General features: G+C 34.3%; 10 protein-coding genes across 23 annotated transcripts in view; 5 read left to right on the forward strand and 5 right to left on the reverse strand.

Moving 5' to 3' along the window:
* Window positions 1–30,237: 30,237 nt before the first annotated feature.
* On the reverse strand, window positions 30,238–34,205 carry LOC138319968 (uncharacterized). The gene is made up of 3 exons (XM_069263073.1): window positions 34,083–34,205; window positions 31,280–31,372; window positions 30,238–30,574 (listed from the first exon to the last, which is right to left on the reverse strand). The coding sequence occupies exons 1-3, from the start codon at window positions 34,162–34,164 to the stop codon at window positions 30,384–30,386; spliced, it is 366 nt and encodes a 121-aa protein (XP_069119174.1). The 5' UTR covers window positions 34,165–34,205; the 3' UTR covers window positions 30,238–30,383.
* Window positions 34,206–39,480: 5,275 nt separating this feature from the next.
* On the forward strand, window positions 39,481–42,843 carry LOC138319553 (uncharacterized). The gene is made up of 4 exons (XM_069262705.1): window positions 39,481–39,732; window positions 39,989–40,011; window positions 40,710–40,883; window positions 41,759–42,843. The coding sequence occupies exons 1-4, from the start codon at window positions 39,503–39,505 to the stop codon at window positions 41,971–41,973; spliced, it is 642 nt and encodes a 213-aa protein (XP_069118806.1). The 5' UTR covers window positions 39,481–39,502; the 3' UTR covers window positions 41,974–42,843.
* A 1,867-nt stretch (window positions 42,844–44,710) lies between these two features.
* LOC138319969 (uncharacterized) lies at window positions 44,711–60,434 on the reverse strand. 2 transcript variants are annotated; one of them, XM_069263074.1, is made up of 6 exons: window positions 60,264–60,433; window positions 49,108–49,134; window positions 48,360–48,588; window positions 46,104–46,136; window positions 45,777–45,803; window positions 44,711–44,969 (listed from the first exon to the last, which is right to left on the reverse strand). In XM_069263074.1, the coding sequence occupies exons 1-6, from the start codon at window positions 60,301–60,303 to the stop codon at window positions 44,933–44,935; spliced, it is 393 nt and encodes a 130-aa protein (XP_069119175.1). In that variant the 5' UTR covers window positions 60,304–60,433; the 3' UTR covers window positions 44,711–44,932. The 2 variants fall into 2 exon arrangements, with proteins under 2 accessions (XP_069119175.1, XP_069119176.1); XM_069263075.1 differs by lacking the exon at window positions 49,108–49,134 and having other exon boundaries at window positions 60,264–60,434.
* A 5,329-nt stretch (window positions 60,435–65,763) lies between these two features.
* On the reverse strand, window positions 65,764–72,447 carry LOC138319554 (zonadhesin-like). Its single transcript, XM_069262706.1, has 6 exons — window positions 72,164–72,447; window positions 70,982–71,708; window positions 70,445–70,477; window positions 67,753–67,902; window positions 66,431–66,499; window positions 65,764–65,812 (listed from the first exon to the last, which is right to left on the reverse strand). Exons 1-6 carry the CDS (start codon window positions 72,198–72,200, stop codon window positions 65,764–65,766), a joined length of 1,065 nt encoding a protein of 354 aa, XP_069118807.1. The 5' UTR covers window positions 72,201–72,447.
* Window positions 72,448–78,652: 6,205 nt separating this feature from the next.
* Window positions 78,653–97,775, forward strand: LOC138319970 (TLC domain-containing protein 4-B-like). The gene is made up of 4 exons (XM_069263077.1): window positions 78,653–78,702; window positions 81,140–81,237; window positions 86,719–86,792; window positions 96,995–97,775. The coding sequence occupies exons 1-4, from the start codon at window positions 78,684–78,686 to the stop codon at window positions 97,284–97,286; spliced, it is 483 nt and encodes a 160-aa protein (XP_069119178.1). The 5' UTR covers window positions 78,653–78,683; the 3' UTR covers window positions 97,287–97,775.
* A 3,196-nt stretch (window positions 97,776–100,971) lies between these two features.
* LOC138317842 (uncharacterized) lies at window positions 100,972–109,377 on the forward strand. Its single transcript, XM_069259769.1, has 2 exons — window positions 100,972–104,646; window positions 105,551–109,377. Exon 2 carries the CDS (start codon window positions 105,556–105,558, stop codon window positions 106,837–106,839), a length of 1,284 nt encoding a protein of 427 aa, XP_069115870.1. The 5' UTR covers window positions 100,972–104,646; window positions 105,551–105,555; the 3' UTR covers window positions 106,840–109,377.
* On the reverse strand, window positions 107,871–111,916 carry LOC138317843 (uncharacterized). Its single transcript, XM_069259770.1, has 6 exons — window positions 111,807–111,916; window positions 111,089–111,221; window positions 109,933–110,001; window positions 109,422–109,553; window positions 108,249–108,374; window positions 107,871–108,016 (listed from the first exon to the last, which is right to left on the reverse strand). Exons 1-6 carry the CDS (start codon window positions 111,856–111,858, stop codon window positions 107,968–107,970), a joined length of 561 nt encoding a protein of 186 aa, XP_069115871.1. The 5' UTR covers window positions 111,859–111,916; the 3' UTR covers window positions 107,871–107,967.
* A 2,061-nt stretch (window positions 111,917–113,977) lies between these two features.
* LOC138317848 (cell adhesion molecule 1-like) lies at window positions 113,978–120,805 on the forward strand. Of its 2 annotated transcripts, none has more exons than XM_069259788.1 (6): window positions 113,978–114,183; window positions 115,206–115,568; window positions 116,912–117,226; window positions 117,480–117,743; window positions 118,805–119,089; window positions 120,353–120,805. In XM_069259788.1, the coding sequence occupies exons 1-6, from the start codon at window positions 114,147–114,149 to the stop codon at window positions 120,439–120,441; spliced, it is 1,353 nt and encodes a 450-aa protein (XP_069115889.1). In that variant the 5' UTR covers window positions 113,978–114,146; the 3' UTR covers window positions 120,442–120,805. The 2 variants fall into 2 exon arrangements, 1 of the variants encoding a protein (XP_069115889.1); XR_011207809.1 differs by having other exon boundaries at window positions 113,979–114,183; window positions 118,805–119,809.
* A 914-nt stretch (window positions 120,806–121,719) lies between these two features.
* Window positions 121,720–144,179, reverse strand: part of LOC138317845 (contactin-1-like) — a 60,207-nt gene continuing 37,747 nt past the window's right edge. The window contains exons 3-16 of one of the 12 annotated variants that reach the window (XM_069259779.1): window positions 129,479–129,742; window positions 128,851–129,111; window positions 127,763–128,056; window positions 127,194–127,331; window positions 126,915–126,936; window positions 126,286–126,353; window positions 126,123–126,156; window positions 125,286–125,353; window positions 124,799–124,826; window positions 124,305–124,372; window positions 123,818–123,845; window positions 123,313–123,380; window positions 122,845–122,872; window positions 121,867–122,374 (exon numbers count right to left, since the gene is read on the reverse strand). In XM_069259779.1, coding sequence (XP_069115880.1) covers window positions 122,323–122,374; window positions 122,845–122,872; window positions 123,313–123,380; window positions 123,818–123,845; window positions 124,305–124,372; window positions 124,799–124,826; window positions 125,286–125,353; window positions 126,123–126,156; window positions 126,286–126,353; window positions 126,915–126,936; window positions 127,194–127,331; window positions 127,763–128,056; window positions 128,851–129,111; window positions 129,479–129,742 — 1,421 coding nt within the window. In that variant the 3' untranslated portion in view covers window positions 121,867–122,322. The other 11 variants (XM_069259780.1, XM_069259781.1, XM_069259784.1 and 8 more) reach the window with 11 other exon arrangements.
* Window positions 137,222–144,179, forward strand: part of LOC138317844 (conserved oligomeric Golgi complex subunit 8-like) — a 7,732-nt gene continuing 774 nt past the window's right edge. Inside the window, exons 1-12 of the mRNA XM_069259771.1 lie at window positions 137,222–137,317; window positions 139,061–139,132; window positions 139,285–139,409; window positions 139,897–140,000; window positions 140,346–140,517; window positions 140,774–140,935; window positions 141,398–141,449; window positions 141,863–142,026; window positions 142,442–142,641; window positions 142,910–142,991; window positions 143,208–143,392; window positions 143,700–143,868. Of these exons, the coding sequence (XP_069115872.1) occupies window positions 137,254–137,317; window positions 139,061–139,132; window positions 139,285–139,409; window positions 139,897–140,000; window positions 140,346–140,517; window positions 140,774–140,935; window positions 141,398–141,449; window positions 141,863–142,026; window positions 142,442–142,641; window positions 142,910–142,991; window positions 143,208–143,392; window positions 143,700–143,868 (1,551 nt within the window). The 5' untranslated portion in view covers window positions 137,222–137,253. The remainder of the gene's footprint in view (window positions 137,318–139,060; window positions 139,133–139,284; window positions 139,410–139,896; window positions 140,001–140,345; window positions 140,518–140,773; window positions 140,936–141,397; window positions 141,450–141,862; window positions 142,027–142,441; window positions 142,642–142,909; window positions 142,992–143,207; window positions 143,393–143,699; window positions 143,869–144,179) is intronic.

Here is a 144,179-nt window from a genome sequence, read left to right on the forward strand (position 1 = left end):
ATAGGTGAAATGTACATGTACTTATCATATCTAGTAGAAATAATCCATTTGTATTCTAATAATGTATATTAATAATTGATTATGAATTAATTTCAGCTATGACCACTGCGTGGGTCGGTGGTGTAGTGCCATCAACCGGAAGAGCAAAGTGGATAACAGGCGAGCCTATTGATATTGGCCTTTCCGATTTTGCCTACACCTCAAGTACTAACATGGAAACCTGTGTCTCGTTCTGGTTCAAGAACCGTGGGGACATGACAGCATCTAACATGGCCTGTGGGAAAAATACTTCATACATTTGTGAGGCCATGTAGACATTTGCCCCTTGGTCTGTAGCGTTGTAACTAGCTGTTAATGATGGTATCTTATTTGGCTGGCAAGCGCCGGTATCCTTTAGCTGTCGTTGTACTTTTTCGCATTGTCATTTTGTTTAATTCAAACAGAATACCGCTCTGATTCAATCACTAATTCGAACTCTGATGTGCAAATCCATATTGATAAGGACAGCGTAATGTAGTAAGGCATACTTGGGAAGGCGTGTAATAATTTGTCACTAGCCCTTCATCCCTTTCTACTGGAATTGTATGCATACGAAAATGAGTTAAATTGCAACTTAAAACTTAGTCTTACTTTTTACTTAGTATCATTTTAACAGCAAGAGCCAGTGACGGATGTTCAAGTCTGGGAAAATCAAATTAAAGTACTCTGCAGAAAGAAATCATCGATTTATATTGATTGAGTGTCTTCGCATGCGTTTGATTTTTTTAACTCAAGGTGCCGATGTAAACGATATATGTTTTATGAAGCTTCAAATGCTCAAAATTGGTTTGGCATGTTGGAAAATATACATTGCGGTGAATGTATCTTGCTATTTTAATGTATCTTGCTATTTTATGTTTAGCTATTTTTTTAGATTAAAAACCTATAAACAGCCAAGGTGATTTAAGTACAATGCGTTGCGGTACGTGAATGTCTGTATGTTTTTCGAGGCTGCAGTATATTCGTATTGTTAACTCTTGTAATAGAGGAACTCTCCCTCCTTTTATAGTGCAATCTCACTGAAGGACGTCGTCGACGACCCCGAATAAGCACACCCAAGCCAGTTACATTATAGTGACAACGGGCAAATCAGTCGTCCTACTCCCTCTATTGTTAAGCAGGAAAAGAAACTATAGTGTGCCTCGTCCATGGAAATAAACCCAGAGCGTACTCACAGGAGCGGACGCTCAACTAAAGGCCAAGCGTGAAGCATTATCAGTGAAGCAAAATATCAGTTAGGAGGTTTTTTGTGAGAAAAAAGGTTTACACGAAGTTAATTCTGTCACAATAAAAAAGTTTTTGTTTTACTAAATTCTTATTCTTTCATTAGACAAAAATCATTTCTGTGGACAAACTGATTTTTTGTTATGACTTTTGTCATATACAAAATTCAATTCTGTGAATTTTTTTTGCAAAACAAAATGTTGTAGTTAAATGATTAGATGATACTTTTGTATCTGTTTCCCGAAACGAAATCGAGTTTGTAAGAGTTACAAAAATGAAAAATCAACACAAAATCCGTTTTTTGTCACAAAACTCATTTTGTTTCGCAAAATTAATTTTGTTTAACAAAAGTCATTTTGTATTCAAATTAGCTACAAATATGCAAATGAACCATCTCGTCGCGATTTTCTTAGATCTTTTATTGGACAATGTAATCGTGCGATGGTAAGTCCCGTGTCACCCGCTGGATACAAACAAACCATCTACATATAGTATACCATTTACACAAATGCTATCATGGATACTGATTGTGTGAATTTTAAAATCGAGAAAGATGTGGCGAAAACGATATATAGACGGATGAAGTGTTTGTTAGAGTATCATTCTCAAACATCAGTGATGATGAGCTCGTAGACATCGCCATCGGGATTAAAATGAATCACCAAAACGATAGTGAGGTGTTGATGGATGGTCACCTTAAGGCCCGTATCCCTCCGATCAAAATACAACGCTCGCTTGAGACTTACAGCTGCTATTTTACAAAAACACGTTATTATCCTCTAGGCCTTTTTCAAAAGTTTAACATGTCATTTCAGAAAGAGACTCATTTGCATTACATTTTGTCTACATTGTCACATTTTGAGTAACAAAATAATTTTGTGAATAACAAAATAATTTTCTGAGTAACAAAATTATTTTCTGAGAAACAAAATAATTTTGCGACAACAAAATAATTTTGTAAATTTGTTTTGGTCTTCACGAATATTATATGAAGACATTTTTTGTGAGACAAAAGTGATTTTGTTTGATATAATTCAATTTTGTACCAAAACATACAATTCTGTGACACAAATGGATTTTGTCCAACTACTACTTGGTTTTGTATGTCATAACTGGTTTATTTGATAGCAAAGTCAATTTTGTCCAACAACTGAAAAATTGGGATACATTTCTGACAAGCCTTGGGTATTGTATTGAATTTGTTGATCTGAAATTACTGTTGAACAAAAACCCTTTCTGTAAACACAAAAATTGAATTTTGAGTACAAACTTTCAAGTATCCTGTATCTTGAGCCCAAATATTTGCTATTTCTGTTATATTATCGACGCTGTTCAAACAGACTCCTTGCTGTTTTGTCTCGCAGCTAAAACCACTAGTTATGCCACTTTCTTACAAAGAAAACCTAGAAAATCAGGCTACTTTAGAAAGCAAATAAAAATAACATTCCATTATGAGAAACGTCAAGTTATCTCCATACATAAATCCAGACATCCTATACTACACCATTACCAGCTTCACGGACAAGGGATGGACACGAAGTACTGAAGTGGAGATTACATGTCAACATAAAATATTTCTTGTTTCTTGATGAATAACCGTACTTCACACTCGAGAAAATTATCAAAATTTCCACCTCACTCGATGAAATATAACTGTCTACCCCAAGCAATTTCTCCACGACACCGATGTCAGTCAGTACATGTGATCGCGGAAGATAAGATAACAGTGTAACAGGAGAGGAGAAAATGTAGCGACCAGACCGGGATTCGAACCCGGGACCCTCCGAACACTAGCTGATTGATCTACTGCTGAACTATCTGGTCACCGATGATCGACTTAGTCCAATTCCGTTACTCTCCTCCCTTCTTTCTCGAAGTGTTCGCCCTCGAAGACAAACGAGACCCTTCCAAACACCACCACCGTGGGTTATTTAGTTTGGCGCTAATTCTGTAACAGGAGAGAGGCCGGGATTTGAACCCGGGACTCTTCGAACACTATCTGAGTGTTCTACCGACTGAGCTACCTGGTCACCGTAGATCAACCCAGCCCAATCCCGCTATAGGAGTAATACATATCAGATACTGTTATGGGTTGAAGAAAAAACATGCTAACGTCAGAAATGATTTCTTCATTTTAATTATATTTAGAATGTTTTTGATGTTTACCGATCCCATATACATGAAAATATGTTGCACAATGTACATGGACTCTAAACAGATCTTGGAAGTAGGTCAGGTAGTAATGTAAATATAAAATATGTGAATAGCATTTACTTTGATTGTAACCACGTTTAGACTACCTGACTGGGCAAATTAGAAATATTAATGTTTGCTTTAATGTATTTGTCAATGTCTTAATATAACAGCTTGTTTCATCCTTATTTAGTTACACTAGACACGTTTAGTATTTGTTATACATAAAAAGGTCTTGATGACAGAGAAAATAAACAGGAACGATTGCAGAAGATATCCCTCGTAAAGTTTTGCTTTAAATATGCTCTTAAATGCATGCAACCTATCGCATTACGATATAATGGAGATTCCCAAGCAGATTACGCACAAACTGAACACTGTATTTGAATGCATTATTAAGGATCTTGAACAATCAATGGTTGAACGCATGGATAGTTCTGTAAATAACCTTATTGTACCCCTCCTTAATTATGGATATGAACGTTTTCTGAAGAAGCATTAACCATTGTTACAATTCAAATGTAGCATGATTATAATATTAATGGTACTGATACTTGGGTCAGAATGTGTTGTCACATTAAGGATAAGACTTACTTGAGATCCAGCTGGTAATGTGCTCGTTTGTGAACTTACCAAAAGCCACTATTGCAAGTTGTCATTGTAGTATAGCTAATTTTCTAAATGAAATTTCACTCTGGAAAGGTTCGATAAGCCTTACTATATTATCAATGAATGTATTAACAGCATTTAATTTGAAAATCAATAGCTCAGTTTCCAATGCATTATCTGATTGGTTCCTCATAATTAATTTAATTAATGTAGATTTCTATGATACAAATTTACATAGTTCGATATTGATTTATTCATTGTACTTTGTAACTATGTCAATATTTCTAATATATTGTCCTTGATATATATCACTTCGATAGTTATCATTCCAAAATTGTTTTGAGTGGGGAATGTATTGTGTATGACTTATATATCCTTAATTAGGGTCATTGCTATGTTGAATTTCGTTAAAGCGTCTTGGAGAGAGAGAAAATAAACAAAAACGATTGCAGAAGATATACCTTGACAAATTGTGCTGTAAATATACTCTGAAATGCATGTAACTTATCGCATTGCTTTTGAAGTAGAAATGTATTAACAGACAATAGAAGATTTTACCATGGTATTAAGTTTCAAAATTCAGGCGAGTCTTTGAAAATCAAAATAATGCTTAAAAGTCAAGAAAGCCTATTTTTTATTTTGAGAAACAAATCAAATTGACTTGCAGCCATGTCATACGATTTAAACTAATCGACATGTGCATTCCTCACTAATGTCATCACCACTGTTTATGATGTTAATGATATATTACACACTTTACTAGCATGAACATATGTCACTTATCAAGCTTTTTTTTGGATATGGTATACATTACGGTACCAATTACTTAATTTCTAAAATGATTAAGACTAACAGAAGAATACTTTCATACTTCATGCCATCTGTATAGTATACAAGTCCATTTATCTGAGTTTCAATTTCAAATAAAACTGTATTATTTCATATAAGAATTCAAAGGGAATTAATTACCTATATCAAATCATATATTTTTTGTAGAGTATTGATGATGATAGCTGTTTCAGTGTTAACAGTACCATTTACATCAAAGGTGGGGTTGCAAAATCCGCCCACGTGCCGATTTTTTTCAAATTTTGCAGTGTTAAAGGTCTAGGTACATAACTACTTTTTATGTGCTGTTATTTATTTTGTATGTTTTAAAAAAGGCATAAAGGGCCTGAAATGATGTTTTCTAAAATTACTTTGGGTATATGGCAAGGGGACCCCTTGTGTCCATCTTTTGAACATAATTTTCATTTTTTAATTATTTTTGTTAATAAAAGATACTTCATTCTTTATTTCATATCCATTTATAACGATATTTACGAATTATTTTTACGACAAATTGATTTTGAAGCAAAAAAAAAAATCAATTTTTTGTCAGGATAAAAATTGAGGATATTGGGTTTGCTCGAAATATTTGGCAGTTATCGATTTGTCCAGACTTTTAAACCATTTTAAAAACACGCTATGGGTATAATCTTATGAAAGATACATTTTCAAAAAAAAAAATGAAATCCGGGAAAATAGCATTTTATAGGCTGAAATGTAGCAAGGGGAATTTTAAAAAAAAATCAATATTTGCCCTAGTTGACCATAAATTTAAAATTGATCATAGACACCATAATAAAACAACAGTTAGTGATAGAATTTTTTGTTAACTAACATATGTACTCTAACATTATTGCATTTCTATTCATGCATCTTCCCTAACAGTACAAAATAGCCTAACAACTAGATATGCTCTTGAGTGAAACAAATAGTTTCTCTTTTCATATCAAAAATCAAATAATTATTTGAAAGAAAAATATTTTCGTCAGCAACTTAAACGCAATATATTTTAAACTGAATTAAAAATGATTAAAGAGGGAAACAGAGTTACATTTGATTTTCAAATAAAGTATGTATAATTTAAAAATAATACCAGCACCACAAAGGCTACAATCTTAATTTTGAGCAATCAGACGGCTTTTATTTCGAAACAAGGGCAACAATGTATTTAAAACTGTTACTATCTCAATCGGCATACCCCATAACCCAAATATGTACAAATTTTCACTAATATCTAATAATATCTAAATTTCAGCCAATCAGAGACCTCCATTTTGTTTCCGTGGCAACCAATCTTTTAACAAAAGATCCCAGAGGGATCTTGGCGCCCACCAAAGAATGATCTATGTCTGACAATGGAAAGAGGGATCTTTTCCCTGCTTTTCAAACTTTTTCAAACACAAGACATATAAAATTTGAGACTGATCGCTATAGTACTTTCTAAGAAATAGTGGTAACAAACTTCAACAATGAAATCTAAGATGGCGGCCGGTCGGCCATCTTGTTTACCGATCGGTCCCAAATACTAATATGCACAACTAGGGTCCTTGAGGGAACCTTCATATGAAATTTGTGAACGATACCTTCAGTACTTTTTGAGTAATAGCGGTAACAAACTATAACTATCAAAATCCAAGATGGCCACCTGTCGGCCATCTTGTTCACCAATCGATCCCAAAATGCAATATGCACAACTAGGGTCATAGGGGAACCAGTTTATGAAATTTGAGAAAGATCCCTTTCGGCCACCTGTCGGCCATCTTGTTGAACGATCGGTCCCAAAATGCAATATGCACAACTAGGGCCCTAGGGGAACCTATATATGAAATTTGAGAAAGATCCCTTCAGCACTTTTTGAGAAATAGCAGTAACAAACTTTAACTATTAAAATCCAAGATGGCCGCCTGTCGGCCATCTTGTTGACCGATCGGTCCCAAAATGCTTTATGCACAACTAGGGTCCTAGGGAAACCTACATATCAAATTTGAGAAAGATCCCTTCAGTACTTTCTGACAAATAGCGGTAACAAAAATTGTTAACGGACGGACGGACGGACGGACCACGGACCACGGACAAAAGGCGAGTTGAATAGCCCACCATCTGATGATGGTGGGCTAAAGGGATTCCATGTTATTCAGCATATTTTATAACCCATATATACCAATTTTCACTTAAATCTGACAATATCTAAATTTCAACCAATCAGAGGCCTCCATTTTGTTTCCATGGTAACTAATCTTTTTGAAAGTGTTACCATGTTATTCAGCATACCTCGTAACCTCTATATACCAATTTTCACTTCATTCTATCATTTAAATTTCAGCCAATCAGAGGCCTCCGTTTTGTTACCATGGCAACCAATATTTTAAAATGTGTTACCATTATATTTAGCATAAAAAATTATTACTGTACACTGATTACATAGACTCTGGAATCATAAACTGGAAATGTATAACTAGGTATACTAACAAAGAAGTGGTCCGTTGCTACATGCACTCTCTATTTTGAAGTCACCCAAAAACAGTTTTCCCGGATTTTAATTTTGAACCTAATTTACACATTGACAGAAAATGTTATGAGAGTGTTATTAAATGGGGGTAAAATTGTGGACAAAACCAGTAACAGGGTAAAATGAGATGACAAAGAGCAATGTTTCGTTGTTTTTTCAAAAAAGTGTTACTTTTTCGTAAAAAATATTATTTCAAACAAAATTTTCCGTTAAAAATCTAAAAGAAATGACTTAAATATAAAGTATACGATCTACTCAAATGATTTATGAATAAAAAAATGTAGAATATTTAACAAAGGCTAACCTTTTTAAAATCACAAAAGGAAAAAGAAGTGTCATTTTAAAGGGACAATTAGTAGTACTTTCAATATGCAAAGTTTCAAGAAAATTGGGCTGTGGGCAGTTTCTATGGGATTTTTAACATTAGCTTGAACACCACCTTTACATTGTTTGAATTATATGATACACCAGGAAACATATAAAATGAATCCGTTCAAGTGTCTAGGAACAGACACAATCATTTGGTTTCTTTTACTTGACTTACATTTCTAAGCATATTTTTAAAAAAAAATCTTTAAATGGTGTAAGTCTATTTTTGGACCATGTTCAAATAATACACTCTCCATACCAGCGGACTATCTGGTACGAAAATACCATTTCTTTCTTTTCAAATAGAAATGGGGTTGGGGACAACCGATAGAGTGTGGAATACATGAATAAAAAAATGAACAAAAAGTTAAATCGGTTACGGTATTTCTATAAAATTAACCTTTTTTTCATATTACATAAATTCTATATTCGGTCAATAAAATATCTGGCTGCACCTTTTAAGACCTTGGCTTTAGTCATAGCATGTCATGTTGATATCAAGCTTATAAGATTTGTTACGGTATACAAACACCACCATTATTTGTATTGATACCTGTAAGAATTAAAAATTGTATCTTAATTTGTAAGAATGATATCCATTTGTCAGCTTTAGGTTGAATCGATTATGAATATATTATAGTTTTTGTTAGTATAACATGCTAACCGATGCATAATTTATAATTACTTGTCGTTCCTATTGAATGAGTTTTTCTTTAATAACCCTAAGGATAAACTGCAAATGACTCGGAACTTAAAATTACTATATCAAATCCTCATAAAAACACACTCAACATGACATTTGAATATACCACAACAAATGTTATAGACTTCACATCAGCAAGACATGATATGACTGAAGAGAAGGCCGTAAAGGGCACATTTTAGTAATGTTTTAGTGACCGAATATAGAATATATGCAATATGAAAAAGAAAATGCTATGGAAATAACGTGACTGAAATTTTTTTTACATTTTTTATTCATGTATTTCACACTCTATCGGTTGTCCCCAACCCCATTTCCATTTGAAAAGAAAGAAATGGTATTTTCATAACAGATATTCCGTTTTTGATTAGTTGGATAAACTAGACACTGGCTTGGAGTCGTGTATTAATTGAACACCATCCAAGGATAATTTATACCATTTAAAGATTGAAACAAAATCAGAGTTTTAAGTCAAGTACATTATTGTAATAGAAATTCAATTACTGTATCTCTTCCAAATCAAAATATATTTTATAGACCCTTGTCTATTGTACATATGCATAAATCTACTCAGTAAACTCAAATTACTAAGCTTGTTTATTGACTATTAACCCCTTTGATTTGGACTAATATAGATGATCAGAAACTCAGTCTTTAGATACTTGGTGTTGCTTCTCGATTTGAATATTCAAGGGAAAATGTAAATGTTTTAAACTTTCACCACACAACTACTAATATATTTTCACAATGTATTGCTTTTTTCTTCAATAATCAGATATTTTTTATTTGCCTTTTACATGTTCCACTGTCTCTATGACATATCTATTTTTACCACACTAGGGTATATAGAAGCTAAGTTACAACATTTAATCTTAATTTCATCCCACTTTCCTTGGTTGAGGTTAACTCTCTCTAAATGATGTCATTTCAGCACATTACAAACAAATCACACCAGTTGACATCTGTAATGCACATTTGATCTCTATTTTGTTAAAAGAAGCCATGTATACAATTTGCATGTATTATCCACCAAAGATAAATATTTCAGATCTGTAATTGAATGTGCGTTTGACGTTTGAACATTATATTTCTAAAAGTTCATGCCTGAGGAACACAGATGGATCAATGACTTTTCTGTTTAGTGAAGTACCTAAATAACTATAGGGCTGTATTACCAAGCCGGCTTGGTACCCATTGTTAGCCGTGATAATCTGCGGCTTTCCTGTCCTGTTCGTGTTCCGAATCTCATTGCCGTATTCTGCACTCGTCTACCTTTTAATACGTACGTTTCAGCATGTACGTTATGATTTTTTTCCCAAGTGAAAACACGTTTAAACACTGATGGAATTAATCTGTGTTTGCGAGCACATTTCCCGTCAAGGATGTTCTTTTGTTCTTCTTTTCTATCTGACCAATGTCTGGTGTTGTTATAGCTAATCCGTAATACAATTGTTGAAAACCCAATATTATTATCTGGCATTTGCATGCACATGATCATATTGAAAGTTTAGGTGGCTGATCATATTCGCGTTGTCAGCAGATTTTTTCTGCTTGAAGGACACAACTGGTCGTGTCAAAACGTCAATATTTGTATTTTAAGCTATAGACGACACTCAAAAGGCGCGGAATGTAGTTGTCTAGTTTATGTATACATACTTCATATCTTCTTATTCTATTGTAATCAAGATGACTTCTAACCAAATTTTTTTCAAAGAAAATATTTTATCAATTTCATCCTATGATATAGCAGTGGCGCGTTGATTCAACTGTTATAGATGTTTTAGGAAGATATACAATATAAGAGTTGCGCTGTATCTTGGCTGATAAAGACACCTGTAACGGACACAGTGTTATGAATAAGGACAAAGATTAACGTGTTAGTACTTTATACCTAATACACACATGAATTATTGTCGTTTATTGATCTACCTGATCACTCGCAGTCTGCAGCATCCGAAGGGTGCTTGTTTTGTCTGCTTATTGCTGCAAAACATATCATAATCGATTCCTAAGAGTTCGGTTGAACGGTGTCGTATCGACAACAACGAACTCTGATTCTGAAGGATGGATTTAGTTTTTATGCTGAAAGGTAGGTCTGTAAACAGATAACACAAAAGGGAATTATCACATGGACATTGGTAAGTTTGATGTTATTTTTTTCTAGCCAGCTGACTGATGACATTTAGGCAAATAACCACTAACGTCACTTGGGTTTTACCGATGTGTATTCAAAATTGGAATTTGAAATAACTTCACCATAGTTTCAAACAAATAACGTTCTTTGATGCCACTTTTAAAAGCCATATATGGTTCGCAGTTTAGTTGCCAAAACAAATGACAAAATGATCGAGCAAAAGTTATTACAACTTACACGAATCCCTATCCTACAATGAGACAAGAGACAATAGACCAAGAAAATGTTAGTAGCCATTAAGCTGCTCCATTGTCTACAAAGAATAAAATGATATTCATCATTTAAACAATAATTGGTGTTTAACCGCGTATATATATTCTGTCTTTGCATATTACAGAGTTAGCTCCCTTGCGGGTAGGTATCGATTGTTACGTCATTATTTTGTGCCCGCAATTTACGTCGTTTTCTCCGAAATGTATGACGTTACGCTCGCAATCACGTGACGTAATAATCGATACCTACCCGCAATGATAGATAACTCTGTAAAATACAAATACAGAATATGTTAAATTAACACGAAAATAATAATATAAAACAATTTATTTTGCATTTGGTGCATGCGAAATCAGTACTTCATTCCATATTCAAAAGTTACTTACTTTACACCATTACCACCATTGAAAAGTTTGATTTTTTACTTCAAGTTAAAATTACAAAAAGATTTAATTGCATCCCGAAAAAAATCCGTGGCACTATATCTTATATGGAATGAAGTACTGATTAGGACCAAAGCAAAATAAATTATTTTATATGATTTTTTGTGTAAATTAGACATTTATATACACGATTTAACACCAATTATTGTTCAAGTGATGGATATCATTTATGCTCTGTCGGCGGTGTAAGCATCTTTAAATTAACACGAAAATATAATATGAAACAATTTATTTTGCATTTGGTGCATGCGAAATCAGTACTTCATTCCATATAGGATATAGTACACATTTTTTCGGGATGCCATTTAATATTTTTTTCATTTTTTTAGCTTTAAGTAAAATAAGAAGCTCAAATTTTTTTTCCAAAGGTGGTAATAGTGTACAGAAAGTAACTTTTGTAATTGAAGAAAAATACTAAATCGTCTACTCCTGTTTTTTGATAGTGAAAAATACCAAATAAATACCATATAAACACACACGAAATAAGTCAGCAAATGTACCATAAAAAACACACACGAGATAAGTCAGCAAATGTACTATATAAACACACACGAGATAAATCAGCAAATGTACCATAAAAAACACACATGAGAAAAATCAGCAAATGTACCATATAAAATACACACAAGATAAAAGCAATGTAAAAAGCACACACAATATAAATATAAAACACACACGAGATAAATCAGCAAATGAACCATATGAAACACACACGAGATAATTCAGCAAATGTACCATATAAACACACACGAAATAAGTCTGCAAATATACTATATAAAACATACACGAGATAAGTCGGTAAATATACCATATAAAACACACACGAGATAAGTCTGCAAATTTACCATATAAACACACACGAAATAAGTCGGCAAATGTACCATATAAACACACACGAGATAAGTCTGCAAATATACTATATAAAAAACACATGGGAGATAAGTGGGCAAATATACTATATAAAAAACAGACATTTCTCAAATGATATGACCCTACCTCATAAACGCAAAAATGTAGTAAAGTAGTTGACCTTTGGATGTTATATGTTTTACCCCGTCTTAAGAATGGATGCTTATTTAAGAATTGACATGTTTGTCGTTATCACCAATAAAAACGAATTTAAGGTGACGATTCATCATTTACAGTAGAGGGACCAGCATCTGAGGCCAAACCTTCACTAAATCGAATATTAATAGAAAAATCGTCTATTTTTTCTAATAACATTTATGTATTATATGTTAGTATTTGTTATTGACCCTGACATTAGTAAGATATAGTCTGCCGTTCTATCGTGCTTTTATATAGACCTTTGGTCAAAGGGGCATTATAGCAAAAGACACATTAGAATTGAATGTGAAAAAATGAATAAAAATGAATATTTATAATGTTCAATAACAAACCATAAAATGTAAATGAACACATAAAAATGGATAATAATGATTTACAATAACTCACCCACCATGAATTGCAAATTAACCTATCAAAAAGTAAATATTGATAATTTGCAAAACTAACCATTAAAGGTAATTTGATACATAACAATGAATGTATATGAGCAATCAAAACGAATATTTTATAATGAGTATAACTGATCAATAAGATTTACAAATGCGGTGTGATTAGTTGAATATGTCGTTGGGATGAATGGCAGTGAGGTATCCATCTCCTCTAAATACATAAGGACTTGTTTGGTGGTTGTGTCTAATGAGTTAGAGAGCGCTACCACTACCTAAACACCTTCTCTATCAACGACCGTTTGAACTTTTATTACGGTCTTGCAACCAAATGTACAGTTTTGTTATTTTGTTAATAATAGTTCCTCTGTAGATTCGTTATGGCAATGTAACAGAAGAACCACATCTGTTTTGATCGATATTCATTATGACATACTATATACTACTCAAAATTTGCAAAGATCAATTTTATTTTGTAGTATATCAAATTCATTCTATCGTACAGTATTCAATACTTTAATGATGTCTTTAAATGTCTAAAAACAGGTTCCAATAGAAAAATTATGAAATTTTCACGGGTGCTCGATACCTTGCTGGCGAAACAGAGCTACCCCTCAAAAATCACAAAAATACGACACTGGGAGTGAAAATGAAAATTGAAAACAGTTTCCTCGTGTAATATTCATTTCAGTATCTTGTGTGACGTTCCCTAGCTTCAATGACACTACGACATCGCCGACGCATGCTCGCAATTAAGTCCCGTTTCCGGTTTTATTGGATGGATGCCCATTCTTCTTGCAGAGCCGTTGCAAGTTCTTGTAGTGATCTTTGCTGGTAAACGCGGATTTCTGTAGAATGTACCACATGTGCTTTATCGGGTTTAGATCTGGGGAATGAGCTGGCAAGTCCATGCGTTCGATAGTTTTTTCTCTGAAACTCGTCGTCAAGGGTTTAGTAACGCATCGTCACTACGAAATGACTTCATAAACGCGACTGGAAATCGAACGTCTACAAAATCTGTACATAATAGAATTCATAATGCAGATATGATGTCCCGCAGACCTGCATTGAGAATTCCCTTGAATGGTAGGCATGCCCAGGCTATACGTACATGAGCGAAGTGGACTATCAGAGACTGGACCCTGTTCTGTTCACAGACAAGTCCAGATTCTGTCTCGAATTCACAGACAGGCGTGCTAGTGTGAGAAGACTACCAAATGAACAATTTCACACAGTCACCGTCTCCGAACACGACCGACATGGCGGCGGGTTTGTGATGGTTGGGGCGATATAAGTGTCCAAAGTAAAACAGCCCTGCATGGATGATAACGCTGACCTACATAGAGCTCGAGTCACTGACTCTTCAGAGGGAAACTATCGAAAACATAGATTGGCTTTCTCGGATCTAAATTCGCTAACGCACGTGTGGGACATGCTACAGGAATCCATTTCTTCCCGCATTCACCAGTCAAGGTCACCGCAAGCACTTGGAACGGCTCTGCGAGAGGAATTGGAATCCATCCAGCAAAACCGGAATCAGGACTTAATTGCAAGCATGTGTCGGCGATGTCGCTGTGTCATTTAATCTAGGGGACGTCGCACAATATACTGAAATGAAAATTACACAAGAAAACTGTTTTAATGCGATTTTTATTTTCATTCCCTTTGCCTAGTTTTTTGTGATTTTAAGGGGGTAGCTCTGTTTTGCAAGTAATGTATCGAGCACTCTAGTTTTTCTTTTGTAACCTGTGTTTTAGACATCTTAAAGACATCATTAAATTTTTTTCATGAATATTGTTTAATCATATGAATTTGATATACTGTAAAATAAAAGTGATCCTTAGCAAATTTTGAGTACTATGTATGTAACAAAAATATTAAACATAATTCAATTATCCGGATTACCAGGTCCGGTTCTCGATTATTTATTTTAAACAAAGATAAATAATCATCGACTATAAATAGTTTGCATACATATTGATCGTTTCGTTACTTCACCATGACAAATTGCAATTAAAAATGATACAGTATAAGCTCTCGTTCTAAGGATTGTCTAAGCATTTATTATCAATTACAGTTAAATGAATATATATAGATAACATGGCAGTGTATGATGGCTATTTACTACACGTAGTGGGGTTAGAACAATCACGGCATACTTTATGTAAACACCTTGCCTCGTAGTTTAATTGATTCTAAAACATGAATTGATAAATGTAGATTCCTCTAAATGTTTTGTTGAATGCTTTTGTAAACAATAACTGGCTAGAAAAAATATGACAGGTGTAAGCCTATATTTACTTTGCTTTCCAATGTGACAGTTCATGTCCTTAAGTGGTCGTGGATGTTGAAGCAGCGAGACAACTCTATAAGCATTTACTGTTGTTCACTCTGTCAATACTATCCCTAATGACAACCGTCATTGATTGTCTGTTAATCACTAAAAATAAGGTGTCTAATACCTCTAAATTTAGATATTCTCTATCATAAAATTATTGGCCTCTCTGAATGTGATACATATTGACATAATATATTTTGATATTCTAAACAACTATGTTACAACAATAAAAAAGTATGCCCCTCGTGGAGGGATAACAATCCAGACAATGTCTCCCTGGAAAGAGTTTTATATATCTCGAAGTTTAGAAAGAAAAATAATCTATGGTAAAAGAACTCACGAAGACATTTCCCAACAACGACGTTGCTAAACTCGGCTGCAAAAAATAAGCAACAGCGTTGCCATTGCTGGTTGACGTTGTAGATGCCGTCAACTTCCGGTCAAGTGCGGAGCTTCCAAGGGTTTGTTTCCCGGGGGTTATTTCCTTGAGGGGTTATTTTCCACGGGTTATTTCCCTCGTCTTCTAATTCCGGGGAAATATGTAAATTATTCAATGTCATGTGATCAAGTTTAATCCAATCAAAGCATTCTAAATGAAAATGAGGTATTATCACATGTTATATTCAACATAAACAAAACATTTTATAACTGTCGTGATAAACAAAACATTTTATAACTGTGAGGAACGTTGTGCACTTTTTGTTTGTAGCATCTTTGTCTTAGCACAAAAGTGATTTTTGATTGATGACGTGAGACAAATATGTCTTATTCCGGTCACGTGCGGATTTTCCAATTGATTATTTTACCTGGGTTATATTCCATTGGTTATTGCCCTTAGAAGTTATTTACCTCTGGTTATTTCTCCAACTTTCAATGCTGGTTAAATATCTAATCGGTTCATGTCATCTGATCAAGTCAAATATTATATTCTAAATAAAAGTAATTATAACAAAGTGCATTATAGAATATTAATTTTGTTTTATATTAGAACTTGGACATGTCGATCTTCGGACAGAAACAAGCAATTGTTGATTTCATTTTTTTCTCATCTGGATTTTTTTAAGTTTTCAGCATAATGATACAATTGACAGTACAATAACAACGAGTACAGTACATAGTGTGGACAATTCTTAATGGTAGATTCGTATAAAACTTTTTATAACAGGAAAGAAGTAAAGAACTAAAATAATTCCACATGTGCATAGAACTGAAAGGAAATTTCGATGTAGCATGTTTGTAAGTTTGTACTTATCACTTATGAATACCTATGTATACTTAAACCGATTGTTTCAATAAAATTGATATATCTCATTTACAGATAAGCATTTTACTTTTTCTAATAATGATTCACGATCTATCCATGACATATTTCTATGCTCTGTGAAGGAGCTGTTACTTAATTGCGTTCATTAATTATTGAGAGAAACATTACATTCATAATTTAAACATTTTACATAACTCGTTCACTCTAGAAAAGTCGTTAGCGACATCCGTCTGTAGAAATACTTCAGAAGCTAGGTTTTCTACCAAATACGTCGTCGCCAATAATGTTAAGATAGCCTAGTGTTTTGCCATTTGGGATTTTATCACCATGCCAAATAATCCATTTCCAAAGTCCTTCTTCAATTCGTTCTGGTTACCGATCTGATCGTCAGGGTACCACATTGAGAACCAACATTAAACAACTTGAATTCGAAATTGGCAAGGGCTGTTAGAACCAGTATATGATACCCTTTATAGTTGTCATTTATATAGGTAGCATTTGGTTTTATCATTTAGAGCACCAAATTAATACGGAAACTTTAACTTCAACGCAAATTATTTAGCTTCAATCTACATATGGCAACTGTTCGGGTTCAGTAAAGTATGAATATCTCCACCAGCATCCCAAATGATAATTTGTACAAACTGGAAATTATATATCATCGTGTGGTAACCATCTCTTGTAGCCAAGCAATGTAATAGCAAAATTTCAGTTTCGGATCATAAAAATGTCGACACAATACCTTGTACTTCATAGCCCTTGGATAAATGAAATGTACATATTATAGAAATGTATGTTTAACTGGAATCTAAGCACAAATACCACGGAGGAGTCTTCAGAAAAGCCATTACTTTTCTCTACCTCTAGTATGTTTTTTTCAACTCGAACATTTTTGACCGCATCAATGTATATATGTGTTTAAAAATGGTACCATTTATTGGTCATCTCAACACCATGACATATCACTACGATGGGCCCTATAAATACGAGGCCTTTTAGGAATCGTGTTAGTTTTGTACTTGCCAATCTTGTGACAGTATCAAATTGGTAACATTGTAGATCCTAATATTCCGTATTTTATCGTGATGTTACGTACTTTACCGTTTTCATCCTTGACAATCCTGATTGATTCTGATCTATCCGTAAAGCAACGTAACTAAATCGTGCTGTGTCTTGACAATCCGCAACAAACCGTATTGTTCCTTATCAATTACGTAACTGAACCGCACTAACACGTAGTTAACCGTAACAAACTGTTGTATACTTGATACGTACGGTTTAATACGGTTGTGATAAGGAGTAACACGGTTCAGTACATTCCAAAACGGTTAAGTACGGACATACCACGGTTGTTTGATCCGTAGCCAAATTTTGAACGTGTTCAATGCCACGAAACTAAAAATACTTCCAAGTTTAACTACGGAAGACAACGGCTATTTTACGGAAATCTGTTGATTATTACAGAATACCACGAATGATGCCAGATTGTATCCGTAGCTAATCCGGTGAGGTGATCCGTGAAAGTGTGAACGGGACTTAACTGAGCAAATGAATGTTTTTTTTTTCTTTTATCATTTTTACGGAAACAATGATCCAAGCTAAAAAAAGTAAACATTAAAATCAATTCACATTCAAAAGTAAAAGAACCAAACATTTACAAAAGAATAAGTATAACGACATTCATTCAGTGATATCACATTTCCTTTTATTTTTGAAATCTAGTTATAGCCTTTAATGTTTCACCGACTGACAGTAACACTCGATACAATACTAGTTACCGCCTTTAATGTTACACCGACTGACAGTTTACACACGATACAATACTAGTTACCGCCTTTAATGTTACACCGACTGACAGTAACACACGATACAATACTAGTTACCGCCTTTAATGTTACACCGACTGACAGTAACACACGATACAATACTAGTTACCGCCTTTAATGTTACACCGGCTGACAGTAGCACACGATACAATACTAGTTATACGCCTTTAATGTTTACACCGACTGACAGTAACACACGATACAATACTAGTTACCGCCTTTAATGTTACACCGACTGACAGTAACACACGATACAATACTAGTTATCGCCTTTAATGTTACACCGGCTGACAGTAGCACACGATACAATACTAGTTATCGCCTTTAATGTTACTCCGGCTGACAGTAACACACGATACAATACTAGTTATCGCCTTTAATGTTACACCAGCTGACAGTAACACACGATACAATACTAGTTATCGCCTTTAATGTTACACCGGCTGACAGTAACACACGATACAATACTAGTTATCGCCTTTAATGTTACACCGGCTGACAGTAACACAGATACAATACTAGTTATCGCCTTTAATGTTACACCGGCTGACAGTAACACACGATACAATACTAGTTATCGCCTTTAATGTTACACCGGCTGACAGTAACACACGATACAATACTAGTTATCGCCTACATGTTACACGCTGACAGTAACACACGATACAATACTAGTTATCGCCTTTAATGTTACACCGGCTCACAGTAATACACGATACAATACTAGTTATCGCCTTTAATGTTACACTAGCTGACAGTAACACACGATACAATACTAGTTATCGCCTTTAATGTTACACCGGCTGACAGTAACACACACGATACAATACTAGTTATCGCCTTTAATGTTACACCGGCTGACAGTAACACACGATACAATACTAGTTATCGCCTTTAATGTTACACCGGCTGACAGTAACACACGATACAATACTAGTTATCGCCTTTAATGTTACACCGGCTGACAGTAACACACGATACAATACTAGTTATCGCCTTTAATGTTACACCGGCTGACAGTAACACACGATACAATACTAGTTATCGCCTTTAATGTTACACCGACTGACAGTAACACACGATACAATACTAGTTATCGCCTTTAATGTTACACCGGCTGACAGTAACACACGATACAATACTAGTTATCGCCTTTAATGTTACACCGGCTGACAGTAACACACGATACAATACTAGTTATCGCCTTTAATGTTACACCGGCTGACAGTAACACACGATACAATACTAGTTATCGCCTTTAATGTTACACCGACTGACAGTAACACACGATACAATACTAGTTATCGCCTTTAATGTTACACCGACTGACATAACACACACGATACAATACTAGTTATCGCCTTTAATGTTACACCGGCTGACAGTAACACACGATACAATACTAGTTATCGCCTTTAATGTTTGCATACACACGATACTACTAGTTATCCCTTAAACACACTGATACAATACTAGTTATCGCCTTTAATGTTACACACTGACAGTAAACACACGATACAATACTAGTTATCGCCTTTAATGTTACACCGGCTGACAGTAACACACGATACAATACTAGTTATCGCCTTTAATGTTACACCGGCTGACAGTAACACACGATACAATACTAGTTATCGCCTTTAATGTTACACCAGCTGACAGTAACACACGACAACAATACTAGTTATCGCCTTTAATGTTACACCAGCTGATAGTAACACACGATACAATACTAGTTATCGCCTTTAATGTTACACCAGCTGACAGTAACACACGATACAATACTAGTTATCGCCTTTAATGTTACACCAGCTGACAGTAACACACGATACAATACTAGTTATCGCCTTTAATGTTACACCGGCTGACAGTAACACACGATACAATACTAGTTATCGCCTTTAATGTTACACCGGCTGACAGTAACACACGATACAATACTAGTTATCGCCTTTAATGTTACACCGACTGACAGTAACACACGATACAATACTAGTTATCGCCTTTAATGTTACACCGACTGACAGTAACACACGATACAATACTAGTTATCGCCTTTAATGTTACACCGGCTGACAGTAACACACTATACAATACTAGTTATCGCCTTTAATGTTTAATGTTACACCGACTGACAGTAACACACGATACAATACTAGTTATCGCCTTTAATGTTACACCGACTGACAGTAACACACGATACAATACTAGTTATCGCCTTTAATGTTACACCGGCTGACAGTAACACACGATACAATACTAGTTATCGCCTTTAATGTTACACCGGCTGACAGTAACACACGATACAATACTAGTTATCGCCTTTAATGTTACACCGAGCTGACAGTAACACACGATACAATACTAGTTATCGCCTTTAATGTTACACCGACTGACAGTAACACACGTACAATACTAGTTATCGCCTTTAATGTTACACCGACTGACAGTAACACACGATACAATACTAGTTATCGCCTTTAATGTTACACCGACTGACAGTAACACACGATACAATACTAGTTATCGCCTTTAATGTTACACCGCTGACAGTAACACACGATACAATACTAGTTATCGCCTTTAATGTTACACCGCTGACAGTAACACACGATACAATACTAGTTATCGCCTTTAATGTTACACCGGCTGACAGTAACACACGATACAATACTAGTTATCGCCTTTAATGTTACACCGGCTGACAGTAACACACGATACAATACTAGTTATCGCCTTTAATGTTACACCGGCTGACAGTAACACACGATACAATACTAGTTATCGCCTTTAATGTTACACCGGCTGACAGTAACACACGATACAATACTAGTTATCGCCTTTAATGTTACACCGACTGACAGTAACACACGATACAATACTAGTTATCGCCTTTAATGTTACACCGACTGACAGTAACACACGATACAATACTAGTTATCGCCTTTAATGTTACACCGACTGACAGTAACACACGATACAATACTAGTTATCGCCTTTAATGTTACACCGGCTGACAGTAACACACGATACAATACTAGTTATCGCCTTTAATGTTACACCGGCTGACAGTAACACACGATACAATATCTAGTCATGGCCTTTAATGTTACACCGGCTGACAGTAACACACGATACAATACTAGTTATCGCCTTTAATGTTACACCGACTGACAGTAACACACGATACAATACTAGTTATCGCCTTTAATGTTACACCGGCTGACAGTAACACACGATACAATACTAGTTATCGCCTTTAATGTTACACCGACTGACAGTAACACACGATACAATACTAGTTATCGCCTTTAATGTTACACCGACTGACAGTAACACACGATACAATACTAGTTATCGCCTTTAATGTTACACCGACTGACAGTAACACACGATACAATACTAGTTATCGCCTTTAATGTTACACCGGCTGACAGTAACACACGATACAATACTAGTTATCGCCTTTAATGTTACACCAGCTGACAGTAACACACGATACAATACTAGTTATCGCCTTTAATGTTACACCGGCTGACAGTAACACACTATACAATACTAGTTATCGCCTTTAATGTTACACCGACTGACAGTAACACACGATACAATACTAGTTATCGCCTTTAATGTTACACCGCTGACAGTAACACACGATACAATACTAGTTATCGCCTTTAATGTTACACCGACTGACAGTAACACACGATACAATACTAGTTATCGCCTTTAATGTTACACCGACTGACAGTAACACACGATACAATACTAGTTATCGCCTTTAATGTTACACCGGCTGACAGTAACACACGATACAATACTAGTTATCGCCTTTAATGTTACACCGGCTGACAGTAACACACGATACAATACTAGTTATCGCCTTTAATGTTACACCGGCTGACAGTAACACACGATACAATACTAGTTATCGCCTTTAATGTTACACCGGCTGACAGTAACACACGATACAATACTAGTTATCGCCTTTAATGTTACACCGACTGACAGTAACACACGATACAATACTAGTTATCGCCTTTAATGTTACACCGACTGACAGTAACACACGATACAATACTAGTTATCGCCTTTAATGTTACACAACACGATACAATACTAGTTATCGCCTTTATGTTACACCAGCTAAGTAACACACATACAATACTAGTTATCGCCTTTAATGTTACACCGGCTCACAGTAACACACTATACAATACTAGTTATCGCCTTTAATGTTACACCGACTGACAGTTACACACGATACAATACTAGCTGACAGTAACACACGATACAATACTAGTTATCGCCTTTAATGTTACATCGACTGACAGTTAAACACGATACAATACTAGTTTTTGCCTTTTATGTTTCACCGACTGACAGTTACACACGATACAATTATCTATTATGGCCTGTTGAGTGGGCACTATTGCCTCATAGTATTGTCGAGGGATGGAATAGTGCCCGAGCCGAAGGCGAGGGCACTATCCCATCACGAGACAATACTATGAGGCAATAGTGCCCTCTCAAACAGGTCATAATGGGTTTAGTACATCACCCTCACATGAGACCCGTTTTCATGTCATCGTAACAGAATCACGTCAAGCCAGACATGAAGCGACACCTTGCAACGCTATCTTCATTTCCACAACACATTGTTACATTAATAGTGCAAGATATGAATTGTCGTAGAAATCTGTATTTTTTAAAACGGGATTCAGCTTCATGAAGATTAAAAGTAGATCAGTAGAAAATGAGTGCTCTGTAGAAAAGCAACATTTGCTTCCATCCCCGCACACAACAGCCTGTCCGCCATCTTGACGTCTTGGTCGAAGCGCAACGTTATAATGACGTCAATTAATGATGACGTCACAATACATTCACGTTCAATATCGCGCCACTATTGCAATAGTACCCATGTGTGTATCCAATCAGAATCCTGTATTCTGTCACGTGATGTACTAATACTAGTTATCGCCTTTAATGTTACACCGACTGACAGTAACACACGATACAAAACTACTTATAGTATTTGACTAAATTACAGGAAACAAAGCCTTTGTATTTATCCATTTGTACTAACGCATTCATCATTGTATCTAATGTACTCTATTTATATTTGCATTTTGTATGTTTCTTTTATGCATTTTAGAACAAGGCTTACACCACTATGTAAAGCAGTGAAAATGTTTAACGCATGGTTATGTATTAGGATCAAAATAGTGTGTTTGAAATAAAACCCCTTTATGGTCATCCTTACTTAATCTTGCATGACAACGTCGCTCATGCAAAATAGCTGCAGATATTGAAGTTGGAACATTAATATTCATAGTAGTATTAATTTGCTAATTGCTTATCAAATTGGTTTTTAGGGTTGGTTTTAATAATATATGTGCCCCAGAGGAATTACAGCCAAAGATGGGTTGAGATAACTCTACTTCGCAACAAGGCACACACGTCTGAATTCACGGTAACAACCGTCCCCTCACACACTGGATGTATAGCGCTGTGTACCTCTACCCTCAATTGTGCGTACGCCGCGTACAACAACGACACGGGCACCTGCTTGCGTCATCAACAACTGCAGGGAGAACAGGACCAATCAAATACTAGGGTCTGGGAAAGTGAGTTTATAAGTATTAAATTGTAGATAATATCAATACCATTGTTTGACTAAAATTAATACATTCGACTCATTAGTGATATGCAGGTTTTAATACTTTCGATGTTTTCCAAGTTGTCGTGACTAGTTCCCGAGACTAAACGGTGTCGGCTTATTCCAAGTTTTGATATAGCAGTGCGCTCTGGCCCTTAACCAGACATCTATCTGTCATAATGTCTAAGTCTGGTGTCAGGGCCAGAGTATATCGGGCTACTATCCGAGCGAAAGCTTGATTAAACAATGACAAAGAATATAGGGATTTATGAAATGAATAATAATAAGAAAAAAGAAAAGAATGAAAATCACAATCATAACATAACATAACATTGTTCGTTCCTTTTGAATTATTTTGTAAACATTTTACAGAGGAATCCATTTGCGCGTATCCATTCTCGTACATCAACGACATGGGATGCATATTTGGCTCTGTTGATAGATTGAAATGGGAAGATGCCAAAGTTGAATGTGAAAGAATAGGCGGTCGTCTCCTAGTCGCCAATATCAATGACAAGTTCCATGCAGTACAAACGTCAATAACACGTAAGTTTTTCGATTACCAATACTTATTAAAAGTAAACTTTAATCTTCAAGGTGTCTATTCATTTCATTTCAAAAACGATAAGGACGGGTTTCTTTTAAAGGCCCATAACCTTTCCGGAGCAAAATATAAAGGTTTCTTAAAGAACATTAATAACATCAGAAAATGCATACCGATGACCTAAAATAAGGTTACGACACCAAACATATGCAAGATTTCCTGCGTAATATATGAAAACAGTGGAGAGTCCATTCGCTGTTTTGCCGTCTGGCGCAGTGATAGTCAACTACCGCGCGGTATTTAGGACGACGGTGGGAAACATAATACGACCCGCGTTATGAAAATAAACATTTTATTTATTTTAATCAAATCGTTCAGAATGTGATGATAAATGTAGTATTAACGGTAAGTTAATAATTGTTAAGACTCTACAAAATTATCGATCTTGTTTTACATTCCCATTTTGAAAATTAAAAGCCGTTTCGGAAAGGTAGTGGGCCTTTAAGATAAACCATTGTTTTAAGGATGCTCAAATTTTTGTTATAAAAATATATAAACATGTACATATAAATCGAATGATATATCTGCATTTTGACAGTTCATACGTCTGCATGCCAACTACTTTAAGTATGTGCTATTCTCTGTGATTTTTATAATTATAAGGACCATGTTTCACTGGTTACACGCGTACACATAAGATGTTTAATTACATTCTGTAGTTTGAAACACCTGTTTTGAACTATTTAAAATTGAATTATAAGGATGGGGTTCCCGCAGCTAGGTGTTTTTTTCTCTCTATATATATATTTATAATTCACAGTTTCGTATCATAAAGTCATACCAGGAGTCCCAACAACATCTCCGAAAAAGGTTGACGGACATACAAAGATTGCTATGAGATTCCAGGCTTTTATTTAATATTATGCTGAACGCATTTCTATTTCATTTTAATTGTTATCATCATTAATTTAATTTTTTTTTTAAATCAGAAAAGTTCTTAATATAATAGTATATTATTACTGTGTACACATCCATTCAAGCTGCTTACACCTGTTGCAATGTTTTACAGAGTACGGCCTGTTTTGGGTTGGCGGGTACCCACGAACGCCTGACGGTGTCTGGGTATGGCTTACAGGGGATCTATTCAACCACACCATGTTTCAACCCAATCAACCCAGTGGGGGTCCAGGGCGTTTGGCCTTTTGGAAATCAGGTGGTGCTATAAAATTGGATGATACATTCCCACACGAAAGACATTACTATGTGTGTGAATCGCTTTAACTTCATACGCCTTGTTTTCTATTCGATCGGTGAAATTTATTTGTGAAAAAAAATGGGCTGACCAAATGAACGGGATGGTACCAGGAAGAAGGCAACTTCCGTGCAGACTACTTAATGCAGGGAAGCCGGCAAAGATACAATAAATTTCACCTACTAAAGTTCCGAGAATATGTGAATGCATCTAGGAAACAAACAAACCTCTGGATCGATACATGCAGCAATCAATCAATTCTAAACGACTATTCGCTACTCAGCATTCTAAAATAGACATTTTGCCAAGTGACACTGAGATCCTGATCGTTTAGAGTGTGTTAATACGGCAGACACTGAAATGTATCACTCCATTGCATGATCTGTACGAGCTTTAAATTATACTTGTCAGGGATAAATCCGACGTTTTGAATATCATCTGATATGCAGCTATTCCTATAAAATTTTGTATCGCCGCAAGGTAGTAGAACAACCTAGATTGATACCTTTTGCTGCTCCATTTATCTTACTATTGAAATATATTAAAATATATTACTACACATGCTTTATGATATCACAGATAAACAATGCAATGCTAAGACCTGAAAAACCACGATGGTCAATTTGAGCCTGTCAAATTACAACTACCTGATTAGATAAATCGTACATTTATAAATTGACAAATTGTGCATGACAATTTACTTTTAAGTAGTCGTACATTTACAAAGTGTACATGACCATTAACGGTAGACAGGACAAGGTATCGGCCTCTGTTATTGGGAGACTGGTGAATGTGGAATATTTTATTCCAGTCTTTACCTTTGGTTCAGATTTTATTGATATTACAGCGATAATGTGACAAACAATGAACCGCAGGCTATCATCAGTTCGATATTCCCTGTAAAAGCAGTCAAGTATATAGTATGCGGTCTTCAAATTTTATTTATAAACATACAAATGAAACTTACATGTTGTCTTGAAAACATGACTTCTGCAGGTTTAATTGACTGCATACGGAAAACTATGAAGGCACGTGGTCTGCGTTTTATTGTTTGTAACATTACCGCTGCAATATAAATCAAAGCTAAACCAAAGGTCAAGACTGGAATTCACCAGTCTTCCAATAACTCAAGCCGATATCATGCCCTACTCACCGTAAATGGTCATGTACACTTTGTCAATTTATAAATTTTCAACTTATTCAATAAAGTTGCTGTTATTTGACAGGCTCAAACGGGCCATCGTAAAAAACATACCCACCGCGGTAAAATAACACTGAGTATGTATGGTGCGAGTTTACTTGTGTAACACAGTAATTTGTATCCACATGTACAGCTTATAGCTGATACAATTATACAATATACATACATGTACATATAGTTACAAAAAGAGTCGTTATTTGGTATGTTATATCACACTAAGGAGTTAATTTTGAAAGTTACAAAATACACGGGCTTTAGTGAGCTTAATTATTGTACTATTGGAAAACAATAACTTATGAGTGTTGAGAATATTCTTTATATAACACGAGTCGTTTGACCAGATTCTACCACACAATTAACAAATAGTAATAGTTGTAAGTTTATAAATAGAACAATGACCTGGTTGCGTTTTCTGACATATAAAATAAGTTGTAGTCATCTTTTTCATCAACAGAATTGGATCTATTCAATTTTCATAAGTCACAACTGGTAACAAAGTATTCATTTAGATTAGTTTAAAATGTAATAACTATATAATACGTTTTTATTAATTGGTATGTTTTTAATATGAGAATATATCACTCAAAGAGGCAACTTTATAAGCCACTGTTATTCCGAAACATTTAAAATTGGATCGTAAAACGAGATTTATATTTTTGAAATGTCGCAAATGTTATTATCTCACCATTGATACTACACTTCCCATTCATGTCTGAACAGTTATATTTCATTTCGCGGGTAGTCAAATGTTTCCCGCCAGCGTCTTAATTAAAACGCGTTAGTGTAGTATCACTGCACCAGACGGCAAAACAGCGAAATGATTATTCACTGTTACCATAGATTTGTATTTGTTTCATGCCGTAGTTTTATATTTGGTCGTAGCTATGTAACAGGGTGCAGGATTTACAATAATTTTAATACTTGCATCAGCCAGCGATCGAACTCAGGACCTCCGGAATATCTCAGCGTTTCGGTGTTACATATTTTAAGCCTGTTCTTAAATGCATCATGAACGAAAACGAATCTGACTTTTTATCAAAGTACGATGTTTGTGGTAGCGATTATAATGTTAACATTTTCATGCATTACATATGTCTCAGGTGATTAGGGAATTGCACCTTATGTATCAATACTGGTATATAACGTTTAGCGAATATTTGTCAATATTAAATAGTCACGCATAGCAACATTTGATCTAATATGTACGATACAAATCAATTGCTAGAGTTATTTATTTTGAAATAACATGTACAGTGTATTATTAAATTAACTATAGTAATATTACAAGCCTCTTAGGAAATATTGCATCTTTAATCGTGCATGCAATAATGGGGGACCTTTATATAAAAATACCAGAGCACTTGTTATAAAGACAATCTAATGCTGGAGACAGTGTCTGTGTTATATAACGATGGAGCTCCTACTTGTAGTGTATCAATTACCTATATCATTATTGTCCCCATGGGCATGCGTCTGTAGTTATGCTCATCGGTGATCATATACACCAACACGGCTTAAGGTAGTAGTTTCAGGGAAAGGGAGACAACTCATATTTTTGTTTTCATACAGATGCTTGAACTATACAGATGCTTTAAGATCTCCAAACATTTCAATGTCCGTTATTCAATTATACACATTTTTAAGATGACAGTATAAGGGTTAGTTTGACAACTCGTTTTTTGTTTTCTTTTCAAACAGATTCTTGAATTGTACAGATCCTTCAATATCTTCAAACATTTTATTTATCGTGATTTAATTATCTACATATGTGCATTATGCTGAATAGAGTGTCTTCGTTGGAATTATGAATTGATTAATGTATATGTTTAAAATATATAAAAACATCATTAACTTTACAGTGCTAACATACATAAATTTTATATTGTTTAATCATTGCTTTTGAATTTTCTTTGGCACATATTTAATTTGATAAATAGATGTTAATATAGAATGTAAGGACATATTAATGTGAATGATGAGGACACAGGTACTTGTATACTTCTATATAGTTCTTCTTATTACATAATCAATTCAGTTGACAATATATATGTAGTCTTTTCATTTGGCCTATAAATACAAAGATTGAAAATTAAAATAAAATTTAAGTCTGGGCGTGATGTCTTGTGATAATATGATCGTAATAATGAGAGAAAAGATAAAAGATATAAAGATATAAATGTCACCCCTCTACAAACGCCTACGTAATGTATTCCGGTATTTATAAAGTCGCTATGAACGAGATATTGCTTTGTATGAAGTTTTATGTTGTAATCAGGAACAAATCTACTTATTTGTATGAGTTCTTGTCAGTCCAGAAGCCGGTTATTGACTTGATAAAAACACTCGCCTGATCAATGTGCATAGCATCTTTTATAGCTACGATTGTATCGAAACTCCGAATTATTATATTCTAGCATAGTTGATAAAACTACGATTTTACATATAGTTAAAGAATGATAGGAGGTTTCCTGTTACACATGATAAATGTCATAGAGTAGAGCATGATATGACATAGTTATGTTGACACAAAACCCCTTGTTGGATATCAGGTCTGGGTTTTAATGACCCGACTGACTTCTAGAAAACCGGAGCTTACATGTACATTGCAATTTATAGAATAAATTAAATTTGATTATTAATGTTAGTTCTTTAAGAAATTTTTTATGCTGTTCTGCTGTAATTCATTCTTTATCCATTTATTTAATATTTCATTGCAAAACAAAACACACATATATAACTAATGTACTCTAACCTGGAACGGTTTTCAATGACAAAATAGTCATTTTGACGTCATGAAAGAAACAATAAATTGACTCCAAGAAAAATGACATGACGTCAGGATTTCGGGGACGACGGGGCAAAATGGCTGCCTTGGTTGAATTGCTGTAGCACAAGAAATCTTATGTGATAAAGTTATGTGATAAAAAGTATATTTTTGTATTAATTTCCTATAAGACGATAAACGTCTCGGAGTTCTCATTTTGCTCGCTAACGCTCACAAAAAAAACTTTTAAAACTAGTTATAAAGATATAACATAATAGTATGCAATGAACACACAGCTAAAATTTATATATGAATTCCGTTTTTATTTTTAAGGAGTATAGCGTAATATGACTGGAACACAATTACAATAATGTATGTATTAATTATACAAGTGCATACTTCACTATTTTTAAAAATAAATAAATATTATGTACATCAGAAAAAATATATATCTTTTTAACCGAGAAAACAACAGCGTGGTACCAACATTATAACAAATACTAGTAAATAGAACATCTTACACAAATAGACTTTTAATATCATAATTCATTGATTGAAATTGGGATTTATTAAAACAAAACATATAAATGATTTAGCTGTGTCTTAATGTCTTAATCCACTTTATTGCTGATTATGTTATATATCCTAGATACTGAACAATGTATACTCATGAAATTTACCCTTACAAGTGTTTCATGCTTATTTTATTATTCGTTCCATAAAATCACACAGATATATGGATTCAATTCAAAAACCTTTATCACTTTAAAATTCTGAATACCATCACAACTCCTTCGTTTTCCTTATTATAATAGACTTTCTTCCATTTGAGTTCCTCTAGGTTCCCCATTTCCTTAAGCTGTTTGATGACAACTCGGAACTTGTCAGCATACCCCTGATCGTTGAAGCTGCCTTCGCCCTCTGTACGAGTAACAATACAGATGAGCCCTCCTAAAACATATCACGCATAAGATAAAACGTTGTCTCGCTTTACTTGCGTTAAACGCTTATCCAGGCTTCTCTTTCATAAAACATTGTCGTACTTGTTCTAATTTCGTACGTGTAACTTAAAACCATTTAGGTAACGGAGTCGCACTAAAGCTTTACCTATCAAATTTGGTTTTTGGTGTCAATTGAGAATTCGAGACGACTAACATGGAGTCAATTACGAGGTCCTAGCCGTTGGTACGTTTCCCTTGGCTTAGTATTTCAGTGTCATGCGTGCATAACCACCATAACAGTCAGTCAAAATGCTATGTGGATGATTGTCACACACCCTAGCGTAATCATAAAATCAGCTGCATAAACATTATATTTGGTGGTCCAACATCACCTAGAATGTACGTATGTTAGTATGTCAACAATTGCGCATGGCTTTATTTTCTCATTGTAAACTAAAATAATTTGTAATAGGAATACTAAATTAATTGACTTAAATCGATACATCATCTATCAAATATGAAATTGTAGTTTTAACTATTAAATATTGTAATTAATTTATTTTGTATATCAATGAATACATAATATATGTATGTATTTTGTAGAATAAATTAGAAAAGGAAGCCTGATGTCCAATCCATTGATGTATATAATATCAATAAAAAAATTTTGAAATTGAAATTAGTATCGATAAATTGGCATTTCAACAAAACATACCTTTCTTTACAAGGCGAACTGCTTCTATTAAGCACTCCGCTGGGATGTGACCGGGAAGGAATGATCCCGAAGACACAATGGCGTCGTAACTATCTAATAAAAACGTGTGTATTCCTACGATTAGCTGGCTTGAAAATTACAACAATTGAATAGTTCATCATATTGTGTTATTGTTCTCGTCAGTATTTATAACTGAGTGTAACTAATTTTAAGCGATTAACCAAATGTGATTGTGTAAAGACCATAGCGTTACTAATACTCGGGAAGTAGTTTTGATAAATTGATCACAAATCTACAAAGTCGTGATTGGAACGTATCTGAAATATGAGCATTCGACTTTAAGGGAATGTTTCAATCCCTATTCTATATAACAATACCACATGCCCTAGAATGTCTTATTTACTCCGCATTTGTACTATTAGATACTTCTCAGTTGAACTTGAACTATTTAACTTAACGATATGAGGTTAAGGACAATATAATGTTGTACATGTATACGGATATGAAATAAGTGTCTGAACTACAACTTTACTAAAATAGACATGTGCGTAGAACAGGAGTAAAATGCACATTTTAAAAGAGGAGTTATCTTCTAAATTATTGGAAATACTGTTCCATAATAGACGTTTAGCGGACGTATTACTTAAGCGTCCTAACAAGTCCTTTTTGAATTTGACGTGGAATAGTCATGGATTAAAATTAGCACTAAATGAAAGGTGACCGGACAGTTCATAAATCAGTTTAAAACTTACCATGGCTAAGGCCGACAGTTGTCGGGATGTTTAAAACTTACCATGGCTAAGACAGACAGTTGTCCGGATGTTTAAAACTTACCATGGCTAAGACCGGCAGATGTCCGGATGTTTAAAATTTACCATGACTAAGGCCGAGAGTTGTCCGGATGTTTAAAACTTACCATGACTAAGGCCGAGAGTTGTCCGGGTGTTTAAAATTTACCATGACTAAGGCCGAGAGTTGTCCGGGTGTTTAAAAATTACCATGACTAAGGCCGAGAATTGTCCGGATGTTTAAAACTTACCATGACTAAGGCCGAGAGTTTTTCGGATGTTTAAAACTTACCATGTCTAAGGCCGAGAGTCGTCCGGATGTTTAAAACTTACCATAGCTATAGCCGAGAGTCGTCCGAATGTTTAAAACTTACCATGACTAAGGCCGAGAGTTGTCCGGATGTTTAAAACTTACCATGACTAAGGCCGAGAGTTGTCCGGATGATCAAAACTTACCATGACTAAGGCCGAGAGTCGTCCGGATGTTTACACCTTACCATGGCTAGGGCCGAGAGTCGTCCAAATGTTTAAAACTTACCATGGCTAGAGCCGAGAGTCGTTCGAACGTTTAAAACTTACCATGACTAAGGCCGAGAGTTGTCCGGATGTTTAAAACTTACCATGACTAAGACCGAGAGTTGTCCGGATGTTTAAAACTTACCATGACGAAGGCCGAGAGTTGTCGGGATGTTTAAAACTTACCATGGCTAAGACCGGCAGATGTCCAGATGTTTAAAATTTACCATGACTAAGGCCGAGAGGTGTCCGGATGTTTAAAACTTACCATGACTAAGGCCGAGAGTTGTCCGGGTGTTTAAAATTTACCATGGACTAAGGCCGAGAGTTGTCCGGATGTTTAAAACTTACCATGACTAAGGCCGAGAGTTTTCCGGATGTTTAAAACTTACCATGGCTAAGACCGGCAGATGTCCGGATGTTTAAAATTTACCATGACTAAGGCCGAGAGTTGTCCGGATGTTTAAAACTTACCATGACTAAGGCCGAGAGTTGTCCGGGTGTTTAAAAATTACCATGACTAAGGCCGAGAATTGTCCGGATGTTTAAAACTTACCATGACTAAGGCCGAGAGTTTTTCGGATGTTTAAAACTTACCATGTCTAAGGCCGAGAGTCGTCCGGATGTTTAAAACTTACCATAGCTATAGCCGAGAGTCGTCCGAATGTTTAAAACTTACCATGACTAAGGCCGAGAGTTGTCCGGATGTTTAAAACTTACCATGACTAAGGCCGAGAGTTGTCCGGATGATCAAAACTTACCATGACTAAGGCCGAGAGTCGTCCGGATGTTTACACCTTACCATGGCTAGGGCCGAGAGTCGTCCAAATGTTTAAAACTTACCATGGCTAGGGCCGAGAGTCGTCCGAACGTTTAAAACTTACCATGACTAAGGCCGAGAGTTGTCCGGATGTTTAAAACTTACCATGACTAAGACCGAGAGTTGTCCGGATGTTTAAAACTTACCATGACGAAGGCCGAGAGTTGTCGGGATGTTTAAAACTTACCATGGCTAAGACCGGCAGATGTCCAGATGTTTAAAATTTACCATGACTAAGGCCGAGAGGTGTCCGGATGTTTAAAACTTACCATGACTAAGGCCGAGAGTTGTCCGGGTGTTTAAAATTTACCATGACTAAGGCCGAGAGTTGTCCGGATGTTTAAAACTTACCATGACTAAGGCCGAGAGTTGTCCGGATGTTTAAAACTTACCATGGCTAAGACCGGCAGATGTCCGGATGTTTAAAATTTACCATGACTAAGGCCGAGAGTTGTCCGGATGTTTAAAACTTACCATGACTAAGGCCGAGAGTTGTCCGGGTGTTTAAAAATTACCATGACTAAGGCCGAGAATTGTCCGGATGTTTAAAACTTACCATGACTAAGGCCGAGAGTTTTCCGGATGTTTAAAACTTATCATGACTTAGGCCGACAATTGTCCGGATCTTTAAAACTTACCATGTCTAAGGCCGAGAGTCGTCCGGATGTTTAAAACTTACCATTGGTAAGGCCAGGGGTTGGCTGGGATGTGAAGTAGTCACAGTATATGTTGTTGTAAACATTTACCGCTTTATCCAACATGTCTCTGGAAGGATCTAAGCCATCAATGGTACAAAACCCGAGCTTTCTTAGCTTAAAAAACACATATAGACAATTATAGTAATACATGTATGTTGTTATTATGGTACAGTCGGAACTTAAGAAATAAATTGTTTCGAATTTTATTTCATCAAATCGGAGATACATGAAGAGCTACTTATAAAAATCTCTGGGTGTGAAAGAAGCGAAATTCTTAAGTATGATTTATATTAATAAACAGGGAACACAAATGTTCAGTATTATTCCGACAATAATGTGATATGCATGTCATCTGAAATATTAGAAATTAATTTTGATACACCAACAAAAATACATGAAAACAGAAAGTGATTTTTACAGTTGTGATATGTTGTCAAACAAAGTGAATTGATAGGTATATGGAAATAAATAAATTCATAAGCATACAGATTCTAAAAAAAAACATTTTATCTGCAAATTGATGCTGTTAATTCTTTCTTTACATTGTACTAATTAAATACCATAATGTATGTATGTATATATAAGCCTCAGTCACTATTGATTGTAACAATCTGCTAATTGATGTTGTTAATTCTTTATTTACTAATTAAATATCATGATATATATATATATAATATATATATATATGTATATATACAAGCCTTAGTCACTGTTGTTACCGCCGATACAGCAAGTACTTCAGTTATTGTATAATGACATTCACCATCCACTAAACGGTTACAAAGTCTCATAATGAATGACATGTTCTGTTCCACGCCTAATAATACAGGTGGAGGTACGATTTAAATCGGCAGAAAAAAAGAAAACAAAAGGAACACTTCAATCAGTGTAAATCAAAAAGAGAAATAGGTAAGTCATTACTCTACTGCGGAAATTGTTAACAAAGACAATTTCACAGCTGGGAAAAACGCGCTGAACTGAGTTGATTTCATCTAGAATGTGATTTTGTTAGCATCGTCCTTGAACTCCCACCGTTCCGTCTAAGAGGTTGAGCAAATAAATTATCACTTTTACTTATGATAGTGTGTCAGACACTAGAGCCAATTAACACTAAACGTATTGGTACATTACATAGCCAGTAATGTGAATATCTGGTTAATTATGAATTTCAAAAGTAAAAATGTTTTCTGACAGGTATTTATTCCTAGCTAACTATGACATGAATTTGTATATATCAATATTGATAATTAATAGGTAAAAACGTTAGAATTTCATGATTTTTCAATGTCGAATGCACCCCATTTCAAAATGGCTACCCTGGTGAGAGTTTGAGCTGAAGGACCCCCTCTTTTTTCTATCTATTGTTATATGAGAACGTATATTTAAGTATAGAACATGGTGGCTCATCGGAATTAAATAGTGTTAGAAGTAGATGCCATAACGTGAACACTGTGGTCTACGGAAAAGCATTTAGTTGGTTTTTCTCTAGTATCCGACAAACCAGCCCCTCAGTCAGTCGCCAAATAACCCAACTCTCTATTCCCAGTCCTTCTCTAACCACCTTTTCCACAAAATATACAACAAACATATCAACGGCTTTGGTATGCAAACCTGTATTCCTAGGAAGCCAGTTCCGGCTCCAATGTCTAATATCTTCAACTGTTTTCGTTCTTTAGGGTAAAACAAAGCCAGAGTATTCGCTGCTTGGAGTGGTCCTTCGTATTTGGCCTGGCACACGTACTGGTGACAGTAAAAGTAACATGTACTTGAGTTAGGAAACGACTTTGTGAGAGAGCAAAATGATGTTGCATCAACATTAACATTTTATTGTAGACATTTGGTAAACTGAATGATTTTCAGAATAATATGGATTCTAAGAATCTAAATAATAATTTAAAAACAATAGCCTATCTTCAGTGGGATCACGGTAAGAGCAAATGAAGTTTTGATTCTTGAAGATAATACCGTGTTATATAACGAACTCATTTCGTTATAAGTACTGGTCAGTTTGTCAGGTGAAGTGGCATTTTGTATCATTGCAGATATAGATGTCATCTTTGTCTTATCATGGAATCCAAACAAAATAGTATGTCCTGGAATAGACAGAAAAATGTATTGGTACTTTTTATTGATAGGACTGCAGATTTCTGTAAACGCGTACGAACTGTGATGACATATTATTATGATATATTATGCTAAAAATCGCTTTTCTGAGATTAAAGAAAGCAGATTACTGAATTTCAATCCACAATGATCAAAAGAAAAAACCTGCCGATGAGACAACATTTACGATTTTAAGATTATTTTTAATAATACAAATGAAACTGATAAGACTTTTTTAAAATTGCAGAGTAACGCTAGCTTCACATAATGTGTTTTCTCTTTAAACTGGCGAGATCGTTATTATACTCACTATACTTGTGTCTTCCCAAAATGAGGCTTCGTACTGGACGACGTTTTGGACCACGTACTGATACCTACTGGACAACGTACTGACACCTGCTAGACCACTTACTGACGCCTACTGGACCACGTACTGAACTACGTTCTGGACCACGTACTGACACCTACTGGACCACTTACTGACGCCTACTGGACCACGTACTGAACTACGTTCTGGACCACGTACTGACACCTACTGGACCACGTACTGACGCCTACTGGACCATGTACTGACACCTACTAGACCACGTACTGACGCCTACTGGACCACGTACTGACACCTACTGGACCACGTACTGACACCTACTTGACCACGTTCTGAACACCTACTAGACTACGTACCTGGTTTGATAATATTTAATGTCTGTTTTATACTTGTGTAAATTCATTTGCATCTTTGCGAAGATGACGGCAAGGCATAGTTTCAGTGACAGTGTAACATCTGTGGAAGGTCTTCTTATGGAGTAATAAATATTCAAACAGTAAATAAAACGATAAAATACATAATATTTCAAGAATGTTAGAATCAAATTAACATCTGAATGATACAAACATATACGACATATGTGGATTATTTCACATTAACTAAAATAATTCCTAATTACATGCACGTTTTAATGGCGAATGAAAACAAAGGCTGCTTGTTCTGGCATCTTCTAAGACACACGTATACCATTTGAATATGTGGAGAATGTTCTAGATTCCAGATTCCATATGGTAGTCATTACGTCTCAACTGCGAAAATTAAAAACTACACTTGATAGAGATACTTTAAAACATATGTACATCTCCATGTAATTTATCATACCCATCATTAAATGTGCGAATATAATCTGGGGCAATATTGATTTTATAAAAAAAAATGATAGATTAGAAAGTGTTAAAACAAATTCCTCCCGAATTATACCAGGGGGGGGGGGGGGGGGGGGGGCAAACTTTCAAAATATAGAATTACTTTATAGAGACATACAATAGAAGAAGCTAGCCTAGCGTCGTAGACTCCCTATTTTTACAGTGTTATACAATGGTACATTACACATCTCTTACACATCTTTCCTCCATATTACCCCTAGACTAACTGCAATTAATACATACCACACTAGACAATCAGTTATACACCAAATAATATCACGTACTATGAATCTTATTTTAGCTTCTTCTACTCGAGCCTGCGTGACTATCCAGTGGATATAAGCGGAAATTCCTCATTCAAGGCACTCAAAGCATACCTTCAGAGGGAAATCATTAGAAAATCGTTTAGTTATTTTAACACTGGTAATAGATTATACCAAATACTTCATGCTCGACTGCATTCAGAATGTAGCTCACTACACCGACATCTTTTCAGTAAAAATCTTTGATAAACTCATCTCGTTGTGCCAGTGGATTTATGATACAGACACAAATTCATTTGTATTTCTCTGGTATATTCACAAAATACAATATTGTAGACAATTTAGAATATCGTTTTACGGGATGATCCTTCATTTGTAAGTTTTAAGATGGTACATAATAGTCCTCTAAACCTGCCTATATTATAAGGCTTTTTTATTTATTTTTTTTCCTCTAAACCTGCCTATATTATAAGGCTTTTTATTTTTTGCCTAATATATATATATTATATATATTAATATTCATGTATTATATATACAGTCAGTTCTTATTGTTTTTATTTCTTATATTATATTATATATATTAGGCAAAAAAAAAAAAAAAAAATCAAAAAAGCCTAATAATATAGACAGGTTTAGCGGACTAGGTACATAAGTCCAACTTTTACAATAAAAGATTTAATGCATCCTCCACCTTTTCACAAGAATTACAAAAAAAAAGAAAAAAACCGATTTGTGTGAAATGGCCACCTGATGGGGATATTTGATGTTACATGAAAGATATCACAGACAGACAAAATGTCATACTGACTAAGACATAGCATCGTACATATCAAATAAAGGAGACACTTTATAAAATAAAGATGACTGGGGTTTAACAAAATTCTACCAAACATGCTGAGACAAATATTCAAAGACATAAAAAACAAAACAAAACACATAAGATAATAATAAGTCCAGAAGAGCAAGATAAAAGATCATGGGTGGAAATATAAATTGATATAAGAGAAATTATGATCTATATAAGGATAAACTTTGGGTAGAACAGGCTGGGTAATTGCCAAATTTTTATTAATTTGAGTTCGCGCTTTTTCATTAAAATTGCGCCTTGAAAAGTTTATCTAACCATGATCCTTTTCTCCTATCAGTAAAGGGAAGTATAATCCCTACAATAAATTCCGCTACTAGGTCAAAGGAAGATAACTCCTATATATACATGTGTAAGTATCGCTATGCACAAATTAAGCTAAGTACTTAGCTGCCTTTTAACAAGTCATATCTTTTACACAAATATATGACCGGTAAATTAAAGATCAGAATAGGATTTTGCTTTCACAACCTTGGTACAAGTTTAGATAATGACTATATTTTCATGCTTAAACCTTTAAGTTTGTGAGATATTGAAATCGATACACGTATTCATTAAGTCGTAAGAAGTTGTGAAATATTCAAAGAGTCTTTAATTAAACTGGTTACAGAAGAAAATAAGTGTATGCCCAACTGAATTTTTATTGCCTACAAATGATCACCGACCCGTGAAATTGTTTACAGTTTCAAGTAGATCTGTGTTGTCAGGCGTCTCTCAGTTTAAACATTTGTACTTTGGCAAAATACTAGCCGTCAACTTTTGGTATTTGGGAAGATAAGAGATCATATGGAAGTTATTACTGTTGTAACAGGTAAGTTACCATGGAAATCTAACATACTTAAACATTTTTAATTATTTTTGTCTTTAACAATTTTGAAAAGGGTATTCTTAATAACAAAAAACACCACATATAAATATTCCTATTTCAGTTCTAGCATCATTGATGTCTGTCACTGGAAGAAATGCTTCATGGGTAGAAATGACCGATCTCCGGAATACGGTCCATTTGTCTGATTTCAATATTACAACAAACCCTACTAAAGTGGGATGTATTGCGTTGTGTACCTCTACACCCGGATGTTCTTACGTCACTTACCAGAACGACACGTACTCGTGCTTACGTCATCAGCAATTGTTTAGATTGCATAATGAGTCCAATGCTAGAATTTGGAAAGGAATATGTAAGTGTTTTTTTTTGACAATATATCTGTTTTAAAACATTAATATATATTATGGTTATGAAAATATAAGAACGGTTTTACACAAGCGGTAATTAAAACCATTGCATATTTCACTATCATTATCAAGTTTAACACCCGTAAATTTAAGATCATGACAGTTTATGTGGTGCATAAAACATGGATATTTTGTCCATAAATCCAAGGAATCTAGCTATCCTTTGCAGCTTTTATGTCTAGTCCGATAAAATGGAGTGACTCTGATATTAAAGTTGATGTGTTTGAAGGCAAGGCGCAGTCAGATATTTGAGTAACCATTAAGTAAGCAATGTGGAAAGAAAATAAAGAAAATAACGGAGCCGATTCTTTTGTTTTATCTTTCATTTATGTACTCTGTCTTTCTCTTCAACCCCGATTTGAGAAGAAATCGTATTTCTGTAACAGATAGGATTTTCTTATACTTTTACGTGTGTGTAACCTTAGAAGTGCTTCGTACTTCAGACACGAAAGTTTCAGCCCTTATTTTTTATTGAATTGTTTGTGGGTTTTTTTTCGGTAAGGAAGTCGATTTTAAACAAAGTACAAACAACGGAATTATTCAGAATATCGGTAATTTAAAGCTACTGATAAAGTACATTAACTGTTCGCTAACATAATGTATCGATTAGGTACAATGTAAATAATAGCTAAATAGTCGCCGTTAGCAAACAGTAGCTGCTAAGGTAAGGTTACCTTAAAAACAATAATCCTGTAGTTTTAGTTGTCGCTAATATAGTCGCTAAGTTACCACTTATATACGGTTAACACCACCGCTATATTAGGTGACCATTTGTATCAGGCTACTAGTTAAATAATAAAGACCTCAATAATAGGTCCGAAAAGTCACAAATATATATGTGAGGTTACAATTAAATGAAGTCTACCAAACACATGATGTTACTCTCAAAAGAAGTTCAAAATGTACCTCTACTGTTATAGTATGTAAAGGTAAAATTTCTTGTATTTCAGGGCCTTGTAGTGAACCATCGTTCACGTACAATAGCGCTATAGGTCTATGTGTATTCTACTCCGAATTCCCACGTACTTGGGGCAATGCAAAACTCGACTGTGAACAAAGAGGTGGACAACTCTTTGTGGCCAATACCGAGACCAAGCTGACAGGAGTACAAACCTCATTCTCTGGTATACACGTTACATATCTTGTTCAGTAGAGCTTTGGCAAACTGCACTCTAAATTGTTTATATTTTACTGCATATAATTTATCTATATATCTATTTGATCTATTATGGATGTCGGTGAAAAATATTCGTTGATTTTTCCTAATAGTATATTCCGTTTTTTCACTTAGGTACGATCGCTTATGTAATTATAAAACACGTGTAATTTGTAGAAGTTGTGACCATTATCTAAATGGAGGGCTGAAGTTGGTTGCGAGTTCCTAGTTCCTAGTTCCTAGTTCCGTTTAATAAACGAAAAACGGAACTTGGAACTAAATTAAACGGAACTAGGAACTAGATCCGAGTTCCGTTTAACTTAAACGGAACTAGGAACTAGGAACTCGCAACCAACTTCAGCTCTCCTATCTAAGTTTACAATTCAGAGTCAATTGTTTTAAAATTAAGAGACTTTCGCGATCATAATATGAAAGTCAAAGTTGTTATAATAAAGCTAGCGTTACTTCCTATATATATATTTATGGTCATTTAAAGATGGTCTTCCAAGTATTCGACGTGTTTTATGTAGAAGGGTATGTTAGATTTGGAAGATGTAATGCTTTATATCGCGGTGGTGTCTCAATGAAATACTGGAACCTCCCTGATAGTACATGTAAACAATAGAAACAATCTGTAACGTTATAATAATTCCTCGTTTTATATTATTTTTAACGTTTTACCAAAATTTATTGTTTTCGGATTCCTAATCTTCTAGTCTATTGGCTGATCATATGATTTGTTGACATTGAAATTCCTATCATATGTGATATTTCTTATTGATATTTTATTTAAAGTAGATGTAATATTGTGTCAATTCGTTAACTTTTTTTTATCTTTTGAAGATAAAAAATACATGTGGATTGGAGGGTACCTTCGAGGTTCTGACGGAAAATTGATATGGTTCACCGGAGAATTAATAAACCTTGATCACTTTCAACCTGGAGAGCCAAGCGGAGAACCGGCTAATGTCGTAGCTTTCTGGAACAATAGAGGCACCATTAAACTTGACGACGGATTTGCGCAGGAAATACATCCATACCTTTGTGAATTGCTTTGAAGTTTGACATTCAAATCATGAAACTGTTCCGATCATGACATTGTCGAAATAGTTTACAAAGACAAATCGATGTTAAATTCTGTTGTTAGGCTAATGTTTTTACTTGTACAAATGCATTACTCGTTGTAATAAGTTACATAGTCCATACCAGGATCTTTGTATGAGTATTAAGCACTTAAATGTAAGAACATTCAAAGAATATTTTTATCAGAAACATATCTATTAATTATGTCGACTTCAGGTTCAAACAGTTACTGATTATTTCTGTATTTAAGCACTTATAGTACAAACGAGGAAGATATCAAAATACAATTTTCCAGATAATTCATTTGTATACAGGGGATGTCATAAAAAACTTACATAAAAAATAGATAGGATCTTAAATGAGTGTTCATTTCATATGAGATTTTTTAAATCGAGTCTAAGAAGTTTTTCTTTTTGCGAGCCTTGGCGAATATCTGAGATGTCACGTCAAAATGTATCGCGAAAATCCAGCAGAGAGCCGCCATTTTGTCCTGACGTCTTAGAAATCCTTACGTCATGTCATTTTTCCTGACATCGTTTTATTGTTTCTGTCATTACGTCACAATGAATTTCCAGCCAATGAAAAGCGCTCCAGGTCATATTACACTAGTGACATATGAACAAATATTACATGAAATAACTTGATATTAGGCCAATTAAGTGATAAAATTCAATTCCTACTGATCAGATAAGGTTGATTTTGATCTGTCATTTTCTGCGTTGATGAAAACAGACTTTGGAAGTAATACAGCTAGTTTGGTGTCAGTTAGCGAACTATGAGTTCACCATATACCACCTTTACTACTGATATAAGTTATCTAAGGCTGAGGTATACTATATGATTAATCAATAGGCTAATTGTCACAGGAAACAATTACTGACAGTTTATACTATTAAACAAGTTAATTCCACTCAATGTCGTTTCTGATGCTTTGTTTTTATTCTATATTACCGTTGATGAGTAATTACTACACCAATGGGTAGTTTCGCAAATATCAGGAAGATACATGTAAATACAAATAGTGTTTTCAGCATGATGTCTTTAAATTTATGCATGTTTGTGCTAACGCAACTTGTACATTTTAATACATAGCCTACAATTCAACTGCTATCAGACCATGTCTTTATTTCTAAAGAAAAAAACACCTTTAAATCGCCAAGTGCAGGTATTGTGTGGTGCACTTGTGATGGCCGTATTACTTGGAGCTGCTTATACATATGTATTTAAATAGTGATTGCACGAGCCAACAGAATGTGGCCCATATTGGGTCCGCCTGACACGAATCAATCTTTGAAAAAGGTAAAAATGTATTTCCTCAAGAAAATTTATTGAAGGCATTATATATATATATATTTCTAAAAATAGCTGTAAGATCCGTCGTTGATATGATTTATGTAATGAAGGTTATAACAAAGATACAAATATTGACAATGTAATATTGATTTCGAGAAAGGAAATTCAATAACTTCAGATTTAAATATCAAGGACCAGACGGCAATTATGTTTACATGAATAAGTGATTGGAACTGAAACATAATCAAATTTAAAACAGGTAATGAAACTAAAGCCTTAAAATTATGGATATTGATTGTAAATAATTTAAAATTAATGTTCGCATAATGTTTGTGGAATTGTGGAGCTATATAGCTAGTTGGGTTCAATGTTTCCGTTCCATGCATATTAAAACTACAATGTTGGATAGTAATGTCTTTATGACAAAAGAATGAAACATGAGCAATTATATGTTGTGTAATTCTCTGTAGATCGATAATACTAGATATTGGTGTTACGTCTCGTTACCATGTGTAGGCTTTGTGCCATCTGACCCAATCATCAGAAAGTCTGTTACTAGGACTTTTCCCTGTAACTTGAGCAGGTGCTTTACGCAGTTATTGGCTGATTTCGTCAACTTTTCTATGTTAAATCAGATAATGCAAGTTAAAACATTCGTGTTAAGATAAAAATTATTTCAAATGTTTTGCAGATAGCCCTGTATATTGGCCATCATAATAAGAAGTTGGTAAGATTTTGTATGTCGACGTCAATATTTTACTTGCATTGTTAGCTTAATGAAATCTGACAATGATGATAGTGTGATAATTGAATAGACGGTAATAACCTATTGACCTCTCTCACCAGTGATGGCGACGTCGATGTCAATATTTCACCATGATTTATTTTACTTTAAAAGGACTTTAAACGTCTTGAGACAACTTTAGAAAACTCTTAGAATTAAAAAAACAAACGTGTGCTATTAAGAGACTGTGAATCACAAGGAAGCTGAACATTAAACATACCAACATTTTCAGGTAAATAACACAATGCTTTCATAATATTTTCAGATCCTGTATGTCATATCGGTTTCGTAAGAGTAAAGTTTGAGTTTATCGTGTAATACTTTGTGTTGATTTGGGTTATACCCAAATTCTACGTGTGGATAACCAACATTGTGTCTCAATGTGGATAACCAACATTGTGTCTCAATGCGAAGATGTTTTCTCCTTCTTTCACTAAACGCTTTTAAGGCGGAAATGACCCAAAGTAATGTTATGCTGGGGAAAAAGTTACTAAAAATGTCACTTATCTATACAACGAAACGTTCATATAAAAGTCATTGTAATTGGTTGCTATGGGTTATTACGTCTGCAAATAGTGGAAGTATTTTTTCGGGAACACATTAATTTCAGTAATACAAATAAAATTACACAATGGATTATTTTCCCATTTATTTATGATAAAAACTTTTTCATACATAATACACATATGATAAAAACAAAATGAAGTATATAATACTCAGAAATAAATGACTGACGCTTAGGTTGTGATTTGAAGTACAGATCAGACATACGCATGCACATCGGGGTAGGATTTCGATGGGACCCTCTTCACCGTGTCTCTGTTTAAATGATGATTATTGTTCTGTTGGTGTTTGTTTCAGGGAAGCTTAGCCATGTATTGGACTCTTGGTGGTCTAAAAATACACAATCACACAGAAATATCATTAAGTTATTATAAATCAATTGTTCCGCAATGAATATTGTGAGTTGTATAAAGTGAAACCCCCAAATAATGTCATCACTTTGTTTAAATGGTCCAAAACAGATATAGGAAAGTCCTTTAGTATGTTTGTTATCTCATAAATACTTAAGCTATTGTTCTATGCCTATCGAATGATATTATGCTAAAGCCTCGAATGGTAAATATATGTGCCGAAAGGTCACAAGATTTAGTCTAGATCTCGTAATATTTCATAATATTTTATATCTTTTCATTTGCCTAAGCATTCACAATTGCTTATTTCTCAAGTGTAATATGACAAACATTATCATCTAATATGCACTGGAAGAGGACCAGATAATGGATACATTTCAGCGATTCTAGTTATCTCCCTTGTAATAACATTAATGTTTCTGTAACTATTCGTAAACAATAGTAGGTGTAATATGATGTCCATGTTGAAGATATCAACATTATGATTATACATACATACTGAAACTGGCGTTATTTTACACTTATTGACTTGTTGCAATAATAACACAAATAAATAAATAAACAAACAAACAAACAAATTAATAAATAAATTTGAAAAAAAGATGACGTCATTTTATAAATACATGAATAAATAAATGATGATGATTTTTCGAATCTGGAACTCTTCACTGACATTGTATACGTAGCAAATCTGATGATCATGTATAATACGTTGATAAAATTTGTTTGGCGCGATCCTGAGTAACGACTGGACTGCTAGATGTCTATGTTCACCAACAATACTTACCCTCTCTTTGAAACATAGCCGAAACGACTGTAAAAGACAGGATATCCATGCATAGCTCATTATTATCATCGATATACATATGTATAAAGGAATATCAATTTATGTAACACTTTTATTTTTGATGAAATACCTTAATTAGCAACGAACAATAAAAATGTAGCTCTGTAGCGTAGCAGTTAATAAGATACAAATTCATTTAAAATTTCATAGGTTTAGATAAGTCTCAAATGTCTTGATTTGAAGCCAATTATGGAATTTCCGTGATGTGATCATTGATTAAAAACATTCAAACTAACGATGATAAATGTTATAAAATATGTTGCCTACCTTCCTGATCGAGCTGGAGGGAACTGGACAACACTGGAATGACACAAGCGGATATATATCACAAAAAGATGTCCTCATATCATTAAAACATTAATATAGGTATTGAAGGGGACACTATATCGTTCATTAGCATTTGTCGTAGATTATGAACATATTTTGTTTGCTTTATTTTCTTACCATTCTCTTTATAGCACATGCTATTTGATGACTTTGTCAAATGAAGGAGATGAAGGATAACCAGAGTAATACGTGAAAAATCAGCATTAGTACATATCAACTGTCATTACATGGCTTTGCACTCGCGACCTAAACATGGAAAGTTGGTAGTTACATGTCACATTAGCTATTCTACATCAGTGACCAACCGATCTTCATAGATGTTAGACGCGTACAAAGTTTTGACGTAATAAATCGTTTCACAAGGATATTAAATATGTCGTTATGATAACACTCATTAGCATTACAATTATTTGGGACCATGTTCGTGTTACAACTTCAATCAATCTGATGTTTTAATCAAGCGATTTCCATTTGAGACCTGAATCAGTAGCGGATCCTTTTAGTCCTTTCATGACATTTATTAGCGTTAACATAGTGCCATGTATTGTAGAGAGAGAATGGTATTCATAGTTATTGACACTACACGACGATGATATACGTTTACATGGTGATCATAGTAATAAGATCATATTGACGACTGACCAGTGGTCAATCAGGAAGCCAGACATATAACTATCACTATCTACATGAAATGATGGCGATAAAAACAGCGTGTGGATCGGTCACTATCTAGCGTAACACATAACATTCACTATTCTGTCGGCTCATTATTGAGTCAAATATACCACTATAACGGTATATCAGCACTATCGGATGGGTCAACATCTAGACATTTGATTTGGTTTATTTGATTAACGTCTTTTTAACAGCCATGGCCATTTAAGGATGGCGTCCCTCGTGTGCAATATGGTGTCTGTATGTTTTGTGAGACTGTGGTATATTTGTGTGGTATGTCCTTGCAATAGTGGAACGTTTGCCCTTTTTGTAGTGCCATCTCACTGAAGCATGCTGCCGAAGACACCAAACAAGGACATCTCACCCATTCACATTATACTGACAACAGGAAAACCAGTCGTACCACTCCCTATATGCTGAGCGTCAAGCATGAGCAGAAATAACCACTTTTAAAGACTTTTATATGTCTCGGTTACATGGACCCCAGAACCCAAAGCCCAGAACCTTTCTCACAGAGGCGAGCACTCAACCTGAGGCAAAAAGCGAGGTGGTGTCAAGGGGAACGTTCAGAGGAAAAATTAGTTAGGAAGCAGAGAAAAGAGAAGAAAGTAAATTCAGCCAGGTACAATTCTTACGTCCTACCTGCAGGGCAGAACATCAAGACAACATTACTCTACATAACATCAATACAATCGAAGAGTCAACTTGTACACAAATATTTTTAAATCAACATTTTATCAGCAAGATTAACTCAGTAGGAATGCAGTATTTCCTCATTTTGATATGTTTTTTCTTCTACTTTACATTTTACAAAGGATATTGCATTAACGTTTTTAGAAAATTTGGATCAGATTAATCAGATTGATGCATATTCTGACCAATGATCATTATTCAAATATCATTATCAATTAACCGCTGTATAAAAGAATTAAAAAAGTATTAAAAGTATATTGTCGTCGTGAAAAAAGCCATAACATCGCCTAAAGAAACCATAAATTTGCTTTAAGAATCCTTATCAACGCCTTAAGTAAACATAAAATTGCCTTAAGAAACCATAACATTGCCTTAAGAAACAATAACATCGCCTTAAGAAGCCATAACATTGCCTTAAGAAACAATAACATCGCCTTAAGAAGCCATAACATTGCCTTAATAAACTATAACATCGCCTGAAGTACCCATAACATCGCTGTAAGAAACCACAACATTGCCTTAAGAAACAATAACATCGCCTTAAGAAACCATAACATTGCCTTAAGAAACTATAACATCGCCAGAAGTACCCATAACATCGCTGTAAGAAACCACAACAATTGCCTTAATAAACCATAACATCGTCTTAAGAAACCATAACATTGCCTAAGAAACCATAACATTGCCTTAAGAAACTATAACATCGCCTGAAGTCCCATAACATCGCTGTAAGAAACCACAAAATTGCCTAATAAACCATAACATTGCCTTAAGAACCATAATAATGCCTATAAAAACTATAATATCTACACTGCGTGGTACACATACATTTTACACTGGCCTGGCATCGTGTGGAACTCGACCTTGTCCTCTGACACTGTATACCTATACGTAGGACACTGTTCGCCTATTACTGTGGGTCGCTTGTTGGCCGTCACGGGCGCTTTTGTCGACGTTGTAGGCATTGCTGTCGTCGTTGTTGTAATTTCTTCCGCTTCAAATTCCATTTCGGCTGTCGTGGGTGCCGTGCTAGGGCCATGTTGTGCTGATACGTAACCTACAATTTACAAAACAATTTAGATAAATGATGCATACATATTTTGTCTTTTTGCCACGTACATGATATCAAAACTTCAGTATATAGGAAAATGATTACAAGAGCATTATTGATACAATGCAGTAAAAAACATATTCATATATATGTTGTTGGTATATGGAAGCGTCATCAATAAGTTATATAATGAGAAAAAATAATTGATCTTCATCACTTTACCGTAACTTACATTCTAAATACAAAACTATCAACCTTCATTTTCATGTTTTCAATTTCAACAACATTTAATTTAGATAAAGTTAAGTTAAATTGAAAAGGGAATAAACAACCGGCAATGACTATGTAAATGATCTCTCTTTCTCTCTCTCTCTCTCTCTCTTCATGTATTCAATCTGAGGAGTGTCTTATGAAGATACTGCTATGAAATCATTTCTTCTCCAATGTTGAAATTATCAGAGCCTGAACAATAAGAATTCTATTTTAAACTTTTACAATTATCAGAGTATAATAGATTCTACGTACCCTGTGGCTGAATAATAACGGATAGACCTGAAATGGAACATGAGACATGGTTATTTATCTCTCTAGTGTAAATACAAATAGATAATTAAGGACATCTTCTTTTTGTTCAGGGTTAAGCTTAATTTTTTTTAGGAAACAAACGGTTTCGAGTTTATTTTTTTCCGCTTGGTTGATAAAATTTGAAGTCAAATAGCGATCTACGAAGACAAAAGACGAAATAAAATGACGTTTTAAGTAGGAGACACCATAGATACTTTTATTTTTTGGTCTTTGATTCTTCCGTTGAATCCATCTACACGAATAAACACTTTCCCCATTTATTTCCTTCTGAGCTAAAACTTGTGTTCTCGTCCGGACAGTGTAGTTACTCATTGCTTAAAGCATATTCGACCAAACGTTTACCTTAAATGGAAATTAATCTGCCTTATTACACACAACCTTGGCATGTTTACATTATTACTGTGCAACCAAACAAACGAATTCAGTGTCTCTCTTGGTCACGTTAGTGTTCCAATAATTTGTCATACATATAATATATGATATATATCCTCTTCACTTTTTATTAAACTATAAACAAGTTTTCTAAGCTTAATCTTATAACTGTATTTTTTGCTAATGTTTTTTGTAAGAATCTTGTAATCGGACAAGTATGTAGACTAGGACTGAAGCTAGACACATACACGTTAGGTAATTAATCATTGTGAATTTGGTATCATATAAATCTGTGTATGGTTTACATGCTTATAGCATGTACAATACAGGAAGTACTTGATAGCACCTCACGTATGATATAAATGAAGGAGAGATGACCTCTAACGCGTGTAACGGAACTGTAAACGATATGTATAGAGGTGTGAAGTTGTTCATATACATCAGACAGAAAGGTGCGAACATATTCCCCGTGGGGGATTCTATTAAGTTTCTAAATGGGTTGGTGTCATGTAAGATGGGTCATAGACCTTACGACAATATCATCATACCGTGGGTTGTTAAGCGGTTTCGGTTATTTGAAATTCAGGCGTCCTTGTAGGATGTATAATTTTGTACTTGACTGAACAACTTCTCCTAGTAGAAAGGGTTAGATACGAAAAGTCACTGTAATGTCACTTCCTTCAAATCAATGAAATAATATCCTGTGACAAAGACACTTCCATTTGATAGTTGAAGCATCAATGGAAACAAGAGTAAAACGATGTTCGTGTTTTATAATTATAAATCCTAGATCCCCAACCGAAAAAGAAGACTTGATGTAGGTTTTAGACGCAAAAGATACATAAGCCTTATCAACTTTATGACGAACAAATATTCGCAAATCCGAGAAATAAATATTCTTGAAAAACCACATGTGCAGTGCTGTTTTAATGTAATGTGAAAATACTGTAGATGTAGGGTTCTTACAAAAAAAAAAAAAAAAAAAAAAAAAAAAAAACCCACACACATGTTCGGTTGCGAGCTATTGTTGATGATTATATATTGCAGTAAAAAGGTATCTTAGCCATTCCTAGGCTTGTGTAATCAAAAAGGGTAATACGATCATAATACATGTACGATCATTTCAATTTTTCAAACTTTGTCAGCAAGGTAAACATAGACTATCTTTACATTCCTATATTAAGAGTCTAACCTGGGGTACAGTCTTAACAGAAATGTAGCTGATTGGTAAAATCATTTTACCAAGTGAACAAGGAAGAATGAAGCGAGTGGTGGCTTCAGAGTGAGAAAGATGGAAGCAGACAGATGTGTTTGAGTGAGAAGGAAGGGTATGCGGGTGAAGGCTACTGAGTGAGGAGGAAGGGAGCAGGTGCAGATGTCTGAGTGAGGGGGAAGGGAGCAGGTGGGGACGTCTGAGTTAGGAAGAAGGGAGCAGGTGGGGACGTCTGAGTGAGGGGAAAGGGAGCAGGTGGGGATGTCTTAGTGAGGAGGAATGGAGCAGGTGGGGATGTCTGAGTGAGGAAGAAGGGAGCAGGTGGGGACGTCTGAGTGAGGGGAAAGGGAGCAGGTGGGGATGTCTTAGTGAGGAGGAATGGAGCAGGTGGGGATGTCTAAGTGAGGAGGAAGGGAACAGATTTTAACATCTGAGTGAGGAAGAAGCGAGAAGGTGAGATGTATTGAGTGAGAAGGACGGGAGCAGGTGGAGATGTCTTACTGAGGAGGACGGGAGGAGATGGGGATGTCGGAGCGAGGAAGAAGGGAGCAGGTGGAATGTTGAGTGAGGAGGAAGGGGAGTAGCTGGAGATGTTAAAGTTAGGAAGAAGGGAGCAGGTGGGGATGTCTGAGTGAGGAAGAAGGGAACAGGTGGAGATGTCTAGTGAGTGAGGAGGATGGGATCAGAGAGAGGGGGATATCTGAGTGAGGAAGAAGGGAACAGGTGGAGATGTGTCTGAGTGAGGAAGGAAGGTGGAAGTTAGGGGGGGGAGATGTCTGATGTGAGGAAGAAGGGAACAGGTGGAGATGTCTGAGTGAGGAAGAAGGAACAGGTGGAACAGGGGAATGGGAGAACAGGTGGAGATGTCTGAGTGAGGAAGAGATGGGAACAGGTGGAGATGTCTGAGTGAGGGGGAAAGGGGGTGGAGACGTCTGAGTGAGGAAGAAGGAAGCAGGTGGAGATGTATAGCGAGAAAGAAAGGGTAAGGTGGAGACATCTGAGTGAGGAGGAAGAGAGCAGGTGGAGTCGTCTGAGTGATGAGAAAGGGAGAAGGTGGTGATGTCTGAGTGAGGGGAAGGGATCAGGTGGAGAGGTCTGGGTGAGAAGGAAGGTAGCAGGTGGAGAGGTCTGGTTGAGATGGAAGAAAGCAGGTGGAGATGTCTGAGTGAGGAAGAAGGGAACAGGTGGAGATGTCAAAGTGAGGGGAAAGGGGTTGGAGACGTCTGAATGAGGAAGAAGGGAGCAGGTGGAGATGTATGGCGAGATGGAAGGGGACAGGCGGAGACGCCTGAGTGAGGAGGAAGGGAGCAGGTGGAGACGTCTGGGTGAAGAGGAAGGGAGCAGGTAGAGATGAATGAGTGAGAAGGAAGGGAGCAGGTGGAGTTGTATGAGTGAAGAGGAAGGGAGCAGGTGGAGATGTATGTGTGAGAAGAAAGGGAGCAGGTGGTGATGTATGAGTGAGAAGGAAGTGAGCAGGTGGAAATGTATGAGTGAGAAGGCAGGGATCAGGTGGTGATGATGTGAGTGGGGGAGGGAGCAGGTGGAGATGTATAGTGAAGAAGGAGCAGGTGGAGATGTCTGAGTGAGAAGGAAGGGAGCAGGTGTGGATGATGAGTTATAGACGCCTGGGTGAGAAGGCAGGGATCAGGTGGTGATGTATGAGTGAGGGGGAGGGAGCAGGTGGAGAATGAGAGAAGGAAGGGAGAGGAGGAGATGCCTGGGTGAGAAGGATGGGAGCAGGTGGAGAAGTCTGAGTGAGAAGGAAGGGAGCAAATGGAGATGTCTGAGAGAGAAGGAAGGGATCAAGTTTGGATGTCTGAGTGAGGAGGAAGGCAGCAGGTGGAGATGTTTGAGTGAGGTGGAAAGGAACAGGCGGAAATGTTTGAGTGAGTAGGAAAGGAACAGGCGGAGATGTTTGAGTGAGAAGGAAGGGAACAGATGGAGATGTTTGAGTGAAAAGGAAGGGAACAGATGGAGATGTCTTAACAAAACGGAAAGGATCAGGTGGATGCATATGATTGCGGAGGAAGAGAGTGAGTGAAGGCATCTGAACGAGTAGAAAGGGAGCGGGCGGATGTCTCTGAATATGAGTGCGGAGGAAGAGAGTGAGTGCAGACATCTGAACGAGTAGGAAGGGGGCGGGCGGAGGTCTCTGAATATGACTGCGGAGGGAGAGAGTGAGTGCAGACATCTGAACGAGTAGGAAGGGAGCGGGCGGATGTCTTTGAATATCAGAAGATCGGTATATCAACAGATCGAATGTTAGACTTGCCACAGGTTTAAACATGTTGCCGTTTATCCAGCTATGCGTTTCTATTTGCATTATACACACCGATAGTCATGATTTATCATACAGATTAACATATGTAGGTCGTTAGATATGACAGCAGATAATAAGCACCTGTCATTCTAGGTATTCCAGTGCATACGCTTGTATATAAATAACTACACTGCAGTTTATTTATAACTGTATTGGCGATACATAGGTGTGTTTGTACATAACACCAGGGATTATTGAATGGTAAACCGGTATGTTATAACCTAAATGAATTTACTAAACAGGTAAAGTGAAACTACTAGGGCATAGTCAACACGGGATAAAAGATATGAAAATTCGACGAGAAGCGTAAATAACAACTACATTGTTACATCAAATCCCAACAAAACGTCCCATTCACAGGAAGGACGTTTACGATCTCATACCTCCGTAGTTGCGGCATTTCCCCTTTTTAAGGCTCATTATTAAAATATGCATTGTGATTAATTCTGTTTTATAAATCATTTTGTTTTGTTTTCATATATGTTTGTGTGACACTCTGAATGTTCAAATATTGTTTTTGTAACGGTTTTGTAAGTGAGACTAAAACTGCATATGCTATCACTCACTTCTCATTTGAATGAATCCCTTCTTTATTCCACAAAACCGTATTTGACGTCAAACAAAAACAAGAATATTGTTTTAAACGAGTGCATGATAAACATAAAACGTTTGGTATCTTACAATGCACAGATTCATTTGGTGTTCGAAACGAAAAACCAGGATAACTCGTCCAGGCACTGTATATATGAGTCATGAACATCATTGCCAATGCTAGTTTATTGTCACTGAAATTATGTTTTCTGTTTTCAAACACATTAAAAGGAGGGCTATATACGTATTTAAACGATATATGTATATTTTAAATATCCATTTAAACCACATAAACTTGTTTTCTTCAGTAAAAAACATGCTTATGCTTGTTAAGTTTGTAGAGTATGTCAGCGATCAATATGCTGGTTCAAGACATAAACGATTAAGTCAGTATCTTTCCGTAAATCCAAAATATAAAAGCAAATGTATACATCTGAACGAAGGCATTGGTGATTTGGGGATCGACTGTCTGTCACATTAATGTCAATTTGACATTTACAACTACAGAAATTTCCAAAAATAGAACAGGCCAAATGACCAAGCTAAACCTGATTGGTGAATGGTACAGTGGAACGTCGTTTATCGACAACACTTGATGCGTGGGACGGATAAAGCTACAAATATTGGTAGAAGCATTCATAGTGCAGATAGAAAAAACGTTATTTTCTTTTGAACCTGGCTTCATTTGAAATCAGTCTAGTTAAATGCTCTCTATATTGGCGATCAGCGGTATAAAAAAACGCGGTTCTTCCTATGTTCAGTTTTCATTTTCATTAATATATATCATGCATACACTTGACGTACCACACGCCCATAGATATACGTAGGTTAACTCATTTGTACACGTGATATTGATATCACTTACATCCCAAAACATGCTTCGGATGAGAAAGGGAATACAGGTAACAAAACGTTATACTTCACTGCGGAAACAATACCCTACGTTACATGTATGTCGTGTTATACCGAGGATAGCTAGCATTTAGGCTTGACACAGTGCTTTATATAGGGATCCGTATCTTGACAATGAGAGACATCAAATGCCACTTATCTGGACACGAACATTTTTTAATGAAATATCAAAAAGTCTGATACTTCGTTAAAATTAGATTTAGAGACCATATTGTACTTTGCCATTTTCGGTCTGTCCTATTTTGTTGACTTCCTTTGTGATTGTTTTAAATAAGAAATTAATAATTATTTGTAATACTTTGATACATAAATATACTGTTAACTGCGTGGTTGATGTCTGTTTGAGACATGATAAGCTAAGAATTTTATGGAGCTAACTTGATCAGATATGATATTATAATATTTGGCTACTTTTTATGACAATCTAGATATTTCTTGAAGATAAATGTCCGTATACATTTTATATTATTTTGAAAATATTAGAAACCTCGTATATGGCTCCTCTTATAAGTTTCTGTATTTTTTTTATAATCATTCATACTCCTAAATCAAGATGAGCTTTTGATATTTTATTCAACACCACAAAATACCAAAATTTGAAGAATTACAATACTTACAATGCATAGATTTTAATTTTACGAAAGTAAAAAAAGTACAAATAACAGCCGAAAATTATATTTACATCTACAATGCAGTGAAATTGGTATACATGTCGGTCAATAATCTAAAAATAAAATAATTCTCAACATCGTCCTCTCTGATTATTTCGTTATGGACATCTGAAGACAGACTACAATTGTAGTCGAGAATATCTCTGAGAAGGTAAACGTCGCAAAAACAAATAGCCTCCGCAGTGTCTTACTGAAACAGTACAATAACAAACACTGTTATTAACCTTTACGGAGAAAAAAACCCACCAGGACACTACGTATACGGAAGACATTAAAATGGCCATGTAATTGTGACCACTGCCAGAATATCCTTTGACCAATGACCAATCCGCTAGCCACGATTTCTGAGGCTTGACGAATCGAGGTAAGTCGGTGCTGTGACGTCACACCGTCACGTACCGTATGTAAAACATTGTAGTGGTACTACTGGACAGCTGTGTGACTATGCTCTCTCCGTTCATGACTTTATAGAATGCATTCCTAGACCCGAGTACTACTTTAGCCACTTGGCACTGTTGTACTCATTTGACATCTATTGACCTTTGGTAGACAAAGAGGTACTCGACGTATTGCTTAAAATAATATTACCATTTTTCTACAATAATATTTCATAAATACTATTCTCATAAGGCCGTGTTCGGGGCAATCTAATGGACACCACCAGTAGACGTAATACGTTCTGAAATCCTTTCTCTATCTGTCGAGATTTGCTAATGACATTACGAAAACAACAGGATGTTTATGCATGTCAGCAGCACAAGCGTCCTACATTGAACTATTTACATAAGTTTATATGGCATCGATCAATGTGCTATAACGATTGAAAACAGCTAAAAGTAAAACATATATACGCTGTTGTGGTGCAATCAGAACTCCAAACAGATTTACATCCCTTTTCGTGACTTTACATTGTCTATTTCCTATTCCTAGAGTGATTACTTTGTTTGTCTTCTTTTTGACATTCCATTACGGATCAACAACTCAAGGCTATCATAGTCAATAAAATGATGTATCAAAACGCTGATAAAAAGCTAAGCTTGTTACAAAACAAATATTTTTATTAGTATGTGTATACAAGTTTCTATGCACACCGCATCAAAATGTATTGTACATTTGTATTGTGTTTTTATTATTGTTTGGTACTGCTTGGATAAGTAAAGTTGCGCATACCATTGTGACACAAGTATGTACTATTAATGTAGCCTTTTTATAACAGAACTATCTGTAGGATATCATAAATAATTTACTTTTTGTTTGCGCTTAATTTCCTGCATGATTGCTTGCTGCAGGCTAGTTTCTGACCTTAGCTGACTTGAATAGCCGGTATGGATAACTACCAGGTCACCTTAGGTCAGGTGCAAACACGAACGACATTAAAACTGGGCATGCCCCGGGTCACATGACATGTAACTATGACATCACTGCCCGTTAACCTATCGCGTAATTAGATTATCTGACAGTATGGTATGTAAGGGCTGTTTACATTTTAATTACTTACAGAATGTGGTAATTTTAAATACATCTTGTAACTGAATTGAACCCATTTAAGTCTGATAAAATATCTCGATAAATATTTTGATAAGTTATTGCTTTAAAGTATTAGTTACTAGGTTGTAGATACACAAGGTAAGGTCATTTAGGTCTACAATGAAATATAGGTTTCCAATAAAACCAAGAAGCTTACTCACGTGGGCTAACGAGCAACAACATCTACCGGTATCTGGTAGTAAATTATTGCAATAAGAAGTTATGATCTCGAACTCATGATTTATTTATAAGTTTCATATTTCCAATTTAACCAGGGACAACTTGTTACAGTAATACCGACATTATCCTAGAATCAAATTATTCTACGGCCTCTCAACTGGCTAAACCAAACGCTACTGAAATTAAAAGTGTAGAAAACTTAAGAAAATAGAAAATGAATTTTGTTTGTCCTCATCGATATCATCAGAACAGATAACACATTTAAACATTAAGCATATTATAAAGCCTGCATGGTTAAATTAACATCCTATCAACAGCCAGGGTCATGTAATGACGGCCTCCCATGTATGCGATGTGTTGCGTGTATGAAGTGCGGGTGTGTTTCGGGAGACTGTAGTATATTCGTGTTGTGTCTTCTTATTTAGTGGAACTCTTGCCCTTTTTATAGTGTTATATCGTTGAAGCATGCTGCCGAAGACACCAAGCAATAAACCCAACCCGGGAACATTATACTGACAACGGGCAAACCAGTCGTCACACTCTCGGTATGGCTGAATGCTAAGCAGGAGCAGAAACCACCACTTTAACAGATTTTGTTTTGTCTCGGCCAGGGGACTGAAGCCAAAGCTCAACCAAAGGCCAAACGGGAAATGGTGTCAAGGGAAAAAGTAAAATAAAAGAAAAAAGTAAGGTTTATGTAGGAAGAAAGAAAAGACAATATCCTAAATTTAGTCGTCTTTTACGATCATGCGATAGGGGCAGCAGATACAATTCTTACATCCTACCGGCAGGGCCTATAAAGCGTGTAAGACTGTGTTGGGTTGCTGTGTCTACCTTCATGTTAAAATGATATGTACAATATATACAAAAATGATGTAAAAAGTATAATAAAGAGTGACATATAAGGAGCGATGAAACATGGGGACTCATCAAAACGCTGAATAAATAAGATGGTTTCATCACTTCTTTTTTTTCCTGATATTCAGACCAGTTTGTTTTTGTAACAAAGTATATTTTTTATTAAAGACTTTACGAGAATTATATTTTTTTCTTTTCAAATATTTCTGATATTGCTGATTTTTCTCTAAGCTCAAGATTTCACGTTATGCATATTTTGCATACGGCACCAGTTTTAACAATCAACTTTTAAAATAATTTCCCGTTTGAACATAAAACCATTTTCAATGGTAAGTTCTTTATTGTTGCTTACTTACATAAATATATAATCAATTTTCGGCCGATTTTTTTTCTGAGTTTAAATAACATTTATTGGTAAAAAAATCACTCTTACTAGCAGTTGTACTTTTATATGAAGGGAGTTGGTTAACTTACACATACAAACAACGACTGAGGTAATTTGCCGATGTAACTGCCTATTTTACGATTTTTGAATGACGAAAAAACGGCTCCCCTTCTGTTTTATTGACATAACTAAACACAAGTCTTTCCACGTGTGGACATGTTCATTATTATTTCACATACATAGCCGAAACAAGAAAAAAGCTTAACACAAAGAGATTCCATGTCAATCACCCGGCCCATATAAAGTCATTCCTGGTCATTCTTTAAAGTCGACATGTTATGTTGGGTCCAATGGACGACTTGTTTACGGTGGTAGTTCTGACTGTGGGAAATGTTTTCGTTGTTTCTATTTGTACGTTCTCTATTACATAGTTGGAATAGTAACGAAATTTTGGAGTGTGAAGTCTGAATTGAAATCGCAATTACCTGACTCTTGAAAGGGAGAATCTTTTGTAATATGTATCTAAATATTAACAAACATCTATTTATAGTTCGTTTATGCAATATACGTTAACATATTGCAATATTCCTTGTTTGATAAACGTAATGTTAAAGATTACATCCTTTTGTCTCCATCTGAAATCTTTATAGCTGACATGTATGTAAGCGGTAAACCAATGAACGCAGAGAATCCCCTACCGCTTATAAATATGTTGACTGATCAGCACAATACTTACCATGTACTGACCAGTCCACAAATGAATTAGGATTGAGATGTGTAATTATCTGACCATTGTTTAATTATCTGTCTTTCATTCCAAAAGAAAACCATGCAATATCAACTACAAGAGTTACTAAGTTTTTCCCGCGCACTACATCATGCGTCAGAATTAAAGACGTGTTCGACAATGCATGCCGTAGGTACACTGCATATGTACATTGTAGCTAGCGTCGTGAATTTTATCGCATATTCCTACTTCAAAGATAAACACTTGCAGTCTGCCATATGCATGGGGCAGTAAAAATATCTCTTATCCTAAAACACTGGAAACAAATAAGTGAAGCTAGACAAATGGAAATTTTATATATATATGCAATTAGCACATCATTGCCGTCGATTGAAACGTTTCGTCATTAGAACAATGGCGGGACGTCATAGATTAAAGGAGAAGAATAAAATGGAATTGCTTTTGATAATTTTTTGTTTAAAATCATTCAAATTATTACTGTTTTAGTTAAGCAATACAAATCGTGAGTGGTTATTAATACCACAAAAATTCAAACATATTCAAAAATCTCATAGAAAAAACTATACCTTATATAACCACACCTACAATACTCTACAATAGATTAGTATGATAGTTAGATGTAAACAAAAACAAATATTACTAAAAATGTAAATCTTTATATCATTAAGGATTGCTGTAGAAATTTAGGCTGGTTAACATTTATGACATATACCTTATATGTTATACACTTCCCGTCGATCTTTTCTGTAAGCGGAGTAATTCCAACCATTTAAAGTTAGAACATTATCAACGGAGTGATCCCAACCATTTATAGGTAGAACATTATCGTCGGAGTAATTACAACAATTTAGATGTAGCTTTTGAATTATTTAAAACTTATTTCATAGTGATTGTTATTTTTGTGTATTGACAATTATTCATCTAACAGGAAAACAATCCTCTTTAAAATCTGCCCATTTCCCGCGAGGCAGTCCAGTCTCTAACTATTGCGCTTATTTTCTCTATTACTAATTCCATAGACAGAATTTCAAATTTTGATGTCCTTCCTTAATGACTATGAAACTACTCAAAATCTTCCATGAAAAGGCGATACATTCTTTCCCATTTCGCAGGTCTACCCATTTGATTTATATTCAACCGTATTGCTTTTTTTGCCTACATGTAAACAAATTATATCGATTGAAAATATTATAATTGATCGAACTATTAAGTTTGTAATAACTAATAAAATCAAATATAGTGTCGACGATATATATAGCATACCTATAACAATATTGATTATAAAAGAAAATCCAGTATACCAAATTTGTATTTCTTACCTAAGATAAATATTACTGTAATTCTTGTATAAAATTCCATTTTTGTGGTGTTTAATCCTGGAAGATAGTCCAAACATTCAAGATGCCACAGGTGTATGTAAAAGTCACCGGAACAATACCCTGCTTCCCGGAGAATGTGTATCGCCTCCTGTGTCGTATGCGTGGTCGAGGACAGTTACATATCTTTATATCTTTTCCCCTTGTCAACTGTCATCGCTTAGACCATTAACATGTGCACAAGCGGCCCATATATGTCATACTTATCGCACTATCATATGGTGTATTAGTATTTGCATAAGCGATCTTTTTATTTGTTTGTTCTTTTTGTCATATTCGGACACAGGAATGTACACACATCCCCTCTCTCCATGGCTAATAAGATTGAACCTGTGGAGGTGGAGGTTACACACAATAACAGACTCAGAGTCATCAGCTAATCCTCATGTGTATTTTTATTATAAAAATAATGTTTCAATTCAATTTTGGTTTCATCTTTCAGTGTCATTTAATTGTTTACATATTTGGAAATATAGTCAAGAGGTTTACTTATATCATCCGTGTCACATTTGCTGTCAGTTTCAAATTAAATAATATTCTAAATTAAAGTCTTCTTTATGCATGGCATATATTTATTCACTTCAATATCTATGCTTTGAATTAAATTGTATTATTTATCTCTGACGTAACCTGCATGTACATTATTAAGGATGTACACCTCTGAGAAGTCAAAATTTTCTTGTATTAAACTTTTTTTATCATATAGATTTTTGGAAATAGGAGTTCATACCATACAAGAAAATGGAAGAAAAAACATTTGTCGGTGGGCTTGTTTTTGAGCTATTGTCACTCAAAGATATAGACTTTAAAGCTATAATTTCTTAATGAGATGTTTTATATGTATGGGACTTTGAAGAATTTATTTTCCTGTAGTCTTCTTTAAAAATATACAAGGTTTGATTAATAAGACTCATATGTTTTCTCAGAATAACAACATATGCTACCCCTACCCCTTAATTTTGAGCTACAAAATACACCATTTTCAGCCATTTTTGCCACATTTAACCCTTTATAGAAACAGTTGTGGTATTAAACTTTTGTTAATATTTTGCATATCAATAGGGAATGGGTTGTTCTTTCTAAATTAGGCAGAAAAATGGGGGGTCAGTGTGCTTACTTTTTTGCCCCATTTGAATATGTGTTATTTTTCAGTATTTTAGAGTAAAAAATTAAAGTGCTCAAATAACCATTAAATGTAAAAATAAAGTGACAAAAGTGTATTGTTCACTTCACGCAATTATGCTCAATATTTTAATAACCACGAACCTAGTAAAGATTAACAGCAAAAATTAGCTTGATACAGCTAAAAATGCTGGTGCAGTGAGGATTTAAGTAAAAAAAAAATCAGTAAAAAATGGTTAAACTATGGCTCTACTCAAAGAGGAAAAAGACACAATTTCAAAATGGCCACCAAATGGGCCATTTCTTAAAATCCCTGTATAAAAAAATTACAGAAAATTGATAAAATATATTTGAAAATCTCATAACTTCTTTGATCTTTGTCGAAAGGAGACTTCAACAGGACTGAAACGAGTACCTATATCAACGAAGTATTATATAAATGACAAATGCATGACTACAACAATTGTACTATCATACTTATTTTATTAACAAAACTTAAAAAGTCTGACAATTGAAAAGACTGCATTCACACTTCTGGTGTGTGTTCGCTATATAAAGTTACGGAGGAAATATTATTAATTTGACGTTCATTTAAAAACAATTATGAAATAAAATATTCCTCTGACGCGTAGGAATATATTGACGTTGAATCATATCGAGGTACTCTACTTTCCTGCGTATTACCCGTACCGGGGTATAGCACGTGAGAAGTTCAGTTTCTATGACTCTGTACAATTATATGCTTCGATGCAACCTTTGAAACTACATGAGTACGTGAGTCTATGTATATGCTATAGTGATTTCATCTTGACATGGGTATAGGTTTATTCAAAAACATGTAAAGTTGCATCAATATCATATTTCTGTTTGGAAATAGGTTTTAAAGGAATAATAAATAGCTCAAGTGAATATGATTAAGCATAGTAAGAGGATTGGCTGAGTTATACGTTAAGTAAGGGATTTCAACTGTTTCCATTGCCGACAGAGCTTAAGCGATACTAATCATTTAAACAATCGTGCTTATAAATATCTAATTAACACAAAAACTAATAAAATAATTTATTTTGTTTTTGATGAATGCGCAATCAGCACTTCGTTTCATTTAGGACATAGTATCAGATAATTTTTTTGAGATGTAATTAATTATTTTTAATATTTTTATCAAACCTTTCAATGGTGGTAATGTTGTAGTTGAAGAAAAATACTCAATCGTCTGCTTCTGTTTCTGATAGAGAAAAAGATACCATTTGTGTGTGGTGGAGTATCTTTAAAGTAACTAGAAAATGGATATTTTTTGCGGTACTTTTAGTAATAATTTGATACCTACCATTGTCATATACTTATATTTTAAACAATAATTTTAGCGAAATCAAATTTAGGTTATTCTGAAAAAGTTAATAATGAAGTCGGATGATAAGACATACAGGAAAAGCTATCAGCGAAATGATGCTTTATTTCAAATATATCTGGCTCGAAGGGCGCATAACCGTTACTACATAAACATTAACGTTAACTGAATTAATAAACATTAACCGTTAACTGAATTAACTGAATCACAGAGATCGAGTCCTATCTCGGTTCCTAACCTTCTACTGAGATGGGAGGATCTCCCTACATACCATGCACGTGATTCTCCTCCCACAACGGATCACATTTTCAATGTGACATTTTAAAATTCACCAAGTAGCACTTCTATGCCTCTACATCCTAACTCGTTTTTATGTCGAGAGAATTCGGCTTATATCACAGCTTTGAATCTTGTTATCATTTGATGTTATATGTTGATCACTTTTTTCATTTATCATATGGTTGTTATTTTGTTTTAACTGGGGAAATACTGTACCATTCACAGCCTTGTATACGTTTAGAAGGCAATTTCCTAATTTTAACCTTAATATATGTTAACAGTTGTATCACTGTTGTCTTTTAATCGTAAAGGTCGGCCCTGGCTGTCGAGATAAACTACATTTGTAATGCTGTTCACTAATTCTTGAAACTGAACTGGAATTGTGTGTAACGGTGGCAATTGTATTCCGTATCTACATATTACAGAATTATCTGCCCTTGTGGTTAGGTATTGATTATGACGTCATGTGTTTCAGAGGGTAACATCATACATTTCAGTGAAAACGACGTGAGTTACGCTCACAAAATAATGACGTCACTATGGATACCTACCCGAAAGAGGGATAATTCTGTTATATGCAAAGACGGAATTGAAAGCACATAAAACAGATATGTCTGATTTAAATTTTTTATGTTTAAATTTTCAAATGGTCTCTGGATAGCGTTCGGAATCCACAACTTTATAATATCAAATTCAAAATTTGAACTGTTAAATGTTTGATATACTAATAGAATATATATATCAATAGAATTATTTTTAAATACCACTGTTTTTTAACCAACAAAACATTTTTGTGATTATACAATTCGCACTCTAGTCGGTGAAGCATGAAAAGATACTTAATAAAACTCCGTTTACCTACAATAAACCGTAAAGGTATTCCCGATGTTGTCGAGAATTAACACGTTGGGATTGAAGTAATTAATTGTAAGTGTATTTGTTTGTGACATTTTGATATATACATAGAAGGATTGTATTTTTATACAGCTCTAACGTTAACGTAATTAGGAACAGAAAAGAATGAAAAATATGTTTGTAAATAAAAATACGTTTATTTATTTTTTTATTTTTAGCTAAATATGCTATTACAGTAGACATTGGTTCAAGGGAAAGACAAGTTAAATGCATCTATTTTCTGTGCCCATAATGATGTAGAAAACACTGTTCTCACAGGATATAGTGATACCTATACAAAATCTGGTCAGAATTTCGAACTGTGGTTGGCTTGAGGATAACCAATCTCGGTTTATTTATAAAACCTACAACCCTTTATTTGATATGTATCAAATAACCAAGTTAAATTGTCATTGATTGTGCCGCGGATTTTCGTCAGGTCATTCTTCACGGCTCAATTTTGTGAGGTATGACAGACAAAGCTCCTGAATGAAGTGGCATTTGAGCAATATATGTGTAAAAAGTCTGGTAAATTCAGCATAGTTTATAGCCAACTTCCGTTCACCAACGTCTATGGGATATACTGTCATCACGCTTGTGTACGGTAAGATATTGTGCAGGCAGAAAAATGATGACCTTAACATATTGTGGAACATTACCATTTTTAATTAAACTTAGACTTTAGCCATTACGTTTTTATGTTATATTATGTAGCGTACGCCATTCTCTAAATATGTTTGCATTAACTTAAAAAATATTCACTTGCTGAGCTGCAAATTTACTTTTTTTTCTTTTTTTTTAGAAGAATAACCGATTGTATTCTTCCCTACTTTTAATTGAAGGCGTGGCAACGAAATCACAATCCGCGGTGTAATTCATTAACGTCCAAACTAAGGTGTGTCCAAGGTTTGACATTCATATATTCTACAATTGGTTGTGATTTTGTTGTCACACCATAATGATAGGGAATGATATGTTTATGAAATTTATAAGAGAGACTGTTCATAGATAATAATGCCATGTTAATCAAGGTGTACGCACAAAACCAAATATATAACCATTATCTTACCTACAACCATATCTCAAACTTGTGTCATACGCATAATGGCATATTTCGCATATTTGGGGAAGAGAGAAACCTTCAGCATTTTTATGGTATCTTCTTTCTTTCATATTACAGCTACATGTTAACTAACACAAAATATGCTTATTATATTCGTCAAAACGTTAAGGTAAAGGTGTCAATGCATATTAAACCGTTTTCAGCCTGAACATAAAAACATAATTGACACAAACGATTTTAAGTAAATCTTTTATTTCTATGGATGGTATAATTTGGTGCTCTTTTATTACACCAATTATGTTTATTATTTGATTATTGCATCATATCCTGAACATTGAGTACTGGTTTGAATAGCATGGTATATGTGTATTATCGCAGCTAACATTACTATGGTGACCACCTATAATATATAGATGGTGCACATAAGCATTTGTCAATACTGACAATTTTGCATAAAATGACTCATCTTACAATCATAAAGCTATTTCTTGAACAAACTTTACATATTTAAAATGTAAAGTCTTCATTTTCTTAGAAAACGCCGAGTTTGCTCAAGACTGCGGTTATCCTAATCCATAATGTTCTCGTTGCATGTACAATAACACACACACTTTAAAACGTAAACTATCTTATACATGACCATACCATTAAATACACAAACTTGTTAATCTGGACATCATGGAACATATAGCGATGTTTAACTTTGCGAATCATTGCTGCACGACAGCACGGCCTCCTCACAATGCCACTGGAGAGTATTTCGGCCTTCTGAAATCAATATGAAACCTGTAAACGGAAATCAATAGGAAAAAAATGCATTTACAATCATAATGTCATAATGTATCCATAGGCGATTAAAGCGTTGCCATACTGTAAAGTGTGTTGTGTGTAAGTTCATATAAATCCACTGATGTTTCTAAGTAAAAACCTCTTCATAGAACTAAATAGATACACGTTACATGCATAGTAAATTTGGGAAGATAACTCCAGCAGACAGTAACTGTATAATAACTATACATTAATGTAGCAACTGAGGGGAGATAACTCCAGCAGACATTAACCGTATATTGTGATATCAATTTCTTCATCATTTCGTTAGCTTACTGGAATTCATCAAGATTATCGATGTCTAATCCTGCCAATTACATTGTTGTCAATATCATTTTATGAAGTCGGATTTTGTAATCCATATACCGCTATAACCATACAATTATCTAGATTTTCGTTTAAATTTTAAATTTGATCTGAGATGTTCCTTTAACAATAAAACGACACCATTGTGATGTTACAGAATTACTTACACAAAATAACGACACGTGATACTACGAGTGTTATAACGCGTGACATGTTGGTCGTCATAGTGTTACATTAGAACACGAACAATGATATACAATATTATATTACCTTTTGCCTCGCTTGTTTTTCCGCCTGGTTCGAGAGGTAGGCATGGGTGCTAATTCCACTGACAGCTCTCTGTAATAAAACCAAACATGTAAGTAATAGGCTTGTGCTCTTTATCCACTCTGATGAGATGCTAAATTAGGTTCACGTGATGTCATGAGCAGTATTTTTATTTCTGGTTATTTTACAATTGTATAAAATGACATAATGATACGCAATATTTGTATTGTGTGGTATTTATTTAAGCATTAACCTATCTTCTTGTATATAAACGATTGATTATATAAGATAGCAAGATAGTTTAATGCTTATATTAATATTATTAACTTTGATATACGGTTTCCCTAGTCTACTTTTAACCATTTTAATGCAGAAACCCCTGATATCAGTAAATAATGATGATATAAGCATTAAGCTATCTCCCTATCCTATAGAAATAATTCACTTTCATTTGTGACATTCCTTTCAATTGGTTAGGATTTTGAGGTTATTTTGGCATCATCTGAAAGAGTTGTAAGTCGAGCATTATGACGTCATACACGAAGACCGTTTTGGCGAAAACTTATTTGAAAACGGTACGGTCATTTGCAAAACTAAACTATTAGCACATATATCAATATACTACAACTGAAATAATTTTATTAAAAGTAAAAATAAGTAAAACCATGAAGGTTAATGCCTAATTAATACCCAATTGACTTATTTAAATTTAATCATACATGTAAGACTTATTTTCAGCAAACTATAAGAGAACAAGACTGAACTATTTACCTATGAAGCCTATTGTCCCCCTTTTTTATGTCACCAATGCAAAGTATATTTCCCTAAACAGGTCTGAACTATTGCTCCAAATTTGATGTTAATCATGCGGTGGTGAATGTTTGCTTTTTTCAATCTTGGAAGAAAACATAGATAGTGACATGGGGGTATGGAGACCGATTGGTTAAAATGTCCCGATACATTTCAACCAACTCTCCATGTGATCGTTAGATAAAATCCCAAATATTACAATGGCAGGTGTGGACTACAGGTCGGTGATTTTTCTCCAGATTCTACGACACCTTAACCAGACAGATCCTTAAATGATGTTTGCTGTTAATATGACTAATCAAAGAAACGGATGGTTTCTGTTTATAAAACATTGAACTATAAAGTGAACATAAAGCAGAAATTAAATATTGAAATAAACTGTCATTAGTCCTGGTAATAACTTATTGTGTAACCTAGGGTTCCTGTCTGTGAAAACATGAACAGAGAGAACTGAATGGAGGCTTTCAACCCTGTAAAATTACTGTTCGAACCAATACCGTATGTTTCACACTTACAATTTACACTGGTCTGGACGGGTGAGGATAGATGTAATGCCTCCGTGTTCATCTACCGGAAACTCTTCACACGTCACTGGTTCCTTTTTGATCTTCGTTTTATTCTTTGGTTGGTTGGTCTTCCTGAACCTCACTGACATGAATTCTCCTCTGTACCAAACAAAGAACTGTGATAGTTGAGTGAATATATTTAGATCTTCATAAAATATCATCATAAAGAATATAGTATTGGGACTGGCATCACGTTTGAAAGTGATGGTATATTCAAAACATAAGCCCAAACCCCTGAAACTTTCCATAAAGGGAGCATTTAGACTCGAGAAAGGTAATCGAACTACAATTATTACCTTTACATTCTGACCTTCCTCTCCCTTTCTGGCCAAGATACTCTAGTCTAGAGGTAAAATACTGATTTAATTTAAGCGTGTTTATTTACTATTATATTACATTTGATGTAAATATATTCAATTTCTTTGGTTATTATTCCGAAATATAGAAAAGGTCAACCCTGCTATACAAAATTAAAAAAAAAAATATTTTGTATAAAGCACAATATATATATATATATATTAATGAATTAATGGTGATATATAGACCATAGCAAAGTTGAAAGCATATTCATTATGGTGGTTTTTTAAATGTCTACAACACTAAACAATGCATTCTTTGTCAACTCATGATAACAATGCTGCGTGAATTGTAGTTATAAACTTGTGGACGACTGGCCACAATAATTTCTTTGGTTTTACAAGTTGACGTCTGGCCACAAGATCTTCTTTGGTTCTACTAGTGGACCTCTGGCCACAAGATATTCTTTGGTTTTACTAGTGGACCTCTGACCACAAGATATTCTTTGGTTTAACTAATGGACATCTGGCCACAAGATATTCTTTGGTTTTACTAGTGGACCTCTGGCCACAAGATATTCTTTGGTTTTACATGTAGTGAACGTCTGGCCACAAGATATTCTTTGGTTTAACTATTGGACGTCTGACAATAATATTTTCTCTTGTTTAACTAGTGGACCTCTAGCCACAAGATATACTTTCATTTTATTAGCGGAGGACTGGTTACAAGATATTCTTTGGTTTTACTAGTGGACGTCTGGCCACAAGATATTTTTTTGGTTTTATTAGTGGACCTCTGACCACAAGATATTCTTTGATTTAACTAATGGACATCTGGCAACAAGATGTTCTTTGGTTTAACTATTGGACATCTGGCAACAAGATATTCTTTGGTTTTACTATTGGACATCTGGCAACAAGATATTCTTTGGTTTTACTAGTGGACGTCTGGCCACAAGATGTTCTTTGGTTTTACTAATTGATATCTGGCAACAAGATATTCTTTGGTTTTACTAATTGATATCTGGCAACAAGATATTCTTTGGTTTTACTAATTGACATCTGGCAAAAAGATATTCTTTGGTTTAACTAATGGACATCTGGCAACAAGATATTCTTTGGTTTTACTAATGGACATCTGACAACAAGATATTCTTTGGTTTTACTAATTGACATCTGGCAACAAGATATTCTTTGGTTTTACTAACTGATATCTGGCAACAAGATATTCTTTGGTTTTACTAATTGATATCTGGCAACAAGATATTCTTTGGTTTTACTAATTGATATCTGGCAACAAGATATATTCTTTGGTTTTACTAATTGATATCTGGCAACAAGATATTCTTTGGTTTTACTAATTGATATCTGGCAACAAGATATTCTTTGGTTTTACTAATTGATATCTGGCAACAAGATATTCTTTGGTTTTACTAATTGATATCTGGCAACAAGATATTCTTTGGTTTTACTAATTGATATCTGGCAACAAGATATTCTTTGGTTTTACTAATTGACATCTGGCAACAAGATATTCTTTGGTTTTACTAATTGACATCTGGCAACAAGATATTCTTTGGTTTTACTAATTGATATCTGGCAACAAGATATTCTTTGGTTTAATAATTGACATCTGGCAACAAGATATTCTTTGGTTTTACTAATTGATATCTGGCAACAAGATATTCTTTGGTTTTACTAATTGATATCTGGCAACAAGATATTCTTTGGTTTTACTAATTGACATCTGGCAACAAGATATTCTATTACACTGTACTACCTAATTTCGCGTAACTTTACTTCAGATTTGTTAGTCGATTCTAGATGTCAATTTACATTGCCCTAGGTCATTTCTAAAAAGCAGGTCATGGTGAGGTTATTTTGCGAAATTCAGCCTACTTACAGCATCCATTTTTATTTCAGATGTCAATTTCCATTGCCTGTTTGATACTTTTAAAACGTAAGTACCGTGACCTTATTTCATTATTTTGATATAACAGAAAGCTTTTCATGTGAATAATTTTATTTTACTGGTTAAGCTAACAATTCTTATGACTTCTTTAGTCAATTTTAATAACAGTGATGAGTTCCATCAGAAAGTCATTAATACATCTATACTCTTTATAGATGTCCCTACATGTATCAGAGCCACTGCTGCAAATTTCAATCAACAACAGAAACCGTTTAGTAACCATAGCTCAGTGTTTCACTTTTAAGTTATCTTGTCCACAAACGAAACTGACAAAAAGTCAGTTCCAGTATCTTCTCTGGCGTTTATTGCCGCTGTGGCCATCTTAGAATTTCTTATCTTTAAGAAAATAAGATATCATTTTACCAATACTTACCTGTTCCTCTTATGCCTTTTTAATCGTACTTCACTGAAAAGGGAAATATAAAATTTGTATAGTTAATGTAGTGATATAGTGAATATATGACTGTTATATCGAAGTTCATTTAAATCTCTATCCTAATACATGTTTATAAATAAGTGTTGTATATTGATACATGACCTTACTGAGAAATGTAAACGCCAAGACTTATGATGTGATAATCTGAAGTAACAGTAAATTCGTGTTGTTCCTAAAAATCATTCGGTAGGAATTGTTTGCCAAGGAGTAGAATCATGTATTGAACAAAACTGAACATGATTATATTGTTATGATATGAACATCAAAGGATTTTTACTGGTATTTATCATGAGAGTAAGTAAATCAATTATAATGATTGTATAACAACTAATATTTTGATACGATAACTAGGTCATTAATAAATGAACATTTCAACAACATCAATTTGATTATGTTGTCTTTGATTGCATTAATTAAAAGCAGCAAATGAGCTGCAGGTTCTGATCAGGACCAGGCTAACATAAATGTTCTTACATCTCACATCTTTCGTTGTTATATAGGATGTAGAGTCTGTCTCGCCTGTAGGATGAGGAATACTCCGGGCAGCCTTGTGTCACTACAGGCGGCGCTGCTGTCGTGGTTTGGTCAATAACAGTTGATTCTTTAGGAGGAGGTTCGATCACTGGATTGGGTACGCTTGGTTCTTTACCTACATCTACGTGCCCTCTAGATGGATCTTTAGGTACCGTCGGAGGATCTATGGGGCCTTGGTTAGGATTTCCAGCACCCATGCCCGGATCTGTAGGTACACCTTCCTGACTACGTACCGATGGAGGATTCATCGGGCTTTGCTGAGGATTACTAGGATTTATAACGGGGTCATTTGGTATCTGTCCCTGATCCAATGGTTTCTTTGGGGGATCATTTGGAACTTGAATTGGATCCACTGGTGGTTGGATTGGACCATTAGTTCCAGGATCTGTATTCATAGCAGGGAGAGTATTCCTGTCATCAGGCCTCTGGTTTATAACTTGTTTATTTTTAATGGGTGTCCGTTTTTTGTCCATGGATAAATCGGGTTTGAACACGCTATTGGATATTAGGGGTGCCATTGGAGCAGGCGGCGGTGGTGTGGGTGTCAGACGGTTAGACAGTAGAACATGATGCCTTTGTTTACTTCCAGAAAGATCAGGCGTCTGGCCCCGGCGCGTTGTTAACGGCTTTGTGGTGATTAAGGGTTGTGACGAAACGGTATAATGACCTGTTAACACATGAGTTATGTATACATCTCTGCTTATAAACATATACTAGTTGATAAAATGTGAATAACGGTCTCAACGACAAGACATACAGATGAGATATGATGGCAAATAAATTAAAAAAACACAAACAAATCCACTATTAAATCAACTTTAGGACATTCTCAAATAAAAATTACTACAAAATAAAAATGGTAACATATGAATAATGTTCGTTTTTTCGTAATTTCTTGCTATCACATTCACCAAAAAATATTTATATTGTACATTCGCTTATTGAAGATATAAATCGGCGTATGGTACATTACAGGATCATATACATTAACAATATAGCAACAAACATACCAATGCATGTATTGCAAATAATCTAACATGTAGCCTAACTTAAACAAAGTTTATCTTGATTATTATCTGGTAAACAAAGTCATTATAATTGATAAATAAATGACACACTTACCAACTACCCATAGCAACGTATAGACGAACATTTCCATCGCGGAGAATAACGATTAGATCCCTTTTCTCATATATTATATTTCGAGCACGGACCTTCAAAACGATTCCTAGATTTAATCATGTATGCCAAACGGTGTCACGAGTTAACAATTAATTAAACATGGAAGTCAGAACTTGGCAGACGTGCAACGATAGGAGCGGTACACATCAGCACGTGTCTCACAAAAAGCACCACTTTGCTCTAGATTTCACATAAAATCAACTTTTTAACAAACGATATAGCCTCATCGAAAATATCGCTGGTAACTGGGACCCAAATGAAAAAGGCGTATAACGTTTATTTTCATTTTGATTTATTGGTCATTTAGCAAATGCTAATATGGAGAAAACCGTGTTGAATTATTCATATACAATGTCAAAATAATTCTGTTAGCGTAGCAATTACAGATGGGCAGTTTCATACAGCATCAGCCCGCGTCACGACTTACAGTGCTTAGCAATAACTAACCTCGTTTATCAGTTATATTTTATAGTGACAAATAAAAATACATCCGCTTTACATGTGAACCGCTCAAAACATAAGACAATGGAAGTTATATCATTTCGCCTATGAGTATCATTCGTCAAATATTTCATTGCCGTTATGTTGAATTTACATGAATTATTTTTATTGCAGTTTGTTCCCACCGACACCGAATTAAGCATTTTATCTTTTGGAATCTTCTTGGAACTGTGAAGTAATCTTCTCTGGGAGTGTACCTAGTGTTACTTCATTGTGTGAGAAAACGTCTCATTAAAAGGATGACGTAATGTCCACATGGAGCTATGTGATTAAGACAAGGCTGTGTACTTTTTCATATGAAATAACATGCATGTTGGTGGCAGTTGTAAATTAAATAGACGCGCATGTTATGCGGGAAGATGATAGTGTCCGAATGAACCATTAATAAAAGGTCTTTGACGTTGAACATTGCGCAAAACTTTCAATAGTATCTCCATCTAGGGGCGGTTCATTTGCCACTGTTTGATGTTTATAACGAGATGTATTCTCCACCTAACGGCTATTCCTGTGACGTCAACTAATTATTTCATCTGTGTTAATGACCAAAGCTTAATAATTCTATCATCGAGCCTGTAATACCATATATATATATATATATATATATATATATATATATATATATTGTACCGGCGTTAGTGAAACAAATGTCATACTCCCCTCCTCTTGTAGTAAGGGTATTGTAAACGATATATGAAGACTTTTCTTTCGTCAAACAGCAAAAAGCTTGTAATTTATTTGTTACCTTAACAATGAATAACATACTTTTTATATTTATTGAACTGCATATCCCAAAAGCAACATTATGATATCTTTATTTTAACATGATTCCTTAAAAGGTAATTTGAAGAACATTTATTATTGTTTGTAATTTGTCCTCGAAATCATTGCGGTTATTTATGAATTTATGCCAGATAAGAGAAACTTCAGTGATGAATGAATATGTTAACGCTTGAATGACCACAAACAGAATTAACACAATGGATGCCTTTATAGCCTTGCGGTCTGACCTGGCATGCAATAAGTGGTGATTGCATTATAACCTATCAAACAAGGGGCACAGAAGTTTTCATTTGTTTAATGAAACTCATTCATGTATTTCACAATACCAAAGGGCATTAGATATATTTAACAGGCATGTCATATAATGACGGTGAACGTGATAGATATCTTTAACTAACAGATCACACTTAGAGTGAGTACATAGCTCAGCACGCTTTACTTTAATAAGATACAAGGTATTCTGAGTGACAAGATAGGAAAACATTTCTTCATAAGTTTTGCGCACATATAATTAAAGACCACATGTATGTTCGTTCAATAATGATATAATTAATATCTAAATATAGATATTTTAATAACTACGCAGTTAAGATATTTAATTAAAATTTCTCTCCTTGGTAATGGTCGACATTAATTATAACCAGAAGACTGTATACCTTTGATATAAATTACATGTCCTGGTGGTTCGAATTGATTAAAGTATCACTGTCAACAAATCAAGGAAATAATTGTATATTAATACAGTGTTACATAAACAGAAATTAATTAATTTAAATATATTTTGAAAATTAGTGTCAATAAATTATACAAATATTTCATGGATTACGGTGCTCTCGACTATTTTATAAGAGTTAAATATAACACTTGTTGATAACCACCACCAAGGGGCAAATATTATGAACTAGAGCACAATAATCAAGGAAATATTTGTTTTATTACATAATTTAAAATTTCAGATATCGCCACTACGAAGGAATAGACCGTCTCCTCTCGTTATTATGTTACAAGCAGGGGTGACGATGACGTCTGGCAAGAAATTAAACGTGACTCTACTGTGACGTCATTTTTACCGTTATTTAATTCTTACGCGGATTTCGCTTGTTAACCGTGTAACATTACACATACCTGGTTAACCCTATTTTCTCTTAGGCTGCCTTCGGCTGTCAACTCTCCGAGAATAACTATCTTTACCCGGGTGTTGCGAGTCGAAAGCAGCCTTATTTATATGAAACTAGATTGCAATGATCACATAACATTCGTAAATATTTACTAACGGATAATGTCCATGGATATGAACCAGTTTATTCTCTTCGAGAAACGTTTGAGTAAACTAATAATTGTGGAGTACTTCTGTAGAATTGTATACCATTGTTGATTTTCTTGTAATATTACCACAAGAAATGCACATGGTTATAAAATTTCCGGTTTCGTGGTTGGAAAAGAAAAAAAACCCTCTGAAATATACACAATAACTCATCTTCAATGTATGCATGTTAATTTGTAATTTTATTGGTAATTTTTTATATGAGTAAATAATTTAATCAAATTTAATTAAAAATCATATTTTTATAGCCGGGAAAATGTTTTTGTAAGTTGAAACAACAGCTTAATGTATATGTTAACCTTTTTTTTTGTTTTTATGTTCAACAATATACATACTGTATATGTTTAAATCCACCAGTATGTTATGTACCCCCCCCCCCCCGCCCCCCCCGCTCCCCTTCCCCCATTAAACAGAAAAGACAGGATGTTATATTACATAATTGCTATTATTTGTATATCAAAGAATCGTAGTAAGTAGTAAAAGCAATTAGTTTATTTTGCCTAAGGTCTTAATATTTACAAGCCCTCAAAGTAAGTTATAGGTAAGCTATCGGTAGTGAATTAATTTAAATTGGTAGTGCACATTTAAATCCTATCATACATACATTTACAAAATCATTCACCAGATTGTGGCGTGGTTATTTCTGCAGATCATTTGGTAAATGTACTGAGAAATGGATGTGATTGCTGACTTGTAATGTACTGGTCATCATTTAAGTACCTAATAGTGTAGCCAGAAAGGTAACAGGACCGGGTATATGACCTTTATATAGTGTATTCGTAGACATCGGATATATATTTCTACGAAAGGTGAATGTAATCATACTATCACTAATATCAGGATTATTTCTTATATTGTATCTTTATATGTGATTTTATTGTAGAGGCAAGCGAATTTTGATTTTAAACGACCTGTTCTAGTTATCACAGTTAATTACAAATAAGTTTATACTTAGTATAAACGTACAGATTGTACACTTGGTATACACATACAGATTGTACATGATTTCATGCTTGGTATAGCCATACAGATATATAGTACATCATTTCATGCAAGGGATAACTCTACAGATTATTCGTCAGTTTGTAAGTATTTTTACATTTAGCGATTCTGAAAATAGATATTGCATTAATTTCTTAACCGACAAAAATGTTGAAATGTTGTGCTGATGTTACGTGAGCAATAAGGATAAAAATACATAATGACACCTCCGGGTAATATATATTTTCACAAATAGATACCCCATTTTCTGAAATATAAGGTAGAAAACTTTATTTTTTCGTATTTCAATTACTTAACTTAGTCTGATAGCTGTCACAAACACTATAACGTATAACGTAATCTTGTGGAAATTAAGAAATAAAAACAAATATGAGTCAAAATATCTCATTTCCATGAGGTTCAATATATGTTGCTAATAGAATTTTTCTATATTTGATAGACAATTACATATTATTTAAAAAAAAGAAATGACATTAAATAATCCCCTTGCTTTGTTTCAGCATCGTTCCTCACAGTGATACGATGGGTAGAACAGTCCACGAACTTGAGCATGAGTTAACCTATTATCCGGCAGCAATCACTACATTTTGTTTTCTTTGGATTCTGTACAAAAAGGTTTTCCCAGCCTTATCACCTAAGCTATCCAAATCGTACATATCGCTCCCTGCACATGAGAAGCGTCAATGGGATTTCAGGTAAATTATAAAAAACAATATATTACTAATATCGACATTTAGACTTTATGAACCGTGTAGAGAGACTTAGTTTAAAATGGACGATAATGAAATGCTTTCACAATTGTGATATAGATAAACCAAATATAGATCTACCAACAATTATTTTATTTCAAACGTTTCAGATAATTTTATAATTATTTTAACATTTCTCCAATTTACAGTTCTAGGGTTAATGTTAGAACATGCATTTACCCTGGGATCAGCATTGAACTATTCTGTAGCTAAAACTGGAACGATTGATAATAAAATGTCATGGTTGAATGAGTTAATCGTATTCTGTGTATCGATTTGAATTATTCAGCTGACTATTTTACACACGCTGTGGATATTCTGTACACGCTACTCGGCACGGAAATTATTCTGTATACTTTTAGATTAACATGTGTGATGTAAATGTCTCGATTGATATAACACGCGATTATATAGTGATGATACATCAACTGTCACTGATTTATGAAAAAGTTTACATATAAGTAGGATCTAATATACGTAATTATTCTCCATACTGTGTACTAAATGAGAGGAATCTATCAGAGTATACCGTTTAGCCCGTCATTATTGCGGATATGATATTTTCGCGATTTCGGGGTACATTGATATGATCGCGAAAATATGATCCGCGAAATGATAAGAAATAGTTGAATGATATCTACCATAAAAACCGATATCACAAAGATTTTAAATCGCTAACATTTAATTTTCTCGTTTTTAGATCAAACCGCGAAAATTTTGGTCGGCAAAAATAACCTCTACACGGTATATAACATGTACAGTGATATAGTTCATGTAGTTCTGTGTAATTTACCAAACACGAACAGTTGTATTTATTGTTGAACAATTTAATCACATTCACCTGCAACAGTGTCATTTGCCATTTTGAATTTAACTTCATACCTTGACTAGTCGTGGTATTTCCACAGATTTAGTTGAAATGAAAAAATTACAATCTGAAAGCAAGGGGACTGAAATCTAAAATACAAACTGAAGCAATAGGGACATGACTAAGACCTTAATACCACAATGTATACTTGTTGGATCATATCGAATGCCGAGACGGTTAACGAGATTCTAAAATGCATAATCCTCAGGAGTTGATGAAGCGGCGCGTCCCGGTGATGCGGAAACAATTAATATAAATATAAAGGATATATTACATAATGACCAACAAATGTTCACGATTATCTTTGATGGCATCCATGTTCTGTGTCACTCATTTTGATGTAGTGAGCATTGCACTTGTTTGTCATGATAGTTAAACTCGAAATGAAACATCGTGTATTTTACCTCGTGAAGTAAGTTTTAAACAAATGTGGAAAATGATTCGTTCATATAAACCTTTAAAGTTTTATTCACATCTACCTCTGCTATGTACGTACTTCCAGGTTAGTGTCGAGTGTCCACGGTTCCGTTGTAAGCCTGCTATGTTTGTACACACTTCTGTGTGACGAGGAAATTGACATTGATCCTGTATGGTATGTAACAGCTAGAATCCTTCTTCTTTATTATTATTATCATCATCATCATCATCATCATCATCATCATCAAATCACTATCATCATCATCATCATCATCATCATCATCATCATCATCATCATCATCATCATCATCATCATCATCATCATCATCATCATCATAACATCATCATCGCTGCATATCATCATCATTATCATTATCACATCATTATCATTATCACATCATCACATCGCTATCATCATCATCATCATCATCATCATAATCGTCATCATCATCAACACTAACATCATCATCATAAAATCATAATCACATCATCATCATCATCATCATAACATCATCATCACATATCATAATCACATCATATAATTATCATTATCATCATCATCATCATCATCATCATCATCATCACACGTTGTTTTGTCGTATTCGGGTGGTATAATTTGTTCAATTCTTGATCAAGAAGCAAAGTCTATAGTAATGTCACTGTGTTGAACCCCTATCACATTTTTAGTGGATTCAAATATTTTTGAAACACAAATATCACGGCCGTCTATTTATGCTATATCCATCTTGAACTGAATAAATCAATCTTACATTTTAAAGGAGTGACCGTCCTGTGGTCAGAATAACGAGTGCCATTGTAATGGGATTCACTACTGCAGGTAAGTTTAGTAAATAACAAAAAAGGGAGATAACTCCATGATGATATGCATAAGAGGTAAATGTTTCTGTAGAGCTAAAATGCTATATCTTGAAAATTGACTGATAAAAAGCAAACTTGCATATCTTTAATCTTTTGAGTTTTCTGGAACAATTGAACTTTACAATTTCGATATATTTTGATTTTTTTGTGAGGATTTGAAGACATTTGGAAGATTTTTTCACCTCATTACCAAATATTCCTAAAAATCACATAAATTATTAAGAGAAAAAAATGTTTTTCTTGGAAAAACAAAGATACGAATTACATCTGTTCAACAATATGATGGAATATCCTCTGTAACTTTTGATTTATACGACAGACTTACCACAGACGAGTATTTATCATTACAGAGAAACCTTTTAGAAAATGACAAGGGGGGGGGGTGTCAATTTGGGCCCTCTGGTGGCCATGACCGATAAGCATTATTTTTTGTTTATATATACCCAGGGGTTATGACATCATGATATGACATATGCTTAAAGTCAGGTCTGAGTCCCTTGTGAGTTATGGGGGGGGGGGGTTAAACAGGAAGGGCAGTTTTCTGTTTTGTCCAGTTTTGTTGGAACCAAATTATACATGTATATTTGAATGATTTTTTTATGAATTATAATGCACTTGAAACTTTGACAGAAAATGAATGACAACGTAGTTACATGTATGTGATTAAACAAGGATGACTAATATTGTAGTATTGAAAATGTTCAGTAATGTGGAACTTCCATCTCAGGCGGCGTGTAAATCTTTAATGATAGTAAGCCAACTAATTTGTTCTGTTTCTATTTATTGCATTTGTCCTCAAATGATAGATGCGTTATAGTGATTTTTTTATTTTCTTTTAAACATTAAAGGATGTGCCTGTGTTGTTTTATAATGGGTGCAAAAGAATAAGATCTGATAAGAAATATATCTGATTGGTAAAACGACAGCTTCGGAATGAAATTGTGTTTTAGTGTACAATTAAATTACACCAAAGTAAGTTGTTCATCGACGAAGAAATGTTTATCACAGAAATAATAATGGACTTTTAAAAATGCTTTACCGCTGACAAATGATATTTTTCTTTATCAAAGCCAAGAACAGACGATTTAGTATTTTTGTTCATTTACAAAAGTTACTTACTTTACAACATTACCACCATTGAAAACTTTGAGCTTCTAATTTTTTTAAGATAGAAATATTAAAAAATAATTGATTGCATCCGAAAACATTTTTTGGCACTATATCCTATATATAATAAAGTACTGATTACAATTATTCCAAACAAAAAACATTTTTTTGTGTTAATTAGATGCTTATATATATGATCAAACTTCAATTATTGTTAAAATGATGAGTAATGGTTATGCTTTGACGGCGATGGAGCATCTTAAAGTTGTGAGTGAAGAAACCTATATCTATCTATCAAAAAAAGTATCAGACAAAGGTTATTCTGTTAGCCAATCAAAACTTAGTCAGCTTTCGAATTGTTTGCGTTTTTCCAAATTTGCAATAAAAGATATAGTTGACCACTATAAAAGCCCCAAAACGCCTCCGGAGTCGCATCAAGGTAATTATTCGGTATTCCCCGAAACCATCCAATGAAGTTTTATTGGATTTACATATCTCTTTCGTTCCCATGGTCACGGGCGTTAAGGAAAGTAATAGCATTGTGTTAGCCGATCGTTACAATGTGTCGACCTGACTGTTCACCTGTACAATGTATCGACCTGACTATTTACCTGTACAATATGTCGACCTGACTATTCACCTGTACAATGGGTCGACCTGATCATCACTCACCTATACAATGTGTCGACCTGACTGTTCACCTGTACAATGGGTCGACCTGATCATCACTCACCTATACAATGTGTCGACCTGACTGTTCACCTGTACAATATGTCGACCTGACTATTCACCTGTACAATGTGTCGACCTGACTGTTCACCTGTACAATGTGTCGACCTGACTATTCACCTGTACAATATGTCAACACCGTCCTGTACGATATGTCGACCTGACTGTTCAGCTTTGCAATGTGTCGACCTGACTATTCACCTGTACAATTTGTGGAACTGACTATTCACCTGTACAATGTGTCGACCTGACTATTCACATGTACAATGTTTCGACCTGACTATTCACCTATACAATGTGTCGACCTGACTGTTCACCTGTACAAGGTATTGACGTGACTATTCACTTATACAAAGTGTCAACTGTCCTATATAATGTGCACATGTTGATATGTTCACGGGTTAAAATATTCGCGGAAATGAAAATAAAATAAAAGAAAAACCTTTCCACTATGCAAATTATTCAAAACTTCAGTGTGCAAATGTTATCATTAAATAATAATGCTCACCTACTGTGGTAGAAATATCTCGAAATAAAATGTCTGTATGCTTATTTTACAGATGTATTTTCACTGATGAATGACTACGAACAGAATACGAAAACTGTCTTATTTTACCTTCATCACTGCGCCACGATTGGGGCCAATTGGTGTGTCTTTGTAAGTATTATGCATACAGAAATGTATCTTATAACATGTATTTGAAGTTTACATGGACATAAATATACATTACCGACAGGAAATATGTTTAAGGAAAGCGGCAAAACTTAATTTAATATCTATAGATGTCAAAAGTGTTTATGTGGTGGTGGTGTACATAAATGTCACTCAGATGCCATTTAGTCCAGCAGATTCGTGCAGAAATTTGGTCAAATTGTGCACTTTTTGATAAAAGCATGAAACTTGGCACATATCAAGAACACAACCAAAGGAAACTTTTTAGGACCCGGGCCATTTCCAAAAATAGCCTATGACGTCATGGCGGCCATTTTCCAATATGGCCGCCACACATATTACTTATTATATTACAAAAACATCATGTCATAGTAATCGAAATTTATTTCAGATTGAAAAATAACTAATTTGATTTTACATCAAGAACACAACCAAAGGAAACTTTTCAGAATCTAGGCCATTTCCAAAAATAGCCTATGACGTCATGGCGGCCATTTACCAATATGGCCGCCACACACATTTTACTTATCGCATATCTTCACATAAAGTTATAGTTATCAAAATTCATTAAGATTCAAATATAATTAATTTGATTTGACATCAAGAATACAACCAAATGAAACTTTGTAGGACCCGGGCCATTTCCAAAAATAACCAATGACGTTATGGCGGCCATTTTCCAATATGGCCGCCACACATATAACTTGTTACTGTACATTCCAACAGCATCAAGTCATAGTTATTAAAATTCCTTAAGATTTAAATATTTTATTTTGATTTGACATCAAGAATACAACCAAACAAAACTTTTCAGAATCTAGGCCATTTCCAAAAATAGCCTATGACGTCATATCGGCCATTTTCCAATATGGCCGCCGCACACATTTTACTTATCACATATCTTCACATCAAGTTATGGTTATAAAAATTCATTAAGATTTAAATATTATTAATTTGATTTGACATCAAGAATACAACCAAATGAAACTTTTTAGGACCCGGGCCATTTCCGAAAATAGCCAATGACGTTGTGGCGGCCATTTTCCAATATGGCCGCCACACATATAACTTATTACTGTACATTCCAACAGCATCAAGTCATAGTTATCAAAATTCATTTAAGATTTAAATATTTTATTTTGATTTGACATCAAGAATACAACAAAAAAAAAAACATTTCAGAATCTAGGCCATTTCCAAAAATAGCCTTTGACGTCATATCTCATTTTGCTTATCTAATATGGCCGCCAAACATATAACTTATTACAGTACATTCCAACAGCATCAAGTCATAGTTATCAATATTCATTTAAAATTCAATTTTTATTTTGATATGGCATCAAGAATACAACAAAAAAAAACATTTCAGAATCTAGGCCATTTCCAAAATAGCCTATGACGTCATATCTCATTTTGCTTATCTAATATGGCCGCCACACTATTATTAAAAGATTTCATAATAATTAATTTGATTTGACATCAAGAATACAAACAAATGAAACTTTTTAGGACCTGGGTCATTTCCAAAAATAACATACGACGTCATGGCGGTCATTTTCCAATATGGCCGCCACACTCATTTTGCTTCTTACAGGAGTATCAGAACTCATTTGTGATATGTAAATAATTAATGTAATTGAATTCATATAAGCTTTTAATTTTTACTATGATTCAAATTAGCTTTTAATTATGTCATTATTCAGACAAGTGTTGTCCCTGCTTTGAAGGCAGACTCATTACCAAAAAGTTATTCTCTGTGCATTGCTTTCCTAACTGAAATAAAAAAAAGCTTACACTACCTATTGTGTAGATCAGCAATGCAACTTTTCATATCATAAGAGCATGTGATAATTATTTTTCTTGATCACTTTGGGAATCAACCTTCCAAATTTATGTTGCATCATTTCTTAAGATTACACTATTTACTGATTGTTCTTTATTCATGCGACATATTGGTGTCATTGGAAGATTCAATCATAATCAATAAAAAACAATATTTCTGCCCTTGCTTAGCACATGTAGCATCAAGTGAATGGGACGACTGGTTTTCCCATTTGCAGTTGAATGGGTCTTTGGCAGAATCTTTCAGTGAAGAAAATCTTAGACAAGAAAATTTAGAGTGAAGACATAACAAAGGCAATTATATGCTTTATTCATCTATCAGGCTCATTAGGAATACCTAGTTTTAATTAGCATTACCTTAAGGGAAAGGCAGAAGCTGAATCATAGGAACATGTATATTAATTCAAAAACTGAAAAAGACCAAAAATCCGATGAAAAGACAACACATTATCAGCTTTTCTGCTTATAAAATGTCAAGACACTTGCAGGTGTGATCTGTGGTATGGATAATCCATAACAAGCAATGGAATGTATCGGTACAGACAGCATACCCTTCTCAGAGAATGACTTATTACTGGAGAAAAATCACAACTTTTTTTTTATAAAATTTCACCATCTTTGTCCCAAATAAAATAGAAAGCGGAGGTTTCCAACGTCCTGTAGGTATTTCATAATGGTAAGATGTATCAGCAGAGGGATCAAAGGTGGATACCAGATACCAGTTCCAATAGGAACACAAAGAAGGTTGAGGTACCTTTGGAGCTTCTTACCAAAGGAATTGTTATAAATAGTTTCAGTACATTCGATGACGCAGATATGGTCCTGTAGGTAGGGCGTTAGAATTGCACCTGCTGCCCCTATTGCACGACCGTAAAAGGCGACTAACGTCTCCCTTAACACCGCCCCACTTTTGGCCTTCTGTTGAGCGCTCGCCCCTATGAGGTAGGCTATGGGTTCTGTCCCCTGGCCGAGACACGCCAAAGTCTATAAAAGTGGTAGTTTCTACTCCTGCTTAGCACTCAGCATTAAGGGAGTGGGACGTACGGTGATAATAAGGGCAAAAATTCCACTATGCAAGAAGAAACAGCATGGCAAGAGGCCTAGAGGGCCTGTATCGCTCACCTGGTTTTTTAGTAATTATCATCTAATGATGATATAGATACCATACAAATATGCTATCCAATACATAGGTTCAGAGAGGAAGTAATTTGTATGAAAATAGTAGCCTAATTGACCTTTTTGATCCCGCGTCTAAGGCCCCGGGGGTCAGCCCTATCATTTGCACAATTTCAAATCCCCACCATACATGTTTAAGAATGCTACAGATTGGCCCCATGAGCATCTTGAAATTCTCAAAATTTTACTTTTTACCTTTAAATATTTGCTCATACCGAAAACAAGACTTATAATCCAATATCTGTGTTGAAATCCATATAATTGTTTAGATAAAGCATGTATAGCATTTCACAACATGCAACAAAACTTTAACCTAGTATTTCGACTCATTGGACATCTTGAAGTTATCAAAATGATCGTTTCTACCCATCACAACACTTATAATACTATGTTAATGTAGAAATCAATGTCAAATGTTACAGATAAATTAGTATATATATATATGAAGGATATTAACCTTTAATAGATATATACATACAAATGTTGTCATCCCGGCGTCGGCGTCGGCGTCAGCGTTGGCGTCCCATTTCACGTTAAAGTTTTTGAGCGAGTTTCTGTTTCGTCAATTGTTTAAGCTTAAGTCATCATAAATGTTTATGATTTTATTTCACTAAAGTGTATGGATGCTGAACGTGATAATACAACCAATTTGGGGCCCTTAAGGGGCTTTTGAGTCTGTTAATTTGTCATATTTCCATGTTAAAGTTTTTGAGCAAGTTTCTATTTTGTCAATTGTTTAAGCATAAGTCATTATAAATGTTTATGATTTTATCTTCCTAATGTGTATGGATGCTGAACGTGATAATACAACCAATTTGGGGCCCTTTTAGGGATTTTGGAGTCTGTTAATTTGTCATATTTCGATGTTTAAAAAGTAAATACTTGAATATCAACTTCTTCTGAATAGGCGAGCTTTGCTGTTCTCCAACAGCTCTTGTTTTATAAACTAGTGGCCATCTTTGAAAATGTTAATTAGAGACTGCAATGTTCTTAAATAAATGCGTATGTCCATTAATAAAATTGATACCAAATGTGTCAAGGTACAACACACATATTCTCAATTACATAAGATCTAATGATGTTTCCTTATTCCTTATAAATTGGAGACTTTCTTGGAAAATGTCTTTTATATTGCCATAAGTCAACTTGGAATTAAAAGCATTATTTTATGACCTATTTCAAATTGCTGAAATGTCAAAGTCCAACAAAAAATAGTCATATATTAGGAGATATAGTGATTTTATAGTGATTTTTATTATAAATCGGCGGCCATCTTGGAAAATGTCTTTTATAATGCCATAGGTCAACTTATGGAGATTAAAAGCATCAATTTAAGATCTTATTCAAATTGCTGAAACACTTTAGTAAAAATACCAGAAAATATGTCAAAGTCCAACAAAAAATAGTCATATATTAGGAGATATAGTGATTTTATAGTGATTTTTATTATAAATCGGCGGCCATCTTGGAAAATGTCTTTTATAATGCCATAAGTCAACTTATGGAGATTAAAAGCATCAATTTAAGATCTAATTCAAATTGCTGAAACACTTCAGTAAAAATAACAAATATGTCAAAGTCCAAAAAAAATAGTCAAATATAGGAGATATAGTGATTTTTCTTATAAATTGGCGGCCATCTTGGAAAATGTCTTTTATAATGCCATAAGTCAACTTATGGGATTAAAAGCATAAATTTATGATCTAATTTAAATTGCTCAAATACTTCAGAAAAAAAACAACTAAATATGTCAAAGTCCAACAAAAAATAGCCAAAAATAGGAGATATAGTGATTTTTCTAATAAATTGGCGGCCATCTTGGAAAATGGCCGCCATTTCTATATTTAGAAAAATAAATCTGAGGTGGCCCGGGTCCTTATATTGTTTCCTATATCCTTAAGTATATTTGTGCCAAGTTTCATGCTTTTATCAAAATGTGCACATTTTTTTCACGAATCCGCTGGACTATTTTACTTGCTCGAGTAATCAATTGTTCAACCACTTTATATAAAGTTTTGGTGAGCCCACAGATCTAGTGAGCAACGTGGAATCCACTATATAAATACATACCTAGATAGAGTTCATAGACGTGCACCAGCGCTGATCAAAGGCCAAGGGCTATTTAGATACTAGTACGAAGCAAACACCAAGGCTAAATATTTGGAAAAATTAATGTTTTGCAGATAGAGGTGTGGAAGTTCTGAAGAGCAAGCCAGACAATTTAATGAATTCGAGATCTTTGAAACTATTGTATAGAATAATGCAATCGAAGCTGTATGTGTACTAACTGTATAAGGAATTACAAGTCAATTTATACTAGACACCAATAATATTGGAAACTGTTCTTAACATTGTATCCATTTGAGCCCAGAGAAATATGGAAAGAAATGTAGAAGGCATAAACCAAAAGCTTAATTTTGTCCAATGCATATATTATTGCTATTACAGAGTTTCGGCATCATTCCCTATTTTGCGCACTACAGAACGATGTCGGAGTTCTCAATTATATTCAATAACCTCAGGTAATTATTAAATTCAGGATATATCTTTACATTATTTATAAAGCAGTTTGAATGCTATGTTAGGGAAGTATCACACGAAATTATATATATATATGTGTGCCGCAAATGTGTTTATGAGAGCACTCTCTGATTTTTCGTGTAACCGTTCATAAGCATGGAATTCATATATATTCAAGTTATTCTTGTCACCTAACTTCCAAAGATCTTTAGACTCATTTCTTTGACTAACCTTTAGCCGTTGCATCCACCAATCAGATATCCTTATCTAATGTCTGCAATAATAAAGTACATGCATTTTAAATTGAATTAAATAACAATAGACATTTCCTTAAATTCCCAAGCACATAGCATTATTTGTATTTCATAAACAGTCATTGATATTAAGAAAATATCATTAAAGTAGTCCTATGAAGAAAGTACTGACGACGGATCTTAATCATTGACAAGAGTTACTAATCCTTTGTGTAAATCAATATAATACCATAATCTTCTTTTACTTTACAATATAATACTATAACCTTCTCTTACTTTACAATATACTACTATAGCCTTCTCTTATTTACAATATAATACTATAACCTTCTCTTACTTTACAATATAATACTATAGCCTTCTCTTATTTACAATATAATACTATAACCTTCTCTTATTGTACAATATAATACTATAGCCTTCTCTTACTTTAAAATATAATACTATAACCTTCTCTTACTTTACAATATAAAACTATAGCCTTCTCTTACGTTACAATATAATACTATAACCTTCTCTTACTTTACAATATAATACTATAGCCTTCTCTTATTTACAATATAATACTATAGCCTTTTCTTACTTTAAAATATAATACTATAACCTTCTCTTACTTTACAATATAATACTATAGCCTTCTCCTACTTTACAACATAAAACTATAGCCTTCTCTTACGTTGCAATATAATGCTATAGCCTTCTCTTACTTTACAATATAATACGATAACCTTCCCTTACTTTACAATATAATACCATAATCTTCTTTTACTTTACAATATAATACTATAACCTTCCCTTACTTTACAATATAATACTATAACCTTATCTTACTTTAAAATATAATACTATAGCCTTCTCTTACGTTGCAATATAATACTATAACCTTCTCTTACTTTACAATATAATACTATAACCTTCTCCTACTTTACAATATAAAACTATAGCCTTCTCTTACGTTGCAATATAATACTATAACCTTCTCTTACTTTACAATATAATACTACAGCCTTCTCTTATTTACAATATAATACTATAGCCTTTTCTTACTTTAAAATATAATACTATAACCTTCTCTTACTTTACAATATAATACTATAGCCTTCTCCTACTTTACAACATAAAACTATAGCCTTCTCTTACGTTGCAATATAATGCTATAGCCTTCTCTTACTTTACAATATAATACGATAACCTTCCCTTACTTTACAATATAATACCATAATCTTCTTTTACTTTACAATATAATGCTATAGCCTTCTCTTACTTTAAAATATAATACTATAACCTTCTCTTACTTTACAATATAATACTATAACCTTCTCCTACTTTACAATATAATACTATAGCCTTCTCTTACGTTGCAATATAATGCTATAACCTTCTCTTACTTTACAATATAATACTATAGCCTTCTCTTACTTTACAATATAATACTATAACCTTCTCTTACTTTACAATATAATACTATAACCTTATCTTACTTTACAATATAATACTATAACCTTCTCTTATTTAACAATAGTTTACCATAACCTTATCTTACTTTACAATATGATACTATAACCTTCTCTTACTTTACAATATAATACTATAACCTTCTGTTATTTACAATATAATACTATAACCTTCTCTTACTTTACAATATAATACTATAACCTTCTGTTATTTACAATATAATACTATAACCTTATCTTACTTTACAATATAATACTATAACCTTCTCTTACTTTACAATATAATACCATAACCTTCTCTTACTTTACGATATAATAATATAACCTTCTCTTACTTTACAATATAATACTATAACCTTCTCTTACTTTACAATATAATACCATAACCTTCTCTTACTTTACAATATAATACCATAACCTTCTCTTACTTTACAATATAATACCATAACCTTCTCTTACTTTACAATATAATACCATAACCTTCTCTTACTTTACAATATAATACTATAACCTTCTCTTACTTTACAATATAATACTATAGCCTTCTCTTACTTTACGATATAATACCATAACCTTCTCTTACTTTACATATATAATACTATAACCTTCTCTTACTTTACATTATAATACCATAACCTTCTCTTACTTTACAATATAATACTATAGCCTTTTCTTACTTTACAATATAATACTATAACCTTCTCTTACTTTACAATATAATACTATAACCTTCTGTTATTTACAATATAATACTATAACCTTCTCTTATTGAACAATATAATACTATAATCTTCTCTTACTTTACAATATAATACTATAGCCTTCTCTTACTTTACAATATAATACTATAACCTTCTCTTACTTTACAATATAATACTATAACCTTCTCTTATTGTACAATATAATACTATAGCATTCACTTACTTTACAATATAATACTATAACCTTATCTTACTTTACAATATGATACTATAACCTTCTCTTACTTTACAATATAATACTATAACCTTCTCTTATTTTACAATATAATACTATATCCTTCTCTTACTTTACAATAGTATACCATAACCTTCTCTTACTTTACAATATAATACTATAACCTTCTCTTACTTTACAATATAATACTATAACCTTCTCTTACTTTACAATATAATACTATAACCTTCTCTTACTTTACAATATAATACTATAACCTTCTCTTACTTTACAATATATAATACTATAACCTTCTCTTACTTTACAATATAATACCATAACCTTCTCTTACTTTACAATATAATACTATAGCCTTCTCTTACTTTACAATATAATACCATAACCTTCTCTTACTTTACGATATAATACTATAACCTTCTCTTACTTTACATTATAATACCATAACCTTCTCTTACTTTACAATATAATACTATAGCCTTTTCTTACTTTACAATATAATACTATAACCTTCTCTTACTTTACAATATAATACTATAACCTTTCTGTTATTTACAATATAATACTATAACCTTATCTTACTTTACAATATGATACTATAACCTTCTCTTACTTTACAATATAATACTATAACCTTCTCTTACTTTACAATATAATAATATATCCTTCTCTTACTTTACAATATAATAATAGATATCCTTCTCTTATTTAACAATAGTTTACCATAACCTTATCTTACTTTACAATATAATACTATAACCTTCTCTTACTTTACAATATAATACTATAACCTTCTCTTACTTTACAATATAATAATATATCCTTCTCTTATTTAACAATAGTTTACACATAACCTTATCTTACTTTACAATATAATACTATAACCTTCCCTTACTTTACAATATAATAATATAGCCTTCTCTTACTTTACAATATAATACTGTAGCCTTCTCTTACTTTACAATATAATACTATAACCTTCTCTTACTTTACAATATAATACTATAACCTTCTCTTACTTTACAATATAATACCATAACCTTCTCTTACTTTACAATATAATACCATAACCTTCTCTTACTTTACAATATAATACCATAACCTTCTCTTACTTTACAATATAATACTATAACCTTCTCTTACTTTACAATATAATACCATAACCTTCTCTTACTTTACAATATAATACCATAACCTTCTCTTACTTTACAATATAATACTATAACCTTCTCTTACTTTACAATATAATACTATAACCTTCTCTTACTTTACAATATAATACTATAACCTTCTCTTACTTTACAATATAATACCATAACCTTCTCTTACTTTACAATATAATACTATAACCTTCTCTTACTTTACAATATAATACTATAACCTTCTCTTACTTTACAATATAATACTATAACCTTCTCTTACTTTACAATATAATACCATAACCTTCTCTTACTTTACAATATAATACTATAACCTTCTCTTACTTTACAATATAATACCATAACCTTCTCTTACTTTACAATATAATACCATAACCTTCTCTTACTTTACAATATAATACTATAACCTTCTCTTACTTTACAATATAATACCATAACCTTCTCTTACTTTACAATATAATACCATAACCTTCTCTTACTTTACGATATAATATATAACCTTCTCTTACTTTACAATATAATACTATAACCTTCTCTTACTTTACAATATAATGCTATAGCCTTCTCTTACTTTACAATATAATACCATAACCTTCTCTTACTTTACAATATAATACCATAACCTTCTCTTACTTTACAATATAATACTATAACCTTCTCTTACTTTACAATATAATACTATAGCCTTCTCTTACTTTACGATATAATACATAACCTTCTCTTACTTTACGATATAATACTATAACCTTCTCTTACTTTACATTATAATACCATAACCTTTCTTTACTTTACAATATAATACTATAACCTTCTCTTACTTTACGATATAATACCATAACCTTCTCTTACTTTACAATATAATACCATAACCTTCTCTTACTTTACGATATAATACCATAACCTTCTCTTACTTACAATATTACTGTTTTTACAATATAATACTATAACCTTCTGTTATTTACAATATAATACTTAACCTTCTTACTTTAATTATAATACCATAACCTTCTCTACTTTACATATAATACTATAGCCTTCTCTTACTTTACGATATAATACCATAACCTTCTCTTACTTTACGATTAATACCATAACCTTCTCTTACTTTACAATATAATACGTTAACAATAATACCTTCTCTTACTTTACAATATAATACTATAACCTTCTCTTACTTTACATAAATAATACCTATAACCTTCTCTTACTTTACGATATAATACTATAACCTTCTCTTACTTTACGATATAATACCATAACCTTCTCTTACTTTACAATATAATACTATAACCTTCTCTTACTTTACAATATAATACTATAACCTTCTCTTACTTTACAATATAATACTATAACCTTCTCTTACTTTACAAATATAATACTATAACCTTCTCTTACTTTACAATATAATACTATAACCTTCTCTTACTTTACATATAATACTATAACCTTCTCTTACTTTACAATATAATACTATAACCTTCTCTTACTTTACAATATAATACTATAACCTTCTCTTACTTTACAATATAATACTATAACCTTCTCTTACTTTACAATATAATACTATAACCTTCTCTTACTTTACAATATAATACTATAACCTTCTCTTACTTTACAATATAATACTATAACCTTCTCTTACTTTACAATATAATACTATAACCTTCTCTTACTTACAATATAATACATAACCTTCTTTATTACATATAATACTATAACCTTCTCTTACTTTACAATATAATACTAATAACCTTCTCTTACTTTACAATATATACTATAACCTTCTCTTACTTTACAATATAATACTATAACCTTCTCTTATTTACAATATAATACTATAACCTTCTCTTACATATTTATAACCTTCTCTACTTTACATATAATACTATAACCTTCTCTTACTTTACAATATAATACTATAACCTTCTCTTACTTTACAATATAATACTATAACCTTCTCTTACTTTACATATATATACTATAACCTTCTCTTACTTTACAATATAATACTATAACCTTCTCTTACTTTACAATATAATACTATAACCTTCTCTTACTTTACAATATAATACTATAACCTTCTCTTACTTTACAATATAATACTATAACCTTCTCTTACTTTACAATATAATACTATAACCTTCTCTTACTTTACAATATAATACTATAACCTTCTCTTACTTTACAATATAATACTATAACCTTCTCTTACTTTACAATATAATACTATAACCTTCTCTTACTTTACAATATAATACTATAACCTTCTTTATTTCAATATATACTTATAACCTTTTATTACAATAATACTATAACCTTCTTCTTTACAATACAATATATACTATACCTTCTCTTACTTTACAATATAATACTATATAACTTCTCTCTACTTTTACAATATAATACTATAACCTTCTCTTACTTTTACAATATAATACTATAAGCCTTCTCTTACTTTACAATATAATACTATAACCTTCTCTTACTTTACAATATAATACATAACTTCTCTCTACTACATTACTTTACTTACAATATAATACTATAACCTCTCTACTTACTTCAACAAATATAATAACCATAACCTTCTCTTACTTTACTTTCTTTACCACCAACAAACATTAACGCCGTATAAACACACACACACCATCACACAAATACTAACGCCGTATAACATACACCACCATTACATAAGCACTCACGCCTTATAACACACACACACCACCTCCACACAAATACTAACGCCGTATAACATAACACACCACCATTACATAAGCACCACGCCTTATAACACACACACACACCACCTCCACACAAATACTAACGCCGTATAACACACACCACCATTACATAAACACTCACGCCGTATAACACACACACACAAACTGCACACAAATACTAAACGCCGTATAACACACACACCACCAACACATAAACACTCACGCCGTATAACACACACACACCAACTCCACACAAACACTAACGCCGTATAACACACACCACCTCCACACAAATTACTAACGCCGTCTAACACGCACACCACCTCCACACACAAATTTTCACGTCGTCTAACACCACACACACCCCACACCACACAAAAACTAACGCCGTCTAACACACACACACCTCCACACAAACACTAACGCCGTCTAACACACAACACCTCCACACAAATACACTAACGTCGTCTACACACACACCACCTCCAGACAAATATTCACGTCGTCTAACACACACATCACCATTACACAAACACTAACGTCGTCTAACACACACATCACCATTACACAAACACTAACGTCGTCTAACACACACACCACCATTACACAAACACTAACGTCGTCTAACACACACATCACCATTACACAAACACTAACGTCGTCTAACACACACATCACCATTACACAAACACTAACGTCGTCTAACACACACATCACCATTACACAAACACTAACGCCGTCTAACACACACATCACCATTACACAAACACTAACGTCGTCTAACACACACATCACCATTACACAAACACTAACGCGTCTAACAACACACCTCCAACAAATATTCACGTCGTCTAACACACACATCACCATTACACAAACACTAACGTCGTCTAACTAACACACACATCACCATTACACAAACACTAACGTCGTCTAACACACACACCACCATTACACAAACACTAACGTCGTCTAACACACAACACCTCCAGACAAATATTCACGTCGTCTAACACACACATCACCATTACACAAACACTAACGTCGTCTAACACACAACACCTCCAGACAAATATTCACGTCGTCTAACACACACACATCACCATTACACAAAACACTAACGTCGTCTAACAACCACACATCACCATTACACAAACACTAACGTCGTCTAACACACACACCACCATTACACAAACACTAACGTCGTCTAACACACACATCACCACCACACAAACACTAACGTCGTCTAACACACACACCACCATTACACAAACACTAACGTCGTCTAACACACACACCACCATTACACAAACACTAACGTCGTCTAACACACACATCACCATTACACAAACACTAACGTCGTCTAACACACACATCACCATTACACAAACACTAACGTCGTCTAACACACACACCACCAGACACACAAACACTAACGTCGTCTAACACACACATCACCACCACACAAACACTAACGTCGTCTAAACACACACATCACCCACACACAAACACTAACGCCGTCTAACACACAACACCTCCACAAAATTCACGTCGTCTAACATACACACACCACCACCACACAAACACTAACGTCGTCTAACACACACATCACCATTACACAAACACTAACGCCGTCTAACACACAACACCTCCAGACAAATATTCACGTCGTCTAACACACACACCACCACCACACAAACACTAACGCCGTCTAACACACAACACATCCACACAAATATCACGTCGTCTAACACACACACCACCACCACACAAACACAAACATCACGTCGTCTAACACACACACCACCACCACACAAACACTAACGTCGTCTAACACACACATCACCATTACACAAACACTAACGCCGTCTAACACACAACACCTCCAGACAAATATTCACGTCGTCTAACATACACACCACCACCACACAAACACTAACGTCGTCTAACACACACATCACCATTACACAAACACTAACGTCGTCTAACACACACACCACCACCACACAAACACTAACGTCGTCTAACACACACACCACCACCACACAAACACTAACGTCGTCTAACACACACACCACCATTACACAAACACTAACGTCGTCTAACACACAACACCTCCAGACAAATATTCACGTCGTCTAACACACACACCACCACCACACAAACACTAACGTCGTCTAACACACACATCACCATTACACAAACACTAACGCCGTCTAACACACAACACCTCCAGACAAATATTCACGTCGTCTAACATACACACCACCACCACACAAACACTAACGTCGTCTAACACACACATCACCATTACACAAACACTAACGCCGTCTAACACACAACACCTCCAGACAAATATTCACGTCGTCTAACACACACACCACCACCACACAAACACTAACGTCGTCTAACACACACACCACCACCACACAAACACTAACGTCGTCTAACACACACATCACCATTACACAAACACTAACGTCGTCTAAACACACACACCACCACCACACAAACACTAACGTCGTCTAAACACACACACCACCACCACACAAACACTAACGTCGTCTAACACACACACCACCATTACACAAACACTAACGTCGTCTAACACACACACCACCATTACACAAACACTAACGTCGTCTAACATACACACCACACCATTACACAAACACTAACGTCGTCTAACACACACACACCACCATTACACAAACACTAACGTCGTCTAACACACACACCACCACCACACAAACACTAACGTCGTCTAACACACACATCACCATTACACAAACACTAACGTCGTCTAACACACACATCACCATTACACAAACACTAACGCCGTCTAAACACACAACACCTCCAGACAAATATTCACGTCGTCTAACACACACACCACCACCACACAAACACTAACGTCGTCTAACACACACACCACCACCACACAAATACTAACGCCGTCTAACACACACATCACCATTACACAAACACTAACGTCGTCTAACACACACACCACCACCACACAAACACTAACGTCGTCTAACACACACACCACCACCACACAAACACTAACGTCGTCTAACACACACACCACCACCACACAAACACTAACGTCGTCTAACACACACACCACCACCACACAAACACTAACGTCGTCTAACACACACACCACCACCACACAAACACTAACGTCGTCTAACACACACACCACCACCACACAAACACTAACGTCGTCTAACACACACACCACCACCACACAAACACTAACGTCGTCTAACACACACACCACCATTACACAAACACTAACGTCGTCTAAACACACACACCACCACCACACAAACACACTAACGTCGTCTAACACACACACACCACCATTACACAAACACTAACGTCGTCTAACACACACATCACCATTACACAAACACTAACGTCGTCTAACACACACATCACCATTACACAAACACTAACGTCGTCTAACACACACATCACATTACACAAACACTAACGCGTCTAACACACACATCACCATTACACAAACACTAACGTCGTCTAACACACAACACCTCCAGACAAATATTCACGTCGTCTAACACACACATCACCACCAAACAAACACTAACGCCGTATAACACACTCAATTACATAATGATAATAGATATGTTATATTCGTTGTGTATACGTTTCAGGTTTTTTTTCAATCAATGTAACATAGAGAGGACCAGTCCCCTATATGTGATGAACGGCTGCTTATTCATGTTCACGTTCATCGCAGCCCGGGTGTTACCTATCCCGAGGTTTTGGTACATGGCCTTCTATTACTTCATATACACGGATGAGACAGCACCTTTAGGAATACTCAGACACTTATTTGTGGGAATGGGCCTGGTGTTGGATATACTGAACATTGTATGGAGTGTCCAAATACTGAAGGGTGCTCGTAAAGTACTAACGGCCGCTTTCCGGAGCAAAACGCCATAGATAAGTGGTAAACAGAAAGGACAATAGCATGGCATTGGTATGTCTCAACTACACTCAACTCATTTGCAGGATAAACAAAGTACTGGTATTGTTTCCGCAATGACGAATGGTAACGAGTCTAATAACATTATTGATATAAAAAAGGGGGTAAAAACAGCAAAAAACGACAATCTATGCATGTACAAGATTTAGATAAAACTTACTGCTAATACACACGTATGTTCTGCATATTCACCAAACTCCCATTACAAACGATCCCTTTAGAAGAAATTACAAAATAAACTACAAATAATAATTACATATAGGACTTGAGACAGCGTATAATTGGGTACTAGCTTATTAATGAGACAGCGTATAATTGGATATTAGCTTATTAATGAGACAGCGTATAATTAGGTACATGTACTAGCTTATTAATGAGACAGCGTATAATTGGGTACTAGCTTATTAATGAGACAGCGTATAATTGGGTATTAGCTTATTAATGAGACAGCGTATAATTGGGTACTAGCTTATTAATGAGACAGCGTATAATTGGGTACTAGCTTATTAATGAGACAGCGTATAATTGGGTACTAGCTTATTAATGAGACAGCGTATAATTGGGTAATAGCTTATTAATGAGACAGCGTATAATTGGGTACTAGCTTATTAATGAGACAGCGTATAATTGGGTACTAGCTTATTAATGAGACAGCGTATAATTGGGTACTAGCTTATTAATGAGACAGCGTATAATTGGGTACTAGCTTATTAATGAGACAGCGTATAATTGGGTACTAGCTTATTAATGAGACAGCGTATAATTGGGTACTAGCTTATTAATGAGACAGCGTATAATTGGGTACTAGCTTATTAATGAGACAGCGTATAATTGGGTACTAGCTTATTAATGAGACAGCGTATAATTGGGTACATGTACTAGCTTATTAATGAGACATCGTATAATTGGGTACTAGCTTATTAATGAGACAGCGTATAATTGGGTACTAGCTTATTAATGAGACAGCGTATAATTGGGTACTAGCTTATTAATGAGACAGCGTATAATTGGGTACATGTACTAGCTTATTAATGAGACAGCGTATAATTGGGTACTAGCTTATTAATGAGACAGCGTATAATTGGGTACTAGCTTATTAATGAGACAGCGTATAATTGGGTACATGTACTAGCTTATTTATGAGACAGCGTATAATTGGGTACTAGCTTATTAATGAGACAGCGTATAATTGGGTACTAGCTTATTAATGAGACGTATAATTGAGTACTAGCTTATTAATGAGACAGCGTATAATTGAGTACTAGCTTATTAATGAGACAGCGTATAATTGGGTACATGTACTAGCTTATTTATGAGACAGCGTATAATTGGGTACTAGCTTATGAATGAGACAGCGTATAATTGAGTACTAGCTTATTAATGAGACAGCGTATAATTGGGTACTAGCTTATGAATGAGACAGCGTATAATTGAGTACTAGCTTATTAATGAGACAGCGTATAATTGGGTACATGTACTAGCTTATTTATGAGACAGCGTATAATTGGGTACTAGCTTATTAATGAGACAGCGTATAATTGAGTACTAGCTTATTAATGAGACAGCGTATAATTGAGTACTAGCTTATTAATGAGACAGCGTATAATTGGGTACATGTACTAGCTTATTTATGAGACAGCGTATAATTGGGTACTAGCTTATTAATGAGACAGCGTATAATTGGGTACTAGCTTATTAATGAGACAGCGTATAATTGGGTACTAGCTTATTAATGAGACAGCGTATAATTGAGTACTAGCTTATTAATGAGACAGCGTATAATTGGGTACTAGCTTATTAATGAGACAGCGTATAATTGGGTACTAGCTTATTAATGAGACAGCGTATAATTGAGTACTAGCTTATTAATGAGACAGCGTATAATTGGGTACTAGCTTATTAATGAGACAGCGTATAATTGGGTATTAGCTTATTAATGAGACAGCGTATAATTGGGTACTAGCTTATTAATGAGACAGCGTATAATTGGGTACATGTACTAGCTTATTAATGAGACAGCGTATAATTGGGTACATGTACTAGCTTATTAATGAGACAGCGTATAATTGGGTACATGTACTAGCTTATTTATGAGACAGCGTATAATTGGGTACTAGCTTATTAATGAGACAGCGTATAATTGGGTACATGTACTAGCTTATTTATGAGACAGCGTATAATTGGGTACTAGCTTATTAATGAGACAGCGTATAATTGGGTACTAGCTTATTAATGAGACAGCGTATAATTGGGTATTAGCTTATTAATGAGACAGCGTATAATTGGGTACTAGCTTATTAATGAGACAGCGTATAATTGGGTACATGTACTAGCTTATTAATGAGACAGCGTATAATTGGGTACATGTACTAGCTTATTAATGAGACAGCGTATAATTGGGTACATGAACTAGCTTATTTATGAGACAGCGTATAATTGGGTACTAGCTTATTAATGAGACAGCGTATAATTGGGTACATGTACTAGCTTATTTATGAGACAGCGTATAATTGGGTACTAGGTTATTAATGAGACAGCGTATAATTGGGTACTAGCTTATTAATGAGACAGCGTATAATTGAGTACTAGCTTATTAATGAGACAGCGTATAATTGGGTAATAGCTTATTAATGAGACAGCGTATAATTGGGTACATGTACTAGCTTATTAATGAAGACATCATACTGGATCAACTATAAGGGTTTAACTAATAAAAAAAAAGGTTTAACACGTTTTCATTCATTAGAAAAACATACCTTTATTATTGGTGGGAAAAATCTCGAGGTACCAACTTCATAATTACGCCATTTTTTCAGGCTATAGTGATGACCATATCTGTCCAAAATCTTCCGTCCGTTGTATAGAGCATAGGTCATCGCATGCGCAGCTACCCCACACTGTGAAGGCTACAGCGGTTATATCAGACACTGAACTCAATGTTATTAGCTCGGCAGTGCGTTATATAAAGATACCGCTGTGATTGAATCCGATACTTTGGTTGTTGGTGCCTGACACATGAGCGAGAAAAATAAAAGGATAGGAATTTGCACCCTGATGAGAGAGAAATAACGTTATAAAATGACGAGAATCGTGATTCGGCAGTAGATGTATTGAGTACGGAGAGCTAATCGAGTTTCATTTAAAAAGCATCCCCGTTTACGTGAACACCATTGTGACCAAGCACACAGTTCGAGGTAAGTGTATAATGGTATAGATATTGCGATATTTCTAAACTAAAATGATAGAATATTATTAAGAATGTATATCTTTCGGATTAGCTTACGCATGTTTCAAAAATGGTTAATTGATTTCTAATATAAATATCATAATATAAAGATATAACACAGATATTAGTATTGTAAATTATAATACAAACATTAATATATATTTTAATAAATAATAATAACTTGATATAAGCATTAGTAGATATTTCAATAATAATAATAATGTAATACAAACATTAGTAGATATTTCACTAATAATCATAATGTGATACAAACATTGGTAGATACTTTAATAATAACATTATACAAACATTGTTAGATATTCTTAATAATGATAATAATATTCTTAATAATGATAATAATATCAAAAACATAGGTATATATTTTTCGCAATAATATAATGCAAACATTAGATATTTTAACAAAAAATAATAAAATAATATAAGTATTAGTAAATATTTTTAAAGGGATATTCATGCACGTGTGTGATTACTTGATTCAAATATTTCTAACGTAAATCTATCTTTATGTGATCATATTGAGTTTTGTTTGATACAAATATCAATAATATTAGATATATGGTAAGATTGAAGTTAATTTACTGTATGATGGCTGACAATATACATACATATTGCATATTTTTATAGAAAAAAAAATCCATAAAAAGTTACATTTAATTAAAAATTACAAGTCTATACAGGTTGGATGTTAAACAAAAGATTTAAGTATTGAAGGTTAGAAGTATCTAGAACAATTATACGTACCCGGCCTACTATACCTTTCTAAACACGACATCATTCCCAGCTACAGTATTGTAGCAAGAATTTATTCAGTATATATATTAAAATTAAAAATATCAACACGATATTCCTTTTCGCTAACGTTTTCAGGCTTTTAAGGCCATCTTCAGTCGATTGTTTATTTACTTTAGCTTAGATACAAGGCGACGTCATAATAGACAATACCCGCAGGGGAGGTAAAGTATATTGTCCATAAGTATAGGTACAGGTATCATATTATTAAATTATTCTTACTAATAAATAATGAACATATTAATGACCGTTAAATAATGGTTTAGATATTTCACAAACATATTTTCTTTCCAGAGTCTGTTTGTAATCCCAGCATTTCCCATCATGTAAAGAGGGAATAAGATAAAATAGCCTTTTAATATATATGTATTTATCAATTATTAACCTTTGTTGAGGTCAATATGGTGTTATATTACCCGAGTAGAATAAAGGTCATTATTTGAAATTCTACAAGGGTAATATAACACAATATGAACCGAAACTTAAGGTTCTTATTTTTTATATTATATATGATAATTAAGTAAGTGCTAAGTAATATAAAAATGCATGAAGAATGGCTCGATTACCTCTTCCCGAATACTCGACGTCGGGGTATTGTGACGTCATAATCGCAATCGACTTGGGAGTGACAATAGGAATATAATTAGATAACCGACCAACATTCAAAAGATTTTACTTTCGATTATCTTGTCCTCAAATCTAGTTTTATACGTAATTCGAAAAGAGACGCACTTCAATGTATCTTTTTAAGACAAAAATACATTGGATGAAAAACACGAATGCAAATCTAACTTCTTGATATTTCTGATCTTTAACAAGTTGAAAGTAAAATAAACGGAAATGCTTCCTTCACGGATATTGCTAACTAATGCATTATTGATGAAAGCCATTCTTTTGTTCTTAGTTTATAATGAAGCATTTGACATCATACATCAAACAATTGACATATGCATGTGTAGCGGGGGATGTTAATTTATATGTTTACTGTCTAGGCAAGCTAACCAGTCAAGCTGTTTTGTCCGTAGGTGTATTGTGTACCTGTGCTGTGACCTAGTATTTCTCTATACTGTGGTAGTGTTTGTGTCGTGCATTCATTTCTCGTGAAGTGTACATGTCCTAAATGTGTGTCTGTGTTTTCTCTGTTGTGGTTGGCTGCCTAGACTCGGGTATGGGGATAAATTCGGGGTAGTTCTAATAGACTGGGCAGTCTGATGGATTAAGTTCCTGCGTGCTGCCAGCTCCGCTACTAGGCTTATAGGTGACTATTTTATATTAAGTAATTAGATGGGAATAAAAACTGTAATCGAGAATTAGGTACGGGAAAGGGGGGCTGGTTATAATATTTGTGTGGATGTGTGTGTGATGTATGTTGTAAATAGTTACTGTTATAGTCATAATAAACTGTTCCTTATCATCTAAACCCAGTAGTTTGTTCTTCCTCCTATCAACAGACAAGCATATTAAATAATACCCAACGAACCTGGGTTGCACTAGGGGCGCGTCGGGCGTAGTTTGACATCCTTTCAAACTGGGCCCGTCTCGCTCCTGTTACACATGAACGACGTACCGCACATTTCCTTTTGTGAGAGTAGTTTACCATAATGGCGGCGTATTTTGGAATTAAAACTTATTTTCCAATATTTGTATTAATTTGTATTACTATTCATGTAATCTATAGATTGATAAATTCAAGAAGTTTGCCTCAAAAAATATTCATCCTTGAATATAGATTGCTGTAATTCATGAAATTTTACAGATTTTTTTTTTGTATTTTATCTTTTATCGTTTGGATATATTCACGGTCAAACCATGTTCTAATATTTCGATATTTTAGTCACGAGCATCTATATAGAATTCTTATAATAACATATAAAGGTAGGTTTCGCCCAACCAAATAAATATTTTTTTGTGAAATGCGATAAACGGAAGAGAAGATGAAAAAACATATTAAAATATCTCAATTTAATTTCTTTATGTGTTTGAGATTGAACAAATGTGTCTTGAATACAAAATTGAAGGAAATCCTTGATTTATTACGGTGTCCGTCAGACAAAATAATATGCAAATGAAGCTGCGATGGATTGCGTTGTCGAAGTTTGGCGCATGCGCATTGTCACGCACTAAAAGTAAACAAAATGGCTGAACGAAAGTGCGTGAGATAAAAAAAAATATATCTGAATCGGCATCAAAGTGGAGGAAATTATAATGGATTCGGTAGCACCTTAGGATATCTATAGGGAATTAAATTCAGATATGGCATGTAGCAATAGAAGAAACAGAAGCCACATCTCAAGCGGAACTTGCCGGGATCTGTTGTGACTCGTGTAACGGCATTGCACTTGGTGAGTTAAATTTCAACACATATGCCAACGCACAAACAGCCGCAGACTAACTACATGTATATTTGGTGTACAAAGTTAGCGAGCGTATGTAAGTAACATGAAGTGTTTTAGATTATATGATATGTATTAACAGTCCCTCGCACTTCGATTTTTTGTTGTTGTTTTTTAACTAAACATGCCGTGGCAAGACTGTCACTTCTATCTGACATTTTGTTGCACGCTTCCGTTTGTTGCTGCGGCCTCGTTTTGGAAAAAATACGTCATGTTCTATGTAAAGCTTGACTTCGCTCTATTTTTAGAGGAGTATTTTCCTGGTCAAGCTAGGCAACTGACCACCCATATTGTTCGCTGTATGCATTGAAAATGATCTGAAGATTATATCTATGTATAGGATAAATTTCAATTTCGTAGTCTTTATATTTCATTGGGCGAAACCTACCTTTAAATCTTCAACTATAAATAGTTGGTGCGACACAAGTTTTATAGTCAACAACAGATATTTCCCATAGGTTGACATATCAGTGTGATTTTGGCTCTAAACTATTCAGTTAACAATACAAAAATTGTTGTCTGATAAGAAAACTGTATATGCTGGTTACTGTAGTCGTTGATATGATTATCAATAACTATATGTTCATTACGATCGTCAGCATCTTCTATGTAATCTGTAAGATCGCTGCATCTAGTATTAAAATCTCCCAAGATGAATACATTTCCCAGAGTTTGATACACGTATACTGTATACTTTAACGCGAAAGTTACGAAAGTGTTTCAGATTCTCACAGTCTTGAATCGGATTAAATGTCTAAGGAAAACGAAACGAAATTAAATTAAATTACATTATATTTTACAGAAAAGAGATACGTCGTCGAGCAACTTGTGTATTTGCATCATTTTTACATCACAAGTCCGCCCTGTTAGCTTACCTACATCTTTACGGTAAGTACATTGACACATTGTGTATTAAGATGACGCGATAAACATTGTTTGAAATTAAATGTAAATTTATTCCACACTGTGTATAGTGTAGTATTCGTGATAATGTGTGTTTTATGTTACTTTTCTTCTCGTTTTGATATTTGATTTCGATTTGTGTCACTTATGACCCTTCATTTCGTTTTAATGTTGACCTTTCGATTTGTGTTACTGATTGCCCTTCGTTTCGTTTTAATATTGACCTTTCGATTTGTGGTACAGGTGACCTTTCGTTTCGTTTTAATATTGATATTTCGATTTGTGTTACTGATGACCCTTCGATTCGTTTTAATATTGACCTTTCGATTTGTGTAACTGATGAACTTTCGTTTCAATTTAAATTTGACCTTTCGATTTGTGTTTCTGATGACATTTCTTTTCGTTTTAATATTGACCTTTCGATTTGTATCGGAGATGAAGAGCAAATACAGGTACAGAATGGCGTATATCTTGATTTATTTACCACCTGACATTGTAGATATTCTGTTAAGTTTCAGAACTATTTCTAGATAAAAGTTACACACGTCTGTACTAGTAATTAATAGGACACAGCAAACTTCAACTACTCTATATAATGTAAATTACGTATGTGCTGTTGGTGTTCATTGACCTTATTTTACAATTATTTACAATGAGTATACATGAGAATTGGAATCAGCATATACATTGTACTGTTTTTATACAATGTAATTTTAACAATAATATTACTAATATATACAGTTGCAATGCAAAGGCAAAGTTATGGAATGAAATCAGAGTTGTAACGCTTTATCACATTTAACATTTCCATAACAATAAAGGCTTACCTTGATAGCACTTATCGATCACTTAACTACCGTTAATTGTGATAATGATGATCTTCCAACAGGTTAAATGGAAATGGACAACTACAGCAATGACACATTTCCTGACGTCAACACCAGTCCCAAGGAACGGATTTTATCCGTGGCCTTTACCATGCTAGCTGTCATTTCGACGATTTCATTTGCAGAGCATTGTATAGTAATGTTAATTGTTTGTGTAAACAAAACGTTAAGAGCCAAACCGACCGTGATGTCGATTCTCCTTTTGAGTTTAAGCGATATTTTTCTGAGCGTTTCCCTGTTTTTAAGATCCCTGAATGGTCAAGTACCCCTACATCAAACCTGGATGTGCGGTATGACATATTTCCTAATCCAACTCGGATTCGTCACCTCAGGTATTAATACGCTAACCATCTGTATTGAACGCTACCTGTGCACAAAACCAATACCAAGTCAACCATTATCGCTTCGCAAACGGATATCAATCACACTCATAAGCTTAGGCATATCCTCCTTTATATTTGGAATACCTTATTTGTTTACAGTTAAAACAACAACGATACCAATATGCTCGGTGTTTTCCCTATTTGAGGAAAATACATCCTATGCAATAGCTCCAGTAAGGTCCACTTTGTTTCTATTATGGTTAGGCACAATAGTAGTGTATGCCAAAACTGCAAAGAGTTTCCGCCGTTTTATGAAAGTAGGACTTGGTTTGAAAAAAAAAAGTTTGATGAAAGGTACGACAACTAGACAAATAGTCGTACCTGATTCACAAATTGTCTTGCCAAGCTGCTCAACTAAAGCGACAATAACAGTAAAGGGCGCTAAAGAACATATGGATTTTACTGATATAGATGCGACTACTGTGGCAAAAAACCTTCAAGTTATAACTACATCCAAAACAGAAGTCGGTGAAAGACAACATTATAGGAACACTAGTAATTGTCAGTTTATAGAAACGTCTAGTACCATCAAATTGATAACTAAACAAAAAAATGATGAAATCGAGGCCGTAGAAACCCTGCCAGTCGAGGACGGTGATCCTAAACCAATACCCGCTACTAATAAGTCATCCGTCTCCAGAGGTACGTCCAAAGGATTTGGAAAGCAATCACAAGCACAACCGAAGGTGGCCAATGCCTTTCGAATCCTCTCTGTTGTGTTCGTAGTTTTTCTGATTTCGATGACTGGGCAGTGCGTGTTTGGACTTGTAATGCTGGTGTTGCCTATGCCAGTCGTTGTGGAGATAGTCTGTGGAGTGTTATCCACGACTACAGTGTTTACAAACCCAATCATGTATGCGCTTATTCTGAAAGATTTCAGGAAAATCCTGAAATGCACTAAGAGATAGATTTGACGTGGATGACACACTGCCGATTAGGATGTAATAGTTAAATGCGCATTGCGTCATTGTGTCATGACGTCGGTCAGAATGACGTCACGAAACATGTTCTACACATCATTACACCGACGGGAATTATGGAAAAATTCTGATCTCAAAAATTCACTTTTGTTTGGTAAGGTTATACAGTGTCAGTTCCGACAATAAGGAAACATGAAGAAATGGTTGAATCATATATATCGTAAATAATCGACTATATTTAAGCATTGATATCACATTTTTTTTACTTCCATCGGTATATGAAAATCAATTTGTTTACATATTGTAAATCCGCGTAGCGGATTCTCACAAAATGTTTGCAAACATTTTTGTTTCATACCCCAATGAAATTAAAAAATAGTGACATCAATGCTTATAATTAATTCATAATGGATTTGATAAAATAAAGTAGATTTAAATGTACCATTCTAGTGATTTTGCATGAAATTCTTTTTCATAATTCGATATTTTTTAATAATAATTCTTTTTCATAATTCGATATTTTTTAATAATAACGTCGGGGTTTCGAGCCTTTCTCGGATTTTTTATAGTGGTATGCAAAATAATATTGGCCAATCAGAAAGCCAGATAAAGTATAAAAACAATAATTATATAATTATAGTATGTTACATTGCAAACAAATTTAAATTGATAAGAACCTCAGCAACTTGTGATTGTTTAAAAATTAATATTATCGGCAATACATAGCAGAAATCAGAAGTCACTTCAATTTTGGCATGCGCATATAACAGGTTATTTTATAACCACGTGTCACCAAACTTATTCACCACATACAAACTAATGTTTAAAACAAGAAAAAAACAAATTAAACGATTAGAAATCATTTTCGGAACATCGGCTTGAGTAATTTTGTATACATTTATCAATCGAGTGAAATAAACACTATATCAAACTAGCACTTAGATGATGTATCTATTAATTCTATATCATAGTACTATAAAATCAAGGAAGAAAAAGCGTAATAAAAACAACAACCACTATTTCTATTTTAGTGAATTATCACAATATTTTATTATTTGATTAAAAATTTAATAAAAGGTGGGAAAAAAGAAAATATGAATGCACTCAGAATACAAGTTAATAAAGGACTTCATCAATGTATTCGAAGACGGGAATGAAATGGTACCTGCAATTAAACAAAAATATATCGTGTCAATTTGAAATTTTGTTCAAATTAGTAAATATACAAAACTATTTAAAGGCCAAATAATTTGCGAGATTTCCGAGAAAACATTATTATGATTCTGATACCTGAATTATAATTAATTAGATACCGAGATTGTACTTTATGGGCTTTTTTTCTGGGGAAATTGTCCTTTGTATTTAATTTGACTGATTGTTTTAATAATTTCACTTACTTTTTTGTCTTCTTTGGCTTTTCCCTTTTCTCTCCCTTTTTCTTTCCTTTTTTGTTTCCCTTGACTTTTGGTTCTGGCTTCATCTTTCCATGGTGATGGTTCTTCATTTTATGTATTCTAAACAGCCTGTATAGATTATATAGTATATTTATATAAATAATTATCTTTCTGCATAAAACGAAGATAATATATGCTAAACGTAATCACATCGTCATCATGTCTCGTAGTATATACATGTATGTCATAATTATACTTGTTAACAAATGGACACTCAAGTATCAAGATCTTCATCTATCTAAATATACATATATAGCTGTGGGACGTAACATACGATGTTGTTCTATAGATTATATAGTAACCTAAATTCCTGTATACGTAATATATATTCATCCGTATGTCATCATAGACAACCGACAAATAATGTTATCGAATTAAATCAACTCTAGGTACTAATTTAACATGTTTTAGGATGTTTTAATTTTATTTGTTCGATGGTGACCGATGCATCGAAGTCTGGTCTAAAGACTTGACCTATATTTGTCGCTGATGAAGGAATCGTTGATATGGTTTACATTTAAAGGCCCGCTATGTTTCTTTACCAATCGTCGGGGCATTTAAATATCAATGGCCATAAATGAACCATCCTCGTTCCAAGGTGTCAGTTGACTGTCGCTTACTGTATACGTAATCGAAAGTACAATTAGCACCTGATACCGAGGATTAAGGCGTAGGTCATGAGTCCGGAGCGAAATAGTAATTGATTAAATACGAGTGTTAAAATAGCGAAATAGCGCAAATTAGAAAACGTTACAACGTGAAAAATCACGAAATAACGCAAATCAAAATACGTAATAATGCAAATAAAAACACATGATTACGTAAACAAAACCCACGAAATAACCGAAAGCATATTATATAAAAAAAATCAAAACATTTAATAACGCGATTTGTATAATGTTTAACAACGAAAAAAAACCGAAACGTTTGAATTGACTTGATGAATTAGATTATGTTTGGCCTCACATTACAATGTAATGGGAAATTGGTTTCGAGTAAGTAAAAATAATAACAATAAATCAATGGTTTACATGAATAAATAAAGCACTATATTATGCAAAAAACCCAACAACATTGTACACGACAGTGACCTAGATCACCCCCCGGGAAACTTACATTTGACACTGATTCGGCACTGTGTTGACAAATGCAAATGGTCCAATACTACTGTGTGTTAGGGTATTACACGGGAATTCTCCGTCAAAGTTACTGCCATTGCGGAAACTCACTAATGGACGTCGGATAGTCCTGTACAAATAGACGAAGGAAACAGAGATTAGTTATATATCCTGTGTATTACATATCATAATCACCATACTTTCATGCATTAAGTTGATAAATCCTTGTCAGTCAATCATCTACAATTGGTTGGATGTCAATATTTGTGATGATCAAAAAGGTTCCACAAGGAGTGCATATAGGTGAATAACAGTTTGACACAACTTAATTCTGGCACAGTTTGTTACATCTTGTTTACAACACGTTTTTCCTGGAGAAGAAAATCATAGGCGTTGAAGTTAAAAATGTATTTCCTAAGCAGTTAGTCTGTTTACGTACAAAAGTCATGTAACGTTGCAGGTTTCATTCATCATATGTTATTAAACATAATTCAACATGATTATTTTACCTGTGCTTTTTCTTGAAGGCCTTGAGTTGTGTAGATGGTCGCAACTGTACAGTCTCCGTGGTAACAACCCTTCAAATACATATATAATTCATAAGCCATGTTTGATCTATACGTATCGTCGATATATAGAGGGATTGAATGTATATTTCTAATTTTCATAGCGGCAATGAATAGCAGAAACTATCTACATATCCCGTTAGCGCTCCTCGGAAGATATGTAGATAGCTTTTGCTATTCATAGCCGCTATGAAAATTAGAAGAATACATTCAATCCATATATTTACATTATAATAATACTGTGGGGACTATTTTTTATTGATATAAAATTGGCGTGATGTTTGAAATCAGCTGATCGATCCACGAAAATCGTTGTATTCATATTGTATTCATAGTTTTTTTCATAGGCAAATGTTTTCGTCAGTTGGTTGATTCATATAGTGACGAAACACTCAGAATATAAATATTATATATTATTAATATTATTATTTTCACCTATAGTTGTGATGCAGTGTATAACCTCAGAGAGCGTTCACACATCCGTATACATTTTGACAACTCCGGATCTAAATGCTTATTTTTTTCTCGTATGTTGATGGATATATGTTTTGTCTCAATGATATCGTTGTATACTATATTGTAACTTTTGATTAGATTATATTTTAAGGTGGAGCTGGTCAAGTACATATGTAATTATACTGTATCTACAATAATCTTATACAATAGTAGACTGTAGCCGGTATGTACCTATTTTGCTTTTCAGAGGCACCATCGACTGAAAGCAAATAAAACTTAAGACTTAACAACGGTATGTTGTTTTATGAATTATGTGTATGCCCATGGTACTAAATATGAAAGAGATACAACGATATTAGGAATACATTCGATTCTCTATGGCTGAACTATTTTTTTATAAATTAATTAAAAAGCAATGTTGGAGAAAATAAATCTAATGATATTGTAAATCCATTGTCATTTCATAAGTGACGTAAAAATCTGAAACAGTTGACGGTTTCACAGTACAGATTGCCACTCGGGAGTAGTGTCGATATATCTCCCGTGGGTAAAGCCTATCACAGATTCATGTGACATATATAATCTGGTGACAGAAATCTGACATGCATGACCTTACTGGACTACAATGTTTAGTGTGACTTACATTTCACACAGTTCGTTAGACGCTTGATACATCACTATAAGGGAACCATTCTCAGTCCGCGTCTGAAATCTTGGACACGTCGTTTCCTCAGCAGTAGCTTCATTTGTTGGTGCTGCGTTTCGTACTTGAAAACCTATGTGGTAGCAAACGTATTGTGATCACTGATGTAGGTTAATATAAATTTTATAGAATCAAATCGTTATTCTTTCCCCAACTGGAACCCAATCAGTAGTCGTGACGGAATAGCAGTCGTGATTGTGTGCATATTCTATTGTGCGTCCAGATTTCCGAATGTCTGGAGCTGCTGACGAATACTTCATGGTGGTATTCTTTTGTTTACGTGGAAATAATGAGTTTCATGAGATGTAATCATCTTTCCCCAAATCACGACTACTGTTCTTTCACGACCACTGGTAGGGTCCTGGTACGTTGAAATTAATTTCATTTGTGATTGACAAATATTGATTACATGAAATAGTTATATCTAATTCTCTACAATTCAAACCTGATGTGTGTGCAGCTTTGATAAGAACATATATCGCGATACCGAGGAATATTGAACTAAAATGTCACAGAATAATACCGGAAATGGGTAAAAAACACGCTTCAATACCGTTCCCTAATGATAGTCATCTCATCTATTATTATTATTGTTATTTTTTTTTAGTATTGAATTATTTTTTTCAAATGTAGAATAACAAAATAATACAATACTTACATATGGACAACACTACTAGGATCCCAATAGTGACGGTATAGTGTGTGGCCATGTTTCCCCCTGTCTGGTTATAGTTGTAATACAGTTAGTCCTTTACCTTACCTTACTTACGCACAAAAATAACAAATAAAACATAACTATTGGCAGGTGCATCATGATAATGTTCTATACAGGGGTCATGGACTTTGTCAGTATTTCAGGACCACAAGGGGGTATAGTTAGATTATTCATTAATCAAAGGTATTTCCATGACCTCAAGACTGTTTACAAATTATTTATATTAGCATTATTTCAATGTGTTGGAGAAAAAACGGGTTTTGAAAGTATACGTGTACTTGCGAATTAAGCTACCACATTTACACGTGACTATTGCCCCTCTGGCGCCCCATTTCCTGTTTATAGATGTCATTGTCGTTGGTGTAGAATGAAGTCATTAATTACCTCGACCGTCACTGGACAAACCTGAGATATTTATTGACATAAACAATGACAAGACGACAATGGCGTGTGATACTCTAAACTCCTTGTGATTAAGTCACAATAGGTAAACAACAAAAAATAAACAAACAAACAATAGAAAATTAACGAGAACTATAAAGGACTATGTGCAAAAACCAGACAAACAAATCGAACAAACAAAAAGTATGCAAAATGCGTGTGGTATTTATTTGAGAGGTCGTTATTTTTATAAGATGGCAAAGTTACTTGAACAAGGATTTACTGCATTCAAACTGAATCATTGGGTTTGTAATTAACATGCAACATGTGTTTTACGGTAAACATATCGTGACCATTTTTATTCAATATTGTCAAAACATATCGTGACCATTTTTAATCAATATTGTCAGTTAAGTTTGTCATTGATACATTTTAAGACACTAAAGGGTCAGGGGTAAGCAGTAAAAGTGAAACAGAAATGTTGTGTACTCACCATAATATATACCTACGTGGCAGATTAAGTTATCATTTCTATCATGATTAGTGTTTAAACAACTTCATTCCGCGTTTTTCTGCCAGAGGACTTATTCACGACAATTTAAAGAGACAATTCACTCAGGCAAATTCTTTTACATAACCAATAAGCGAAATATAGCATAAATGTATTGTTCTACATTTCTTATGAAACATATAACGTAAAACATTGACAAATTCCACAACATTGTTAAGTATTTTAATTAATATCGTTGAAATATCAAATTGTTGATCAATACGATTAAGCAGGTACAATATTAACTCTGTACCCATACCCGAGCCAAAGTCGCGCACGTTAAACAAATGAACTACATAACCACCGAGAAGGTGATAAAATGATTTTTAGGCAAGAAAAATCACCAAATAAGGTAAACACACTACTGTCAGAGCGTTTTGAGCAGTTCTAGCCAAAAGTTGCATTACTTTACGAGCAAGGGACAGGGTTCGGCATACAAGAAGTTCGACCACAGTGTGTAATTTTCACACACATGTCACCACCATAGGCGTTTCAGGCATATCACAGTAAAACTGACTGATGTAATTTCCATTAGAACTTGTGATATATATACAAATTTGAATGTTCTCTTAGACTGAATTGTCCCTTTAACTAAGCGATATAGACCCTTATGATTCTACTTTATTTTTTGTGTGCTACAAACATAAGCTGGTTTCAAGTACCCGTAAGTGTCTGGAGTTACAAGTAAAAATACCTGACCAACAAACACTTTGATATAGACTCTTCATAGCACCTCATATCGCCACACAATAAAGGACACGAAAGCTTAGTATTTACATTTTGTACATGTAGTAGTCAAAAAAGTGCGCCTTCATCTACAAGATATGAGATCATGGTATTAACCTTTACCATCAAATCAGACACAATTCAACCAATAACTTGGTATAAATGTTATTTTTAACATAGACATTTAACAACAGGCTTTTGTTTAACTTAAAGTCTGAACCAATATATAAGTAAAACGTATTCAACATATCTCATATCTTAACAACCTTGTATCGGTAAGCATACTTGAATGGGCTGGGTTATATTACGCTGCTGTCCGCATTCTGAATAATAAGACGAGAAAAAAAATTACTACCAAAGTCAGTCGGGATCGGCTTAAATACTTGAAATTGAGTATGAATTTTTGGCGAATTATAACATGTTGTACGTAAATAGGACACTGAAGGTCAAAACAACCAGGAAGTATACTGAATACCTGGTAATGCGATCAATGTCTAGGACCAGTATACAGACCTACCCGTCCTTGTGTCTGGTGAATACTTTGTATCAGAGTGCACGATTCAACTTCAGAAACTGTGAACAGCACAAATGATTTGAAAATATTGCGTACTTCACAAACCATCAGAATGCTCATCCTGCTCCTTCAAATTATAGTTTCAACTGGTGAGTAACGATTTCATTTTATGTGCGTGTTTAAAAGCATGATATCAACATTTATGTTTTAATAGTTTGTTGTATACTAATTGATTGTATATTTAAACTCTCATGTCCTATACGACGTATTGGCAGTTTTGGTTTTAGGCATTGTTTTATATAAGTTATGTAAATAATACAATGCACGACATAATCATGATAATAGATGAATCTTTAGTATCAATCCATGTTACCAATAGTGGGTGGTATTGCTTTCGACTCGGCTCGGTATTATTTCTCCCATACTTGACAGGGTTATCCCGCGGTTGCTAGGCAAAAAATAAATCTGTCTTTTACCGGAGTAGGCAAAAGACAGCTCACACGAAAGTGACGGTATCAATGCATGCTGCGCACAGCACCATTTCTCGTGAAAGTTTGTGGGGAAAATAATCTTACATGGGCCAGTCAGGTGGACAGGGATATTTCTACCCTCGTGAAAGATTTTGACCATAAACCCTCGGCAAGCCTCGAGTTGATTAGCCAAAATCTTTCACTCGGGTTGAAAATATCCCTGTACACTTGACAGACCCATGTAACATTCTATTAAATTTATACAATCGGTCTGTAGACTTGTGTAACGTTATATATCAAACATTCAGTATATAAGCATTCCATATGTATCTTGTTGTCAAGAATAACATCGAATACGTATTTTCTGATATAAAATTGAAAGATTTGAAAGTAACATAGTCTAGTTTACTTATAACTTGAGAATCATTATGTTTGTAGAACCAAACTCCGTACCGCATCGTCACTTAATTCATTCGTAGATTTTATTTTCTATTTCAAATTCAACTAAATTGTATTTCAATTAAATTGAAAAGGGATTGTACAACAGCAAGGGCTATGTAAGTTCTCTCCCTGTTTATTTTTCAAATAGATATAATTTCCTGACATTGAAAGATTTTTATATTCTTATGTAACTTCAGGTTGAAAACTTATAATATGCTATAAAATTAACAAATAATCACGTTGAATTTTCAACCCTCCAGCGGGGTTGACACTGGACGGATCGTCAGAATACGCCATTCCTGGGGAAAGGTTTAACCTGACGTGTGACGTACCAGAGGGAGCGACCAGCGTCAGCTTCTATCGTCGTCCATTGATGACGAACTCTCCAGAGGAAGTACAGGTTATTGGAGATGAATGCTACAGAACAGTCAGTGGGTCGCCAGTTCTCTGTACACCAGATGTCTGCTCGTGTCGTCCGTCGACATTTCAATTCGCCAATGTATTTCGGCTGGTGATTAGTCCGAGACCGGGGGATCATCATTCAGTATGGTTTTGTACACGTCGGAATGCAAACCTATCGACAGAGTATGAAAACAGTCCGGACTATCAACTTCGGGTCTTAGGTAAGTGATGCAAATACTACCGACTACTGTTTTATCTTTATAAGAGCCATAGTTACAGGTTAATTCTTATTCCTCAGCGAACACTTCTTAAACAATTGGCTTGTTACTATGTCACTCTGTTCTCAGATGTGTGCATAGCATGTTTTATCAAAATACCAAATGAATATAATGGAATATGTTCCAATACCGCTATTTCACTATAGAATACTGCCGACGGCACTCAGCCACAATATGCTAACAGCTGATAAACCAGTCGTCCACTTTCCTTTATGCTGAATCTTCAATCAGAAAGTACCGCGTTTTAAACTACGGGGTATCTTAGCCAGTTGACATAACCGGATCCTTCTTCACGTGATAGAACGCTAAAATCACAGGGCCACGAGAGATAAACCAAACCAAACTCCCCAATGACTTTTTCTTCCAAACGTCTCCCTTCCCAACGCATCTCTTGTGGCCCTGAAGTAAGGGCACCGTCGCCGTTGGTGTTATTGGGATAGAAAACTTAACATACTTCATTTCAGATTAAGACATCAATGCAGTTCCCATAATCACGACCTCTACCACGCTAATCTGGTCCAAGACTCAATCTGTTTAAGTAGCGGTTGCTATTGTATGAATGTCTATCATTACTTTTTTGAATGTCAAACATATTTAGCTGTTCGCACAGATCTTATTGAATCTTTAAACAATTTAGATTTACATATACCATTATCTCTTGATTTATATTGTTTGGAAATGAACATATATTTTTGAAAGTAAATTGTGATGTTTTTAGTAAAGTGTGTATTTTCATTAAATCCAGCGGAAGATTTAACATGGTTACTTTATATATGTATATATTAATATGTATCGGTACGTTTATGTAAATTGTCGTTTTTTATTTTAATGTATGTTACCTGTATATGCTGTCATCTGTTGTCTATGTAACTTTGTAAGAAGATGGCTTCATAAGTTGTCATAACTTGTGCCAGATCCTTTTTCCCTTTTGGGGAATGAAATATGTTAAAAGTTAAGTTGGTGTTACTACAATGTGATCATGTGGGATGATCGTTTTAATGCGTTGACGACATATTATAGTGCCAAAATATTTTAGATAGATAAAGGTTTTGTGTATTTCATGGAAGTACATGATTGCACCACTCCAAAACACACAGTTACAAACAATTAGCATGTCATAAGAGACAGATGCAGCGTTTTAACTATGTATTCTATATAAAAATATTCTTGTTTTGTAGTATTGCAAATGGTTTCACGTCATAATGTCTATAAGTTTAAATAAATTCCCTAAATCAGATTCCAGTTAAAAATGCTGATCAACAAAAAATATATTTTACATGGAACAGAACAGGTGAGCAGTATTGCTCTGCAGAATCCACCCTCTTCGCCTATACAAGAAAACCAGCTTGTGTCCTTGACGTGTGTCACCAGCCCCTGCAGACCTGCTGCTGCTGTCCTGTGGTTTATAGGAGGGGTAAATGTGACTAATAGATTTCCCGTGACGACTTATACATCTGGAGCGGGATTGTCCTTCGTCACGGTCAGCACACTGCGTTTGACATTAAACAGAACTATGAACGGACAAAACTTGGTCTGTTCAGCTTATAACACACCAGACAGCATCGTCCAAGATACAACCTTACATATTCTAGATGTATTATGTAAGTATACATCCACATTGACGTTGTTTATTGTGTAATATCAAGATTATATTGTGTATATACACATTGATTTCTAACTGAATGTTTTTTACTGCGATTATAATTAATCTTCTGAGAACATATTTGTTACATTGTAAGCCTACACATGTATCTGTATAACTCGACGTAATCTGATGTCTTTTTGACAATTTATGATAATTTATGCGAACAGAAATACATGTACGCATTTATTATCCTTCCTTGGGTGTTTCAGATGGTCCTGGATCAACGGTTTCTCTATCTCCTACTGATGACATGTACACCGGAAATGAGGGTGACGTAATACCAGCTATTACCTGTACAGCAGATTGTAGACCCCTCTGTACATTTGTTTGGACGCGTCCAGACAAAACCAACTTTACTGCTTCGTCTACCCTGTCACTGTGGCGACTTGAGAGATCAGAACACGGGACATATATATGTTCTGCGGTGAACACGTACGGAGAGGCCACTCTAACATACAGTATCTATGTACGCTGTAAGTTGTTTCTAATTTCCGTCTTATATACCCCAAAATAATTAACTTGAAAATTGATTTGTATATCATGATACTACTTTAAGCCAATAAAAATACAAGTTTAAAGCAATATTGAATAATTTAAACATTATTCTTAATATCTGTTGGGTTTATGAAATCATAGACAAAAATAGAAGGACATCCATTATAGACGCTATAAACCCAAAATATATTAATAATAATGTTTATAATTTATTTTTTAGATAATTCAATCAGCTACTTATTATGAACAATTGTCCGTGATTTTGCTAACTTTTACAACAAAACAAATTGAATCGTTTTAAGAATCTGTTTAAGCTCGTGTCTTTTTTAATCTTTACAAAATAACCTAATCCTGTGGAATAAATTCCATTTTCGACAACCACTCGTTGTGTAACCCCTATCTAGAGTACTTGGAACTTTTTATTAGTAGGTAAACGAAGCTATTTATTATTCTTTGCGAATCTATTCAATTCTACATCCTCCATCTTAATGTATTACATGTAATATAAATATCGCATAGTATTACAAACGCCATTTGTACATGTAGCAGAATAATAACAACTGGTCAAATTATATTTACCATGGCCGCTGTCATTATAATAGGGCACATTACTCAGAACTGTTACAATAACTACAATGTTTACTCATTGTTATATCAGACAGTCATAACATTATCATAGGTATTATCAAAATTATTGCGAAAATAGCAGCCTTGTGAATGTAAACGTTGCGTTATATAATAACTGGTAGCTGTTATTACATTCGTTTTACTTGATTAATTACTTAATATTCATTTTACATTTAAAATGGCAAATCACATTTGCTATAATTACTCATTTTTTCATTTTTTTCTTATTATTTATATGTGGCTTATATTTTTTATCCATTTTGGTTTACGCCATTTGTTTGTTTTTGTGGGTGAAATGGTGGGTTGGGGTAACTTTATTAGTATTTTTTCAAACTACATTGTCTTAGGTAGGTGTTCGAAATCGTCAAAATAGTTTTTTTTTTGTGTTTCTAACTCGTTTGCTGTCCACAAGATCCCCCCAGTGCACCAATGGTCACGCCCCTGTCCGCTAGCTACCAGCTTGAAGACGAAGAGTACCCAGTATTATTGTGTGACTTCACTGAAGGATATCCGTCACCAGCTAGTGTAGAATGGGTCGTCAGTGGATCATATACCGGGGTGGTCACTCGTGCTGTTATACCACGCCCACTCCCCACATCAGCCAATGAGAGAGAATACATTTGTCACGTGAGGAACGAATTCACAGATCTGAAAGGGCAACAACTAAGATCCACTCCATATTATTTCAATATAACATGTAAGTAGACTGTTGTTACACTATATGGTAATTTAAATTTCTTGTACTATCTTGGTTTCCATTTTTCCATTGAGTTGTATACATTTGTAATATGACACACCTTGTAAGTCGTCAGTCGACACATTTTATACACAACTAAAAAGCAAACATACATTTTTCATCATTCATACCCCTACATAATGAGTTCTATCTTCATTTCGTGTATGATTGATCTGATTGGTTTGACCAATTGATCTTCCTTTGTTTAAAGTAATTAAATTACTTGATATAAATTTACTGACTTATATATTTATATTTGTTATATATCAACATGTATAAACGAATTGTTTAATTTCGGACTTGCTTTGCGGTTTTAGCAAATCCTGTAACACGTACTGATACACGTTATATATAGTTAAACAAAACAAACATAAAAATTGATTTTCAATTACCCAGATCGAAGATACAAATACTAGTTCTATGTTTCTGTGTAATTGTTATTACAATAAATCCTATATGTGTTGTTTCTGTCTCCATACTAACTATTTGTCATTTGTAACTTGTGTATCATTGAATGAGTACGTATGGTGTATGATTGTGAGTTTTGGGCAGCAGAGGGTTGGGGAATGCATTTTTCTAAGATAAGGTGAACAGATCCGACGACTTCCGATAACTTTGGAATGAAGATGGTCGTACATGTAGCTGACAACATGATACATCTAAAGTTTCGGTCACAATTCGGTGAGTCAAACAAAATATATCCATAATATAAATCACGACTGTGCAAAGCTATTAATTCATTTACCTATGTCAATATTATTTATTTTGTGTACCAGAAGGCAATTCATGATTTCGGTTTAAATGCCTTGATTTGAAATGTTCGTTGATCGAAGAAAATTATAAGTAAATTGCTTTTTCAATAATGATGATTTTATATGCTAATATGTCGTATATTTTGCATATATTAGGCTACCTACATTGTACAAATAATTTTTGGAGCCAAAGAGTCAGGATGGTTAGGCTATACCGACACATTACTACTAGCCCTCCACCTCTATATCGCTGTTTGAATCCCATGATATACTAAAGTTGCAAAGCACCGACCACTGGTCGATGATTATTCTCCTGATACTCTTCCTTTCTTCCACTACCTCAATCTGGCATACCCTTAAATATTCTCGACTTTAATGAAATGTTTAGTCAAACCTGTTGACGGACTTTTAATTACGACTTGTCCTTCGTCTATAAATGTTAGATGATTAAGGTTGTCGATTTTTATTACAGGGCTTCTTCTCCTTTATGCCTGTCTACTGACGACAATATATACCCTACATCATGACTCAACGGGTTCACCAATAAAACAATTAAGTTAAGACCCGAGAAAGAGGCTGAGCTTCATTACGAATGTTCGCAAGCAGACTATATGCTGTATGATTATTTTGTTAAAAACTTGAAGCGTAGCATTTAAAACTAGAATATGAACAAATCCTGAACACTTCTGTGCAGCTTTAGTTGCAAATGAACAAACCACAAGTGAAATATCGTTAGGGGGAAGTGCATGGAACAAGCAGTTTTTTTTATACGAAAGGAGGACTGTGAAAAGCTGTATATTCGTGAGAAGACATATTTAAAATTGTTAAAAAAGAAAAGTCATTGAATTAACATCGCAATCGTGAAATATATATATCGAATATGTAGCCAGCTACATCCCTTGATTAAATACAAACTTTATATTCATTTTCTCTTTGTTTTTTATTGGCCGATTATTTGAGAATGGTGCGAAAGTCCAACGTTATCGTGACGTCAAAATAGATGCTGTGATGTTCCATATTGAATCAAAGGTATTGTTCTTTAAAACGTTCTTCATCAGATTACGAAAACAATTGCAAATTTTTGTAAACGCAGAAATTATTTCTATAATGTTCGCCTATATCTTGTCATATACATGTTAACATTAGTATGAGAAAGATTTTAAAACGCGTGCTTAAAACGGTAGATTTACGTACTTTTGAAATAGTAGATGAAACACATTATTTTTAATACACGTTGCAAATCATATATGAATGTTATGACTACTAAACTCCAAGGTAGTCATTGGTTTCGAAAAAGTTGCAGTCATTTCTCGGAGTGGGGAAATCCATCCTAGTTACTAAAGGGGTTACTTTCACTGTCGTTATATACACTCCTAGAGACTATCTCATAGTTAAACTGTAGGCAGTTCAGGAAAAAGAAACTGACTACATTGTATTTACAGACAGTGAAAATTTTCTTTGAAGATTACAGAGAAGACTGAACAACTTATTGTGAAAATATTGATGTTTATTTATGGCTTCAGCTTTGTTTGTATTTTATCTAAGTTTATACAGATGAATGCCACACATACTGTAACCAAAGCAGTAATATATCATTAATGTTGCAGTATAAAAAAACAGTTCGGTAGAAAATGAATCAATATAGGAACCTGAATACAAATAAATAATTAACTAACAATTCATTAACGAACACATGAAAATACTAATTCGTCTGCTCCTTTTTTGATAGAGACAAAATACCATTTGCCAGCGATGAAGCATCTTTAAACATAACAAAACCTACCATTACTTAATCTATAGACACGATGCTCCCGTGATATTTCTGCATTATCACGTAGAAAAGCGTTTAATGTTCACATTAAATATCTGACGATGGGTAAAACAACACATCATCATCATCATCAAGGCCTTCTGCGCCATTAGTATGTCATTATCACCGGAACACATCCCGTCACGTGATAAGGTGTTTAATAGTCTAGTCTGAAAGCAAAGTCATTGAGATACAGTTGATTAGGTGTTTTCAAAATATATCCTTTTATCCAATATATCTTTATGAGAATTTTTATGCATCTTCCAATGTTACTGAATTCATATTGCTGTATTATGCCGACAAGGAAGAAGGGGAAACCTGATGTTTGGAATACCAAACAAAGAGTTAATACAATACAATGTTGTATGGCCATATATAAAACGTACAACATTTATATCAGTGCTGTGGGTATCGGTGTCGTGCCAAAGTGATATAGGGGAACTCTTATATCATACAAGTTTGAGTATGGTCATGTGGTCATATCAGATTCACAGATAAAACGTATTAACACAAACAGACTATAAATATCGCTAATTAGATTTAAATGAAATAAAACCAGAGGGTTACGCGTTATCCTTTACAATATAAATGAGAAAAGAGTAAGGTGTTCATTTTTTCGTAATGATAAATGTTTACATACCTTGAGTAATATTTGCATATGGCGATACACCATCATTGCCCATCCTACAAATCATTCATCTGATTGGTTTATATGATGACAAAGAATATATGGTAACACTAGTGTTCATTGTTTTATTACTTTAAACTTTACGGCTCATAAGTGGATCATGATTATAGATAACTACTACAGCTGACAATATAAATACCGCCGCCCCAAAAGTAAATTAGGATTAATTAATGTCATGAAACTTATTGTAACAAAGATTTGAATTTTAAATAGTCACAAAAATGATTTAGGCAATCAAAGGTTTTGGCAGTTATTCAGGATATTCAATTCAAAACTCAAAGAAGAAAGTCAAATTATCATGTCAATCATGATCACAAATTACATTAACATGTCGTTATGAACGGAACAAGTTGTACATATGTATCAAATACATGTATCTTGAATTATATCTCATATCTCTTATATTTGTTTTCTATTTTCCAAAGTCATTTAAATCAGTATTTGGTACATGTATATATATAATTACCTATTAGCGTCGATATTGTCAGCTCCAGCTGTAAAATACAAGTTTGTTTTAATACATTTACTGCAGGGGATAATTATGTTTATTCGAGTTTTACTTCTGGTCATTCGTAATATCTTTGTCATTATGCTGTACTTTCATAATATTCATAAACTGGGTGATCAAACTAATGCTTTAACTTATTATATATTAATAACTCTTTTTCGGTATTTGCATATCACAGAGTTATCTGCCCTTGCGGGTATATATGTAGATATTGCTTGTGACGTGATGTGTTTAAACACAACATCATTCTTTTTAGAGAAAACGATGTGCATTTTCCTCTTGAAATAATAATGTTAAAATCAATATCTATCAGCAAGGGAAGATAGCTCTGTATTATGCAAAAACGGAATGCATAAACCAGAATGTAGTATACAGGTATGACTAATGTATTCAATACTACGATAGAAATATGATGGGATTTCTTACCTGCAGTTGTGCTATCGTAATGTGATGGCGCCCCAATATCATTGAGGTTGAGTTCTTGATGTTGAGTTCTGATTAAAAATAATCACATGGTATCTTAAAGTGACTGTTACGCATAACGTCAATGTACATTATATATTTTCATCATAAACTGCATCATTGTATCTTAAAGGAACACTATCATTCATTTCCATAAACTTGGAAGGTCTGTATCCTCGATAAAAAAAACCCAAGGATATTCCCTTCATGAACCGTGGTAGTTCGTTACTTCAGTATAATATATGACCTTGAATGAAGGTCGGTGTCATTTATATGAACAACTTTATAGCCTTTTACCAAAGTATTTTAAAGTCTAACGGAACAACAAGTTGGCATCAAATACATGTATCGTAAATTATATCTCATATATTCTATTATGTCAATTGTTTTCTATTTTCCCAGGATTTCAATATAATTGTGTTTGACTGTCATTTAAATCAGTAGATGGTACATGTATATATATAATTACCTATTAGCGTCGATATTGTCAGCTCCAGCTGTAAAATACAAGTTTGTTTTAATACATTTACTGTAGGAGATAATCATGTTCTATTTAAGTTTTACTTCCGGTCATTCGGAATATCTTTTCTGTACTTTCATTATATCCATAAACTTGATGATCAAACTAATTCGTAAACTGATTCAACACTAACTCTTATTTTTCGGTATTTGCATATCACAGAGTTATCTGCTCTTGCGGGTGGGGTATAGATATTGCTTGTGACGTTAAGTGTTTACAAACATGACGTAATGTTTTAGAGAAAACAAAGTGCATCTTTCTCTTGAAATCATGATGTCAAAATCAATATCTATCCGCAAGGGAAGATAACTCTGTATTATGCAAAGACGGAAGACATAAACCAGAAAGTAATGGTATACAGATATGACAAATGACTCAATAGATAAAAGTACTTATATATTCAATACTACGATAGAAATATGGTGGGATTTCTTACCTGCAGTTGTGCTATCGTAATGTGATGGCGCCCCAATATAACTGAGGTTGAGTTCTTGATACTGTGTTCTGATTTAAAATAACCACGTAGTAGTTTAAAGTGACTGTTACGCATAACGTCAATGTACATTATATATTTTCATCATAAACTGCATCATTGTATCCTAAAGGCACACTATCATTCATTTCCATAAACTGGGAAGGTCTGTACCCTCGACAAAAAAACCAAGGATACTCCCTTCATGAAACGAGGTAGTTCGTTACTTCAGTATGAAGTTTATGACTTTGAATGAAGGTGTCATTTATATGAACAACGTTATAACCTTTTACCTTAGTATTTGAAAATCTAACGGAACAACAAGTTGGCATCAAATACATGTATCTTAAATTATATCTCATACATTCTCATATGTCAATTGTTTTCCAAGGATTGCAATATAGTTGTGTTTGACTGTCATTTAAATCAGTAGTTTGTACATGTAGGTATATAATTACCTATTAGCGTCGATATTGTCAGCTTCAGCTGTAAAATACAAGTTTGTTTTAATACATTTACTGTAGAAGATAATCATGTTCTATTTAAGTTTTACTTCCGGTCATTCGGAATATCTTTTCTGTATTTTCATTATATCCATAAACTTGATGATCAAACTAATTCGTAAACTGATTCAATAATAACTCTTATTTTTCGGTATTTGCATATCACAGAGTTGTCTGCCCTTGCGGATGGGGTAGAGATATTGCTTGTGACGTTAAGTGTTTGCAAACATGACGTAATGTTTTAGAGAAAACGACGTGCATCTTTCTCTTGAAATCATGATGTCAAAATCAATATCTATCAACAAGGGAAGATAACTCTTTATTATGCAAAGACGGAAGCCATAAACCAGAAAGTAATGGTATACAAATATGACAAATGACTCAATAGATAAAAACACTTATATATTCAATACTACGATAGAAATATGGTGGGATTGCTTACCTGCAGTTGTGCTATCGTAATGTGATGGCGCCCCAATATCATTGAGGTTGAGTTCTTGATATTGAGTTCTGATTGAAAAAAAACACATAGTAGTTTAAAGTGACTGTTACGTATAACGTCAATGTACATTAGATATTTTCATCATAAACTGAATCTTTTTATCCTAAAGGTACACTATCATACATTTCCATAAACTTGGAACGTCTGTATCCTCGATAAAAAAAACAAGGATACTCCCTTCATGAAACGCGGTAGTTCGTTACTTCAGTATGAAGTTTATGACCTTGAATGAAGGTGTCATTTATATGAACAATGTTAAAGTGAACAGTCGGGCAAGGATGGCTAAAGTCGGTAAAAATGGTGTGAATGTATCCAGCATAATTTCTTATGAAATTGAAAAATAAAATCTCTCGCCAAAATCTGTCTGCGTACGAAGAAATTAATTTAAAGTATAGGAATCCTAAAACGTCCTCCCGGCTGACTACGTCCGTGGTTACATTTACACGTAGCCTCGCTTTCAATGCATTCAACTTTCCTTTACTTTTATGGTCAGAACTGGGAAACGTAAGCAGAACTTGGCCGTCGTATTAATATGTGAGAACTTTTGGAAGGCCAATGAACGCATTTAGACTGGTTTTCTTTGCCCGACTATTCACTTTAAAACCTTTTATCAAAGTATTCTAAATTCTTAAAGCAGATTTTAGCTAATGAAAAGAATCCCACTTAAATGAAAATATATAAACAAATATCACTTGTGTTTCTGTCGGTTGAGTTAAACTCATTCTACTGATACATACACGATAAGTTTGAATTGCTCTATCGATTAAATCATTTTACCCGTACCCGTCTTCTGTACGATTTGGTTGTTCGTCTGAAAATATAAATGGTCAAAGTACATCTCTCCGATGTGACTCATAGACAGTCTATATTGGTTTTTTGCTGAGGTTGAAAAGCTGACGCGACCGCGAATGTTAAAATCTAAAACGAAATTTATACTTACCATTTTCTGAGTGAATTATATCACTGAATGTAACTGGTGTCTTTACTCTGTCCTGCTGAAGCGAAGGCCTGAAGCGATAGAGACAAAGGGTTAAATAAAAGAACAGTTTGATTGCATCATATCTCATTAACCATCACACTCCAAAATGAAATAATTCATAACAATTTCAGTTATAGCAAATTTATCTTTGTGTGCATCTACTACGACAGGTCACTATCTGCCGATAATTAAGAAGTATCGAATGTATATTTAGAAAAACAAGCAAATTCGTAGAACTTATTCCCCCGCTTTGGTTAATCAAAGGCCCATAACTCCGCCAAATCGGGTCCGATGAAAGTGACGAGCGAACTAATCCGAGCCCATGGCACATTTAATCATGTTACCAAGCTAAAAAGCCGCTTATGATTTGTAGCAGTTATTGCACGGAAACAACGCGTTACAGACAGATAGCCGGACGGACCCAAATTACCCCCTTCCCGTTTCGGTGAAAGCGGGGGATAAAAAGTGAAAATACGTGTGAACACGCCAAATCTTTTGTATAGTTACTTTTATTGAAGACAAAATAAATTTCACTTTTGTTTTGACACAGACAACGTTGGATTGATAGGTATTGCAAGAAATTATCTTACCTGGGGAGTAAACGCCCCTTCCCTAAAACAATAAAGCATGAAATGCATTAGCACGCCATTAAAGGGGGACTACGTCGTGTGTTTTTATATTTTGTTGGAGTGATGCTCATCATGACGTTCTCGTTAAAAAACATTAATTATCAAGGTTTAATGTAAATATATGTAAATACTGACTTAGTATAAATTAAACTGCATGATATGACAAAGCAATTAATATTATATCAATGGCAGTTGCCCGGTGCAAAATTCAGAGCATACGAATTTCCCATGAGGACTTACGGTAAATGACAAAGGCAGTACCCAGACTAATGATCCCTATCACGATCAGGACAACTCCAACAGCAACGAGAGCCACAGAGGTAGAGGGCGTGGCAGCTTCCTGGCCAGAGGGTACTGCTGTGATACATTCTGTAGGTTCTAAACAAATAAACACAATAGCATACAAGGAAATAGAGAAATGATACGTTCAACAAGATACATGCAAGACAATAATAAAGGGTATATAATAAAGTAAACAGCTTTCAGTTAAATGATCATCTGATATGTGGAGAATTAAACAGCTATAAAACTGTTTTTACATCTTTAGAAATGCTACACATGTAAAATACAAAAGTAACGTCAACATCATTCAACGCTTTAGAATTCGTTTCTTTTACCATTAAATTATGATCAATGAAAACCGTGTTTACAAAAACGCACATCTTTGGATCTATTTCATTTATTTTAAGAAGAACATCATTGCAGTTTGCATTAATGCAACAGTATGAAACGATACCTGAATATCTTCAAGGAGTGACATCCAATAGCTGTATTTCACTTTATTATAAAAACTTAAGAAATATACATACGAGGTGCAGTTGCCACAACCAGTCCCGCTGACACACGTGTACCGAGTTTGTTAGTGGACGTGAGATTTACAGTGTACTGGGTCCAAGACAGCAGGTCAGTCAGTGTGGTGAGCTGGAACTCTCTGTGGCCTTCTCTATCAACTGGAATGCTTCCCATGTCGTCACATTCAACACAAGCATATTCAATACTTAAAGTGTTAGATGAGACGGCCTCCTCACTGGGAAGCCACTTCAGAGTAACTGAAGAGGAAGATACGTTTGTGATGCCAAGTAACTCCGATACCTTCGGTAACACTACAACGACAGTTAATAGAACGCTTTTTTAATAATTTTATCAAAGCAAGTTTCTTCTTACATTCATTTTGAGAGAATGTTCAATATAATGTTGATAATAACATGATAATAATATCAAGTGGATACAACTTTTGTCATTGTATATGTTCGGATTGGTTACGACATACATAATGTAATTAATGCCATGAAAATCAGCCGAAATTAAGATCAGTTGATTGTTTGGTTAAGGTTAGCATCTTATTAGCAAACAAGGACGACCTCCGTGTATACGTTTTACTGCGTGTGTAAAGCTCTGCTGTTTGATCGTTGACAGCATATTGTAACCATGTGGGGTGTGCTGTTCATTTTCTTTGATTCAGTGAGATTACACCATAAAGTGATAAAAGTTCTGCTATTACTAATTGCGACATAAATCCCAACCAGTCAACGTATATCTCTCTTTTCTTTTCTTTATTTACTTTTTAGATGTGTATGTCTGTTATCCTTTTGTATTAGAAATAACTATGAATGTTCCTGAGAAAAAAATAATAATGTAAAATTAGTATAATTGTGTGTAATTGTTGATGGTATGGCTATATAATATATACAGGTCAGTGAGTGTGGTGAAATGGAAACTCTATGACTTCCTGTATCAAATAGAATGCTTCCCATGTCATCACATTCAGCAAAAAACGATATACTCATTAATTGTAGTATTTGCCAATAAATGTATTTAATGTATGTATGGTTTCAAAATCTTTGAAAAACAAATAATTTTAAAAAGTGACATATTCAGAATGAATGACTTGACTCACAAACAACTTCCAATGTGATATTAGCAGTTGAGGTCCCAGCGCTGTTATTGGCTGTACATGTATAAATCCCTGCATGTCCCGGATTGACCGGAGGCAGACTGTAGGTACCAGTCCTGGACACCACTGTACTTCCTCTGGTCCAGACCATGGACGATACGGGTGGGTTGGTCAGCGTCACTGCGCACTGTAACGCTACGCCAGTCTGGCCTTCCTCAAGAATCAACGGGTTGGTGGATGGGCTGATTACCACGTAAGGTCGATCTTGTTCATACCAAAATAAAATTATTTTAAACGCTTGAATATCGAGAAATGTGTACGTTATTGTTGATAACTTACTTATAGATGATTGAACATAAAAAGTGTTTACTTAGAGGGAAAATGTTTTGCAAATCAGAGGGAAATTTACCCGAAGAATATTTTAAAATATAAATATGATACAATCTTATAATTTATCAAATGAATGTATCGTATTGTTTAAATATGGATACAACTTTTTCAATGTTCAACTAGTGTAATTGTACAATGGACAAGTGTAGAATCAACGTGGGCTTGACGGACCATTGCGAAAGGCAGTTCTATTAAAATAGGAGATAATTATTCACAAAGAAACGATGTCAATATAACTTACATTTTATTGTGAGGTTGATAGATATGAATGACTCCCCGGCAACATTCCTAGCAGTACATTTGTACATTCCCTGCTCTGACCTGTCCAGTTGTCCCAGTGACAACACAGACGAGGGCGTGAATGTAGTGTTGTCCGGTCGTGTCCAGACATAGGTACAGTCAGGTCTACAGACTGCTGTACATGTGATGTCCAGTAACGTGTTGCCCTCTGTCCTGGTGTAGGTGATGTCGGGTGGAAACAAAGATATGGAATTCCCTGGACCATCTGTAAACAAAATGTTAAAGCTTATCCTGGTAAATCTGGATATATACCCGTAATAATAGATACTCCCTCTGAGCTTACTTTTATTATTGAACACAAGATGTTGAAAAGATTTACTTTAGAGATACTTCAGAATATGATTAATTATCGCATTCTTGACATGAAATTATTCGCTCATTATTAGACCAAACGCTGCTTTCATCTTTCCATAAAAGAATATATGTTCTTAATTTCCAATGTATTCACCATTCTTTAAGAGTAAAGTTACTTATATACCCTCTGTATTGTGTTGTACCCACAGCATTATCGGAAAAGGCAACTAATGGTGGTACCTCTCCCTAATGTCACCCTTGACTTTTCTAGTTTCTGCTTCAGAACCTGTTGAACGTTAATTGATCATAAAGAGAATGGTCCACTGCTTTACTAAGGATGTATTGTTCAAAGCCATTGACAGTATGCTTCGTTGAGATAGCACTATAAGCAATATTGCAAGGAACTACATGAACATACTATGTCTTCTACAATACCACACGCACACACCACAAGGCACACATCACATGCAGAGGTGGCACTTCATGTATAAGCATATCAATGAATAGCGTAATCAAACAATAAACATGTTTTTCTTCTTTGTCATTAGCTTCCGCGGCTGCTTTCTTCCCAGTAACGTTTTTTTTTTTATATATATGTATATCTGGGTGCATTAGAAATTCAAATAAAAAAAAAACATTACTGTACTGTTGCACGATTCTTTCTAAAAGAGACGTCATGAGTACCCGCTGTTACCACACGAATTTACGATACCTACGTACTACAAAAGGTCTTAACAGAGCGTTAAATAAACCAATATAATATCTTACGGATTTTACCTGCAACATTAAGCGTATAGTTTGGGCTGTTCAAGGTTTGGACAGTAAGGTTTAAGTTGATACGTGTACAAAACCACACAGATCCATGATCCACTGTCTTTGGCTGTATGTTCCATCGGAACACTGTACCAAGGTTACCACCAGACGATATACAGGAACACACATCCGAAGTACAAGGGGCAGGTGTGTTCGTTTGAACATTGTAGCATTGGTCAACGACTACTTGTATACCACCTTCTGAGATTGTGATGTCAGGAAACCGGTAAAACTGAACAGCCGTAGCCTCCTCTGGTACATCACATGTCAATGTAAAATCAGCCTCTGGTGTAGCATAGTCTGTCGAACCGTTCAATGATACAGCATCTGTAATATGCACGTCAACTTTTTACAGTTCTATTTTCAAACGAATCAAAATTCACTTGTTTGTTATATAATAGTATCTTCCTTCACTTCACCTGTTGTAGTATTAATTATACATGCACAGAGACCGCTAATTTTGCACATGCCGGAATGGCAAAGAAATAAAAGATACAGTTTCATAATGACGGCAGACCAATAGAATGGTGTGTTTTTCCTTAATGCTATTTTGATATATTATGTGTCGTAGTATTATTTATAGCAAAGGGTCATGATTCTTTTGTTATTGGTTGCGACAATGGGTTCCACCCAAGAGTTTGGATTTTTTTCCTAAACATCCTGGTGAGAACTGGTTTGATTTAAAGACGGTCCACACTGCGTGTGCTCTATGAGAACACTATTAGTCCATGTTGTGTCTCCTTGTGATCCTCAGCTACTCTATAGTGCTTTCTCAGTGAAACATACCACGAAAGGAACTGAACAACATCGAAGTTTTGAAACGTTTTATTAGGCAAATTCCATTAGAAGATATCATCAATACATTATCAAATATTCGCACCTTTATATTGTAAACAAGCGTAATTTCGCGGCGACTTGTTCTCACGTTTTCGTGCCTGACGAATCTTTCATGGGATTATTTTTCGCAATAGCAATCACCAGCGAAATATGCGATATTAAATATCATGCGAAACAACAGATGGATTACAGTAGCTGACTTTGAGAAGTGTACGTTTGTACTTTAAATATTTGTTAATCCATCTAATTTGATTCAGCGAGGTGGATTCAAACTACGTTCGATGTCAATTTAAATACGATACAATACTCTTTGTCAAACAGCTGTCTAAGTAATCCAGGCATTGTTACGGCCCACTTTGCGCTTTGGGAAATTATTTCAAAGTGAGTTGAATGTGGTGCTGGTTCAATGCACTTAGAAAAATCATTTTAAACTGGGTTGACTTACACGATATTTAACGCGCATTAATTTTTTTTTCAAAGTGGGTTGTAACAAGGCATATTTCACTTTACGTTTGACTGATTTATTTACTTGCGATTTTGAGAGTATAATCGGCACTGTCTTCTGTCTGGATTGGCAGGTTAAGGTTGGTACGTCTACAGTACCACACAGACCCGTGATCCGCAGTCTTTGGACGTATGATCCACTGGAATACTGTACCAATGTTACCTCCAGACGTTACACAAGAACACACATCCGCTGGACAGGGGACAGCTGGGCTGGCTAATGTGTTGTAGCATTGTCTATAGATACTTGAATACTACCAACAGGAATATGACATCAGGAACGACGGTAAAACTGGACCAATACCGCCTCTTCCGGTACATCACATATCAGTGTGAAGTTACTCCAGTGACTGCGTTACTCAGAAGACCCGTTCAGTGTCACAGCATCTGTAATGTGCAACATACAAATGGTGATATGATATAAGAATTCACTGCCAAACTTAGTCTTCTTACTTCGCGTAACGTATATAGTACAAAATCATGACAGGTTCGGCATATGACGTAACTAATTAAGTACGATGTAACAGTAATAACACATGTATACTGTATGGTGGTTACATTTCGGATGGTTTATTTTCGCTTTATTCACGTTTTTTATTGAAAACCGCAAATTTTCAAACTCTAGTGAAATATTAAAGCTATTGACGTACAAAGAAACAATAACACAGTTATAGAGATTTTTAGGAATCATGAACTGTGAACTGTAAAGATGCTTAGCTGAAAAATGTATCTTTTTCACTATCAAAAAAAGGGGCAGACGATTTAGTATTTTCTTCAGTTACAAAAGTACTTACTTAAAACCATTACCACCATTGAAAATTTTGAGCTTCTCATTTTACTTAAAGTTGAAAATATGAAAAATAATTAATTGCAGATCCCGAAAAAATTCGGTGGCACTATATCCTATATGGAATGAAGTACTGATTGCGCACGCACCCAAAGGCAAGATAAATTATTTTATATTATTTTTTTGTGTTAATTAGACATATATCTACACGATCAAATACCAATTATTGTTCAAATGATGATTACTAGTATCATTTATGCTCTGTCGACGGTGGAGCATCTTTAACCTCCGCGAATATGTTCTGCATAGAAAACCGCGAAATATTGACCCACCTAATCTAAAATCTATACATTACACGAATATATCCTTCTAGACTTAAAAACAAAATTCAAGTTATAAAACACTGAGGAGATAAACAACAGTTACGCCTGTTTATAAAGTGGCAAGAAACGATGGATATATGATACTCGAATATGTCATAGATAATGCACGAATACTTATATACCAGTTGTTTAAGAATTCACATACCAGTTAACGATAGAATAGTGATCAGTAATAGAAGCATGATGACCAGTGACCAGTGTCCAAGCCTCCTTGTATAAATCTATGTTACATACTTGTTATTCCCCTCTCCTAACAAATCATATATACATGTATGTGTGTCTTAGATTTTCTTCCTGGTCTGTGTTTCCCATATGTTTTCTCCCTGACCCATATAAATCTAGATATAAGTATTCAGTGTGGTTTACATGTGCACAACGTTATCTTTTGCGATGACTTATGGTCGTATATTGTAGTGGTTTTTAAATATATTGATCACAATACTAGTACCCGCCATTGGGGAACACTGATCTATGAAACACGTTCTTGCATTGATTCACGTAAAGTCAAACAAGAATAAATATCGCTTATGGCTATTGAAACAAAAACTAAAAATAGATAATAAAATCGCATTGACATTTTCCCCGTATTTTATGGAAATAATTTCGAAGGACAATATTTTCGATATAATGTTTAAATTAATCACTTTTGATCAGTTTCACTTATATAAGTTCAATTAAGTAGTCTATAATCATGTTCGCTATATTGCGTCTATTTGAATCTTTTTCCTGAATAAGTGCCGTTTTGGTTACACTGCCTTTTGGTTTATTTTCATTTAATTGACACAACCAATACGGTAAATGACTAGCAAATACGCTCAGTACGGAATGTGAGCATGATGTACAAATTATAGAGCTGGCCCTCTGATCGCGTAGACGTCTTTCTGATTACTCCAATTCTTCTTCGTGTTTTCTTCTACATATAAGACGCCACATTTCCTGTTTTATCGGCTCGATTTAGGAAACCAGGGATGTAGTGTGCTGGTAGGGTGTGTTCCCGCTACGCCTACATTCTATAACAATAGGTAAAAAGATCAAAGACCGTGTAATTATAGTCTGTTTCAAGTTTCTTACTACATGTACTTACCTGGAGTTTACCTATGCGTACATATAGGATTAAAGTTGTTTACTGTCAGTTGTTAGTTAAAAAATATATAATATTTTTATTAATATTACATATAGAATCATTATTGAGGTGAAATGTCATTTTATAACACAATTGCTATGGGCAGTATAGTGATTTGTTCCTGCAAAAATATTTTACGGCATCATAATCTTCTTATCAAAATTTATACATGTAAATCCTATTTTTACTGAATGCTCGATATATGTAAATGAAATTTCGTTAAATCCCTTAGTCGCTGCCATCGGTTTTATTTCGTTTTTATTTTTATTTTGTTAACAAAAAAGTATAAGTTCTCCTTACGAAGGTAGTTTGCTGTCCATGTTATCAGAAAATAGACATTTTATAAAAATCTGTATATTTTGCCATGGGTTGCATCAGTTATGAACTTCGTGTTCATTAAGGACTATACAGTGTATGTATGGTTTGTGTCTTTTTGACCCACGAAATACGTCTTTTTTTAATTTGTTATTAAGGTTGAAATTCAGGAATATCGAGTGCAAATTCCTTGATACAATAAATACAACGATTGTACAGCTTAAAAAAGCATTGTGGCTGTAATTGTTATGGTAACCATCTTAAATATGCATAGATTATATAAAAACAGAAACTGGTTTTACAATTATTTGCTAGATTTTTCATACAGAAAACATTGAGCGCATCATTGAACAAAACTTATGTTTATCCTATAGATTTCAGATTTCAGATTTTATTTCACTCTCAGACATACAAGTATGTAACAGGAGGTCACTATACATAATATAAACATACAAGTATATTGGGCCAATAGCGTAACAGTACATGCTCAATCAATAGTTTTTTCAATTTTTTTTCAAAAACTTACATATATTTGTCAGAACAGTAATGTTACATATAGTAAACAGGCCTTTCATTTTGATAACACTATGGTTTCTATAATAGTAACTTGGTATATACATTTCTCGTAAACGTTTCACCATTTCATTACTGCATTGAAACAAATAATTGATATTCATTTCCAATATCAGTAAAACATAGATTACAAGTTCTATTTACTTAAGGGGTCCCAGTCCATCTTCCAGTTTATATAGGTAAGTGCATGTTCGAGGTTCTGAATTCAATATAGAATAAAATATGTTTGGGAACTAGATTGTCATTAGGGCTACAGTGTATCGACACGAATACGTCTTTTTATTGTTGTTGAATAGAATATCGATTTGACATAAATGCACTGTCCTTAAGCATGGCTGTAATGTATAACTAATATCAATATTAAAACATAGATTACAAGTTCTATTTACTTCAGGGATCCCAGTCCATCTTCCAGTTTCTATAGGTAAGTGCATGTTCGAGGTTCTGAATTACTGAAATATATAGAATAAAATATGTTTGCGGGAAACATGAAGATTGAACGCATGCAGAAAGGAATCCGTTAATGTTCGAGATTTGTTACAGCTACTTTGAATAACCGTTTAACCTGCACTGTTCAATATAATAGGAGTTGGACAAGGGGACTACTATAGCCCGAAATCTACAAAATAATTTTTTAAAATATGGTAAATTTGAGAACTATATATTCAGTATTCCATAAAAATAAAGACTACAGACTATTGACCCTCATTGATGTTGTTTCTAGATATCTCCCAAAGCAACTGGTATAAATATGGAAATTGGGGACAGAATGGAAGTTATCTGAACTAACATTATAATGTTTATCTTTAAGGGTCTTGCACATTGCATGTTATTTAAGTTGTATTAGATACCGTTAATATACGAAATTCAGTTGAAACTTATAGAGAGAAATATGTTTCCTGAAAAAATACATACATGTGTGACCAAACATATCGGTGATAAATATTTTTTTTGTTTTCATTTGTGTTTTTTCCTCCCTGAAAAATAAATAAATATACGTATACCTCAAGATACTATTACTAAAATCCATCTAACGACTTTTTGACCATACTGCAAAATATAGTATATTTCAAGATAAAAAAATCCAGGTAGATCTCACACAGGTAAAGTTACCTTTATAATACAGACTATAATCGTTATAACAACATACTTACTGGTATATGTTTTTAAAATGTAGGCGTTCCGGGATACAGCCGCTGGTAGTGTGGTAACTTAACGTTTGACCATGGATAGTATGTCTCTGTATAGGCACCGGGTAGTAGCTCACTACTGCGCAAAAGGGTGGAGGAGTGTGTAGTAAAACATTTACATTTTTTTGTATTTACAGCTTTAGAATGGTAAGTTCCGTGTGTTTATTGTGGTACTTTGTCAGCAGGGTCATTGGTTATGAAATTATATTTAAAAAAAAAAATATTTTAATCGTCTCAATTATGTATAGGAAACTGAAATGAAAAGTTTTTGAAAAAGAGTGTGTTTTTGATGTCTTTAATTTTTTTATATGGACTAGTTTTCATCACATTGCCCTTGGCTGTTCAGGTTAAATGATTGAAGCGGGAAATTCAAATGTTCACTCGGATCTAAATTATGTTGTTTTACTTTGATCTAAATTATGTTTTACTTTGAAATAGAAAACAAAATGTAAATATACATGTAACAATTAAAGGATTGTTAGATTGCATTTATTGGAGATATAAATACGGGCACTGTTCTATTTGTCTCCCAGATTGTATCTATATCTCCAGTAAATGCGGGCGGTATGAATATTTATCAAGACATGTATCGTATTTTCGACAAAATCGTATTTTGTATGAAGTGAATAAACATGTATGAAGTGAATAAACATTAGAATGTTTTTAAATTAGTATCACTGAAAAAAAAACCTTATGAAATAAATCGATATTCATATACATGAATAAACTTCGAAAACGAGATGTGTTTTTTTTTATGATTTTTACCGACTGAATGTTAAATAATTTCAATACCACATGAACACATATATACATCCAGCGCGGGTGAGGCACGGGATACACGTACATATATAGTAAACGTACGCGTCTCAGAGACCGTGATCAACCCAGGTAAACAAGATGGCGAACATCGACGTGGAAGATGAAAATATACTGACTTCCATGTTTAAAGATTCGTTCCCAGGTAAAGAGTGACATTCCTTTGATGGAAGTATTCGCTTTAAAAGTAATTCTTTTCGGTCGGCTCTCAATATTTCCCTGGAAACACAAAGGTCACAACCAAAATCCCGTTCAAAATGAGCTCCCTATCGTTATCAGCTGGTTATATATAATTACTGTACACTACAGTAGGCCGTTTTCGATTATACGGTTTGGCTGGTTGGACCTAGTTGTTCGTTTATTAATTAACGACGGAACTGGTGACTTTACATTGTTTTCAGACGAGCCTTGGCAAAGCCCTCACAGGCCTGTATCAAAAACTGCAGGCCCGTCAGGATTTATACTTGAAATAATTACTTTAACCAACGGTCGAACCGGTTGTTCCGAATAAACAAAAACGGCCTAGGCTTTGTCAAGTGTGTTTTTCGTTACTAGGTCCAGTATAGATAACACTATTTACAATCTTTTGGATCTACTCTGGATACATGCTGCATATACAACCAAACCATAATTATTTGGCCACGATAAAATATATGCAGTACTGTACCCAATTGCAATATGCCCAAGGATTTGAAGTTATAAGGATTCTTCTTCCTTCTATTTCCTCCAAAATAAAGGACAGACTCAAAAGTTTGAGCGCATTTGTCCCTTTATACAACTAAACACCACACGAGACACCTTTGACCTATGAACTGGGAGTAAAAACAATTTTTCTCAACAAATACTTTTCTTATCGAGTCAAATGAAACACCAAATTGCAATGCAATCTGAGATACTCTGGCCCTGACACCAGACTCGAATATTATGACAGATAGATGTCTGGTGTAGGGTCATGAGCACACTACTACATGAAAAGGTGGAACTCGTTGAAACTGTTTGGTATCGAGCTAGGTCACTTCCTAATCAGATTGCTTACAAATATAATCGCCGAGAATCACCACTTACCTTGGTCTTTTCAACAAATAAATAATTTATCTTCTCATGGCCGGAGTATCTTGGGCTAATTGCAATGTAAAGCTTAATCAATTTCACAACATCTAATCTTTGCATTAAGGATGGAAGATTTTAAAGAAGTGTCGTAATTTTTCATTAAAAGATAACTTTTTCATGTACAATGGAATGACTGCCCGCTTCAGAAAGTGAGATGGTAACCCTCTCACCCGCAACCTATATCAAGGGTTGCGTCATCGGATATCAAACGAAAATCAATACGCAAACACAAAAGCACTTGTGACGTAATCGTCCAAAACCCCAGTGACTTATCCTTGTTATCTACTTCCCTGAGTATGCCTAATAACTTACATATACTTATATGTAATTTACATGATCTTCCTGAGAGATAAGTGAAGTAGAGTTTGGTACATTCACAGTATTTTTATGGTGTTCGAATCGACAACTTCCGAACACTAGTCAGATGCTCAATCGATTGATCTTCATATACATAGTCGCTGATAGCACTTGAAGACACATGATTGAGACCCTGTACCACATGCACCACCTTAAGATTTTTTGTAGTGGCCGTCCAGACAGAGGAATTGTGATCATACCATGGTCAGGACTTTAGAAAACTAGTACTATTAGCTATATATTTTATATTGCTAGTTACGATTAGATGACCTACCGATTGTGTATAATTTGTACTGGAATTTGAGTTGGAATTTAAACCAGTTCACAAGTATATCATTTTTATACTGAATCACAAAACAAATTTAGCATCATTGTTTTATAGTTGCTATTTAATGGTATACTTTCTTGTTTTTGTATACAGAAAGCTGGAATGACAATCCTGAATTTGTGCAGTACTTATCTGAACTGAGCTCGTATGGAGTTGACAAATTAGGTATGTATGATGATGGACTATCAAATTAATCACTCATGTAATATATCTACTTGTACCGGTATGTATATATAAAGCAAATTTTTAATACAGATATATAGTGCTGTCTTTTTGGATGAATAACGTTCATTCTAATTCTACTTGATATGTTTCAGCTCAAGAACCAGATCGTTTGTCTGAGGCAAAATCACAGATTCTACAAGAAACTCAACACTTGGCATTCCAACACTACAAAACATTTATCCAAACAGCAGAGTGTTCACGGGAAATATTTGAAGATGTAAGTTTATCACCAGATATAAAAATGTATACATCATGGTGAATTACAAAAATTAATGTAAACAAGAAATTGTCTTTTAGTTTAGATTTCGAATTACCTTTGACAATAGTCAAGAAAGGCAAAACTAAATGAATGATTTTCTGAACTGTTTAATAGTCATTTATTATTTACCTGTTTATATGATGTTAATCAAATCCGATTAAACTGAAACTTGGTTAAGTTACATTCTCTTTGGATCATTCACAATACAAGAACAAAAACCGAGTACAGCTGTAATTTGTAGCTCTTCTTTTAAACTTTTAAAAAGTTTGTCTTATAAACCTGATCTGCTAATTGACAGCTTTAAGGTGAAATGAATGATTTACTTTTAAAAAACATGCGATATGTTCAAAGATGAATGTCAGGATGCTTGTTTTGACAAATTTTTTGATTTCGCATTTCAGGATTTTTAAAAAAGAAATTCAGATTTGTTCATTTTTTATTTCAGTTTCAAATCATAGAAAAACATGTCGGAGACATGCTACACAAACTTCCAGACTTTTCAGAAGAATGTGAAAAAGTGATGAAGCAAGCGGAGGACATCAATGCCAGGTAAAGGCTTAATAGATAACCATATGCTATTAGTGTTATGGTAATTAAGGGTGTGTGAGGGGTGAATAAGTGATAAAACACACTTGGTATTTATAATTGTGATGATATACATTAAATAAATTTTATTTTTGATACTCAAAAGTGGTGGTCTAAAAAGATTTTCAGTTGGAATGGTAAACAAGATGCATACTGGTAGTTAACATTTTAGTAGCTCTATTGAGATAATTTATTTAAAATCAAAAGATTTAATGATTGTTTTTTATGATAATTCTATTTTCTTAAAAAAAAAAAATGAGAACTTAAACTTAATCTCATTTATATTATGTTCTTGACTCCCTTTGATAGCCGGCGGATGAACACACTGACCCTGCAGCGTCACACACAGTTACTGGAGATCCTGGAGATGCCCCAGTTAATGGACACCTGTGTGAGGAACAGTTACTACGAGGAGGCATTAGAACTGGCTGCACATGTCAAACGTCTCGAGAAGAAGCATGCCAACATTCCAGTGATAGCTGTACGTATGTTATTATGCTTAAAGACTGCCATAACAACACCTTCTAAAAAACAGATTGTTTAAAAGCTAAATCCATCAATTAAGTTAATTTATTTTACTATTAAATAAGTTAAATCAATTTAATTCCACTATGAATTTAGATCACCAAAACTCCAAGTATGTCAATTTAAATTACTATAATATTCAGATCATTGTAGATGTAGCTATAGGAGAAAATAAACATATGAATGCTTTGTATACAAAATTCTGTTTTCAGAACATTGTGGCCGAGGTCAAAAACTCTGCTCAGTTGATGTTGAACCAGTTGATCCAGCAATTGAGAACAAATGTCCAACTCCCGGCCTGTCTCCGCGTCATCGGTTATCTCCGCAGGATGGATGTCTTCACCGAAGCTGAGCTCCGTATAAAGTTCCTTCAGGTACTGTGGTCTTATAAAAATAATCAGTTTTGTCATGATCTTATTTAGAAGGAATTCCTTTTACATTAGTTTTATCAATATAATGAACCATGTGCATTGCAAACCTTAATAAATTTAGTATTTCTATGATAATTTCCATAAAGAGAATAAGGCTGTTTGTTAATGAGAAAATACATACCATTACATTTGTTTTATATAGTAAAAATAAAAAATGAGTGAAGATTATTTCATTGAATTTATCGGTATGACAAACTTTTACATGAGTGGTTTACTTCATGAGTATAAATGAAAATTAACTACGAGCACAAGAATTTGTACAATATATTCTGATTGTATTAGTCTAAGATTAGAAAGTCTTTTATTAATTAATGGATATCCAATTGTAAAGGAATGCCTTCTATCAATGTTCTGATGTTAAATATTAGGTGTAGTGACCACAATTAAATGTTTTCTCTGTTGCAGGCTCGAGATTCTTGGTTCCAGGGGATATTAGACGCCATACCAAAGGATGATCGTAAGTGAACACCAAAATCAATTGTATTATACCCTTAAGAAAATGTCATGACATTCTCTGTTCTTTTAACTCAGCTTGACTGAAGCAAAGGTTTCTAAATTGTAGTCTATTTATTAAAGATTACTTAGCTGAAATACTCAGTTTTTCAACTTTTAATTACTGGAAATTTTGTTGATTTTAAGCCAGAATGCAGAACCTTGCCAGAATGTAGAGGTAATATTATGAAAGTTGTTTTTATTGGAGTTTCAAGCATAAGCAGTTTGATTAATACATTTTTACTTGTATAACCTTTTTACATTGCAGCCATGTATAACCTTTTTACATTGCAGCCATGTATAACCTTTTTACATTGCAGCCATGTATAACCTTTTTACATTGCAGCCATGTATACTGGTAACCTTTTTAAATTTCAGCCTATGTCCATATTACGAAGACAATAGAAGCGAGTCGTGTCCATCTTTTTGACATCATCACTCAATATCGTGCCATCTTCTCCGATGAGGATCCAATTCTGTCTACCAATAAAGAAGAGAGCGTAAATGAATCTGCACTATTCCATGGATGGGTTGTACAGAAGGTACTTTCTGTGTAGACTCATGATCAGCAAACAAATCAAGAAATAATTTAAAGTTTCCTTACTTTGATATTCTTTTTTTCATATTTGCTTTAATTTATTGTGATTACCCTGTCTGGGCCCAGTTTCATCAACATCCCTTAACTAAAATTTCACCATAGAAAAGCGTTACAGAAGTTAGGGAAAATCTTAGGATAAAGAGCCTTCCTTAGAATCTGTAATGCTTTCCTTTGGAGAATTTTAAGTTAAGGAATTCAAATGAATCTTAAAATCTTATCTCACCACTTCAACATCTATAGAAAGCCTATCTTTTATAAAATGAAATCTGTTAAAAATAGTCCACATACATATTTATAAACATTATTATCATTTGGGTTTCTTTTGAGTGAATGTATATGTTTGATGTTACATCTATCAGGTGTCCCAGTTTCTGTCCATCCTTGAGACAAACCTACAGCAGGGTGTAGGAGGTCGTCTTGACTCCATTCTCGGTCAGTGTATGTACTTTGGGCTCTCCTTCAGTCGTGTTGGGGCTGACTTCCGCGGACTCTTGGCACCTATTTTCCAGAGAGCTGCTCTCCAGGGGTTTAAACTAACTCTGGCAGAATCTCTCCAAAGGTACTTATAGGAAACATTATATAATATGACTTTGTGAAAAATAACATACTCATCTTAAATAAGTGTATTATTACATAAGTAAAAGATAATTTAAAAGCTTTCTAGACTAATGATAAGTTCTAAGCTACCGAAGGATAGGTTTGCAATATGAAACTGCAGATTGATAAACTTCAGAATTTTAGTGTTTCCCTTGTCTGTTATATCTTGTTATGATTTCATATTTCATATTTAGTTCATACTTTTCAAGCTTTGATCATTTTTATTACAGATTTGAGGGAAACATGCAATCATACAATTTACTACAAGTGACTTCTACTGTAGGTAGTTTGTCATACAGTACAGGAACACAGGTACGTTTGTCCTTCCCTCTATCATAATGTCTAAAGTGATGACCATGTACCATGATAATGCTTTATTTTGGCCAAATAGACTTTGTTATTCCATTTGAAATATCTATTCTCCCGTTCCCATACTGTAATGATGTTCTTCTGCCTTTTGTTTTCCGTTGTAGTATAAAATCTTATCATTTCTTTCTTCTCTATTGAACTTGTGTTTGTGTATTTTAGTCAGGACAGATGTTTCCCCCCGCTATCCTCCTGGATTACTATCCCCTGGCCGCGTACTGTAACGACGTGCTCTCTGCCTTTAATGAACTACGTCTGTGCTCTCCTATATCTCTGGCTTGTAGTATTGCTGAGGTCCTCCAGGAATCACTGCTTCAGATTAGCCGCATCACATTGGCTTATTACAGGTTTGTATCAATTACTGTTCTACAATGTTTATAAATCTGAAATCTAATCCTTACTCCTGTAATGAAGAATTTCTTTATAAACACAAAAATAAAACTAGAGTTATCTCCCATTGATCACTGTTATTAATTGGCTGCATATGAATCTTGTTTGGCTTTAGTTAAATAATAAACACAATAAACTTTTTACTGTCATAGGTATGGTACAGCTTACAGTATTTCATTCCAAAATGGAAATTTCTTATTGTCAAACAGCAATTATAAAATGATTTTAAAAGTGCTGTAATTGAGCTATGTTTACTTTATACAGAGCTGAGGAGTCGACATTTGACCCGAGAGAAAAAGACCATTTTTGTCAATTTTGTCAAGTGTATGCCACTGATCTGCTGCCCTACCTCAACAAATGTCTGCAACAGTTATTCCCCCCTGCCACACTAGCCCAGATACTAGGTGTCACCCTGACTGACCTTAACAAAATGGTAAGTTTTGTGTGGGTCTTTTCTCAGTAATGTTATACCATATTTTATAAAGTGAGTTTGTTTGATTTCACTTTCTTAAGTTCAATGCCCTATGGAATTCTTTGCTTCAATCTCTCTTTTTGTCTTTCTGTCAGTCATAAATAATTGAGATATTAATTAACCTACCTGGTATCTAAAAGTAAATAGGTAGATTCTCCAGTGTGGTGAGATGATTTTAGACAAATTAAGAACAAAAAGAAAAATAACTGGTCATAGATACTTTGTTTTTATTTTGAGTGGAAATATACCTATTTATTTAGAAAACGATGTAA

Source organism: Argopecten irradians, chromosome 3 (assembly GCF_041381155.1).
Source record: "Argopecten irradians isolate NY chromosome 3, Ai_NY, whole genome shotgun sequence".
In the NCBI taxonomy this organism is placed as follows: domain Eukaryota; kingdom Metazoa; phylum Mollusca; class Bivalvia; order Pectinida; family Pectinidae; genus Argopecten; species Argopecten irradians.

Coding starts and splice junctions, on each gene's coding strand:
- LOC138317842 (XM_069259769.1), top strand. CDS start 105,556: ATGGAAATGGACAACTACAGCAATGACACATTTCCTGACGTCAACACC.
- LOC138317843 (XM_069259770.1), bottom strand. CDS start 111,858: ATGGCCACACACTATACCGTCACTATTGGGATCCTAGTAGTGTTGTCC. Junction 109,554..109,932: donor GCCTTCAAGAAAAAGCACAG/GTAAAATAATCA, acceptor CTATTTGTACAG/GACTATCCGACGTCCATTAG. Junction 108,375..109,421: donor GTGCCGAATCAGTGTCAAAT/GTAAGTTTCCCG, acceptor TAATCTATACAG/GCTGTTTAGAATACATAAAA.
- LOC138319553 (XM_069262705.1), top strand. CDS start 39,503: ATGACCGATCTCCGGAATACGGTCCATTTGTCTGATTTCAATATTACA. Junction 39,733..39,988: donor TTTTTTTTGACAATATATCT/GTTTTAAAACAT, acceptor ATGTGTTTGAAG/GCAAGGCGCAGTCAGATATT. Junction 40,012..40,709: donor AGGCGCAGTCAGATATTTGA/GTAACCATTAAG, acceptor CTTGTATTTCAG/GGCCTTGTAGTGAACCATCG.
- LOC138317848 (XM_069259788.1), top strand. CDS start 114,147: ATGCTCATCCTGCTCCTTCAAATTATAGTTTCAACTG. Junction 114,184..115,205: donor TCAAATTATAGTTTCAACTG/GTGAGTAACGAT, acceptor TCAACCCTCCAG/CGGGGTTGACACTGGACGGA. Junction 117,744..118,804: donor ATACAGTATCTATGTACGCT/GTAAGTTGTTTC, acceptor GCTGTCCACAAG/ATCCCCCCAGTGCACCAATG.
- LOC138319970 (XM_069263077.1), top strand. Junction 81,238..86,718: donor GGGCCAATTGGTGTGTCTTT/GTAAGTATTATG, acceptor TTGCTATTACAG/AGTTTCGGCATCATTCCCTA. Junction 86,793..96,994: donor ATTATATTCAATAACCTCAG/GTAATTATTAAA, acceptor TATACGTTTCAG/GTTTTTTTTCAATCAATGTA.
- LOC138319968 (XM_069263073.1), bottom strand. CDS start 34,164: ATGTTGGATAAAGCGGTAAATGTTTACAACAACATATACTGTGACTAC. Junction 31,373..34,082: donor AACCCCTGGCCTTACCAATG/GTAAGTTTTAAA, acceptor CGTTTTTATTAG/ATAGTTACGACGCCATTGTG. Junction 30,575..31,279: donor AGTTCGCCTTGTAAAGAAAG/GTATGTTTTGTT, acceptor GATATGTTTTAG/GAGGGCTCATCTGTATTGTT.
- LOC138319969 (XM_069263074.1), bottom strand. CDS start 60,303: ATGGAATTTTATACAAGAATTACAGTAATATTTATCTTAG. Junction 48,589..49,107: donor CGTTATTATTCAGCCACAGG/GTACGTAGAATC, acceptor TGTAAATTGTAG/GTTACGTATCAGCACAACAT. Junction 45,804..46,103: donor CCTCCAGCTCGATCAGGAAG/GTAGGCAACATA, acceptor TGTCTTTTACAG/TCGTTTCGGCTATGTTTCAA.
- LOC138319554 (XM_069262706.1), bottom strand. CDS start 72,200: ATGGAAATGTTCGTCTATACGTTGCTATGGGTAGTTG. Junction 71,709..72,163: donor TACGTTGCTATGGGTAGTTG/GTAAGTGTGTCA, acceptor ATGTGTTAACAG/GTCATTATACCGTTTCGTCA. Junction 70,478..70,981: donor AACAACGAAAGATGTGAGAT/GTAAGAACATTT, acceptor TTCCCTTTTCAG/TGAAGTACGATTAAAAAGGC.